Source organism: Cygnus atratus, chromosome 5 (genome assembly GCF_013377495.2).
Source record: "Cygnus atratus isolate AKBS03 ecotype Queensland, Australia chromosome 5, CAtr_DNAZoo_HiC_assembly, whole genome shotgun sequence".
NCBI lineage: Eukaryota > Metazoa > Chordata > Aves > Anseriformes > Anatidae > Cygnus > Cygnus atratus.
In genome coordinates, this window is record NC_066366.1 from 6,607,971 (window position 1) to 6,752,149 (window position 144,179).

Below are 144,179 nucleotides of genomic sequence, written 5' to 3' on the forward strand. Positions count from 1 at the left end.
TTTTATTCTATTTTTTTTTTTTTTTCTGGTCTGGAAACAGTCCGAGGATGTAGGCCAGACATCCAGTTCAATAATCATTTTATGATTTATTTTTTCCAAAAGAATGTTAGATAGCCAGTTCCCAAAAAGATCTGAAGGGCCAATGGTTGTCAAAAATATGAAGTCCTCTGGAACAACTGCAGCACCTCTTTACATCTTTATACTAAGTCTTTGGGACAAGAAGATGTTATTCTTGCAGATCAGAGAAAAACACAACAGTCCATAAGATCTGATAGACCTGAAGTGCAGGGAAGTGTTGCCCTCAAAACAGGATGGCTACTTTGAATCTACAATAACACCCTTTTGCAGCTGAAGTGCCACAAATGAAAAGCAACTCCTTTGAGCAGTCCACTATTAAGATCTTTGCAAGTTTTACAGCTGACTTCTCTGTGATCAGAATTTAATCCAAAGATAAGAACAAGCACAGTAGGTCTGGACTTATTCCTCCTTTATTAACGCCTATCCAAGCATGGCTACTTTTATAGTATTTTTCAAATTACACTCCAATTTTAAGAAGCATTCAGCACTCTTTAATTACAGATGGATTTGACTAAGTTTCAGGCATGGTCCAAAAGTATCTACATTTTGAAGGAGGAAGAACAAGCAGTTCCTTCCTTACAAGAAGACAGGTTTTGACATGCTGAAGATCACAGCTTTGTATCTTACAGTTTATTTACAAAATCGGCTAAAGAGAGAAAGTAAGGAAGAGCTACTGCTCTTTCCTACACTACTAACTGTGCAAACTGATGATCCTCCCTTGAGCACTTGCTACCTGCCCTAGCCTATGGCAGGTTTCATTCTTATGTGTTTTGACACTGCACTATAAATATTATTTCAGACGTTTTTTGTATGTTTGCACTGCCCCAGAGAACTACACGCACGGCCAACAAGTTAAAATTCCTCTTCACCCCCAGTAAGAAATCTGGGCACCTCCTACAAAGGCTATCCTACAGTTATTTACAGGTACTGACCACAGAAAAGTAACACAAACCTTTATCTGAATTTTATCATTCTACAAGTACGTGAAGTATTTCCTCATCTTTCTATTTTCATAACATAATTGGAAAATGTATTTACTCTCAATCTTTTAGAAACAAAATAATTGCTTTAATGGAGCCCTACATATCCAGATAATCATTTCTGAATTCAGAAAAAGTATTATTCCTAAAATAAAAAATGGTTTCTCTCAAATGTGTGTTTCATTCCTCATTCTGACATTATTGTAATTTCTTAGTCATTTGTTGTTCACTGTCACTCAGACGTTTTACTGAAATAGATGGCAATGCTACCAGAAAGCTTTATCAAATATCTCTGAGGAAACATGCTATCACCTTAGATGTAAGCAACTTATGTCTCACGTTTGGTAACAGTTCAGTTTATTTTCTAGAACCCTATGTCCAGCAACCAAGCTATGAGAAGAATGTATAAGCAAATGCTCTGAGCATACAGAAACAATAGCACCAGCCCAAATAGCTCCTAAGGCCTGTTTGAAATAATACTTTTAATATTACTAAATATTTTAAACAGGTCTTTTAACAAATAGATTTCCTAATCAAGGACTGAACTTGCCTTTTCACCCAACAACCTCATAACTGGGTTTTATAAATGCCTCTTTTTTTTTTAATGTTGTTACTGTGATGTGCTATATGGCCTCCTTTTTAATACAAGTTAGATTCAAAAAAACAGAATAAATGAAGTACATTCAACCAAGTTAATAGGAGAGGGATAAAACCAGCTCTAACAACTCTTAACCCACGGTTTTCTTCTGCGAACTTTGAAGAGATGAGTAAATATGTTTTCAAAATGTATCAGATTCTAAGGGTCATTTCTGACTATACCAACTATATTTAAAACAGTGACATTTTTCCTCGTTAACTCTTGGTATTAACTTACATTTCTCACTGAGTTCTCACTTTTCTGGTGCATGCAGCAGCATTTTCCCCTACAGGCTTGAATATGTTTGGAAAACAAAAGGTATGCAATGACTTGGTAAATAGCTTTGGCATAGTTCTTTAACACTGGTAACTAGTACGAAGAGCTAGCTTCTGCAAGAAAAACGTGGAAGAGATCAATAATTTATAAACCTACGAATTCACAAAGTAAACCTGAAAAGGAGGATAGCAAAAAGAAGGAAGAGGAGTCATTATGAAAAACAGCAAGTAATGTAATGAAAGGGTATTATAAGAATGAGTCATACAGGAAAGAAAGAAACAAAAAGTCAAGTCGAGGATAAAGATATAGCTGGGAAAAAAAACAGCAGACTGAGCTAGACAACATATGCAATGCACTAAACCTTTCAACTACTCTAACACAACCAGCCAAACCTGCTGTCTTTCAGCTTTTCTCAATATGATTACCTCCTTTGATGAGCAAATGACTTACTAGACACTATTAAGTGTGCCATCCTTCAGTCTATCACATGCGCACAGTCATCAGCATATCATACTCCCCAAACATTTGTCTTCATTATGTGAACCACAAAGCGAGCTATGCCGTGCTTTTCAGCAGGACTAATACATCCTTCCATTGCTGATAACTTCTACGCTGCTGCACCAGCATGGAAGTTATCACCAGCACGTGGACAAGCAGAGCTGCTTGCTTCTCTGTTCTGAGAAAGACAAGACCATAGCACGTGTGTTATTTCTAACTTGCACCTGAAAGGAGTTAAGCAATAACTTCTTTGTTAATGTGGGGGAACATGGGACAAAGGAGGGCCTTGAAATTAATTTCTCAGCAACAACGAAGTCAACGCAGGGAGAGGTCATTGTATGACATACAAATGGATTCTGCTCTCCCTAACTACTAGGATAGAGACCTGTTGCTCTTTAGGCATTCCACGCTTCTGCTAGGAGATAGCGATGGGAGCTTCAGAAGCTGTTTTAGAGCTGAAGTACACGAAGATTAGCAGCAACTTTGCGGGACTTTGTGATGCAGACCCATGGACCAAAACTTGTTCTGTTCTGCTAGACCAGTGACTCCTACACAGGCCACTTAACACTTAGCAACATGAGCACATATTGCAGAAAGTACATTTTGAGAAAATATGTTCAACCCACAGGCAGTTCAGAGCTTTCTATATGTATGTAGCTTTTTGAGAGGGTCCCCTGGTACTTTCAGCATCCCAACAATAGACCAGAGGCTGCTTTCTATCATCCTGTGACAACAATGATTCCTAAATGGCTGCAGATCTGCTGGCAGTGTTTGCAACTGGGAAAGCTACAGTTGTTGCAATGAGCACTTGGATTTTCAAGGTAATTAGCACTGACAATATTCCTGACACTATCATAGTCGTGTGGATTGCATTCCCAAACTGTGCTGGGATACATACATCCTTCCATGCTCTTAATTTCTAACAAAACACAGAAATGAAAAGGAAAGTCATGGTATTCATTCACTTCAGGTCTAGCTTGCACTGAGATTTCCTGCAGTGGAATGGATGTATGCTGCTGATACACAGCAGCTATTGTTCTGTTGCTTAAGGAACACAACCAGGACAAACGACTGCAAGAAGGGCAGCAACGGAAAGACTGAACAATGAGAAATAAAGGCAGATCACTCCCAGTTAGGGAGCAAACAAATAATAATCCATGACGCACTTGATGTTGTATTAAATCATTGCAGGATCATTACATTTGGGGTAACAGCACAGGATAAAAACTGCTTCCAGTAGTTCATCACCGAGGGTTGGAAGTGCCTCACCGTATTGCAATAGCAACTCTCCAGAAGTATTTGATAATATACACCTTAATCAGGGAGGAATTCCTCCCCCAGGAATTGTCCCCAGACAGTCTCTGGAAAATTACTGCTTGGAACAAGAGCTAATATGTAAATATGACTTCTGTAGGACATTCCCTTTTCCACCTCATTGTCCTCAGTATACTAATGAAATAAAATGACGTTTTCAGAGTACACACATATCTATTCATTATTTAAAAACTGTCAAAATAACACAAGGAAAAAAAATAAAAAATGCGTAAGCGTAACATGAATGAACTGTAATGTAAGATTCGTTCTAACAGAATCAATATGTAATTAGAGCCGCTTAGAAGAGGCAATGCTTCTCAGGTTGTTGACCATAAGGATATTTTTCCTATACTTATGTTGAGATATTTCCTTTAACTAAGATTCCAAAGTGCAGTGTTATGCTATTTTAGAAAGAAAAAAAGCAAATTCTACTTTAGCATGTGGTGGCTGAGCAGAAGTGTCATGACAGGTTCAAAAGCAGTAACTTCACTGCTAACTACAAGTCTAGCTACTTAAGAAAATTTAAAAGCACCTCCTTTCCTTTGTGTACCTTTTAATTCACTGAAAAATAGCGCACATCTAACACTTGAAATCACCTTATTTATTAGAGAACACAGCTTTGCTTTGCTAACACAAAGTCTGACTTCTTATGAAAGGGAAACCTGGCGCTGTCAGCTTACATGAAGTGCAGATTTAACTGTCTGCCTGTGTGATCTAATCACCATGGTACCCAAACGCTTTATAGCTAAATACAAAAACATAAACCGTAACTCAAAGGGCATGTGATCTGCCAAAGTAAATTTACACAGGGATGAACTCAAAGAGAGCTGTTATCCAAAGTGCAGCATGCAAGTCTAAATCTGGCCTAGGTAACATCACCAGTATGAGGCAGCTTGCACAGGAGTCAGAAACTGGTTATTTCTTCAAAATAACCTTTGATAGCTATGAACTTTGACAGTAGCCGCATTAGAGACAGAAGCGTAGCTTAAGCTAGGACACAGTACAGTCACAGTAGGCTTTGCAGGTGGACTGAAGCAGGGAATATTTTGTGGATCAAGTTGTCCAGCCCACACCACAAACGTGGAGAGGGGCTGACTGCTATTCTAGCACCAGGAAGGGACTGGTATTTAGGGTTCATGAACCAAGTCTGCCTAAAATAAAGAGATTGAAACAACCCAGAACTTTGGTTTCCTTTACATTGCGTCTACGTTTCTGAGAATTTGTGATATAGCTGGATCACAAAATCAAGTTTTGTTTCATAATACAAGGAAACAAACTTAGAAGAAAGATTGATTGAGTCTTATGTAAAGCCCTGTTTCCTGGAGCTGGGCTTTCAAGTAAAACACCAAATACTAGTCACATAGCAACCTCCCCACCCCCAGCACAGGTGGACCGCCTGCCCAGTTCCACCTTTCCTGTTTCTCTAGGCTGCACAAACATAGCACTTGAATAGGTAGGATTTATGTCAGCAGGGCGAGCTTCTGAGCTTGTGGACAGCTTATATTTAAGAAAACAAGAGTTCTACCCAAAACAGCCTGAGGTGGAAACCTGTGATGTTCTGTGTTTATGTATTCCAATGTATTATGAAAATGAATAGCATGTAATGTCTTATAAACTTACTTTTACACCCTCACCTTATGAAGAGGGGATTATTACGCTAAGTAGAAAGCATCTAAGTACAAGCAACACTATGCTTAAACTATCTTTGTGATTAATGACTAGCATTTTTGAAGCATTGCAGTATTATTTCTAATAATCACAATTAACACTAAATTTTGTATCACTGCTCATCAGTCAGAAATTACTGCAACCCACCCTATGCTTTTAAAAGGCTCTCGGTATGGTTTTACACCCAGAACAAAGATACACCAGAAAGCCAAGGCGGAAGGCTGGTCTGCAGAAGCGTGCAGTGCCAACCACAAACGAGCACGCTCTGCCCCACCTCGCTTTGTTCTCCTCCTCGCTTGCTGGATGACAACTGCTGTGCTGAACCCTGGGAAGTTCCCTCTCCTTTCCAATCATCCTTTGAAGCCTGGGTTTTCCTTCCATGTGCTTCTGCTTTCTACCTGATTATTGCTTGCCTACCCTTAAAAGCAGGACGCACATCACTTTCCAAACCGAGGCAGAGTTAAGCGCTTCCCAGTGACTCACTGCTGCGAGCTGTGACTCACGGGGCGATTCATAGAAAGCGGCTTCTGCTGTCAGACAGGACCAAGGCCCCGCAGCCCCGGCAGGAGAGGACCCGGAGGAGCCCCCGGGGCTGCCGAGCCCCCCGGCGCGGCTCTCGGCCGCCCCCTCCCGGGGCAGCCCCAGCTGCGGCCGGCCCGGAGCGCACCCCCAGCGCCAGCGGGACGCGGGGTGCCGAGGCCCCAGCTCCGGGAGGACGGCCGGCAGCTGCTGGCAGCACATCTCAGCTCCTGGCAGCACGCATCCCGACGGATCCACCAGGAGACGGGTGCCCGGTGCTGAGCGCCGACACTGCTCCAGCGAGCGGCGGCACAGGAACAGCCGCTTCCCCCGGGAGACCTCCCCAGATCCCGGAATAACAACAGGACGAGACCCGAGGAGTTGTTCAGCCTAAACGTGGGTTGGTTGTCCTTCGCTTGGAAAGCTGAAATGCTGCTTAGGAAAAAAACACACTAGGCGATGTTGTGCTACATAAATGACAGCCAGTTCAAGCAAGGGAACTGGTGGTGGGCAGACTGGGATTCAGTCCCCGACTTTAACATTTTACTACACTATAACATGAATTACTGCAACTATGTAGGCTGCTACAATTACTTTGTACTATTCACCCTAACCATTCACTTGTCTGTGTTTGTTTTCTGCTTATTTACTACATTTCTAAATTGGTTTCTCTCCCTTTAACTAATTTCAAAACCTGACAAATTTCTCTCCTCTCCCCGAAAGAAACTGATTACATTATACCCTCATCGTTTACTACTGCATGTCCTCGATGCCCTTCTTCTTAGCTTCCTGACGCTGTCATCGTGAAGCGCGATTTCCAGGGTAAGAGGAGACCTGTACCTTCACATGCTGGGACCGCTTGCATCTCCATACCCATAGCCTAGATGCTCTGCAGGACACACGACCGCCTCCGCACGCTCTCCTTATGGAAAGCCTCTACCCGTATGACAAGCACCGGCGCCTCAGTCACTGGTAGCTGGAACAAGGCACACGTACTGGGTCTCCTACCATGGCTTTCTTGCCGAGATGGCCTACAGTAATCAAACGGAGAAGATGACAATGGAAGGCATGAGTTGGAGAAAAGGCACAGCTGGAACAAAATAAGACATCTCCCCCAACTACTGACGGTAAAAGACCACTACCATCTCTGGCAACACAGAAGCCGCAACAGATCCCACACCTTTCCAGCATGGTAATGTTTTCCATATTCCAAACCCAACAGTGCCCGTATCAGAGTTTAACGTAATGAACGTGCAGCTCACTACTCCAGACTACTTCTGGATTTGTATCTCATGGATTTAGAGCAAAGGAAGCATCGTGGCTCTCTGTAGTGAGTGGCTGTGCCACACCTGACATGGGGATCAGGGAGAGAAAATAACCACAACATTTTATTTCAGAGAATACTACTCAAGCACCAGATCTGATGCCACTGCTCCCACCAGTCCCACACTGGTGAAAGTAATTTCATACACTGACATTCCTGTCAGCTGAAAGGTCCCTATAGGATACCATTTGCAGCTGAGCACTGTTGCGTTCTCCTCACTGCCCCATCCCCATTGCTGCTTCCTTCTCTCTTCACTACAAGCTCCAGCAGTACCAGTACAGACTGAAAAAAAAAAAAAAGATTAAAGTATATTAGCTTGGGTTCTGCTTCCTTCCTCATCTTTGTAGTTGATGTAGCCAATTAGTGGGACACACCTCACTCTAGAACAGTGGATGTCAAACAGGGAGCAAAACCAGTTTGGCAGAAACATGAATTTCATTCATAATTACGGCCTGTGGAAATATGTATTTAGACTACCTTCTTTAGTCCACAGAATCCCCATGGTGCTGTCAAACACAAAAGCTGAAGGACAGATTATGGGCTCTGCAAGGCACTCACCTCCTGCAGAACTCTCAGTTGATGCAACAGCAGGGCCCACCACCACCCCACAGCAAGACAGGGGCTCTCAGTTTTCAGCTCAACGTGCTCTCCCCTGTACCTATGCTGAAATCCATCCTAGAGGAGGAGGTGATAGAGCCCACAGCCTCCAATGATATAACGGAGAAGTGAGGACAATCCCCTCTGTGTTCAGGCAGCTTAAGATTGAGCATTAATACACAAAAATCAATGGGGCAGTTCAAATCTCAGAACTGCTAGCATTCTCTCTCTACATTTGAGTAATTATACCTCTGAGCAAATCCTATCGAAAAAAGTCTCTGAACAATGTTTTTGGTGGTTACAGAGTGATGCTAAAATGGTTGTACAAAACCTGGGATCTCATAACTAGTAATACACAATAATCTGCTGTGGCAGCTAGAATGACTTGGAAGACAGATATGGCAGCTAGTTGATATCCACTGACTGAATGCTGTGAAAGCAGCCTCCTCCTGAACAGGCTCCACTTAATGCCAAGGTCTTGGCCTACCACCCTGTAAAGATCAACATCCATTTGTTTTAAGATCTGATTTTCTTCTTCCTTTTTTCAAGTGGCACAATTTGTATCTACTTTTTTTCCTAGCAAAAACATTTAAGTACCACTGAACTGCTATATGTATTGCAGGCGTCTTCAATTCATGTTCAGTTTCTGATTGTTTTCAATTTGTGATACATAACTTCAGCAACAGCCACTTTCTGAGCAGTAAGATCCACAATAGCTCACTTGTTAACTCACAGCCTGCCATTCAGTTTCATGTCAGTGACTAACCCAAGCATGAATCACTACAGCATAATACATTAGCAACATCCTGTTACTTTCATATCACCAGCGATTTCAGAATTGAAGGGCAGCTTTTCCAAGTAGACAGGCCTGTAATCATGTCTTCACTACTCCAGTTACATTGAACCGGAAGCCTTGAGCTATTTTACTCGTGATTATGCAGCTTCAAAACAAATGTAAGGAACAGCCACTTTCTAAAACAACATTTGAGCTACACAGGAGTTAGCAACTAAGTATTCATTGTAAGCTTAGCCATAGCATCCCCATTATTTGCTCCAAGACCATCAGTAAGAAAACTCCAAATCAACCTATCAAACAGGTCAACTAACACAAAACACTATTGTACTCAAGCCAGAAGACTTATGCATGAGACCCAAATTGAAGTTACATTCAGAAAAAAACTAGAATTAAGTTAACAATGTTCTATGTAGACTCTAAATTTAAGACTAGGAAACATTTTTAAGTTACTTTGAAATATAACTTAAAATTTACACACAGTTTTTGTTTTTTTAAGTGATACTGCCTCTTGACTGAATCATACCAGAACACAAACATCTTCATTATTACATAAATGTGAAAAGTTTCACATGTAACTTCAAATCAAGGCAAGCTATCAGGGCTGAAGTGGTGAGGCATAACTTATCAAGAAGAATTTAAACAATTTTCTTTCTGTAAGCTATTGCTCCTCGTAATTTCCTCCAGCTAATACATTGTGGTGTTAAGAATGCGTATTACAGCTGCATTTCAGGCAAGCTATCACAGCAGCACTTGACAGAAAGGGGGCAGGCACTAGCTGTATTTACAGCAGCTGGGGTTTTGCCAAAGGCCTATTCGGTGTGTGGAATTACAAAAATAAAGAGCAACACCAGATTAAGAGATAAAATATTTATTTGGGGGTAGGAGGGAAACGCTGTAAGAGGTACAAAGAAAAAACCTAAGTAACATTAGGCATCATTCATTTCACTCTTTACTAACTTGCCCTACTGGATGAGCAAGATGTCACTGGTGATATCAACGTCCAAAGCCGCCTTCATCATTTTAAGAAACTGAACAAGGTAATAGAGAAGCACCTAAAATTACAGCAGAAAATCCATGCAGGTAAAACAAATGAGTACCAGAAATCCTAAAAATCTAGGCCAAAATTTCACCAAGGCCACTGAAACAGCTGACATCCTGTAGGCCTAGAATAGCACAGGTATTGAGTGGTAGCAGTTTCACCAGCATTGCTTTAAGTGATGCCTTATAAGGACAGGTTTCCTACATTGGAAATGGAAAAACACATTTTTTTAAATGAAATCACGATCGTATCTCAAATATTTTCAAAATAGAAGCTGTTGTGACGTGGAAAAGCCCATGAAAAACAAGGTAGGCTGCTACCACAAAATCATCATTCTTTAAGAAATCTGAGACCAACACGGCTTATTTATCAAGAGATTGATAGGCATACATGGATTTCTCCTATGAAGAACAAGATAAAAAACCTTCAGTACCGATAAAAAAAATCACTCCACAGCCTGGTCAAATAAATGCTAACTCTCTTTCCCCCACATGCCACCTTTTTTTCCTTTTGGTCAAGCTTAGGAAGTAAGCGTTGCTTTCCTTATGTCCTTTTTCCACACAACTGTAGCTTAAAAAGGTGACTTCTGGAAGACAAAGCTGAAAGGAACCCAAAGAGTATTAACATCAACTTATTTAAAGTATTTCTGCATAAATATGAGCATATTATACAAGTTTAAGAACACTTACACTGCTGTTTTGAAGGTAGCTAAGTCAGCTTTCACCCCAGCATCTGCCATGCCTGAGCTTGTTTCCTACATCTGCCCGTTTCTCTGCAGCGGCCGGCTCAAAGCCCCTCTCACGGACAGCGATTGCTTTGTACATAAAGTTTAGGAGCTTTAAGGGGAGCTGCCTCCTGCATCCTCGAGGTCTCTGGAGCTGCTGACCTCTCAGCCTGCCCTCTGCACTTGCCTCCTGCCTTAAGGAGAGCTCTGGTGAGGTGGAAGAGGTGGGCCTACTGCTAGCAGGCATCGTTCAAACGGCAGCGGTCCTGAACGAAAGGAGGACTGGGCTAGAGTCTACCGAGCCCTCCTGGTTACTGCTCAGCGTGCCCAGGACTCCAGCAACTGGGCTCCCTCCACAGCAGGGGACGCGGGACAGCACTACACTCCCGGGGCACAGCCCTCACGGGCATGGGACCTCCACAGCGGGCCCCGGCATTAGTGGGGTAAGGGGTAAAGGGAAGGGGCCGGGGCCGCTGGGCTCCCTCAGGACCCGAGGCTGCCGCCCGCTGCCGCCCGCCCCCTCACGCCTCGCTTCCCGCCCGCGCACCGCCAGGCAGCGCCCGCTGCCGTTGCCCCTTCCGGGCCGCTCCCAGCACGCCCCGCGCCGCGCCGCTCCGCCCCCCGCCCCCGCGCAGAACCGGCCCGCAGGCGCCGCGCCGCCATTTTGTGGGGAGCGCGGACGGGGCTGGGGCCGTTGGCGCGGCAGGGGGAGCTGCCCGCGGTGGCGGCGCGGGGCGCTTTTTAACGGGGTTTTTAAGCCGCCGAGGGGCTCCGCGCCGCGGCTCTCTTTTAACCCGCCATGTCCGGAGACGGAGGCGCCGGCGACCAGGTGAGCGGGAGGGGGGAGGCCGCGGGCCGCTCCCTGAGGAAGGCTGGGGGGGAGGCGGCGGGGCGCCCATGGGGCTCGGCGAGCGCTTGGGGTGCGGGAGTGCGACCCTGCCCTGCCCTTCCTTTCCCCCTGCTCGGTTTGGCCCTGCCCGGCCCTTCCTTCCCGCTGCCCGAGCCCCGGCACCGCGCCCGTCCCCTCAGCGGCTCCCCCATCTTGAGGAGCCGCCGCCGTGCCCTCAGCCGGGCCGCGCGGAGGGGAAGGGGAGCACGGGGGGGGTGCTCCCGGCGTGGCCCCTCGGTGCAGGGCGGCCCTCCCGGCCTCCTGGGGCTGCTGAGCCGGCCCTAACGCCTCCCCGGGGACAGCAGGCGCTCCGGGGAGCTGCGCTTTGCTTTGCACGCCTCATTCAGTCGTGGGTAGTGGTCGCGTACGCCAGGGCTTAAACCCCAGTAAACTGTCTGTGCCAACAGGTTTGCAGGGTTTTATAAAGCTAGTGTTTGCCCGACACCTGCGTTTAACGTAGAAGGTTGTGTGCTTCTTGAGAAATACAGCAGAAGTACACCACGTTTTTGGTCCGGAAGTATTAAAATGTTTTCAAATTAGAAACAAAATATAAAAAACATAATAACAAAATATATGCTTAATAAAAGAACTCTTTTTGTGGTACATCATTCTTGCTCTCGGAGAAATAACTGCTGCTTCAATTGGCTTTGGCTTCTTTTGTTGTTTGTTGTTTTTTTTTAATATGCTAAAACCACATATTTGTCATATTTTCTTATTTTCTGGGCAGATGCAGTCAGGATTTTATGCCAGATTTTTAAGTCTAGTGTTAATATGAAATATTTTCTACTTGGAGGCAGAATTTCTCTAAGTAGCTCTCCTTAAAAGTTAGGGCTGTGTTTAAAATCTGCGTTATGCGGGGCAGTGGGGTGGGGGGTGAAAGTTACTGGGTAGGGGAGAAGTGATTGATATCCCTACAGCTGCCTGCGGAGCCTACACAAATTCTTTAAATCAAGCCAATGACCTAGTACTTCCTTTTTCAGAAGCTTTTCTTTGTAGAATTAAGGCTTTTTCCAAAACAGGTTATGCTTCTGTCTATCTGGGCCTGTATCGTGAAAGGGTGACATATAAACTCTTTGTAAAGTCACTAGTTTCTGGGGTAGGGCAGGCAAGAATGTAAAATACCCAGTTTCTTTCTCGTTAGGGAAACATGCTGTGAATTACCAGCTTGTATGCTCAACACTAGTGAGGTTAGTAAATGTTTGTATGCTCAACACTAGTGAGGTTAGTAAATGTTTGTATGCTCAAGCGAGAGGTTCTTCAGAAAGGTTTACTTCATCACAAAAAGTAAGAACACATTACAGTAAAATGTTGACAGTCCCGATGTGTAATATGCTTCACATTCAAGCTACCCACCACAATATTTTTTTTGAAGTTGCAGTGACAGTTAATTGCATAATTAAACTCAATTAAAGTGGTGTCTTCGTTTCTGTAACTTATAATATATTACTGGGTAACTTACAGAGCAAATGATGTTGACTTAAGGCTCTATTTTCTTTCGCAAGGAAAGACTTAATATACAAAAGGTTGAACTACTGTCTATATACTTTCCAGAATAGCTTTTATTTTAGTATCATTAGTTTTAATGTTGTGGTGCCATATCACAGGGTTTTAACATTAAAAAAAATGCAAATTATTTGCAGCATATGTAAGTCATTTATTTTAATATATAGCTTGGATTTTTTTAAGTCCGTGTTAACTTTCAGCCTTTATCAGGTTTTGATTACTGTTTTCACATTGGGTACAATTCAAATATAAAAAACTTCTATAGGCTTCGTTAAATCTGTTCTTTACACCATGTTCTTTATGAAAGCAGTGTTCTGTTTTCCCAGACCTCCAATTTTGTTATGGTCAACTCCTTCCATCAATTTTCTTCAGTTTCTGTACATTGCCCTCTACAATATTATTTTTCAAACCCTGGCAGGCTTCTGTTTCTTGTTCCTAATATTAAAATAGGACATAATTTAATATTGGTGTCTTGAGCAATACCACCATGAAGGTTCCCCACCCTCGGTTAACACCAGTCCAGCTGCATTGTGCGGCAGGTGTGTTGGAAGCGTTGATGTGGCTCTAACAGTGGTCGTTACACAGTTACCTGGTCACGGTGTGTCTGTCCAAGAAGGAACAGCAGAGCATTGTGACTGGGGCAGTGGTCCCTTGCTCTTTTCTGCCACGCTGCTGCTGATATATAGCGTAGCCTAGTGCTGCTAGCCAAAGGTCTCTCTGACCTTACATGCACAATGACCTTACAGTTTTAATGGTTCCTTTCCGTGGGAAGCTGAAGCTAGACAAAGGTTGGATTGCATCTGGCTTTCTTCTTTCACGTTTCCTCTGCTGCTTGCGTGACCAGGTTCTGAGTCTTCGTGTGCCATTATTATTGACAGTCACATACTTCGGTTGGTAGAAGGGGTGACCACAGTTAGCTGTGCACAAGATGTGCACGTTAGAGTGTGTGATGCAGATGCTAAAGACCTTTCACAAACCAGAACTGTTAGCTCTGACTCATTAATGCTCAGGAGCATCTACATCTTGCTTCCTAGATCTTAGGACTTGGAGAGGACTTCCAAAAGCAGCCAGATGAAGAACAAATTGCCATGCTGTCTGCTGTGAGCACGAAGCTGTGGTAGTGCAGGAAAGAACGGAGAGCATGTTGAATGTAGCAAGAGTGGGAGAGTAAAGGCTTTGTAAGGTTAAAGTCTCAGATGGAGATTAGAAGGCTTTATTACACCATGTGCAGTACAGCTGGAACGTGCCTTCTCTGCCTTTAGGTTGAGCTTAGCTAAGCTGAGTTTAGCTTGAGCTTAGTTAGGCTGCATGGCTGTGTGGTAGAGGAGGAGCCTGAGCTACCAGGTGGAGGCTGTCTCCTCCCCGCACTGTTACTGTTGAACAGAGTGGGGTAAAGGAGAGGGGATAGGATGGGACGTGGGAACGTGATGCAGGCACCATTACTGCATGGACCCTTTTGGGAGTCAGAATAGTTTCAATTCTAGTACCGTTTGCTATGCTGGACCCAAACTAATTTCTGCAGAACCAGTTGAGTGATACCAGAACTTAAAATCTGTTAGGTCCCTCCTAAACTCGTGGCAAGGTCTACATGATATTTAACCAGCCATAATTTACAGGGTTGGTTTCTAGAATACCAAACACTTTTATCTGTCTATTTCGTAGACAGCATCTGTTGCTGTTTGCTAGAAGATTCCCTCATTTTCCCTGACAAGCTCTTCCCAATCTCTTGCATGTGTCAGGGTTAAAAAGAGTATGCGCTTGCAACTATAATTTTTTTTTACATTTTTTCCAGACCTTTATGTAATGTATCTGGTTTCATTTTGTGTGGTCATTGCTCCAGGTACTCTCAAAGAAGGCCTAAATGCATTGTGCTCTTTTTGCCTCTTTCTCCTATGACAGAGCAACTTCTCTTATTCATTTAATAAATACAAAGTTGCCAGACAATAATTTTATCTGAAGACTTGACGCGGTATTTATTTTACCCTTGCAATAGGTTACTTCTCATCTTTTTAAGTCTAGAAACATGCATTTTCCACTTCCTGTACTGGTTTCTGAGCTGTGTCTCAGCCTGCGATGCAGGTTACCTCTTATGAATATGAATCTGCTCCAAGACTGAGCTATGGAAAAAAAGTCTGTGTAGTTTCTGTGATTATAGAAAAGACCTTGAAAGAAGTATATTGTTGTGGGTTTTTTTTTGGGTAGTATTTCCTGTCCCTCTCTACTGCATTCATACCTTGTATCTGGTACAGTACAGTGTACAAGTCTCTGAATTCGAAGTGCGGTAGTAAATGCTAATGTAAGGAACTTAAGCTTAATATTTTAAAAACAGATGTTGGTGAGCACAGTGCTGAAAGCAAAGGCTTATTTTTGCAGGATTGTGGGAGTTGAGCTTCACAGGAGGAGTCATTTGAAACAACAAAAAAAACCTAGCATAGTAGCATATATAGTACATAACTGGCTTTACTATCACTGTTTACAGTTACTGTAGGAACTGGTAGTACATAGAATGAAAACAAGGTTTGATGGCGAAAGACTTTGGACTTGGTGTTGCGGATGTTTTTCCATTTTTTTGCACAATTGTAACCAAGCTCTATATTTAAGCTGCGTTTTCTGGGACAATAAGTTCCAGATACACCAAGAAGCTAAAGTGGAAAATGTCTAAATGCTAACATTTGGGAAATAGTCTCATGAGGAAAGAATGGTAATCCTTATTAATCTAAAGCTCTTGATTTGTACAGAGATATAAAACAGCCCAGATAATTGTTCATAGAAGTTTACCTGTAAAAGTATAATTTTAAAAATTATTAGATTAATATGCTGCGTTACGTCTGTTAATAGTGACCCAGTCTTAATGGGCAAAGATTCTTCCAAAATTGTGTTCACAGTTGAATTTACTTAGTGGCCAAATAGAAGGCAAGGTATTATAAATAGATTCAAGAGTTGCCTATGGGAAATACTTTCCATTTTGGTATCGTTGTTTGTTGAACTCAGGAAAGACGCCAGTTTCCATGGTTAAACAAGGCAATCTGGAATACGGTGTGGTCCTAGAATAACTGTGCAGCTGGGTGTTTGTTCTGGGTTAAGTAGCTTTTCCTGTCAACAGTGAGTTAAGTTAGTAGGGGAAGTATGGTTGCTGGACACTAAGTATCTTGCTTTGTTTCCCCCACAGAAACAATCATTAGTACACAGAGAAAGTGCAGGAGGTCCAGTGCTGTGGTGTTTACTAAAGTACCGGATGTGCAACATGCAAAGAGCAAGTTGCTAATTCTTATTGTGTATAGCCATAACTAAGCGTGAAGGAAAAGCTTAGGCTGGGCAAATGTGTAATTTAACCAAATTAACAACGTTTAAGGTGCGTGTTTTTTCACTGCAAAAGCTCCTTTTGTGGAAGCAGGATGCTTTAAGCAATGGGATGCATTATATGGTGTGAGCAGCTGAAAGGTGTTTGGCCAGGTATTTTCTGCTGGTTTGGAATCATGAAGGTTCACTGTCAGAGGCCTGGGGAAACTCTTAACTGATGCTTTTAGCAGTAAGGTATAAACCAAGAATTTTTCCTTGAAGGTGATTAAAAAGAACTTGCAGTAAAGACTAAAAGTCAATTCATGTGTTCTTGTTCCCTCTGACATATTTTATGAATTCAGATGTGGCTCTTGTACAATTGACTGATTTTGTTGGAAGAAACATTTTACGCTCTTAGTATCTGTGAAACTAAGAATCCATTGCCATTTATCTGTGTACAACTAATGAAAGCTGTGAATCAGGCTAGATGTTACAAATACAAGTACTGATAGAACTTTAAGTGCTAAAATGATTCAGTGACCTTGAGCAGGTTGTTTGTGGGATTGGAGCCCAATTACACGGGAGGTATACTGAACACAGTTATCAAAAGAAAAGGACAAAAAGTACTTTTCCAGTTTGAATGCAACAATTCTTTGCAGCATTTTTATCCAGCCATTAAAGAAAAGTTAAAAGTTAGTATCCAATTTGGTAGTTTTTATGGTAGCTTCTGCCGATCTAAGTTGGGACTGAAGTTCTATATTTTTTTGAATTCCGTATTCTTCATCACATCTGATCCTGGTAACAGGGAGCCGAGCCAATCAGAAAGTTGATTGCTTTTCCTAATAGGGTTTTTTTCCTGCTGATTTAACTCCCTGAACTGGCTTGGTACAGAATGAGGCAAGCTCAGGCATGTGCCTTAACCAGAGGAAGGAACTGAAAATGCTTATATAGGGGCAGGATCATGTCAGTGAACAGCACCCGGTGGGTGAAGTATTTACGGTGTTGGATACTGGCTGTTGTGCAGGTGATACAAATAAAAGTACATAATCAAAAGTCATGTGCTCCCAAGCTGTGATTAACAGCAGCTCTAAGCACAGGGTTAGTTAACATGCAGTTTTCAAGACTGTGATCTTTCTAGTTGTAGTTGAGCAAGGTTAAGTCACAGCTCCCTGCTCCCCTTCACTGCATGCTTACATTAGACGTTAGTCGTCAGAGATTTTGGCGTGTCACTGAATGCAGGCGTGTACTCACTCACCCAGCTCTGGCAAAGTGGTCCGCACTGGAAAGCCTGAGCGTTGATTTCTCCGGCATGTTGGGAATGATTAGGCATGAAGGTGAAAGGTAATGAGAACTTGTTTTAGTTGAGATATAAACTGAACGCTGGTTTGCCTGCAGTGTAATTTGCTCTACATGTGGATGGCTCTTATAAGATTTTATTTTTTTTAAGCCAGAGGAAGGGAGAGGGAATGCTCACTGGCCTGAAGAGTTTGGGCATTTTCTTACTGGTGACGTTAAATATAAGCAATACCAAACAGTCCATATTAAAACCCTGACCATATCTCATTTATCAGTTCTGCAGAGCTCCTGTGTTTTTCTTTTGTTTGCATGGATAACTTTTTCTGCTGATGCTAAATGAATACTTGCTAATGTAAGAAATTAGTCCTTCAACTTCTTTCAAATAAAAGAATCAAGATTTTCTTATGCTTCCTACATGGATTAGGAGTCCTATATCACACATACAACATTAATGTAGGATTACTGGGATTATGCAGTGTCAGCAGTTATTTTTGCAGTAGCTTAATTTATTGCAGCCATTCTGAGGTTATTGCCCTATATCTGCATGGGTGAAATTGACTTCCTGGAAGCCCTTAACTGTTTTACAGCAGCATCAGCTGAGTTAAGTCTGTCACATGGAAAGGTTTGAGGTAATACAGCTGAGCTACTGCTGAAAGAGTTGAGATGCACTACAATGCTCCATTCTACTTTTTCCCGTTTGGAAGTGACTAGTTGCAGTAGAGGACCGGGTGGTTGAAGAAATGTTTCAATTGTTGTGTAGCGTAGAGCAATAAATTGTAGCCAGTGTTAATAGTACTCCTACAAACTAGGCGTTTCTGTCTAATTGAATAATGAATAATCTATGCGTGCTTGAATATTTGAGAAAAATAGATTTCACTGAGCCAGAATACAATGAGAAGCAATGCTTACCACTGCTGTGGGGCAAATTTGAATTTAGTGCTTTACTGAATAAAAAAACCTGCAGTATTGGGTCATCTGTAGAGATAACTTACATAAATTGTCTTTTAAGTTTGGAAAATTCAGATTCAGTGCTGTCGTCCATAAGTTGAAATATGCTCATGCATGCATGTCATTTTGGAAAAAAATAATGTCACTAGTTCGTTTCATACTGTTTCACATCCTAGAGCTGTATTACTTCAACTACAGTCTGCAGTATTGCCCAGTCAGCATTTCAATGGACTTAGAAATGTAAAGATGTTCATATGGAGATTTATAAATATACTACTTTTGAACTGTCAAGTTTGAGCTAAATTTTTAAATGTAATCTGTTATGAAATTAATTTTACAAATTAATTTCCTGTGGGATGTGATACTTGCCTTCAAAGTTACACTGCTTTGCACCAAGCAATTACTGTTAAGAATGACTCAGAGCTGAATTAAAAAGAATAATGGTCTTCATACATAAACTCCTATAAAGCATGTTCTACGATTTTTTTCTTTCCCTTTCACACGACTGCTCAAACACATCAGTGTAACGCTTCAGCAACATTCTTGATCACTTGTCCATTTTACAAGTGAAAAAAAAAAAAAAACTAATTTGAAGTCTTAAGGCAAATAACTTGATTTATATTCTGCTAGTAGGACTGACAGGAAAATTAGTAGTGCTGAGAAATATTAAAAATACAGTAACCTTCTGAAATGATTCTATTTGAATTATCACATAGAACATAAGTAACTTCAGTATAGTAGTATATCTGCAAAGGTTAGTAAAACCGAATTGGGGTGGAGGGAGGAAGAGGACCTGCTGAAAATAAAGTTGATATTCCTAGGTAGGAATATCTTTCTTGCAGGCTTACTGTGTTTGCTATCTTCAGCTTTTTCTTGTTTTAAAAATCATTGTGTTGCACAATACTTTGCTGGCAGCTTACCTTCTTATAACACTACTGTAATGGTTCTGTTTATTATTGCACTGAGGAATAAATGATTTTCCAGTAAAATCCGTTAATAATACCTTGGGTTTTTACTCTTAGAATGTCTGGTCCTCAGAAGTGATGTGCAATAGCGATGCTTGTTAATTTCATGAGAAATCACAACTCTGTAGTGTTATACATGTCTAGTTGCCTTCTCTTTTTTTGTGTATGATGAAACCTTTGATAGAGGTGAGCATTAGTTCTCTCTGTCCTGCTTACTGTCTTTATAATCTTCAGAGCTATATATTGGCCTAGATCCAATATTAAGAAGTAAAATGACTTCCTTGAAATAATCTTATAGCAGCTGACAGGTTTTGTTTTTTAGTGTTCTGTACAGTAATAAGTCACCGTCCTCCTGTACAATACAGAATGGTGTATTGTAACAGTACATATGTAGATAAGTTGTAAAATTTCTCCATAAATATTTTATAGTAATAGTATAAATACATATTATTACTGCATGAGAGCAAAGCATACTTGATCATATGATTTGGAACTGCTAACAACTGCCTGAAAATGAGCCAAGTTCAGAACGTTCGTTTAAAAAAAAAAAAGTACACAGGTCAGAACAGTATTTCACAGTTAAAAAAGCTTCATAGCATTTGGGGTTGTAATAAGCATGCATTTAAAAGGCTTGAGTGGATGTGATCATTATAGATAGTAATTCTATTTTCATATACTTCATGCCAACAGCGTTAAATCTAGGGATTTTTTTTCTGGAGATCCTAAAGATATTTCCACGAAAACAACTTCAAAAGAAAATGTCAACCTATACTGCAAGAGTAGCTTTATTAACAAGTTAACATTCAATTTAGTATAGATTTTAGTATCAAAAAAAGGTTTTAAACTCAAATCTGAATGTCTCAGTGTAAAGAAAATGTTTTATGGTAGGTAGTGTCAAAGCTACGGGAGGGCAACTAAGAATTTGCTGATTGAAAGATCAGGAAATGAACCAGAAAGAAATCGTGCGTAGATAGCATGTAAGTGTTGCTGCTAGAACTGTCATCTCCTAGTTTTTTTGTTAAATCTGTAACTTGTGATATGAAATACTTACTGTCTTGCCTATGCAGAATGATTCAAGCAGTAAACTGGATTTGTTTGGCTGAGGGCTGTAATACAAAAATCAGTCTGAATTTACTTAAGCCGTCTTAAAAGTTTCAGGTCAGTACAACTGTTTGAAGTTCATAGTGCACTAAGTTTTCTGGCAAACTTGAGTTTGTTCTAGTGTTCTAAAATGACTTAGTTTAGTCTAGCTTTTTGCTGGCTTACCAGATGTGTAGAGCCTGTGGTAAGAATACATTATCTTACTGAAACAACTTGCTTTTACAGATAAAATTACAATTAGCTCCAGCATAAAAATCTGAAGTCTGGAATGTTACATTGTCAGTGTGTTGTCATTAGCTTGACCTTGTAGCTGGGATTGAATTTGTGAAACTCTACTTGTGATCTCTTATGTCTTCTCTCTAATTTTTCTAGGCTGCCGAATATGTCCCAGAAAAAGTGAAGAAAGCTGAAAAGAAATTAGAAGAGAATCCATATGACCTTGACGCTTGGAGCATTCTCATTCGAGAGGCACAGGTTTAGTGACATAGGATTACATTTCCTTATCTATGGTCCACTCACACTATTTGGTTCTGGAGTAAAATCAGCATATTCATTTACATAAATCATAATATTGTAAATGCTGTTTTGATTTTCAATTTTTAGAATCAACCTATAGACAAAGCACGGAAGACCTATGAACGCCTTGTTGCCCAGTTCCCCAGTTCTGGCAGATTCTGGAAACTGTACATTGAAGCAGAGGTTAATATTTTAACATTCTTTCTTATATAACATTTAATAGGAATTTAAGTTTACACTCTCATAAGCATAAATAAGATAGGCACATACAGTCTACAGACAGGGGGATTGAAAGTATACCTTGCGTTTATTTTGTAAAATAGGTACAAAGGAGTAATTAAAATGAATTCTAAAGTATTGGGTCTTTTATGAGATGATGATTGTTGCATTATGGAATTGCAACAACATTAAAACAGTTTCACTGGTATTGGAGTGCTTTAGCCTTTTCTTTACTTGTCGTGTCAATTTATTGCCTCCCGTGTCATTTATTTAGAGGACATTTTTTTTTATTCATACGTACAACTTTATCTGACTTTCTGTGGATGTTTGGATCTTTTAATATTTTTGCTTCCATAGGGAATTGAGTATTTCTGTGAGTAGTGTTTTCAGGGAGGGTGTGGGATGGGGATGGCAGCTGAGTTCTGGAACGACAATGCTGGGAAAATGTGTTAGCACTACTCATTAGCTGCTAGAAATCCGAACAAAATTGGGATTATTCACGTAACTATAAAACTACAGCATTTTTGTACCCACTAAGTGCATTGACCACTTAAACTTTAATGATGTGCTATGAAATATACTGTAGTGTGGGTATTTTTTTTAATTTTCTGTAACTACTTTATAACAATACACATACTTTTCATGGGCATCTTTTAGCTGCACATTTTTCTTGAGACAAGTCTTCTGAACGAGTGGTGGGGACCTGTGTTTCGTAGATAAGAAATGAGCTAGCTAAATTTTTTACTATTTTATGTGAAAATTGATAAGCAGCAATCTTGAGTGGCAAAACTTCATTGTATAGTTATATCATATTTTACATTAACTTAAGAATCCAAATGCATCCTGGCAGTAAATTTTTAAAGCTTATGAAATAAAACTGGGATCATGGGAACCTAACAGAAAATTTTATATTGCAGTTTGTAGGAAGATGTAATAGTATAACCTCAAATGAAAAATACTGAATGAAATATCCTTGAGTTTACACTATTTCGTTTCTAATAGCTTGTAGTGGTTACTGGAATGTTGGTGATTGGACATATTTGGGAGATTGTGAATGCACTAACACATACAGATGTGAATTTTTCCCTTTGGCACCCTACAGGCAAATTCATTAGCCTCTTGTACCCTTCAATGTTTGCTATAGAATCTAGTCTTTAGAATCTAACCTAATTAGAGGATTACCTGAAAGTTGCCTGAGTTCTGTGGGATTTGGTGGTTATTTAAAAGTTTTATCTTTCCCATGACTCAAATTTAAGAGGTGAATAAGACCACCTCAAAAAGTCTGTACTATGTACTACATCATAGATCATTCAGCAGAAAGTATTGTTATCAGTGTAAGGTTTCTTGTCTGTCTTGAACCACGATCAGAGATGAATAGACAGACATTACCTCCCTTAATCAATACCTTTTAACTAATTTCTAATCTAATAATATTTAGAACCACAAACAGTGGCAAAGCTTAAACAGTCTAGGATGTAATTCTTAGGTGCTTCTTCAAGGAGAGAAGATGAGCTTCTACACAGCTGGTATGGTAACCGAGTAACACAAGGTAAACTTGAGAAGGAGACAGTTGGCAGTAAGATCACTAGCTTGTGCGTGCACGCGTGCGTGTGGGTGTCTGTCTATAATTACATTCGAAATATAAGAGAAATGGAATATATGATTCTGTTACTCAAAAAATTGGAAAAACGTGAACTTTGGAGATCTGGTAGAGGTTACACTTGGAATGGGTTATGCTTAAAAGAAATGCAAGGGCTTATTTTTTGGGAACTTATCTGAGGAGGACATTTTTTAAACTCCAGTTATGACTTACATTTCCAACTTTTCTTTCCTGTTCCCAGTAATTCTTTCAAAGCTCACTTAGTTACTGATACAACTCCTAATCAACATGCTTATATCTGCCTGTTTCAGTATATGTAACCATTTATAGCTGCAAGCCGAAATAACTTCCCATTTCCAAATTCTTCACTAAAAAATATATTCACACAATTGTACACTGTCAGTGTTGTTTAAAGTTGTACATCATATGTGTAGTCCTGTCAGAGTAAATTCAAAGTGAAATATTTTCTCAAATGTTCCTTTAACAGTACGAGCATAAGTTAAATTATTTTTTTCTAAGTCTACCTGACATAGCTAGAGGAATTGTTTTGAGGCTTCTTTTCTCACAGCCTTAAGATGTACAAGGAATATATGGAAGGTACTTCCCGAAATCTTTTTTTCCATTGGAAATCCTAGCATTCTCCTGCTGCTATCAGGTTTTCCTTGGATACTTCAGAATTATAGATCTTTCCAGCCTTGAGTTGGGAAAGTAAACTTGTGGTTAATCTGAGTTTAGCATTGCTTTTGATTCACTTTCACTGTCTCCGTATTTAAATCTGGAAATTGCTACATCTTCAGTTATCTGTGAGGTATGTTTTTCCTGATGTCAAAACAAGCATATCACTTTCCTCTTTAACATGGTAACTTGTTTCCTCTTGGTGTCACAGAAAGAGAGGAAGGTGAGGGCTGTTTTCTGGCAGGTTGTCTTTCACTGGATAGTTCTGTCCAGTGAACTACACAAGTCTGAGATGAATATCGTTACATAGTGTTGTTCTATTATTGGAAGATGAGCTAGGGTAAAGGTTATGATTGTGGCCTCATGAAAAATGATTTAGCCCTGTAACAGATGTTCTTCATAAAAATATTAGAAATATTTAAATTTCCCTTTGTCTAACTTGAGGAATGTGTTCTTTTCAGTTACTTCCAGTCTTCAAGTAAAAATAATTGTTTATAAGCTATATGAACAAAAACTGTTGCCATGCATATGCTGGTTCATTTTGTAGTGTGAAACTTAACTGCAGACCTTACTGCTGTGATTACTTTTTTTTTATGACAGTGTTACTCACTGTCTCTGTTTTATTTTACTATGTTACTTGGTTCCCTAGTGGAATATAGTGTAAAGCAGTGCTCAGCACGTAGTATATCATCTAATGTATTGCCACTGATGTACAGACTTTGCTGAATTAGCTGAATACTCTGTGTTTCCATTTTGTATGCCAAGCACTGATTCTGGTCTCTGATCTTGGCTGATCACTGTCACTGATCTCTGGTTATGGCTGGTTTGGCAGTCATTTGAACAGGGAAATTAACTGGGAAGAGCACACTTTGACACTTTGCTGTGTGGAACTTTAATATTAAAGTTTGAATTTGTCAAAAAGAAATTTTGATTCTCACACTTTATTTCTTCTGACATTCAGAGAAGCAGTTGCAGGACGTGGAATTAGTAGAATTGGATAAAGTGTCTCCTGGCTCACAATATTTTGGGGTCATAGCATTTAAATGCTTAAGGCTTGTGAAAATAGAGTTTGGTTAGTGAATTAGACTAGTCTATTTTTATACATTTTAACAAGTAAAAGTAGTTAACAATATATTTGTCATCTCTCCAAACTTAGGAATTGGAGCAGTTATATTACTCTTGTTACTCAGACTGTTTTCTCTACTTGCTTGAAGCACATTTTTCTCTTGATACTTTTTCCATAAAAATCTACTTCCAGAAAACTTGAATCAATTCACATATCAGTGCCTCTTTGACAATTTTAAAAACGATCATGTAAATCTGTCCCATGTGTACCATGATGTTAAATTAATAGATCACATGATCTGGATTCTATCCTGCTCTGCTGATTTGCTGTGCCTTTTTGGGTAAGTTATTTAACCTGTTTTTACCATTATTAAAACACAGATACCTACCTACCTCACAGGGTTGTTGTGAGGCTCACTTAATGATTAAAGTGCTTTTGGCATCTGGCTAAAAGGTGCTGCAGAAATGTAAAAATAAATTCTGTTGTAATACACCCTGTGATGCTCTAGGCCGAGCTGTCTGTTACTGTTTCCTCTGTCTCTTTGATTGTTTGACCAATCTTTTAGATACTGAAAGACCTGTTAATTCCTTTCATACACTTGAAAGAACTTTCACTTTACTGGTGGTGTGGGTATTTCAGTAGTTCTGCAACAAACATTTGACATCATTGCCTTTTTTTCTTCTAGTTTCCCTTGAGAAATCACTAGGTTGACAATCCTTTTAAGCACGTTTATTAAACTATGTTCGTGTATTTGCAACACTTCATGAATTTTTAGTTGCTGACAGGTTAAATTGAAACTTTAATTGTCCTGAATGTTTCAGGCCAGTTCACACCACACCTTTTTACCTTTTCTGTTGGGCATATTTCATTATATCTTGGTCACTTTGAACTGTTGTTAGTAGGCACTGAAAATTTTCTATAATTAAAGATTTAAAAGCACAAGACAGTTGTGACAAATATCCCCACATCTAGAAACAATAAATACAAAACTAGTAAATTGCATGTAAAGTGTTTGGCTGCTAATATGTATTTTTCATCTTGCAATTTTTTTTCCAAGTAAGACCTCTGTGTTACTGCTTGTTCTAAACAAATGAAACTAGATACAATTGTTCAGATAATTTCTATTTGATATGAACATTTTGAATTTTAGATGTCTCAGTAACAAAACAGATGCTGTATGAGGGTTCAGATGGTGGGCCCAAGGCTTAGGGTTGATTGTTTTGCATTTCATCATATGCAATACATCAGTATCTTTAATTCGTGTAATTCACACTGGTGTGGATACTAGTCAGAATGTATCATTTAACATACTTGTATATGAAAAATGTAAATAAAACCATTTAGAAAAATTGTTTTTGTTTAAAATGTTTGTGTTTCTTCCAAGCATTTTCTTCCCCTTTTACTTTAATCTGTTTCTGAGTTCAGAAAAAAAATTATTACGCTTCCAGAATACTTCTGCTTGGGGAGAAATGGGAAATGACGTCTGTCAGGATCAAGTTGGAGTGATCAGAAGTTGTAGTAAAATAGGCTTCTTAGCTGAGATTCTGTTTAGTGGTTCTTTCAGTTGAAAATATTGTATATATTGCTAGCCAATTTGTGTAAATTTCTTATGGAAAACATATCCCATTATCGCTCCCCTCCTGCCCCTACTTCCCCTATTTTACCACATTTCTTATAGAAAACTTCTGCTTTTGAGAAACCGTTGTACAGGTGCTCTGTACAAACATCCATATTGCACATTCTTGACTACCTCAGTCTGAGACTTTTAATCTTTTTTTACAACTGTATTATTTATGATCTTTTCTATTCATGTGTGGACTTGTTCCATTCCTGTTAATAAATGTTGTTATGTCTGTGTGATTATTGTAGACTTGCACTAGAAATTAAATGCAACTTCTTTCCTGTCTTTTCTGCTTAATATGTAAATACAGGCATGTACACCTTGCATAGTTGCCATGGTCCTATAATATGTGTAATATCAGAAAGCTATCCACATAATTGACATTGTTAGTTTCAGTTGCTGTGGTACAATAGTAGTGGATTTCCAGATAATTTCTGTATTTGATCATAAAAATAACATCATGGGAAAGTATTAGGAGTTTTAATTTTGAAGTGGAAGTGATACTTAATGAAGAGATTACTATGAACCTTCTTCTATAGTGTGTTGCTGTTTTCACATGAATAAACATGGACTGCTTCTTGTTCTGTCGTATTCTTTCAATGTGGGGTGACAGAAACATATTGGAAATGTTAGTTATATAAAACACTTGTTCACAACACTTTTGAAGTCTCACTTCCAAGTGTAACGAAGACAGTGACAACTTTCCTCATTGTGTGCTTTCTTTTGTTGAGATCATGTGCTGATCCTTTTACTGATGTTCTGAAAGGGGGGGGGGGGGGGGGGGGAGAAGTGTGTGTGTCAGGTGAGACCCAAATGTCAGCTTCTTTCCAATGTCTGAACCTGAAAGATCCTATCGTAAATACAGAGCTTTCATATGAATCACGTATTAGCTACAGATTGGTTATCTTCATCTGGATCGATGAAGGAGCTGTAATTTGAAGTAGTGTATCATAATTTCTCATTCCTTTCTACATCTTTTCCAGCTTCCAGTTGTCAGCTGGTTGAGTTACTTGTTGATCTGTCTTCAGGTTTTGAGAAGCCCACTGGCTGTGAGGACACTTTCTGCTAAACTGTATCTGTTAGTGCTACTGCATAAAACAATTCATTATTTGCTCCAGAATCTCTTTGCAGATTATGAAAAGGCTTTTGAGTCACTGCTGCAATGAAACACAGTGGTTTCTCTTAACTAGCAACTTCTGTGAAGGCAATTCTTTCATTCTGTGTGCCATTCAATATGCATTCTGTAAGAGTATGCATTGTTTTTTTTCCCCTTATTAGGGTATGCTTTTTCTCGATGATGGTTCAATGTGACAAGTGTTCTACATCCAGTTTTGGAATTCTGCAATGAAGCGTTGTGTAGTTAACACAGCAAGCTTTGACATTTTTCCATTCTTACATAAAACAATTCAAAAGTGAGATGTACATAGAATCCATTGGTACACGACTGTACCATTGTACAGGAGGCATCCAGGTATTTTTTGTGGCATACCTTGTACATGCAGTTATCTTCACGTTAAAAGGTCTTATAATGATTGGAATCGGATTCATATTGGGGTTTAACCGGTTTGGTAATAATAAATGCTCATAACGGACGTATGAGAGCATTTGCAGAGTTCATTGGAACTATGCTGTCAGAAATGTTTCCATTTAAGGGCAGGCATTTTAAGTAGAAAGATGCTCTTCTCATTTAATTCATGGACAGTTTTCAGTAATAGTATTACAGAAGTCCTGTTGCCTCTAGATATAAGACTTTTAATAGAACTTGCTTCTAACCTGAAGTATGAACACTGGATCAGGCTTCAGGTGTATTCTCTTAGAAGCAGGTTGTTTGGAGCCAACCGACAGGGCCCGTGTGCTAATATTATTTTTCACAAGTTCCAGTGAACACGTTACTGATCACACATCAAAATATGTTTTTAGTAGATCTTTCAACCAAAGCTCTTGTAGATAGACTGCTAGGCTAAAGACTTTCACAGTTTAAACATGTTGAACTTTCTCCAAAGGGAGGAGAGCTAGATTTGTTGATGTGCTGAGGAACTGTAGTAATTTTATTCGTACCTTCAACCTTACCCTGTTTCAATAAGACAGTTACAGAGCTTCCAGATATAAAGCCTGTATAGGCTTTTATCATTATGAATTCAAGCTGTTCCTCTGAATCAACCCATTTGGAAAGTTCAGTAGTGTGGTGCCATTTTACCTTGTTTGACTCCTGTAATGTGACCACATAAAACTTTCTGAGCAGCTTAATCTCTTCAGATTCCCCATGGTTTGCATTACTTGAATGCATGAAGTAGGGAATATGAGGTAGAGAATAAGAAAGAAGCAGTGCGTGAATCAGGATAGAGCAGTGACTGCACACACTTTGAAGTGTTAAGCCATGAGTACAGCAGAACAAACTTACTGTAAACAGATATTTTTGTATTGGTTTATGCAAGAGTGGACATCAAATACATTCAAAAAATACTTCTGTAATCATGCATTTGGACTAGAAAGGCAACTTGCAAAATGGTGCCTAGTTAAGTGATTTATTTCTTTCTGAGTCAAGACTAACAAAAGCATCAAATTCAAATACCATGTCTTATAGAAGTAAAGGTTTTCAATCACTGTTCAAGTGTTTAAACAGTTTTTTTTTTTAAAAAAAAAAAGCTCTTCAGAGATTAAAATGGATTACATATGCAAAAGTGAGGCAGCAGGTTTTTAGTGTGCTGTCCTGCAGATACAACATGTATGGTCAAGTTAGCTGGTGGTGAAGTAACTTTGTTGTGCTCAGTGGAGCTACGTTTATACATAAAACTAAGTATATTTTAAATGTTTGTAGTGTGACCTGGTAGTAAAAAGGGCAACCTGGCTGCAGCTGAGTCTTAGTTCCCTTTTCCTTAAGAAAAGGGAAGATGCTATATCAAAGAACAAAAATTCCTAAAGCTTTTTTTTTATCACACTATATATTTTGTTTTTTTTTCTTCTTGGAGGAAATAAAGTGTGGTTACAGTTGGTGGCATTTTACAGTGCATATAAGGGTGCTGGTACAACTTCCTATTAAGTTCTCCCTTAATTTAGGAGTTCAGTTTAGCATATAAGAAAATATGTATTAGTGTACTGCTTTTCACCCCTTCTCCCCCCAGTTGGGGAGAGCGTGCATACTCGATTTTATTTTTCAAAATTATTTCAAATTGGCTTTGGAACTAGTAAGTGACTGGTCCTGGTTTAACACTGATGCAATTCATCTCAATTCTGCTTTCAGGATATCTGAAGGGCAGGCAACAAACGTATTTGGCTTCTCTCAAATTCTGCATCCCTAGAGCTTCTGTTAGAGGCTTGGTCCCCAGTATATACGTGCATTATATATGTTAATTAACTAAATGATGGGTAGGAAGAAATCAAAAAAGCATACTTAATATATAATGAGCTAAAGTAATAAAGTCACCATTTAAAATAAATTTTTAATATTTTGATTATTTTAGTGTGTATGGCTAAATTAAAACATGCTATAGGCTCCATTTATGTGGATTCCTCAGGAATCTCTCAAACTATGTAGGTATACATGCAAGGTTGTATGACCAGGTGACCTCCAGAGGTCCCTTGCAACCTAAGACGTTTCTGTGATTTTCTAATATATGGTTATGTAATGAAGTTGCACAGCGCAATAGAAATCTAATGCTAAATAGAAATCTGAGTATATCAGTACAAATTGCCAACAGTTAATATCCTTAGGTTATTTAAAAGGTTATAGCTACTTGTGTAACTTAGGAAAATAATTAGTGCATAATCTTAAAGTTGAATATATTTAGAATTACAAAAAATGACAATTTTTTGTTATATACAAATACTGAGTGAAACATGATGATACTGTGTGTAAATGAGTGGGGAAAAACTAAGCTAGATTCCCTGCTTTACTTTTTTTCTTAAACTCTGTAGCTGAGTATAGGTCTTCCTTTTCCCATTTTGTGTCCCTGTCTATCAAAAAACTATTTTTGTATGTTTTCATAGAGTAGAGTTAGAAGTGCATTTACTGTAAAAAAAAAAAAAAAAAAAAAAAAAAAAAAACTCTTGCAGCGTGCCCTTGCAATGCACCCATCAGATGACAAAGAAGTCCCAAGAATCCTTATGAAGAAAAGCTGTCTTTGGATAGTTGAGATGTTCTTTGTATTTAAGAAGTGTATTTAAGAAGCATGCTTCTAATTGCTGGGTTTGATGGGGAGGAAAGGGAGGAAGATTCCCTAAGAATGGAATCATATATTTGTATTTTTATCTACTTTTCTGAAATTTTCTTGACTTTATTTAAACGAAATATGCAGAAGTAATCTATGACAAACTTTTTTACATCCTAAATATTGCAGAAGTCTGGTGTTCTTAACATCACTTAATTACGCTTGTGCATCTTCATGGATGCTGATGTGTTTGTAATGTGTACCCCTTACAAATGCAATACCATGTAGCAGCCTGTACCATGCAGTGTGTTGCATGAACAGTTCTGGATTTGTTTTAAACTTTCCCTGAAATATTGCAATGAAATCCCTGAAGTTTAGTTACTCTCTGCGGCTTGTTATTTTGTACTGTATCAAGGATAATTAGAAGATAAAACTCAGTTTATTTGTACCATGCAGGAGCTTAAGGTATAAGAAGCCCTTTCACTGATGTTTCTATTCTGGAGAAAAGAATAATACTAACATGAGTAGGTTTTCATCTACTTAAAGGTGGAGTGCACTTTTTATAATATGAAAGTAATGTAAGTTGAAGATGAGCTACAGTGTTTGAGCAAAAGTTTACAGAAATTTGCTTTTGTAAAGCATCCTCCTCGAGGAATTTCAGCTTGCAATTTCCTTCTCTTGGCTATATTGATTGCCACCTCTCTACAGGTTTTCCATAGACAACACAGTAACAGTCGTAGTATAAGCATTATGCTTCAAAAGTCTGCCTGTATAACCCAATGGTGCTAACAAGTTCATACACAAAGAAACATTTCCTTCATACTAAATTAGCAAGCCTTGTACCTAGAGCCCTAGTCTGTTTTAATTTTGCTAGGGGAAATCCATAATTCTAGTACACTGGCTGTGGCTTTAGGAATTATAAATTCTGGCTACTTGTAAAATTGTGCTAGAAATGCTTACTTCATGGTGATGACGATATACCAAGTAACTGAAAGAAAGTACAATTCGCTCATGTTGAAGAAATTCATGTTTCAAATAGACAGGTCTTAAATAGGGATAAATCTTCAGAAGTGCAAGTAGGTACCCCTGACAACTCTAGTAGCCACTTAAACTTTTGTTATGTAAGCACACTCTAATATAGTTCCCAACAAATGACTTTTTGGTCCTGTTACACAAAAGCACGTAAAATCATTTTAAACAGAGCAGTGTCCCTCAACTCCTTCAAAAACAAACAAACAGACAAAAGGAATCGTTGCCCTGCTAAGTGCATGCTATTTGCCTGTTGTTGCCAACTAGCTATCATTATTCAGGGAAATATTATCAATGTTTGTCAATGGGAGTACAGCATAACAGTACATAAGTAGGATGGGCAGTATAAGTTTAAAACCTCAGAATATTCCATGGTATTTGCCCTTGATGAAATTTCAGCGATGGCAAGCCTGAGCAGGAAAGTGACTGCACTATTTGTTGTTAAAGGTTAGAACTTCATTTCTCCAATATAAGTTGTGACTAAACACTATTTAGGTTTTGCGTTTTTGTAAATTTGATTTAAGGTTAGTATTTTAAAATGATATCCCCCACACTTGTGTGTTAAAAATGGATTTTAAAATGGAAATAGCATGGAATATTTAAGTTAGGTGACAATTTAATTGAGCAGAAGTATTTTCCTTGCGCTAAGAGCAGATGGAGGTAAGTTTCTTCATAGTGCCACAGAGTTTCTGCTGTTCTTGCTGCTTGTCTTCGCTGTTAAAAAAATAAAATACTAGTGCATAAGAAACCTCACCTATTTACAAAAAAAAAAAGACATAATCTCAGATATTCATCAGTTTACTGATGTTTCCTAAATTCAGTTTTCTCACCAGAAAGGTTTTGTTATGTTCTTTCTCATATTTCAGAAATAATAGGAATAAGGTCAGTCTGTGATTTTTTTTCATTTATAAAAGAAAAAAATGTGTATTTTTAAATCTGGTTTTGTTATTTTTGTTGATCATTGGTCTGAATGCAATGAAGACCACACTGGTGAGTTGTTACCATTAACCTGCATGATGGACTTCTAGCAGTCTGTCATTTCTGCAAAAACTTCATAGTTGAAATATTTCATTGCTCTTGGAGTGTGCTTCTGTACCTCCAACATAAGAAATCTTGACTGAATGTTAGTATGCACCAACTATTTGAATTCAGCACTGAATCTGTATTTTGTTTTTCTCCCAGGCTGGCAGAGTTGCTAAAAACTCTGTAGATTATGGTTTTTCACCTGTTTGTAGAGAAAACTCTGCTTACACTATGTTCAAGGACAATTCTTTGCTCAAGTGCTGGCTGATTCAGTGTATCAGAGAGATTCCATAGTAATACTTCACCATGTGGCCAAATCTTCAGACTGGATTTTTAAGAATGCTGAATCGTCATGATGATGTACACCAAAATGAGTGCAAGCACCATCTTCCTCCAACACGAGGCTAAGGTTAGAGTGAGGGGAAATTCACGTCGTCTTTAGAACCTTGTCTGTCTTGCTGTGAGCTATATCTTCTCAATCTGGGTAGTTTACATAATGTTTTAGTAGCGGTGCCCTGTTTTTTACCAAACCAAATATTTTTTGCCAGTGATAAAATGATCGGTTAAGCTACTCTGTTAATTACATGTTATTTCTACAGATGATGGTGGTTTGGTGTTCTTGTGCGCTTGATGTGCTTAGATCAGATCAGATGCCACTCTTGGCATCCTGACTTAACTGGCCAAATAAAACAAAGAACAACTATAAAAATACCATAATTTTGTATAAGGTGCGCATCTGTGCAGCAAATTGGATGCAAGAGATCGTACATAATGGTTTTTAATTCAGTTTTTGAAACTGACAGATATTTTGCATTCTTTAATGCGCATCCTGTTCTGTACTCTGCTGCCCAGTCTTTGTCCAATACCAGTATGTTAGCAGTTAAAGCAGAGTCCTCAGGGACTGGATCATATTCACCAGGTGTCTGTCTACTGAAGAGGCTTTTTTTTTCCACAGGAGTTGAGAACTGCTTACTCTGGGTTTCTGAATTACCAATTATAGCAAAAAAAAAAAAATGTTTAAAATGCTCAATTTGAGGAATAGGAGAAGGAATAACAAACTGGCTGGGTCTCTGCTGTCTCTTACAGCAGCTTCCTAGGCTGTCTGATTCTACATGAACATCACTTCTTGGTTCCAGGGTGTAGAAGCAAACTAATTTTTAATGGTGACAAGCAATAGAAAAAATAAGTTGATTAATATCAAATAGTTTGTTCCTGAAAAAGAAACTTTAATTATTCAGAGTGCTCTCTGGCAAGAGGGACAGAACTACCAGCTGTATTTATTTGGTCTGTACAAGTGTATGAAAAACCACCTCCCTTCCTCGTCAGTAAGCAGGTGTTTCTTTCTAGGTTAGGGTCAAGACTAACCTTTCTTTGGCAAGTCTATGCATTTACCTGTGCAAGTACTCATTTCAGGTCCCTATTGGATCAAGACACTGAAGTATTCTTTTAGGTAAATAATGCAATATTTGTGTGTGTAAGGCCTTTGGTGTTAGGTAGCCCTACTTTCAAAAGGTGATAGTTGTCTTTTAAAAGTTGGCTTGCAGTCACATGCCTTCAAATAACTTCTAAGTCTTTCAGTTTCCATCAACAAAAATCTCATGTATCATCTCAACTGGTTATGTAAATGTTTTAAGTGGGTTCATAAAAATATGCATCAATACTTGTGCCTCTTTGTAAAATAGATTTAGGCAGTACTCGTTTACAGGCAAACTACAGATTACATCATTTTATCTTGTCATCAACTTTGAATTTGAAATACCTTCCAGTTCATTTTATTCGTTCTTGTGTAGGTAGCCTATTTAGCTTGAGCATATGACCCTACCTTCTGGTATTTGTTCTCTGAATTTGAGATGTGGAAAGATGGGAGGAGACTGGGACAGCAGTGGGAAGGCAGTTGTATTTCATCTGTCTGTTTTTGCTAGGCCACGTGGGCTATGTGTTTCTATAGGGCTTTTATAATGGGCTTTCATATTTCATCTTTTCATAAGACATGAAATAAACTAAATGCACCTACCTAGCTGTGGGTGAAATGAACATTAGAACATGACATTTTTATTTTATTGAAATTGGAAGTTAGAGCAGTGCTTCCCTCTGTTTATCTGATACTGATGAATTTCAAGTAGGAATAATGCAATGAATTTATAAAGACAGAAGAAAATGCCTCACATGAGGTGTAGGTTATTTTGAGTTTACCTGTAAAATTAAAGACTTCAGGGTAAAGATCTAAAAAAACAAGATAATCTTACAGTAGAAATGTCACCTTGAATTTCTAAAGACTGGGGGAACGTGTAATCTGTATTTTTATTTTTCTATTTGCGTTTTTCCTCTATGTATTCGACTACTCATGTAAGGTAGCTTAGTAAGTCAATGTAAGCATTAAGTTCAGCTCTCAGATATAAAGCAGATACACATACATTTTTCTCTTTATCCTGTTTCATGAATAGTGTGACTATTCCCACAGGCAGAAGCCTAGCAGGCTTAGCTTTAACCATTGAAGTCATCAAGTTGAAGTTTAAAAGAGGGAGAAGGGGAAGCCGCTTGAAAAACTTTAATCACACTGTGTTTAAGTGGAAAGAAGGTAGCATAGGATTTAAATATTCTAGGGAAGTGTTTTTTATGCACTAAGCAGTATGATAAGCTGTCATAGTAAATAATTACAATCAAAATCAAGTATTTTAGAAACAGAGGTTGCAGAATAGTTGTGCAAAGTCAGTCCACTTAAATATTATTGGTGGATCCACTCTTTACCAAAAAGATTCCCATTGTTCATGTGGTTTTGTATTAGGCAGTTTGTGATCGATCCAAGTAGATACTGAGAAGACACTGCAATAAAATTCATATGCTGAAAGAAACCATTAATTCTTAGCAGTGAATGCTACTCCTGTAGTGAATTTTGTCTCTTTTACCAAAAGACAAACATGTGGGCATTGACTTTTCAAATATGATCTTTCCTTTTTTAACATCGTAGATGAGACCTTCCAGTAACTATGACTGAGAATATGCAAACTCATAGGAAACAGTAGAGAAATTTCTTTTTTTCTAACAGACATACAAAGGGTTTTAATTGGGGCAGCTGCCTGTATTAGAAAAATGCAGTAATTCCCCGTGCTTTAATTTGAATATTATATTGCTGTAGAACAAAAATAGCTCAGTCATCAGGTTAATCTTACATTTCTGAGGCTAATTATTTCCTAGTTTACTAAATGACTGAAAAAAATGTTTCTGCATGATTTCTTAGGAAATCCATGGGAAAGCCAGGATTCAAACCCACATCCCTTCCTTATAACATTTTTGCAGTGTTGCAGCTCAAGTGTACTTGGTGTGGTTTTAATAAGGTTATAGTGTGACACGGTGCACGTCTTGTCAGCTGCAAATTCAGAAGATGAATGCAACAATGCAACCAAGATGCTGAGAAGTACTTGGACATGAGCATTGTTCTCCACTATTAACTTTATTGTTTCTGATTCTTATTTTCCTGTGATGAGACAGCTGTCTTCTGTGGTCAAGCAGAGCCCCTAGACGTCTGTGGAGGCTTGTGGGCCATCTACTGGTTTTAACATTTGTCTCTGGGCCATTTTTGCAACAAATAATTGGAAAATTGCTCTCTGTGTTCCAACTATGAAGACAAAACATTAAGAACAATTTGTCCTCTGCTGACAGGCCAAGTTAGGCCCGCGCTAGCATTGTGACTGTAAGAAGATTATGTTGTATTACGTTACAATTACATTTTCTAGTACCGCTCTCCTGTTTGAGAAACTTCTGTTCCTTTTCCTTAGGTTGTCTTTAATTTGAGGAAGGCCTTTTTTACACTGCTTTCATTGTAAAAATGAGAGGAATTAATGCATGGTCTCTGAATTTGGCCACTTCAATAGGGCAGTATTTCTTTTGGGTCCTAAAAATGTGATAATTTTGACTACTAACTCTTTTTTTGTTTTTTTTTTAGACACTCTATTTAAGGTAACTTTTTTCCACTTCTATATGTATTGCTTTTTTAAGTACATATTCCAAAATCTCTTTAAAAAGTAAGAAATTCTAGCTTTTTCAGTTGTATCATGAACATATCCTAGATGGAGGACTATTAAAACTTTCCATACAAAAATTCGGATTATCCGATAACTTCATTCTACAAAAAAAAAACAATTCACAGTATGAAGTGATTATAGTTGTCAAAACTGTAACTTTCTGTGTTTTTTTAATGCAAGTGTATTTGAAAATAATGCATTAGAACTGCTTGTAGGCACGTAGTGAGCATAGTAAGAAGTCATCAAAGTACAGTCCTACCGGGGATCTTACTGCCACCCAAAATGTCCTTTTTTTCCCCAATTATATCATCAAATTACATTTAAAAAATCACTTTCTTACTCACATATTTTGGGAATACCAAAATCAAATATGGAACAATTATTTTTTAATGAGGTGCATTATTGTTATGAACACTTATTTCCAATAGTAGTCAAAAGCAACTAGAAGATTTTAAATCAAGAGTCTAAAGGTAGATCTCAGAGCTTTAAAGAGTGAGGTCTGTGTGATGAAACAACTGGCTTTTAATTTTATTTCTACCAGGTAGTGATGTCTCATGTACCTCTTAAGATAAGTTTTCTGTTGCAGCAGTCTGATCCCTGTATTGTTTTTAAGGTCTTAGTATCACAGGGAATTTTGGGTTACTGGATTAGTGCATCGCTAATGATGGCAGACTGCAGTTTGGCAACCTTGAGTAAGATGCCTGTAATATTAATAAACTAACTGAAAAAAAAGTGTTAGAGGAATGTGTATGTCCAGTTCAATTGCCAGTGCTAAGAGACTGCTCATCGTATGTGGTTGAGGTTAGATGATGAGTGTAATTTATCCAAGCTTACAAATTGGGGATCTCTGGCTCATTGAGTTGGGCTGAGTATCTTGGTTTTTTGCTTATGTCTTAATTTAACTTTTTAACTTGAGTGATCTGCTCAAAAGCTAAGACATCAGGTCCTTATCTTGCAGCATTTTGTCATGTTAACAGGTTAGCCATGGCTGCTGTTTGCTTTTGAGTCCTATAAATTTGTTTCTCTGACAGTGAAATCAATGTAAAATTAATACTAGGTGAACAAAGACCCGTTGCTTTGTGAAATAGCATGTTTCATAATAACTGCAAAGGGTAGTTGTAGATCTGTTAGCCATCTGAAAACGCTTCCTATTGCTATTGTAAAATACAAAAGACATTGAGAAATAGAAATGAGATGCAGAAATGAATTAAAGTACATAGGAAGAGCCAAAGTGCATAAGTCAGGATGGAAGCAAGACAGCTTACAGGACTGTGAATGTGTGGTGACGTTCTCTACTGTGACTTAATGTGAGTATGAAATTAAAGAGGAAATTATAAGCCCCAGAGCGTGTTTAAAATTGACTTTTTATTAAAAGAAAGAAAAAAGAATTGCAGACAGTCTAGGTATGAAGATGAATATGGCTAGAAAGGAGTGGATAATGGAAAGGATGTTTAGCATTTGTAAACTACTTCATACAGATGATAATTTGATAGTTGGCAAATTTCCTAAATAAAAAAGTGTAGTGATTTTCCTGGTTTGGAGAAGATGTGAAAAAATGTCTATTGGTTGAAAATAAACATTTATAAAAACGTGTTGTACTATAAAGATGGAGACCATACTAGCAGAGAATACAGGATTGCCTCACATTGGTTGGAAAAATGCTTGGGAGTGGGTTGTTCACACTTTCTCTTACTCTTACATGAAGAAAGTGCCTTGCTGTGGGACCAAGATGCCAGTATGTTTTGTAAGGAATAGAGGCAGATACTGTTCCTAAAGATTTGTCTGTATGTGGAAATTCAAATTGCACTAAGGTGTGAACTAAAGCAGACTATCTGTTTAGAGATAGTCAAAAGCTGCCTGGGCATGGTCCTGGGCAGTCTGCTCCGGGTGGCCCTGCCTGAGCAAGGGGGGTTCGACCAAGTGACCTCCAGATGTTCATTTTGACATCAACCATTCTGCAGTTCCACAAGTTTTCCGCTCACAGATAGGGAATTAGGCTTTTCAAGTCTTTAGTCTTACATTTTTTATTACTATTTTACAGTTAGCTGGTAACACGGAGGTCTGTCTAGGTTGATGCCTTTGAGAGGAAAAAGGGTTTCCTCTGACAGGCTTGTGTGTACTTCGGCTAAATTGCTCCTGAAGGCTGTTAAAGCTTTTGGGATCATGAGGCTGTAATGTCAAATTTCTTGTAATTAGTGAGTGAAAAACAACCTTGCCTATTCCTAGCTATCCATCCACCTCTCTAGCTCTGCCACTGTCCTCTCCCAGTCTCCCATTGCAACTTAGCTCCCTGAGGAAAAATGGTGTCATTCATTTACTGATGGTCACTTCTCCGGTAGACAAGGCCTTCCTTTGCTGTTTTTCCTGTCTTTAACACAAAATGGTAACGTGGCCCAGAATTTTGCTATAGAAGGTCAACATCTTCACTAGCTGCCCACTGTCTGTTGTCTTACGTAAGATAGTAGCTGGTAATTGGACTTAAAGCATTACAGGCCTTGTTCATTGGCTTAAGCCACGTTCTTAATTATTGTAATGTTGATTTATTCTTAAATACTATGAGAAAATTCAAAGCATATCTAAATATAAAAACACATACGTGATAGCTTATGATAGTTCACTATTTTGGTAATCAAACACCTGCGATTCATAAAAGATGGTTGTGATCAGAAAACAGACTGCAAAATGGTGCTTTTTTGCTCTATATTGTAGCCATCTATATGGCAGCTGTGATGGTATCCTGTGAGGAGACAGGCTTTCAAAGGTTGATATATCTAGTAGAGACAACTTTTAAATTTTGATATGGTGCCATGGTTGTGGAAACTCTAGAAATAGTGTGTATAGTAGTAGATGAAGACACTTCAGGTAGAATAATTTTAAGGAGCTTTTAGAATTGCATTTTATGACAGACTTTCAAATTGAGGCACAACCATGTAAATGTGAGAAGTAACACCACTTTGGATGAAAATACTTTGCAAGTCATCCTATTACATTTTGAATAAATGAGTTTTTGCATACTCTGTGTACTATCTCTCTTCTTTGCAGTCTTTACTAACAACAAGAAAAAAGCTGTATTTTCATAAGGAATATTAACACTCCAGATGAAAGTGCAGAAATACTGATTTTTTCAGTGCGTATCTGATATAAATTGTAGCACAATTCTGCATTACAGAAATTACATCTGCAATTCTGTGCTGATGTTTTCTAATAAAGGAGGTTATTGGCTTAGCCTTGGAATACCTTGCAGAACTATGTGCTTTGTTCAGCTTACATAAAATAACTCTGATGTTATTATCTGGGAAGTTATAATCCAGCCTCCTTGGGTTAATGTCCCCATGTGAGTGTGGTGTTATCCCTGTGTGATTCTATATTTGTCCTGCTGACACGCTTACAGCATTTCACCTGCATTTCATGTACTTGGACAGAGCTGGGTTTGCCATTTGCAAGGGTAATTGCTGTTATTTGACATGAAATTGTTTGTTGTGTGAAGTGTTCTCGCAGTTAGCCAAGAGATTTGCTCTTCCGCTGACTGGAAGTCTCAGCAAACAACAAAAGACAATTTGCGGAAGATTGAAGCATGTTATGCTCTCTTCATCCTTTCAGAGATTACATTTCCTTGAGGCACTCTGAGAAGTGTGAACTGCGGGAGTCCCAGCAGTATTTACTCTGCAAATAAAGTGAGAACATCTCTCCAGCCAGCTCGAACCTGTATTTTGGAAACAGGTACAAAGGTACCTGATATAAAATACCTGAATGTATTTTTTTAATCCTACACTTTGATACTAGTAAAGACACTAATTGCATCCCACCAGGCTTGACAGTATGTAGAAGGTTAATTGAAAGAAAAAAATCCTGCCTTAATAATCAAGGTGCTTAAAAAAAAAGAAAAAAAAAGAAAAAAAAAAAAGAATGTGACAAACATGGATTTGGTTGTGTTAAATTTGGTGTAGTCTGATTTTCTCTCAAAATGGAACTTTTTAGTTATATAATAACCTGTCCTGTAACTGTGTGAATTAATATAGGTCTTTAACAGTGAAGTCCAGTTAATAAACAAAAGGAAGACTTCCAATATGTGCATGTATGCTCTGGTTGTAATTTTGTACACTGAAGCGTAGGGTGTGTATGTGTTCATAAAACAAACAGACGTTAAAGATGTTGCATACATGTTATTATTTATAATGAAACCAGATTTCAGGAAACAGTAGTTTTTAAAATAGCAGTCACTATGAAGGAAGTCCCCTGGAAGTTAATGCTGGTGCTGCTGTGGTGTTTTCTCCTCACCAGCTCATGCTCTCTGCCAGCTGCACCCGGACTTTCTCTTCAGGCCACTCTTCCAAAAAAGTTGCTAAAGCCACGGGAGAACAGTGCCTGGGAGGTGGGTAAGGCAGAGAGCAAGAGTGTTTTCCTCACAGAGGTGGAGCAGCATTGGGTTCAGCTGGAGACCACGAGTAAGGGACATAAGATTTTATTATCAATTTTTATCACCTACTTGGAGAGAGGGTTGGGCTTTAGAAATAGCTGAGGCCTCTAGAAAATGAGTCATGGCAGAAGAAGCCATGCTGATCCTTAAGGAAAGGATTTGAAACAAAGTGAAGTGCAATGTAATTTATGGATTAAATTTTGCCCTTGAATGTTTATGAAGTTCATTATTGGGAAGTATGTAGTGTATTCTGGGGAGAAATTTTACCCTATTATTAAGAATTTGTCTTGTACAAAGCTGATACAGTGGTGACTTAAACTTCCTATTGGATCATCAAATTTAAAAAGACTTTCTCAGCAAATAGTTGGAATTTCTTACTGTTATAGGCAGAGGAAGGCAAACTCAGATGTGTTTTACCACAGGAGCACCTGATTATAGCCAGACTAGGTGATCTTTTTGTAGTCTTCAAGGATGGAAGGGGGATATTTTTATGGATGATAATTTTACCCTAGAATGTTGATATTCATAGGCTTATTCTGTAGTTGACAGACTCGTGCTAGTGACACTTCTGTATGTTCACCTTTGTGAGGGTATCACCTACCTTTTGGATTAAAATAATAATAGAGAGGAACAGAACATGTACAGAGGCAGTGTTAGTAATCTGAGGACAATCTGTTGTAAAGATATATGGTTCCTTTTGTTCTGTTTTTACTAAAGAACAAAAATACAACATTCATGTCAATCCTTTAACGCTTGTCTGTATTTGAGCGCTGCCTGTTCCTGTGTCTGTAATAGAAAAAAACAAGAAAAGTCATAGAAAGATGTGGTAGTGGGTCCTGGAGGCAGCATGCCCTTTCTGGTGCTCCATTTGCCCCATCACTGAGGTGTTCCTGTGCCAGGGCAGCCAGGATGCTTGCTTGGGAGCCAAGAAGTGCAAACAAATTCCAGCAGGAGAAATAGCTCCTCTTCCCTCTGGCTCTGGGGCTTGGTAAAAACTCCAGTGAGGGATGCCTAGCAAGCACTGGCAAGTGCTGCTTTTTTCTTTTCTTTTTCTCTTCTTTTCCTTTTTTTTTTTTTTTTCAATCCGTCTTCAACCTCATAACTTCATTGGTACCAAGATTTCACTAACAATTAGATGTTGAAAATGGGTAACAAATACATAACACTGGCGTAAGTCCAAAAAGTCCAAGTGTGGACAGCAGCTTTTCATGTATTTAGTAATTCATGTAGAAAATACTTTGTTCTTTGAGTTACAACACACGCAAATAAAGAATATTAATTTTTCTTAGCAAAAATATCTTAAAGGTCTTGAGGTGCAAATCAGTTCATTGGAAGCACATGTAACCTAATTGGTCTTCCTCATGCTCTGTTTTTTGGTGGTGTTCGGTGACAGTGCTGCCACACACTAATAAAATTGCTTTGGTAAACAATTGAGTGGAATTGCTCCGCACTTACCTGATGTCATAAAATTACTGAGATCAGTCTGGGTCATGTATATGGGATAGTGGTGGTTGGTGGGCTATTGGCTGATAAAGGCAGGGAGATAAGCAGGCAGGCAGCATCCTCACCTTGCCAGCTGCAGCTGGGAGTTCTCCCTGGCGGAGTAACTCGCAGCAGGCATGCAAAACGTTTTTTGCAGGGCTAGACTGAAGGGTAGGCTGTTTTGTCCTGCATATCTACGGCTTTTTAATTTGAGCATATACAATTTCTTTTCACCTTCTGTGCCTTTGTCAGTGACAAAGCCACGGAGTAATTTTCATTAAAAAATCAATTTATTCCTTTTACTGGGGACTTGCTCCTTAAAAAAAAAAAAAAGTTTCTACTCTCCCTATTGAAGATTTTCATTGAGTAAAAGAAGGGGGAAAACGTGCAGGCAGCTTCGCACTGTACTAGGCATGCAAAACAAAAGTTGTTCTTTTCCATTAGGTGGCCAAGGACAAAAGGAGTATGCAGGGGGTAGGACACGCTGATGAGAGCTCTTGCTCCTTACTGAGAGCTGAATCCTTTTTGTCATATTCTAAGAGATGCTGAAGAACCTGAAATGCTACTGTAACTGTCAAAAATGGATGAAGGGAAAATGGGAGGTGTCTTTTTTTTTGACTTTGCAATGGAGGAGGAATTTAAAATATAAGCAGTTGTTTTCCTTCAACTGAAAATAGGGTGGGATCTGACTCCTTCACTTGTGTTCACAAAAGTCTTCTGCCTAAACAGCTATACTGTAACTGCTGTTTAGAGATTGAAATGCTGTGCTGCTCTCACTAGAAGCTGCGAGGAAGCAGAAATAAGATACGTGCCCGTCCGTTCACCTGACTCGTTTGAGCCGTGTTATTGCAGAGCACTGTCGTTTTCTGCAGTCGGTCATTCCTATGGGCAGCTATCTCCTAACCGAGTAGTTTGCAGAGAAAAAAAAAGTGTGAAAGCTCTGTGAAAGCTGTGTGTTCAGTATATGAGGTAACTAGGCCTAACTCCTGCGAAACAGGGTTTTGTCAGATCACTCAAACCTGGGCAGGGTGCTGCTCCAGTTTGGAAGAGCTGCTAGCACAAGGTTCTAGTTTGCAGTGCGTGCCTATAACATCTGCCTGCAAAATTCACTTGAATTCCTGCATTTTTAATTGCTCTGGTTGATGAGAGAGAGAAATTGGGATCCTGTTTTAGAGGGGCCTGGAGGCCGGGGTGTCGGCGAGAGCCGAGAAGCTGAGGAAAGGGAGCCAAGAAGGATCGTGGTACAGTGAAGGTTGACCGTAGGCCTCCTGCAGAGTAGTCATGTTTCCTAAGGCTCCCATTAAAAATTCTCTTAGGCTTTAAAAAGAGAACAATGTAAAATGATGTAATTACTAGGTTAATCCCCCTGTGCTGCCTGGGGAGAAGAAGAGGCTGTCCGAGCCTCACGCGGCCCTCTTGCTTCCCACTGAAGTAACAGCTGTGAATCCCCTCAACAAAGGGCAATGAGATTTAAATGGGGGTTTTGATACTTAAAAAAGTGCAGTGCAACATAGCAAATTTCATTAAAGGATGTTTATTTCTAAACAGATACGTGTTTCTAGAGGCTTTTCAGATTCTCCTTGTCTCTTCAGGGTGCCCAGTACATTAGCATAACTTGAGCTACTAAGCACGTGAAGAGCAGTGTCAGTCAGCTTCTACGTCTTGTGCTTTTCTGTGTCCTGTGTGAAAGGAAGCCTATTCTGTAGAGCCTGAGTTTTCACCCGTGACCCTGCAGTGCTGTCTGAATGACATGAGTGCTGCGGCACCAGCCAGTTTGGTGTCTTGTGGAGGGCAGCACCAGAGCTGGGGGGGCACGTGTTGAAAAAGAGGTTCTCCGGAGTGTGCGTTATTCTCTTATTCAGCATCAGCCTGTTAAGTCAAAGCTTACTTTGAGAAATAAATGTCAAAATATAAAGCATGATAAAAGAAACATGTTACATATTTGTAAATATGGTATTTTGGGTTTACTGAATCCTGATGTGGAGACTTTGGTACCTAAGTCAATAGATATGCACTTAAGACAACAAAGTTCCTCAGAATAAGAGGAAAGTGTGGGTATCCAAACCAGACTATAGGAAAGTAACTTTGTCTACTGAGACTGCATTTTTGGCCCTAATGGAAGTAAAAAAATAAAAATAAAAATATGAAAATTTTGAAAAAGCTAAGCTAGGTATAGTTTTTATATGTTTAATTGTATCTTTGCAGCATTATGTGAAGTTGGAATGTAGTTAGTTTAGGAAGCCAGACTGGAATGTTTAATACTGTATGCAAAATATATTCCTACTATTCTAAAATAGTTTAAGTGATTTGTTCTTTTCTGCTTCCCTGTAGATTAAAGCAAAAAATTATGACAAAGTGGAAAAGGTGAGTCCTATCAATATATGCGATATATATCTATAGCAAGAAAAAAATATCTTCTGATTCGACTAACTGAGATTGAAAATAACTGTGGCTGTCTTTGAATGAGCTATTCAAAAACACAGGAAATAACACTAAAGTAGATTTTGTTGTTGCTACCAAACTAATCAGTGAAGTGAGCAGAGGAATTTCTCTGTTTAATTCTTTCCAATTTCCTTGCATAGCATGAAGGTATTTTTGTAAAAAAAAATGAGTAATTTATTCTTTCTTATAAATTTTAGTCATAATTATCAAAATTATTTTATTTCATACTGTATAGCATTAAAAGTAGAAACTTAATTCTGTATTGGAATCCTGATCACATCTTCTTGATGTATTAAACAGTTATTTCAGCGATGCCTTATGAAGGTTTTACACATTGATTTATGGAAATGTTACCTTTCCTATGTACGAGAAACCAAGGGGAAGCTACCTAGCTACAAGTAAGTTAACAGAGTTACTCTGAATTATTCTAGTTTTATAATGACTCTCCTCTTGATTTTTGACTAAGGGATGGGGAAGAACATGAGTCTCACACCTGCTTGGGAACCTTGTAGCAGAGTGGTTTTGGGGTGGTGGTGGTAATAATATATAATTTGCATTTTGCAAGCATTTTCTTTAAAGTTTCTGTAATTAAGCTTGCTGGGTAAAATTTCTTCCTCCATCTGGGTCCATATGTAGAGGTGGGACAGCAGCGGGGGACCATCTGGAGCACCCATGCTGTTTCCCTGCAAATGAGATTGGTGTTTAAGCTAATCTGAAATATGCTTCCTTCTCAGACAGGTCTTTTGCTATTCTCCCCCTTAGTGCCCTGTTTAGTCTCCACAAAATTCAAAATCAATTCCAGTTGAGGTACTATTTTTGAGTAGTTAATAGTAAATCAGTAATTAGAATAAGTTTGGGAAGGCCTACTAAGCATAAAAAATCAGGGTGTCAACATCTTTGGGGCATGCTAGTTTTCATCTCTTTTCACTTACTAGATTTTGCTTGTGTATAGTCCTGTGGACTGAGTTCAGTCCTCCTTCTTCCTGCTTGAAATTTCAAAAATAGTCCTTCAGCATCTACAAACTGTTTCTTTCCCAGCCCATCATAATTTCTGTGTACTTCAACCATTAAGACAGTCACTGATGCATACATGAAAAAATGCAGATTTTTTATTTTTAAATACTGTTTTCAAAAAATTTCTAAAAGTATTTTCCTCCTCCCATCTGTTATCTTTCTGTCATTTAACTTTACTCTATTTTTTTCCCTTTAACGTGGACAAAAAAAGTAGTGAGGTAGTGAAAACCTTCTAAGGAAAGGAAACTGGGAGAAAAGTGGGACAGTGTAAAAGCTATTTTCATTGAAAATTGAGCAAGTAGAAAAAATCTGTGAACATTTTAAAAAATGTGAATCACTTTTTTTTTTTTTGGGGGGAGGGTAGATTATATGAAAGATTTTGGCCATTTTCCACACAGTGGAATTACTCCTAATTTTCCCATCCTTTCTATGTTCTTAGAGAGTTACAAGGTTCGAGAATTTCTGAGAGAAAAAGGAAACAACAGGTTGTCAGCAAGGAACATTTAGAGAGCATTTGGTTTCTATCTTTTCAACTTAGAGTGCACTTCATATGCATGGATTTCCACATACTTGAGGAAGGGGGTTCTTGGGAGCGATTAGTATACAATATTGCCACCAATAAATATAAACAATTTTCTCTTAAAAATAAACCTAAAATCAGAATTTAAAGATATCCAAATGCAAATTTTTTACTCTCAACTATTGGATGATACTTTTCATTCCTCAAGGTATATTGAATTTGCTGCACAAAAAAATGCTCTTAAATAAAGATTTTTCTAAAATACTAAAGAGTTGCTCTATGGTCTTTGTGGTTTGTTCTTTTCCTCAGAGAAAAAATGGCTCAGGCATATGATTTTGCTCTGGATAAGATTGGCATGGAAATCATGTCATACCAGGTATGTTTTTTCTATGAAAACACATTTAATTTCTAACTTTATATCAAGTACAATTAAACATTAATTTCATTATATTTAATATTTTTTTCTTGCATAGATCTGGGTGGATTACATCAATTTTTTGAAGGGCGTGTAAGTACCTTAAAAGAATTTATTTTAAGTTCAGTTAAAGTAATGTTGATATTCATACTGGTGATGGTCTGTAACAGCTGACATTGATCTCTCTCCCCACTATTTAGAGAAGCAGTAGGATCTTATGCTGAAAACCAGAGGATAACAGCTGTCCGTAGGGTTTACCAGCGTGGGTGTGTGAATCCAATGATTAACATAGAACAGCTCTGGAGAGATTATAACAAATACGAAGAGGTAATCAAAAACATTAAATCTGCTTGTGACATTAAAAAAAATAATCTTATAATCAAATATAGTGCCCAAATTGCATCCACTAAATAATTACATATAAGAGATGACTGGCAGTGTAAAAAACATTTTGCGTGTGCTACGTACCGAAACACCTGTAGCAAAACTGTACAGGTACCTGATTGATCTTTTTTTTTTTTTAATTATTTTAAAGATTTTGTAGCATGCATTTAACTGTCCTATTCCCCAGTTGGCCCATCTGATTTGCTAGTGAATTAGAAATCACTGTTACCAATGGCAGAGAATATATTCAATGAAAGCTGGGGCAGATCAGTTGGCAATGGGGGCTTGCTATCGCAAGGAGGCATTTCCCTCGTTCCAGTTGAACAGGGTAAAATGGCATTCAGCTGTGATGGTTTAGATTTCCTCCATAGTATTAAGTCACATGTTCTCAAGAACTTTTAAATGCTCCCCACCATCCTTCATCTGAAGCCATTACAGCATCAATTCAGGTGAGTCTGCTGCCACACTGTCTTCAGCAAGCACAACCTCAACTCATTGACCCTGCAAGCTGATCTGTAGCTGCACCTCTGTAGTGTACTTGTAAACACTTTTGGTAGCAGCCTGTTAACCTACCCCATTCACCACAGGTAAGAATGCAGAACCGAGAATAAATGCCTTAGTGCTCAGCACCCTCGAGCAGACACCTTGGTATGGCACGCTCCCTCATCCCGCATGTTGCACCAGCAGTGCCTGTGCTGGCACGCAATGGGTCAGCTGTGCATTGTGCAGGGAAGAAGGGACAGTTTCTCTTCCCTTGTTTCTGACCGTGCCAGTTGTAGGGTTGCTGACCTCAGACGTTAGACACCACTTAGCCAGCAGGAGCACTTCCTGGCACCCGCAGCCGGCAGTGTGTCCCGCCATAGCTCATCACCAGCTCGGTCCTCAGCGGTGTTGCAGCTGGCTCGCTTACCACCAGGGAGGGTACCAAATGACATGCCTTCTCCATAGGAAAATCCGGTGCTGCTGCCAGAAACTTCCCTGTAAACCTCTCCCACACAGTAAATGAAAGCTATCACTGCTTGTTTCTACTGGTTTCATCAATACATAGGGAGCCTGTCAAGATGATAGCTGAAACCTGGCCTACATTTGTTCTGTATCTTCTAGTTGAGGCTGCTTGGTTGGCATCTGTCATGCAAAACAACATCTCAGGCGAGGGCTGGTGGCTGCTGGGACATGGGTCTCTGCAGCTCGTGTTCAGCTTGCAGACCATCCTGGTGCGGAGTAAGACAGTGCTGGGCACCAGGGCTCTTAGGGGGAAACCTCATGTGTAGATCTTGGTACAAAAGGCCACTGGGTATTTGCTGCAAGTGAAATACTCGTGGGTAAAACGCTCTCCAGCTTCCCTTCAGCTCAGTCAGTAGTTACTGGGTAGCAGTATCTGCCTGTCAGCTGCCAGCACCATTAGTTAACTAAGGGGCTAAGTGGGGCATTGCTGGGTTTATATTCTAACTGGCCCATATAGCTCGGCGAGGGTCCACATGGGGCCTTTCTCTTGCTCCTGCCACAAGGGATCAGTCCCCAGCTCAGATGCCAGCTTGGAACAGGACTCAACACTGCTCACGTTGCTCAAAATCCTGGCAAGTCACTTCAGCAAAACCCACCCTGACTTTTGTGAGCACAAGAGTGGTTGCTTATCCTGCCATCAGAGCTGCTCCTTGAGGTTTGGTTAGTGCCTGGGAGCCCGCTGCCTGGCCTGCGTTCCTGGCATCGAGTTGTGAGCTCTGCCTTGGGCTGGATCCCTCCTGCTCTGGAGGGCTCTGAGCGCACACGGGTCCTGCCCCGTGTCCTTCTCTGGGGTGCTTGGAGCTGGCAAAGGTACGCATATGGCCATCCCTTGCTTCAGGAACAGAGAGGAAAAGGCAGAGCAGTGAGCTTTGACTTCAGTCTCTGTTATTGCTTGTCAATGAAAACTGAATTGCTCCTATGCTGTCCTTGTGTTCACCCAGTGAAGAGCAGGCAGCAGCAAGGCAGGGAACTGTGACTCTACCTGGGCATTGACCATGCTTTAAAAAAAAAAACTGATTTAAAGATCCATTCTTTCCTCTGCTTTCTCCCCCATCAGTTTTATGTAAAGCTCATTGCATCTTGAAAGCTGTAAGTGATAAGATTAAAGATATACTGAGATGTTTTAGGTCATCTGATTTTTTGTATTGAATGTGTTCCTTCGCAAATACGTTCTTGCCCCTTTGTGATATGTTTGTGAAGAAATATCCAGAACCTTTTGAGATCAGTATTTTAAAATAGCTTTGACCTTCATGCTCCCTTTTGCATCCTCTTTCAAGCTATTTTCTGAATAAATTGAGATTCAGGAATTCCACATTGAAATTGCATACTCCCAATTCCTTTTTTTCACCCTTTTCCAGGGAATCAATATTCACTTAGCTAAGAAGATGATTGAAGACAGGAGTAGAGATTATATGAACGCACGACGTGTAGCAAAGGTACAAACTTCTGTTTACTTTTCTTTGTTCTATTTAATTCTACAAACTAGCTCTAAATTTGGTTCTTATTTTAAAACAAAATGTGTGTTAGATTAATAAGGTAGGTACGCTGAAATATTTGTATCAGTTTCATAAAAAATAAACTAAGTTTTGTAGTTTTTTGTAGGTTTAAATCTGGCGTTCAAAACATTGTTTCTGTTTCAGGAATATGAGACAGTTATGAAAGGCCTGGACCGCAACGCTCCTTCTGTCCCCCCACAAAATACTCCACAAGAGGCTCAGCAGGTAGACATGTGGAAGAAATACATCCAGTGGGAAAAGAGCAACCCACTACGCACAGAAGATCAAACTCTCATAACAAAAAGAGGTAATTAGATACTGCTCTGGGCTGTGTAGAATTGTATTTCTTAGCTCAATGAATGGCCTCCAGTGTAGATAATAATGTGTTTTAATGTTCATGGATGGTGCTTTAGCAGAAATCAGTCAAGATTTTTTTCTTGCCTGTCTTGAACTGTGTGGGTGTGATTTTTAAACAATGTTTAGTTTTTACTCAAGTCAATCTGAAAGCAATACATGGATTTGGGGTACAGTGCTATAGTCGTATGCCACTGATCTCATTAGAGGTCACAAAATGGTGGATCACAGCCTAACATTATGGCTGATGTTCTTGGATGATTTCTGTTTCTTCCTCTGTGGATGAGGCAGGGTTTAGCTGCTGGTTAGGATTCATGAAGTTCCAGATGATATAAAAGAGCTGCAATTGTGATTGTTCTATTCAAAGCCCATTAGTGTTAATGGTGTTTTATTTATTCACTGTTTTCTGTATTTCATTGTGCAAGGTAGAACTATTTCTGCAGTAATATACAAGGAATATTTCTTACATTTTTTCCTCCTAGTTATGTTTGCCTATGAGCAATGCCTTTTGGTTCTGGGACATCACCCAGATATCTGGTATGAAGCTGCACAGTATCTTGAGCAATCTAGTAAGCTGCTAGCTGAAAAAGGGGTAAGGAGATTGCTGTTAGTTTTCTTTCTCATTTAATTGCTGTAATGCAGTCTACTGTTGTTAATTTTTCCTCAAATACTTAAGAACCAAGGGGGGAGCAAAAAGTCTCAAACATCTTTGTCTCAAACACTTGTGTCATGTTCAGAATTTTAAATTTGGGGCTCAATTACTAAATTTTATTTATTTATTTATTTATTTTGCATCTGGGATAATAACATTTATTAAAAAAACTATTTTCCTGTTGGCCAGATTTAGGTTTGGGTTTATTTTGTTGTGGTTTATTTTTTTTGGCTGTAGTGATTTCTCAAGTACTGGGGAGATGAGTATCTTTTTATTGGAGCATTGTATGGGCACTCAGTGGAATTTTTCATGCAGAGAAGATATTACATAGATGGGCCTTCACTGTCACAAGTGTTGAACAATTATCATATTTATTTTATAACAGGACATGAACAATGCCAAACTTTTCAGTGATGAGGCTGCTAATATTTATGAAAGAGCGATCAGCACTTTACTAAAGAAGAATATGCTTCTTTATTTTGCATACGCAGATTATGAAGAGGTGAGCCAAAACAGTGATGTACTGATATTAAAACACAAAGACATCTCTCTTCAATAATGTCATTTATTTGAAGCATACTGAATACACAGACTCTCTGTACAATTACTTTGCTGATTTTTTCTAGCCTTAACCTCATTCAGTATTTCTGAGACTGAGCTGACAAAAGGGGGAGAGACAGCCTGAAGTATTAGTTATAATTCTTTTGAAAATCTAAGGCCTTTCCACTTAAATATTAACTATTTTTCAAACTACTGTGAAGTTGAAAGACCGATCAATTTACATTTACTGGAACATCAGCTTCTTCATTTTTAAAATGGAGGAAAAGAACACCTTTCCTGCCCAATTTTGGGGGATTTTATGTTTGTGTTTCCATGGCTACCACTGTATCACACAGACTTGATGAGTAATGCCCCAGCAAGGGTTGTTTTTGCACATGAACCATCAGAAATGAGGACAATTTCCCACTGATCATATGAGGACTATAGAATCCTCTGTAGGATGTATTTTGCCCATTTACTGTAACATGAAAGTCTTTGCAGGAAGATCCTGAGGACAAAAGCCAACAAATCTTTGCACTTAAAAGAAAAATCCTTGGCTTTCAGTGCAGCCTCTTGTATCCTAAACATACTGGCTATTAAAGTTTTTAAAGGTTGCACCATGCAGCTTGGAGGGCTGCAGCTGGCAGTGAACAGAATGGATTACTTGAAATGTGTAGGTTTTAGAGTGAAGGTGGTCTTCCTAGCTGCTCTGCAAGTTACCTTTAGTTGAAGATGAAGGAAACAGTCTTCAAATCCCAAACACCTAAAATGTCAGTTCTGTTGCAGTACTACAAAATTAGAAAAAGACAGCAGAGACTCTAGGAAAGCATGTATGTAGTAAGCACTAGTAAAAACAGAATGTGGAAAGTAAAGAAATGACTGCACAAGACAAAAAAATGCATCAGTTTAAAATGATTGACATACGTAGTGTCCAACTGAGGAAAAAAAGAAACAAAAATTTTATTTTTTTTCTTCAGATTGATTTTTGCATTCTCACAGGTGGTTTTTAATGGTATTACCAAGCATTCTCTATTTCCTTTTTATTTACTTTAGAGTCGAATGAAGTATGAGAAAGTACACAGCATATATAATCGACTCTTGGCTATTGAAGATATTGATCCGACTCTGGTAAGATGATCTTTAGTATTGAGTTTTTCCACATTTGCATAGACAGTCACCTGAGTACACTCAGAGAATGGGGAAGTACTTATATGAGTTTATTGGGTCACAAGGATGATTGAGCAGGTGGAGTACTGAGATGACAGAATTAGATTAAAATTTCAGCAGGGTTGATAATTAGAGGCTTTAATCCATTCAGACACTAAGTCACGTGCATATTTCTCCTCTGTGTCTTTTGGAGAACCTCTTAAAACAAGTTATGAAGATGTCAGATGTTAAAGATTTTATGAAGCATCTCATAAGAATTGGTGTATGTGTTGTTGGCCCAACTAAAATTTCACTTTGCTTCTCCTTAACTGATTAAAAGCACATTGCTTTTGCCCATTGCCCTCCCTAAAGTAATAAATACCTTTCTGTGTATGTGTAGTTTGCAAATAAATTTGTAATGCACCATATAAGTATCAAAGTTTATTGCTGTACATCTACTTATGTAGTAAACAGCATGGTTCATAGTGCCAGCTGTGCTAGTACTGAACAAATGGTGTGAGAACGTAACCTGCCCTCAAAAAGTGACGTGGTTTATAGACATGACAAAGCATGAGAAGGAAGAAGAAGGTCTGAGGTCTAAAATTAAACAGGTCATTGTCAGAGGAAAGGTATCAATTTACTGACATGTTTATTCATTAAGCTCAGAATCACAATGCTTTCCTAACACACATTTTCTGAGAAAGCACATACCAGTTCCTCCCATTTGAGGAATGCTGTTATTTGTGATCTAATTCTGAGTGGAAGAATATTAAATTCCAAAGAAATGCAAATCACAAATTGGCCAATGAATTAAATAGCACATTCATTATTTTTTGAGTGGGTATAAATACTTGCAGATAAAATGATTTGTGGTTTGGATCCCATAATATACAGTAAAATACTTCAATGGTCTTTTTGCCTACTCTTTAACCTTATAATGTCTCAGCTTTATTGGAATATTGTCATTTTTGTAAGTCCTTAATTTTCTGAAGTTAGATTTATCCACTTACCCTACCTTGAAAAATATGTTTATTAACTATTGCTGTTTCAGGGGATTGATCTTAGGTATTTTCCATTTTTAAACCAAGTATATAAAAAGCTTTACCTCAGTATTTATAGCATTGTGACACAGAGGCATAACACAATCTTGTTTGTTTATATTGTGGCTTCTTAGCTGTATTTTGTGAGTACGGATTATTCCAGATAGAGCCAAAAAGTCATTATATCCTAGTGTTCTTTCTTTGTTAGCACTGATACTATATAATATTAACATGTATCTTAGGTTTATATCCAATATATGAAATTTGCAAGGCGAGCAGAAGGCATAAAATCTGGAAGAATGATATTTAAGAAAGCAAGAGAAGATGCCCGAACCCGCCACCATGTCTATGTTACAGCAGCTTTAATGGAGTATTATTGTAGTAAGGTAATTCTAGCTGCTCCGTTCGGTACTCAAAAATTGTGGGAGGGTGTGCATCTCACTGAAGCTAATACACTTTTTTTTTTTTTTTTTTAATGTTTGCAGGATAAGTCTGTGGCCTTTAAGATTTTTGAGCTGGGGCTGAAGAAATACGGGGACATTCCAGAATATGTACTGGCATATATTGACTACCTGTCTCACCTTAACGGTAAGCTTTAAATGTTGAGACAACTAATGAAGCATTAATCTGCCTTCAGTGAGTTTGGGTCCAGGCTGAGTTCTTTGTATTTTACTTTTAATTCTTCATGAAGAGCAATAAAACCTCTTCATAAAACTCAGCAGTTAATTTGAAAAAAACTGCTGTTCTGTCCGCATTGAAGTTCCAGAAGTGTATTGACATTAGATCTTGTTGCTACTTAATAGGAAAGTGAACTTTCCAAATTGGTAACTCATTTGCAGTGCAGCATTTCTAAAGCACCTGTTGTGAATAATGGGAAATATGCTGAGAAACTTTAATCCGGGCAAAAAGATCTGTGGGGGGTTGAAGTTGGCATGAGAGGAGTGGTGGATGAGTTGTTCCATGCTAGAATTAGTTGAAACTCGTTCTTCCCACATAGGTGAGAAGAGTAAGATAGAAAAGCAGCTTTGTGGACTAGCTCGAGACCATCCTGCAGGAGAGCTGAGGAAGCAGGACATGGGCAGGGGGCCCTGGGGCTGCGGAGCCCTGGGGAAGGCAGTGGGGGCAGGTGCCTGCCTGGGGCTTGCTGATGCAGGAGTTCATAGCGATGTTGGCAGAGACCCGGGCTGCTGTGGGGAGCAGGGGCTGACTGAGACCGTTGTGTGGAACTGTTGCAGTACATGTTTTGTGGGGAGCTCGGAAGGGAGAAATTAAAAGAGGCAAGAAGCATTTGTCCTTGGGCTCTTCCTCTGCTGACTCGTGTCTGCCAGATACCTCTGAGATATTCAGATTTCTTCTGGTGTTTCTTCAAGTATTCAGTACCTTACCTCAGTATTTGTGGTATAACAACGAATAGGGGTAACACAAGCCCTTTTGGTTTTTAGTATGAATTGCTAGCTGAATTTGTGAGAAAGCCTTCATGTGGCTGGGGTGAGTGGTGGCTGCAGGCAGCTCTCCTTCTGAACCTTTGAGGACATTTTGTAGGCATCAGGCACGTGAGTTTCTCCTGGCAGACTACAGTACTGTACCTTTTTTTGCAGGCCATGAAAGGTTGAATAGATGTAGAGCTTTGTTCTTCTGTCAGTTTTAAGCATAACATTTTTTTTCAAGTCAGGATATATTTAAAGTTGCAAGAAATTATTGTAGATCTACATGAACATATGAAATGCCTTTCCATAGATCACCGTCACAAAAATTTTCTCAAAACTCATGAGTGTATTGCTCTCTCTTAGCAACCTGGCAGGCTTTACTGAAGGGGAGAAAAAAAAAAAGGGATCATGGAAGTTCAGTAAATGTAAGATACGGTAAAATATTTAGTAAGTGAGGACAGAACCTAGCAGTTTTAAAAAACCAACCAACCAACCATTCCTTTCCTCCAGTTGGCAACATACAAAGGCTAACTGCTAACTGGGAACCAGGTCTAATAATTTTTGGAGGGCTTCTGAGGAACATACAACAGAGAATTACATTGACTGAAGAGCCCAATTAAAAAAATATTGAGATGTGCCATTGTGATAATTAAGAAAAACTGAAAATAAAACAGAGATCCTGAAGTTATGTCAAATAATAGCTGTGCCATTATAAAGAACCTGTATTAGGATTGGTTTGTTGCTACAATAAAATGAGATTTGCAGATAACAAATTCACAGTAGAATTTGACATTGTTAAAGTTTTATGTAGGTGTTCGGATTTTTTTCTCCTTTCTGAAAATCAGATCAAGGTATCAGAATGTCAGCCTTTTATTTAATTCAGTGTACGTGTTGAAATGATTTTAAATTGTCTCTAATATATTTTACTCAGTGTGACTTTTTTTTTTCTTTCTGTTTTTAAAGAGGACAATAATACAAGAGTTTTGTTTGAACGTGTTTTAACTTCAGGGAGCCTCCCACCTGAGAAATCTGGGTATGTCTGCAAAAGCAGTTTCACTACACTAAAAAAGATACATAACCCCTTTCAACTACAAAGATCATAAAGAAATAGAAAATATGAGCAGGACAAAGTTAGCTAAAGACGTTCCGTCCCCTGTCAATGTTGTCTAAAATAACAGCAACTGTGACAGATATGTGCAAGTTCCTATCCCACTTGCAGTGAAATTCATTCGTTGATTTTAAAATCTCATTGAGACAGGATTGTTGAGGACAGAGTGCAAAATCCTCCTGCTGGGTAAGGATTCAGTAGTTCTAGCAGGTGGCATGGCTAATGAGACATATCACTCGGTGCCTGCTTTAGATAAATGGGGAGAGGGAGCTGAGGACATCTTTCATTGACAGGGCATTACATTACAGAAAGTGAGTCAGGAATTTATTGAGGAAAATGCTGAATAGTGCCGAAAGAACCAAAAATAAACTAGTGTAAGAACCAGAAAAGTCTTGGATTTGCCACTCACTGGCACATTTTCATTACTACTATTTGAATTTATTTCTCTAAAAGATGGTTAACAACCCCTTTATATTCCAAGCATTTACCATTATTACTCCGGTAGATGCAAGCATCAAAACTAAGAAATGAAACACTGTACTGCTGTCCGTGGTCATTCTACCCTTTAATTCTCACCTTTTGTAAGAAATATTTTATGCCCATTTTTAAAGCAAGAAGAAAACAAAATAGATGATTTAAAAGCTGGATCTTCTTCAAAGATGAACTCCAAATGAAAGTTTAATCAAGTCCAGAAATATGGCCAGATATTATTCATGTTACGCATGAGATTTTGCACAAAGAAACAAGCAAGGACTACATAAATTTTGGGCTACATAAAACTCTGAAGTATTGCGTATTGTGTTTTAGGATATTGTTCTTGCCTGCTAGAATATGCTAGGCCACGAAGATGAATTAAATCATATTCTATAATGAAAAATCCCTCACATGCGGGATCAGAGTGAAGTTATGTGTAGCAGTCTGAGTAGTCTGTGCATCTTACGTTGATAAAAACCTCAAATGCTGGAATCATTTATCCCAGAAATCTTTTTCTTTTCATGACAAAGGTCTACTGCAGAGATAAGCTGAATGTGTAGTGTTTAAAGTCCTTTATGATCCACTAGATTGAAAGTTTTTACAAAAATATGTAAGGTACTGGGAAAGTAATGCATGCTACAGGTGCAATGAAAATAAATACTGGAAATGGTAATGTGTTCCCAGATTTACCTCATCTTGTTTTTATAATTGGGATTTTTTCAGACTTTCTCCTTCAGCAATTGTCTGTTTATTTTTTCTTTTACAGGGAAATCTGGGCTCGGTTTTTAGCTTTTGAAAGTAACATTGGTGATCTAGCTAGTATACTGAAAGTTGAAAAACGGAGGTTTACAGCATTCAAGGAAGAATATGAGGGTAAAGAAACAGCCCTGCTCGTAGACAGGTATAAGTTCATGGACTTGTACCCTTGCTCTGCAAGTGAACTTAAGGCTCTTGGTTATAAGGTAAGTGGACAACAACACTTATATTCATTTTTATTCTTTTCAGTCATAGCAAACTTATAGCAGTTCCTTGTTTAGCACTTCTCTTACTTTTTTTTTTTTTTTTTTTGCTTGACAGAAGAGTAGGTAAAACAGGCCTGGTGTGCTTCCCCCTTGTCTTCTTTGTGTCCTCTCTAGCAGGTTTGCTCTGACTACTTTTTGGCACTGTGCTTCAATGAAAGCAAAATTGGGCTTTTACTTTTTAACTTATTTTGATCTTGAGGCATGTTAACTGGAACCCTGCTGGGAAAAGACAGCAAATGAAAGCATAGGGCGAGAATGTCGTAACTCCACCCAGGTTATACCAGGGATGAATTTAACTTTCAGTCTAAGACTCAGACAGAAACTGAGCTAATTGGGTTCCCCTGGGACAGTATTGTTGGGCAGCAGTGCCAGACATTGTGGGCCAAGTGCAGGAAGGGGCAAGAAGTATGACAAACAGATGCAACCTCATGCATTTGTATTTACCTCTTGTTTTTCCATTGAAAAGTTGATGTGTTAATGACATCACCACTCAGCTACAGGCCTCTGCTTTGGACTTAAACATGAGCTCCTTCAAAAATCAAAATTATTTTTGAAGGTAGGAGAATCAGGATGAAAGAAATACTGCTGACTGCCCTTCCACTCCAATTGGCAGAACCCCTTTCCCTTTGTTGAGAGCTGTATCAAAAGGAAATAACGAACTGGAGTCCCAGTGATTCCTACAAATGACTGAGGAGACTTACCTGTAGAGATCAGTGGCTGCCTGTTTTTTTCAGTTGCTTATTATGGTCTAAGTGCTTCAATGCTGCTATTTGGAATTTAAATTCTAGGCCAGAAGCCTGTAGCTGGTGGTCTCCCATTTCAATTCTGACCACATGTATTTTAACTAGTATTTTAGTCCTATGCAAGTCCATAAAGCTTTGGTAAACAATTAGATGTGTTTCTTTGTACCACGATGTAAAATAGGCTGACAGAGCAGCAGAAAGCAGCTCTGTTGGAGGAACTGTTGTTGCCCACTTATGTGAATGGGAAGTGAACCTTCAATTCCTAACTCAAAAATAGTGCCTCGACTTCCATTTATTTCTTATACAAAAAAGTAGTTTCTGTAAAGAAAGAAAAAAGTCGTTGAAGTCAGCAAAACAGCTGAATTGTTGATCTTCACAGGTTTAAAATAATCTGACAGGTGGAAATGAGTCACATTGAGCCATTGAATATTTTTCTTTCAAAGTAATCATGACAAAGATAGTTTGAAGTTACAGGTATGCTTGCAAGAGCATATGTCTTGACAAATGCATGCTAGGTGGTATACTTAAGATTATTCAGCCCTTGGGCTGATTTCTGTTGCTTGTCATATGCCAAAATATAAGAATTTGAACTGATGCCTTGCATGCCTGCTAACTGCCATATGCTTGCTTTCTTTTCCAGCTAAAGCAGTCTAGGGAATGAAATGAGGGAGAAATGATAGTTGTGAAGCTTAGTGGTCTGCACCTGTTCACCTAAATCTTTTTAACCTAAAAAAAGGAGCCATTCAAAAATGATAAATACAGTCCCATTTTGTAACAAAATGAAGTGTTTCTATTCCCAGCTGAACAGCCCCATTGCAGGACTAAAATGTACGATGACAATATGCAAGTTTTGCCCAGATGGTCTTCTAAGAGGACATCTGTAATTATAATCATGACAAAGTGAGAATAAGTGACTTGTCTAGAGAGATGTTTTGTTTTGTAATTTAAACAAGTGATACTGCCAAGTTCAGTGCTGTCTAATTGGCTTTTGCAGGATGTCTCTCGTGCCAAGCTGGCAGCTATAATTCCAGACCCTGTGGTTGCACCGTCCATTGTGCCTGTTCTCAAAGATGAAGTAGACAGAAAGCCCGAATATCCAAAACCAGACACTCAACAAATGATTCCATTTCAGCCAAGACACTTAGCACGTAAGTCAAATGTTCAGTCCAAAGTGGTTATAAATCACCTAACAGCAAGATAGTAACTGGGATGTTTAGCAAACCTAATTGTAGAGACTTCCTATAGTCTTCGGTCACCTAAATTTGTACTTAAATTTTAGGCTGTTGTTTAATTGGATTGCTAAAGGCAATATGTACAAGTAGTTTGGGGTCTGGTAAATGGTAATAACCTGTTACACATGCTGCTTATAGTCTAGATCAGTGACTAAACAGTATGTAATTAGTAGAGGCAAAAGTGACAGGGTAATAATTATTTGCACCAAATAATAATGGTGTTAAAGCAATACAAGTATAGCTGTCTTGCACTGGACTCATACAGTTTTTCTTCCCACAGCTCCAGGTTTACATCCTGTACCAGGTGGTGTATTTCCTGTTCCACCAGCAGCTGTAGTTCTAATGAAGCTTCTGCCACCTCCCGTTTGTTTTCAGGTTTGTTTTAAAGAATTCTGAAAACTTTAAAAAATTATACAAGAGATTCTATTTTGACAGAACCATGGTATGTATGCACTCTATTCAAAATAATCTACAAAACTTTTTTTTTTTTAAACAAATCAGGGTCCCTTTGTTCAAGTGGATGAGCTCATGGAGATATTTAGAAGATGCAAACTGCCAGACAGTAAGTTGTTTGTTCGCTCTGGACTCTGTAGTAGTGCTGCATATGACTTTCTTTTACATATGGATATTACTGTCTAAAACCTAGACCTCATTTATAGATGCTGATGTATAATTATTATTTAAAAGTACCCTGTTGAATTGGCTGTTTGTATGTTGGAATCAACCTAGAAATGTTTGTACATTTAACTGTGAGGGGAGATCAGCAAAGAGTAAAAAAGCTGAAAATCACCACCTGCTGCTTCAGAAATAACGTTTTGGTGGTAAACATTAAAAGAAATGAAGATTTTTCAGAATATCCTTTAGAAGAAGCAGTGCATTATTTCTAGCAGCATAACAACTATAATTAAATTACAAATTTGCAGCATGGTTATATTTTACCTAGCAAGGTATTAAGCATTGTTTTTAGCAAACCTAATCATAGAGACTTCCTAGTCTTTGGCTATCTAAATTTGTTCGTTGGTAGGTCTAACTCTGACTGCACATTGTTGCAGTGATTGAGAACAAGTCAAGAACAATGTTTTCTTAGCTCCTACAACAGAAGTAGTGTTCTGAAATATGAAAAGAGGACAGATCCATACCCCAGGCTTCATGTAAACTATGGGAGATGATTAATATGCTACTTTTAGTTCTGATAGTTGAAGAAGCAGCTGATCTGACAGAAAGCTAGGATTTCCTTTAGAGGGAAAATAAAACACCTATTTAAATTATACATGTTATTTTTGAAGCCTTCTTTGTTTATAAGCAGAAACTGACTTGCTATGCATACTTACTGATGAATCACAAAGTAGGTATACAATTGCTCAAGTAGGCTTTCCTATTTTATTAAGCTTGCAGCTGACCTCAAAAACTTATGTAAAGGGAGGTCTCAAGCTGATGCAGCAGCATTTACTTTCTAATTAGTGTTTGCCATAGCTGAGAGTTTTAGACAGTTGGGATTCAATTCTTAGCAGCTGTAAGAGAACAGTGTAGACATGTCTCATGTCTGGAACATGTCTCATGTTCCGGAAATCTCCAAAACGCGTCTACCTTGGTGTCCCTGTTTGCATGCATATTAACGCTTACTCCTTTGTTTCTTTATTCCAAAAACATATCTGAAATTGTACTCAACTTTGCTGAAACAGCTTTCTGTATCAAGGCATTTATTTTCACAAATTAATCTTTTTCTCTTTTTAAAGCTGTTGATGAAGCTGTGCGAATAATTACTGGAGGCCTACCTGAAATAACTGTGGAAGGCAACGGACCTGTGGAAAATAATGCTATGCTCAACAAGGGTGTCAAGAGACCAAATGAAGATTCTGACGACGATGAGGAGAAAGGATCAGTAGTTCCCCCTGTACACGACATTTACAGAGCACGACAACAAAAGAGAATCCGGTGAAACAAGGTTGGAGTTCTACTGTGATAGACAAAGACTTGCATTGAGTTTTTCAGTCTCTTAAAAGTCAAGCATTTAAAAGGGACAGCTGCAAAGAAAAAAAATCTTGAAAATGGTTTTGTTACTGTGGTGCCTCTTCTCCTATTTGGCTCTTGATCTGAAAACAGACAGAACAATCTTAGAATGTGCTCTGAACAAAACTAGGTTTTCAAAACCAAAAGTGCAAAATGTCTAAAACTGCATTTTGTTCTTCAAGGGTGTTCACATCTACCACTTGAAATCTTGTGGGTTTTCAACAGTTTTATTTTAAAAACTGGATGGCTTATAATTGTGAAGCATTTTTAATTCACATTTTCTGGAAGACAGTTGTTCTCAGTTTGTTCATGTAGTGTCCTGCCTTATTGTTCGTTTTTATTTATGGCAGAATGTATGGAATCTGTTTTGTAGTTGAATATGGAAAAAACATTCCTTTAAAATAAAAGGATATCGATAACATCATGCCTCATTCTGGTTTTATTCAAACACAATAAATTACTTTTTAAATATTAGTCAGCCACTTCAAGAACAATGTTAATAAGAATTAAAACCATCACAGGAAATTGGTAAGAGCAATACATATTCGAATTAGCTTTTTTTTTTTTTTTCAATTCCTCTAGAGGATACAGTATATTTTTGCTTTTAATTCCATGACTGTTTAAAGATGACACCATCGTAAGACATACTTGGTACAAATCTAATGCTGATTGTCCAGGCGAACTAGCTAACACAATCTGGTCCTGGATATATCTGCATTGGTCTTCCACTTAATAATATACAAAGCTAAATGTTAATATATTAGCTACATAGTTTAACTTGTTATTATCAAACAAGCTAACAAAAAGGCTGTATGAACTTTTGAAGCAGGTTCTATGTATACTTTAGATTTTAACTTGTAACCGCCTATTCAGAACTGCATTCTTGTAAGACCACAAGAACCCCATGAACTACAGGAATTAAGATACTTGTCAGACAAGTTGGAAGACAATTCCACCACCAGCAGTAGAGATGACTGCAGGTCACTGCTGCTATCTACCAGACTGAAAGATGGACACAACATACGTATACCCACATAAATATTCACATGGAGGTAAGGTCTGGTCTTACCCATCCTAGTATTTCTTTTTTGCTTTGTCACTTAATGATATTTGCCTATTTCTTTTAAAGACAATGTGGAGAAACTACTTGTCAACCACTATCATTAAAAAAAAAAAAACAGGGAAAAATCACTAATGGAATTTATACTTGTGGGTATTTATTACAGCCTCTTTAGATCTTTTACTGCTGAAAGGCCTACAAAAGCTTACAAAAATTGAGGCACTCGTTCCCAGTGTGTAACCCCAAAGGTGAGAGAGGAGCCAGCTGTAAGTATTACACTTTTTTCTACATGAAGACTTTTTTCTACAGCAAACTCCTACTGAGAGGAAAGATGGGACTTAATGTATCGACCCAGCGAGCAATACACATGCATTAGCAGCAGCACAATCCATGCCTTGATGTCAGAGTAAGCAGGAGCTGGCAGTCATGGACCCTGAATTCCAGAACTGGGAGCAGCCATCGCCTAGATTAAGTAAGTACAATTTTATCTATTCATAATTTAGTCCCATTCATTTTGTCATCAGTCACATACTTTTCCAACTATGTTGTTTCACCATGATGTTGTTCCTTCCCACATCCTTCAGACCATCACCTACAGCATCTAACTTTTTGTAATATGCTTAGTTCACAGGGGCATTTAAAAGAAGCCTCTAGGCAGTGGTAAAGTGTAAAATAACAGCAGCAATTTCTAACTTCAGCAACACTCAATTATAAAAAGGAAAACAGTTTTTTCTGTTTTTCCTTTTCTTTTTTTCTTTTTCCAAACTCTAGAAATAATGTTTTGAGTAGCTTTTTTGTTACCCTGATCACTGAATTAATTTCTTCGAGCTGCAGAGATAGAGACTGTATTTCAAGGTGGAATCTGCACTAATAACAAAGTACATTAAGCAGATGCAGCAATCTTGAAGACCTCTGTAGTAACCTTATCTGATTCAAATAAATAAATAGACCACATCAAAAACCTACTCATTTTTGCAGATTTCTTTGGTAACTCAAAGACAGACATCCATTTTACTATTTGAGTAAACTTAGTCAAGGGAAAAAATCACTTGTCTGAGCTGGTGAGCTCTTGCTACAGAGATGTGTTCCTTTTTTTCCCTTTGGGGAAGGCAGATTTGTAATGAATGAGAAAAAAATGGTTTAATAGTTGCACAGGCTAATACAGAACAAAAGGTCTTCATCCGAACTCAAATTTAGTGCAGCTATATCCATGCTGACATCTAAAGCAAAGCTGGAAAGGAAAGCATCAACAATGATTTATAATTAAGTGCTTCCTTCTAGAAGGCCTATTATTTTGGTTGACTAGTTGATTAATAAAACAAACCTGGATGTTAGCAGTAGAAGGGCCATTTATTTATTTTACATATCTATATATGTATTTAAAGAAGAACACACATTCTATTTTGGATACAGTCTAGCATTTAGGACACTTGCTCTTATTAATTATGAACTTTGTTTTCATTAATTCATCAAATTTTGATTACTGTAATACAGTGTTATGCCCAATAACTAGAGGAAAACTTCAAAAGGTACTTACCTCCTAGCTGAGTTTGAAATTGCAATAAGGCTGTAAGATCACTGAGCTCTTCTGTGAACAATCATCTATACAACATGTAACTAATTAAATTCAATATCTAAAAATATTTCAAGTTTCAAGAACACCCCTATAAAGTGAAAAAAAAATATTGAAAATATTCCCTGTGTATTCAAACTAACACTAAATAATTCACTTCCCACTGTAAATTTAAATTCATGCACACATCTGAGAGTGCTCTGCACTTCCTGGATAGTTTCAAAAACATGATTGAATATGCAACCATCTCAAGTTGTAGTTTTATAAAACAAGTAAAATTTTCAGCCTAAAGTTTCACACACTTAAAATCCACCTTCTGAAAATGACAAAGATTTACTTTAAAAGTACTATTTCACATAAAAAGGAGTAAACTACTTGCAAAAAAAAGGTAAGAAATGCCACTTTTATCAAAACATTTTAGCTCTGCCTTTCTGAAGACTTTACAAGAGATAAATAACAGCTGCAATCTATAAGATTGCCACCTTTGTAAGTACTGTACAAAGCAGAGGACAGTTACCCAATAACCAGAAAATTTGCTACAAAAATATATCGTGTTTTGTAACATCTGAAGGTAAACAGCAAAAAAATGCTATCAAAAATGCAGAAAAAACTAGTAGTCTACCATACTAACCATAATGTTACAGTAAAGTGCTGTTTGGCTTTGTTTTCTGCCTGTTAAAGTTTCTCCTATCTACAATTTTAGCTTACTTCTTAAGTCTCTAAAGTAAGATCTTTTTAAAGCCAAATTACCTCTGGAGGGAAGGACCACTGTTAATCTCTGAATGAATTAAAAGAAATTCATGATAAATTAGAGTAAAAAGCCTTAAAATGATCCACTTAAAAACAAAGTTTGGTTCTTAAACTTACCCTACCTAGCACCCACTCAAAAATCTAAAAATTGCAGCCAGAAAACTACCAGGACATTCCCTCTCTCAACGTTGCAAACTTACATTAAAAATGCATCTCTCTTTCATCATTTCCTTCAGAACCCTTATCGCAATTCATTGATCTTCCTCATTAGTCATCACTAGTGAGTTAAAAGGAACTGGTGTCTACATGAAAAGCTGTTTTCCTAGACAAATATTGGTGCATTTTTTTAAATAGCTGACAAATTTAATACTGTATTCGTAGCACACAAACTGCGTTTATGATTCTTTTGACTTCCCTACAAGTTGGGATTCTTCCTTAGTCAGTATTTTGGCAAGAACAGCATCATAATAAGGGCTGAAGACCATTTTGTTGTAGTTGACCAGACGGACGTACTTGACAGCAATCTCTTCCAGCTCTCTTTGAATAGGACCTAATCCTCCAGGAATAGCGGGTAATGATTTCTGGTGACTAGATGCAAGATAATTCTCCAGAAACTTTTGAATTCGAGAATCTGGAAAAATTGGACCAAGGGTTTTGGTTTGTTTTTGAAAGAGACAGTCACTTAGAAAGATTGTCATCTCACGTTATACACTGAACACAGCAAACAACTCTTTGAAACAAACTAAATGAGAAAGCATGCATGACATGCCACCAACAGTTTTATAAGTAGAGACAATTTGTCACTGGAGAACAGACCGTTCTTGTCAAAACATACCTATTAGCTTACATATGGTGTTATCAGGATTGGCCACTGCTTGGATTTGTCCTTTAAGTACAGTCTCTCTCTCAGCTGTGAATGGTGTGAACCCATGCTGGGAAAGGCAGCTGTTGACTTCAGCGCACACCTTTTCACCAATGGTAGCCAAAGATTCCTTCAGGTTAAAGGAGCTAGAGAACATGGAGTAGAAAGCATTATTCAGCTACTTTAGTTATACGCTCTTTTCTCACCTTTTGAAAACAAATTATCCGATTATATTTGCCTTATTTATCAAACTTAATAGAAGAGTAATCCAGATAATGCAAGAACCATAAAGAATATATATAAAATGTATTAAAAAAAAAAAAGACAGAAAACAAGGAGATGGGACAGCATTAAAGATTTCCAGCCTGAACGATCTATACAAGAGTGGACTTTGTCTACACAGGCAGCTCAGACTAATGTGAAAAACAATCGTCAACCCACAATGCGTAGAGCAATCTAAACCTGCAAGCAGCTCACTATAGCACAGTCAAATTCTCAAGGGAGCCTGGCTGAAACCATGAGCACAGTCAGCTGCTTCCACTTACAGGGCTCTAACCAGGTATTGTAAGTAACACACTTTGAAAAAATGAGCATGTCCGTATCAGAAAAGAACAAATCAAGAAAAAAATGGCTCTCTGTCAGTAAGGTAAATAAAAATAGTCAGCCTGAGCTAATAAAAAGCCCTCATCACTTCTTCTACATATCCTGCTGTCCACAGCCAAAGACGATTGAACTGATTATTTACTGGGATCATAATGAAACTACACCTGCCTCTGTGCGAGCAGGATTGTTCAGTACTCACGGAAGATGCATTCCTGTCAGCAGCACCTTGACAATGGTTTTGATTTTCTCAGCAAATCCAGGAATATCAACAAGTGCTGAGCCTGCTGCACTGAACGTGACCAAAAGAACAGTCCCAGTCAAGAGGAGTTGTTCCAGTTCCAGCTGTATTTCCTGAAAGCGGCTCTGGTCCATTAGCACTGTCTGCAAAGAATGGGAAATCCAGCACAGAATAAAGTCTGTAAGCTAGCCCGTGAAGTGCCCCTGTGATGCCAGCTAGAGATAATTCAGGAAACTGTGAAACCTTAATTCTTTCACGATATTTACCAAAAACAAACAAACAAACAAGCCCCATTCTATTTACTAGATATTATATGAGACAGAAATATCAAAACCATGCTAAGAAACCAGAAACCATGCTAAACCAGGCTAAGAAAAACCCAGCACAGAAGTCTCTAAAGCAGTATGTCTAGAAGCCAGAATAAGAAATATATCTTCCCTGAGTTTCCTGCAGAAGGCTTGCCGAATCACTCTTAAACCTCAGATTCCAGAATGCTACACTAAGTTTGCATTAAGCACTGCCTATAAAGTAAACCACTGAAACTTACAGCTCCCTCCGCCAGCAACAGGTTTGCCCAGAGAGGCTGTAGAGTCTCCATCCCTGGGGATACTCAAACACAAATAAATACAGCCCTGAACAACCTGCTCTGTCTGTCCCTGCTTTGAGCAGGGCTACCTGATCTCCAGCTGTCCCTTCCACTCTAAATTATTCTATGACCTGATCCCTATGGATAAAATGGAGATTGTCTCTACCATTTCTTCTCTCCAAAATAGTTCAGGAGGTTGGAAATACAAATACACACATCTTTTGATACGTAAAATTGTATACTATATTAGAAATATATAATTATTCTATATTAATATATGTAATAATAATAAATGTAACATACAATACTACACGGTAGATACATTGCAATACTCTACGTTACGATATCAAACACACACAAGCCTATTTGATCAAATCCGTCTCATCTGACATGCTGACTTAGTGACCAGCCTCGAATGCTTCTGAGAAAGGCGCAAGAAATTCTCTAATGAATCATTACAGAATGACTTCCTGGGAAAAGGAAAAAAAAGACTTCTGGGCTAACCAGTTCGAAACAAAGGTAGCTTGACAGGACTACACTAATAACCTGCACTGTGTTGTTACCTTTAATGAATTGTTTTATTCTCTCACTTTCATGACTATTACATTAATTCACAAGAAAAATGAAAGTTTCAGTTTTTAACTGAAATCCTTCAGTTATTGAGTTCATAGTGCAAACAAGTTTTAATCCCGTCAAACCTGAAAGTGCATATATTTTGAGAAACACTACTAGTGTTAAGATATAGCACAAGCAAATAAAGATATACTCGGTATAATTCCTGTTGAACGATCTGAGCTTAAACTCAGAAAGTTTTTTCAGTGCATACAGAAAGCTCTCAAATACATTTGAAAGAACATAAAAGATAATAAACTTTTCTGCCTTGTGGTTTCTATAAACATGTTGCAAAAAAGCCCTCCAGATGGATGGACAAGAAGCTGTTTATTTTTTCCCACCATTACTTTTTTGTCCTTCTGCTCCAAAAAAAAAAGAACATCTAATCACAGGAAGGACCCCATTCTACTGACTAACATCCGTCTTTATTTTCTCTCTGACAATCTGAATTTATAAAGTAGCCCCAGTTCTACGGGCAGCTGGAAAGATTTTGAACCAAAGATTTAACCTCTCCAGAACAAAGAGAAACAGCTGAGTGATGATAAAGCTGCAAAGAACCACGTTTTATAGCAGTTTCCAAACTCTGATACATATGCTGGACCAGTCCTTTGAGAAGCAGCTACTAAAACCACAGTCTCCATACTCTGAGAATAACGGAAATAGCTGCTCATTTACCCAAAAACTCCCTGCAACGCTTTTTTTTTTTTTTTTTTTTTTACAGTTACTGTATCCCCCACAAGATGATGTTATTACAAACTTGATAAAAAGACCATTCATATTTAAAGGGGAGCTGGGGGGTGCAGGCCCAAAGGAAGTACAACCTCAATGCCAGACAATCCATGAACACTGAGTTCTGTCCTACCCCAGGCAACTTCCATGGATAGATAAGCTACCAGAGAGGAGACAACAAAGGCACAGAGAAGAGCAACACCTGCTCAGCAGGCAAGTATCAGGAACAGAATAGAAACAACTGGCTCCTCTTTTCGAACTAAGTTTCAATATTGAAAAAGAAGCATATATTAGAAGAGCCACAAGAATTCAATCAAGAGATAAATATTTTAGTGTTGTACTTGCAGAAAGGCTACAAATTAAAACAGTTTCTGTTATATCCCAGGAATGGAAAAGTAGTAGAACAAACACAGAAATCAATTTTCCTATTAAACACCTACTTCTGGGAAAGGCCTGTTTATGTGATCCCACTTTAGTAGCTTCAGATATGCTTGATTTTGTACAGCAGTGGAGCACAATGGAGAAGCTTCACCAGCAGCACCATCACCACTACCGTGGGGAGGTAACTTATTACTTCTCAGCTTCGCAAGATCATCTGCTGCTTCTTGCAACCAGTTCGTGACAAGGTCTAAAGAATCTGAGAGAGAGAGAAAAAAAAGTCTTGTTAAAAAATCATTTTCAGTTATTTTTTCCCACCTCTAATTTCCAAATAATCCCATTAATTACTATTCCTAATATCCATGATACCGTTTATTGACATGCATTTTATTTATTGTTTTTGATGTTTTGCTTAATGCAATATTAAAACCACACAGCTACAGAAATTAGAGGTGAGATGATGTTAGCTAATGGTTACCTACATCATATTGAAATGAAACTAAACTCCAGTGTACTGAGTGCAGAACTGTTGTTCCAGTAGATTTTTTTCAAACCACAGTTTTGGGGCACAAGCTGTCATTTTCTGTATGAATTATATATAACTTACAATAAAATCCAATTTATTTTCATTATCTACAAGCAAAGACACACAGTTTATCGAGGTCAGAGGGGAAGAAAGAAAGGAACAAAGTCATACTTGGCTGTTTCTCAAGAAACTCCTGAAACTTCTTTCTTTCATATTCAGCAGACTGCTGCATTAATTTTGGCCTAATACTACTGACAGCGAAGTTTGCCATATCCATTTTCATTAGGTCTAATACAGAGAAAATTGCTCTAAACAAACAAACAGAAAAAGTTATTCAAGGTTTCAGATGTTTAAGAAGTTATATTGACAAGATTTATTGCAGGTTGTCTAATGAAAGAGCAAAAACATGCATGGGAAACATTAACGGGGTGCTTACTTTAAGAGTGTTAGGCAGAGAGAAAGCTTGAGCAAGTATGCACATATATGCATGTCTATCTTCCAAGTATGAACTAAAACTTGCTCTCCTGTAAAAAAAGTCTCTGTAGAATTAAATTTACTAGCTCCAAAGGTTATACTCCCCATTTTGCAATATCGTATGTTAAAGACACAAAAAGACATCTGGGTTTCCAAGCTTGCATACCATCTGTTGGCAGCCTACACAGCCAACCTCAGTGGGAAGGAAATAATTAAAACCAAGATAAAAAACAAAACAAACAAAAAATACCTTAATTTCAAAGCAACCCAATGCCTGCTGGCAGTATTTCTGCCACATCAATCCTTCACTCTTGGAAGGTTATCAAATTAGAAAACAGCGTTAATAAAATTTCCTCTAACTGTTGAGACCTTGGGCTGATCAACTGAGAACACAGTGACAAAGCAGAAACTTCTCTGCTCCCAGATGTAGTACGTACACTCCTGTTAGAACTAACAGGATATTATATTGCAGGGAGAAGTGGCTCAAACAGGTGGTAAAGGAAGAACTAGCTGAAGAACAGTAACACATTTTTCTTATGACCCCAACTGCTTTTCACCCCTCCCTTCTGCTGTTGATATTAAATCCTCATATAAACTGATCATTCACCTGCTCTCTGAAAGTTTATACATATTTATTTGGCTTTTATGAAAATGTCCTTTGGTAATAAGCAGGAGCCAAATAGAATTCACCAGAAAATACAGGGTCCTTGTTAAAGACTTCTCGGCCATCTCTCCCCTTCACAACCCCTATAATTCCTTCCCTGTAACTCTTTCTTTTCTAGGAAGAATTGCAGGTTGTCCTGCTGGAATTCCACACACCAATCACACATCTCTAAAATTATTTAAACGGCTCTCAATATGACGAATAAATACCATTTTGGTACCTGAACAGAGGAACTATTTCATGAATATCTTTCAGTTTCTTTATTTCTTCATCTCGAGCTGGAGCACAGAGAGTCCCCATCATTCCAATAACAAATTCTACCAACTTAGAAATGTCCAGGGCCCCATTCTCTGCCTCCTGTTTTATCAAATCCAAATCAAGAACTTCTGTAATCTGATTTCTTAGTCTTGTATGGCCAGGCAACAAGAAAGACAGGAGATTCTGAAACAGAAAGTTTTAACTGTGCGTTAAGAGTTCTACCACATCAAACACTACAAGGATCATAGCAGTTATTGAACCACTTTTTATTTAAACTAATTGCCATTTGAAAGTGGAATCTCTTTTTTTTTTTTTTTAAACAAGACCACGGAGTCATTTGTCAACTCCACATTCAAATGTTTCACCTCATTCTTTATGATACTGAAGTTACAAAGTAGTAAACGCTTTGTAGTACAGATCATACTTTGCACTGTTGTGCTAGACTTCTGTCAACCCAATGCTGGGGCACCTCAGTGATTTCATAACTAATGCCACTGTCATAACATAGAGGAAGCTTGGAATTATGAAACTAGCATTATTACCTACCTCTTATTCATCTTACATTGTTTCGTATTTGTTTGTACATTCAAGTTGCTCCTCAGGTTGTACAACTCACTTGAGTCCATAGAAAATTATCCAGTAATGAAAAAGATCAAGAGCCTCCTTTACAAACAAACTTCAACCTCCTTTGCCCATTCATATCAACACAGCTACACAAATGCAATAATTTACTCTGGTAACGTATCATCTTACCTCTTTAATTTCTCCCAATAGTTTAATTGCATGGTCATATGTTGGTGGATCCTCCTTTAGCTGAGCTTCCAGACAATCCCAGAAAGCTTTATGCACAATATCTCTTACTTTTTTTTCCAAGCTGTAGATAAATATGACCAGTTAAAAAAAGACCAATACTTGTCTCTGCACCACCTTATGCAAATACTTGCAGCTCCTGAAGAAAAGCATACAATAATATGAACATAATGTAATAATGAGTATGGGAGAATTGACAGAAGAAATCTCTCATTTTAAGTTACTCAGGCAAGAAAAACTAAACACAGGATTTGGAATGGTTCATGCCCTAATACATGGTGACACACAAGCAAAGAAGGCTACCAATTACAATCCTTGAAAGTAGCTGTCCAATGCTACCTCTGAAACGTACCATTAGCATAAAAAAATGATAAAAATTGTACCTCATCTTCAAAAGAACGGTATTGACATTCCTCTGAAAAGCCTCACTAAGTAAATGCAATTCTAAGTCAAATTCATTAAGTAAACATTAACAGAAATGAAGCAACTTCCCTGACATGAAAGCTTCTGCATTTCAACACAAATACTGTGATTATGCTGAGCTAAAGTCCCGGTTCAGTTTGTATAAACAATAAATGAATTCCACTGCTTCAGAAGCAATGGATAATTCAAAATACTGAAAGCTACTCCTCCTCAGCAGGCAGCCTCCTGTTTACACCAGATTTAAATTCAGCACTGAAGTAAAATACTCACACATGCATGCACACAAACAATGCCCATACCAAACGCCACAGATTCACAGGCCAGTCACTCTGTGTGCAGCGGAGTTCAGGCAGTGCCCAGAGGTACTTATGCTCTGTGGTCCTCTGAGAGCAGCCAGTAACATGTTTTACTCTAAGTGCATGGAACTGCAACTACAATCCCAGCTGCTTTTTCCTCAAAGCACTTCTCTACAGGTACATTCAAGCTCTGGGAGCCTCCAAGCTATACACAAACATAAAAACGCATTTAATCCACGGAAGATTTCAGTGTCCCTCTTCAAACAAATCTGAAGGGCTGCTCTTTCTTTTCTAGGTGGTAAATAACTGGCACCAAAACCTTCACTAAAGCTGAATACAGGGATCTTGTACTAGGAGCAGGCCTGGTCTGTCACAAAGCCCAGGCACTCTGGGTAAGATGATCTCTGCAATACATCTGCTTCTGTGAGCAGGTGCAGAGGTGCAAATCAGCCACTCTGGTGAACAACTACAGCTGTTTAGAATCAGTGGGCAAAAGCATCCAAATTACCAAAGTACAGGATTGTTCCTTTTATTATTATTATTATTAAGGGGGTGAAGAGAAGAAGAAAGGGTGGAAACACTTGCTAAAATCCTTCTTCTCTGAAAAATGCTGAGATCAATTTCACGACACTAAGGCATACCAGAAAAGTTATCCACTATCAGAGCACATTTTCAAGTGAGCAATCCATAAGAACAAACAAGGAGCAAAAGCTGACACCTAATTGAAAAGCACTGTTTTAGTTGTGGGATTTTATATGAAGAATTTTTTGTCAGCCATCAACTGCAAGCAGGAAACACCTGATGGAAGTTCCCCCAGGATGGATCTTCTATGCTGGGACACAGAAGATAACACAGAATGGGGAGCTTTGCATGCCTTAGGCATACTTTCCCAACACTTGCTTCAGAGACAGAATTTGCAAGGATAGAGAGGTCCCAGGTTTTGGGACCACACATGAATTAATTGCACACAACCTGCAAGTAATGCGACAAATGAGATGAGGACTGGACAAAAGCGCCTGGGTTTGTCTAACAGACAGGCAGACACTGAGAGGCAGTGCTGGGAAGACAGATCAAATCACTGCTTGAGCTCTAAACTCTGAGGGTCTCTCAAAAGCAGAGTAGCTACGACACATACAGACAACGCTCTGGTTCCAGTGTGGACCAAGTCCCTTCCATGAAATACACACTCGCTTTCACAAATTAACCCAAGAAAAGCATTGTCTGTCACATCTCTCTGTATAAGAAAAAAAAAGGAACAGCAGATGAAGCATCTACCAAATCAGTAGGACTGTGTTAGCTACACTGGCCAGTACGTGACCAGACATGAAGGCCTTTTGTGTTTGCTCTCTCCCCTGTCTTAGCTGGGGAGCTCCTCCCCTCCCCCCAAAATGGAGAAACAGACATTAGATTCAAAAAAAAGCAAAAATGATCTGAGTTTTGTCTTATTCCCACAGGCAGTGAAAGCTTAAGAGTTGCTAAGAGCCCTACCTGCACCTGCAGCTAGACTTGGATATTCAAAAGATTGCAGTCTCAGGCTCCTGGGACAAGGGGACATAGGCAGAACCCATACCATAGTGGGATTCACACCACATACACCCAAACAATTACCCCAGAAGGTTCACCTTTCACATGTACACATTTCTGGGGAAACAGAACTGCATGCTCAACTTCCTAATGCTTTTTTTAGGCTTCTCCTACCAGGCACTGCCCAGCAAGACTAACTGGAGCCTCTACCTGCTCCACTAGAACTGTTCCGCAGTTCTACAAATGAAGATTCTGTTTGTGTGTCTGTTTGGTACCAATCTCACCTGTGTTCTGGTAATTCAGCTGGTTTGATCTGGAAGTCTCCATTAACAACAATTTCATGTGCTAGTGCCATGTTGGTTACTCCCTTGGCTGTTTCCATTAGCTCTTCCACCGACACAGGCCGAGGAGGGCTAGCTGCAACATAAATTAAACTGTTAGACAGTTATCTAGAAAAATCTGTGGAAAAGCATCTGCTAATACTTTTGGACCCTTTCCACCTTCTTGGCAGTACAGCAGGCCAAAAGACAGTATCACTGAAAGCTCTTCTCTTTTCCTTCCCCTCCTCTTCCCAGCTGGCAGATGACACAGGTTTGGAGCACTTCAGGAAACCAAGCGAACCCCAGTTGATATTCGGGGCTTGTTATGTCAATTGCTTCTAAGTTACATCAAGCTCTTTATTAAAAAAGAGGAAAAAAAAAAAAAAAAAAAAGGCCAACCTCAAAAAATTACTTCTTTAGAATTGCTTAACTGCATCTTTCTCCATACTACACAAAGAAATCATAAAAATACCAGCACCTTCACTGTAGCATTTCCCAGTTACTGCGCAGATATCGCCACCGCAATTTTTTATTTTTCAAGGAAGTGACTTTATCTCTAAAGCAGTCGGCAAACAGACCACCACTGACATTAAGCAATAACATACTGGTCAGCTAATTATACTCGCTGCTTTCAGTGCAACTGGCGCTTCTCCAAACTCTTCCCCCGCCCCTCACCCCCCCAGGTTATCATGCAAGTGACAAAGGATGTCAAGGCCTAGCCCTGGCACTGATGCCTAAGACTTCTTCCTTTGTCAGGCGTTTCGGACTGACAAGGATTGACAAGCAGCTTCAAGCTGGGCCTTGGAGCAGACAAGTGACTAGGGGAAAGCATAACACCTGAAAGAAAACAGGCCAGTTTTCATCAGGCAGGAGACAAAGGCAGTGACTGACTGACTCCAGACGTCTGTTAGGTAGAAGAGGGGCAGTGACAGTTTCAAGAAACTTCATTTGCTTCCTGCATGCACTGGGAATTACTGCTCCTAATTGTTCTGGACTACTTGACATCCTTCTCCTGGGATGCTGCTGCCACTGCTGTAGTGCAGGAAGTGTCTCAGCCCTAAGAACGCGACAACATAAAGGCAGAGAAGGTGCCGAGGGCGTAGGCCATGCTGGTTAGAGGAGCAACCCTGTCCCCACTGAAGCCAACTGAAACTTGTTGCCACTGATTCTTTGTGGTAAAGCTTCCTCCTAGCTGTGCTATCATCAGTGCATGCAAGTGCCCTGTAATGCCTTGCCCAAAGTTAGGAGGAGCTTTCCCCTGGGCCAGGTATGTGAGAAGGGGGAAAAAGGCTAAATCATGAGCGTCCTCAGGTGGAGCAGACAAAGAGGGCAACGTTCACCTCAGCTCCTCCAGATAACACGTAGCTGCACAGAAAGAGGGAAACAACACAACAGAATTGCCATACTGGATCGCGTCCTCTCTCTGTAGTTCATTCACTTCAACGATAGCCTGGGCATAGAAGCAATATGTTAATTTGCCAAATTTAAGAAACCAGACAGGGATCTTCATAGGCTGGGTTCACTGAGATGTTTTGGAAAAACTAGCATGACTACCTCATTTCATAATCCAGTTTGACTGGACTTAAATTAGCAACACAGAAAAGGCCCTTTAAAAGTAACTGTCTTTCACTTGTCTGCCTCTCAAAGCTGTTCCAAGTATATACAGTATAATTCCAAGAATATATGCAGTGTGCTAATTTTTCATTAACATCTCGCTCTTTTCATGCAGCACTCTTCAACCCTGACTTCCTTCTGCTTGGAGCTTAATCTTGCATAGCGACTCTGGGAACACAGCAAGAATTGATGTCCTGAGAAGCAGCAGCACAACGAGGTTCACAGCTGAATGAGAGTGCTCTTGTCCAACTGCCAAATGACTTCACCCTAGCAGGAGACGCACTAAAAGCTAAGAGACTCTTTCATTTACCAAAGAATGCTCTTAAATCATGTTACTTCATTCTCATATTATATCTGCCCCCTTCTGAGAGGGGAGGGCTTGAGACTGATGACTCGTTTGTGGTACAGTGCAGAGCAAGACTGTGCAATGAATTTTACTTTCATGTGTCCACAGCCTCTCTCCCTTATATACACTGAATTTCCTATCGGGCAACCAAGAAGATGTAAGAGTATGAATTCCATACAGTACATCTCCTCGTGTAACATGATGCTAAGAGAACATTAAACCTCGAGTAATAATGAACACTATTAAAAAATAAAAATATAATAATGCAACAAATAAAATGTTACATCCTGAGACTCTCCCTACAGAAATATGGCACTAGTTATCTGAGCAATTCTGTCCCTTTGATCTGAATCCCTGGGGTCAAAAGCCTTTCCCTTTGTTTTATCTACAGATTTGCCAGAAATAGAGATATTGCACCCAGATCCTGATGTTAAAATCAAAATGACAGAGCAAACATGACCTAGGAATAAACTTACAGTATGACAGTCCTATAAACTCCTTGACAGTAGAAGCGGTATTAGGGTTGAAAATATAAACTTTCCAGCTCTGTTTGCTTGGGGTGGAGGGGAAGAAAATGACAGGACATTATTTTGTTAATAACAGCCTTCCCTGCCCTGCAGCGAAAACAGAGGCTGCAACAATCCAGAAGGTTCGGCTGATAATGCGAACAGCAGCGTCAGTTTAGCTACAATGTACTGGAGTATCACAGAATCGTCTAGGTTGGAAGAGACCTCCAAGATCACCTAGTCCAGCCTCTGACCTAACACCAACAAGTCCTCCACTAAACCATATCACTAAGGGCTACATCTAAACGTCTTTTAAAGACCTCCAGGGATGGTGACTCAACCACTTCCCTGGGCAGCCCATTCCAATGCCTAACAACCCTTTCAGTAAAGAAGTTCTTCCTAATGAGTAGTGCTTATCCTTTCTGTGAACGCAGACACACAGAAGTATCTAAGACATATGTGGCTCTGAACAACGTGGTTATGGTGAACAATTAAATTGTAAAACAAAATGGGGAAAAAGGTGTAATGAATAGCGTCAAAGCAAGTGATCAGGAGTCGTACAATATTTAATAACTAAGCAGTCAAACTTACACAAAATACTATAAAAAATCATGATTGTTTCCGCTGGAAAATTATAGAATTGTATATTTTTTTAAGCAGTTTTGCTTACACTTTGGTGTATCATCTCTGTATGAACCTGGAGCACTCTGTCGTATTCTTTTTCTGATTGACTGATCCGGGTTGTCCAAGCTCTCCTGACCATCCTCCAAACCACTCAACTTTTCTTCGCTTGAATGCGGCTTGTCAGGATTCTGAGACATTTTCAGTTGTTTCCTTATAGAAAAAGAAAAAAAAGATGAAAAAGGGAATGCACAAGCGTTTTCTGACATGGCTGAGTGGGAAAACATCACCACGAGTTCTCTTGATTAAGAAAAAAATAAGAATAAAAGAAATCTTATGAGGAATTATATGATGTCATTCCCATAATGGCAGGGGACCTGGACTCAGTGACTCACTTCCCATCTTACACAAAAAGGGATGCTTTCAACACAGCTACCATTTACTTGATCTGTATTCCTGGTAAGTTCTCAAAAATCTGAAACTGTTCCCTTGCTTCACTGCATGCAGATGAGAAAGAAAAATATATTCACTTTGCTTTATTAGCACTGCTTATGAAAGAGCAGTGAAAAACACTTTCTGAACAGTATTACAGACATGTAGTACAAAAAGATGATGCCAAGTGAGGTATTTCTCCACTATATAGCCATAATAAAGCATTCTGAACACAACATACTCCTCAACTGGGATCTGTCTCAGCTTATCAGAACTTAAAAGTCTCCACTCCAAGACACCCTAATTAATTAAGAAGCAGGAAAGGGATTAGAGATAAATTAATATAACGTTCTTCTCCCCTAATTTCATTCCATGTAAGAGTCATGATTTATGCATGGTGATGATGTCAGGAAGATTTAAAAAAAAAAGAAAAAAAAAAGAAGACAGTAAATAACAGTAATAGTAATTAATATAAAGGTATATTGAATGTTAAATAATGTTTATATTACATCACAAATACTTCCAATATACCCAATGATACATAGAAAAAATGACCACTGGAAAAGCACATCTCACCATTCGCTACCTTCACTTATTTTATAATTCAGATTTCCCTCTGAAGAATGTAATTTTTATGTCTTACTATGGAAAACTCTGTATCATACAGGAAGCTACTGTTCAGACTTCAATTTTAGGAAAATCTGTTAGCACAATATCCCTCTCTAAATCAATCCTATAACCAGGATGTTCTCTGAAGCAGAAAATCAGGAAGAGTCTTCCAAAAAAAGGAAGCTCCTGGAAAAACACCAGCTTCCTTTTTCACCTACTTTCCCAGCAGCCACTGCTTTCCAAATTTGAAAGAAGCTCTCAGCAAGATACAGCCTCCAAAGGCACCTCGCAGCTATGAGAAAAAAATACTTACAGCATCAAGAACTACACGGAAGAGGATAAACAGCCTAAAGATAAGCAAGCAACAATGCAGAAATATGAAACGCACCACAGAGATTCTTTTCTCTGTACAACAGCTGTAATAACTAACCTTACTCCATCAGCGCTTAAATTGACTGCACCAACGTGATTCTACAAGACAGCCAGAAGACTCGGGGCATATAAGACATGTTTTTTTCTTCTACAGTAATGACTCAGGATCATCATCTTGTTGGACGCACAAGATACACAACAACACACAGCACTTGTCCATAGCACTGTATGATTTTAATTTTGGACAAGAAAACAGAGCACAGAAAGCATGGGATAAATCTACACAGGAAAACCAAGACATCAGCACAGGTCCTGTTGGACCCATATACACCCTCTAGGTTGAAGAGGTGGGGACCCCCCCACCTCCAGCTTGAAGAGAGTCACTGATGTCCCAGCTCGAAACTCTTGACCATCTCCGTACCCCCACACCCAGACAAGCCCAGCCAGCACCAGAAAGCAGCAGCCTGCACAGCGCTGCAGTGACACTGCCACCCGGTCAGCCAGCGCAGAGACAGCCTGCGGCCGGCTGTAACGCACAGCACCCAAACCAGCACGCAGGCACGGAGCCAGTGGGAAGCCACCGGTGGGCAAAAGGTCTGTTACTGCAAACACACCAGCAGCAAGAGGATGAGATCTGATAATAAAGAAGCAGTTAAAAGAGAAAAGGATAGCAACAGTTGAAATAGAAAAACGTGAAACAGGTCAGGTTACACAGAGGAGGGGAACACACTGTCTAATCCAGCTAGAACAAAAGCGTTTCCACATTCATTCAACCAGCCTAGATTGCTCTTCCTACCCATTCTCTGCCACAAAGCATCCTCCTGAAATGGCAACATGAAGCACGATGACTCAACTAAGACCTACTTAGCTCTTCAACGCACGTGACACTTCGCAGTGCCTTGCAATCTCTCACCGTGTTTTACCCTCGCCACCCTTCAAAAGTACAGAAACAGTGCAATACAGCTTGCCTACGGAGGGCAAACAGGTGGGAGTGATGCGAGCTGCTCAAGGACCACAGAAGATGAACGACAGGTCCAAGGCAACCATCAGCCTCACCATTCCCACCCCGCCAGGCCACCATTCCTACCACACAGACTACAGCCTAAGGCATCGCTTTCCAGTCCCACAAACACGTTTTATTTAAACACTGTTTGTTAAAAACAAACCTTATTTCAGATATGGAAAGTGGTTACAAGAACTCCCAGGCCATTTGGCCAAATGACAGCTCTGAAGATGAGGTAAATGGGCACACTTGTTGGCTTTGTTGTTTTGTTTGCACAGCCTATTCTTTTCTGCTGGATTACCACTATTGTTTCCAGAACGCATCTAGAACAAACCCTCTTGCCATTCGGTAAATAAGCTTGACAATACCTCTTCTAAAAGCATGACCATCAGCTTTCATTTCACAGAAGCAGTTCTCTGAACAGAATAGAGCCTACCCCTTACCAGTTTCCTCCAGTACAGTTTTAACAGGATCAGAAGCGCATTGAGAAAGCCCCCCAGCACAGCAGACCCTAACCAGGGCATTTCCCACCGGCTCATCTCACCCCAATCCCCCCCCACCCGACGCACAGCACCACAGCACCAACTCCGCGGGGCTCCCGGGGGCCGCAGCCCGGCTCCCCCGGCCCTCTCCCCTCCCGCCGCCGGCAGCTGGGCTCTGCCGCCCGCCCCTCGCCTCCCCGCGGTCAGGCGGCTCCGGCGGCTCCGTGGGAGGCCCCGGCGCTGCCAGCAGGCTGCCAGCAGGCCCAGGCGCGGCGCCGCCTCCCCCCCGCTGCCGGGCTCCCTTCCCCGCGGCCCCCGGCGCTTTCCCCGCGGGGCCCCGCCTTACCGCCGCCGCCCGGAGCAGGAGCGGGCCCGAGGCAGCGCCGCCCGCCGCGGCCTCCGCCACCGCCGCGCCGGCTGCAGCGGGGCGGGCGCCCAGAGCGGCCGCAGGGGCGGGCCGGGAGCCGCCGGGAGCCGCCGCGGCCCGCCCCGCGCCGGGCGCCGGGGCGGAGCCAGGCCGGGCCCGGCCCCGCCGCTGCAGGGCCTGGGGCCTCCGCGAACGGCCGCGCTCCGGCCCGGGGGCTCGCCGGGATCCCCCCGGCTCACGGCGCCGTGCGGGGCCCGCAGAGCCCCGGGAGGGAAAGCTCGGCCTCGCGGCGGCCAAGGCAACCCCGCCGGGCAGGGCCTGAGGTAGGAAGGGAAGGCGCTGCTGCCGAAGGGGCGGCTGGCAGCGCCGCACCGAACTGAAGAACGTCCTTGTTCTACAGACCAGAAACTGCCTTTTTTTTTCCCTCCCACATTTTAAACTGCCTTACTGCACATCAAGTCATCATTTCACTTTCAAGGACAGTGTGTTGGAGAAGCAATAGCCAGTGGCACCAGCCACCACACGACTGAAGAGTTGCTTAGCAATATGCTACAGAGTGTTACCTCACATAGAGTTTTGTTTTTAAAAGCAGTGTCTGTAACAAACTCTGTATTATACTACTGCTTCGTTTTCATGGTTATCTTCCATCCCCTATATACCTGGCCGCAAAGCAGAGCATCCCATTTAAACTAGCCTCATTTAAACTAGTCCTTTGTCCTAATGGGAGAGAAGGTAGCTCTAACCACACTGGATATGGAACAATTTGTGACTTCTTGCAACAGTAACTAATCTTTGTGATGATACCAGAAAACTGCCTAACTGCACAGGAGTTGAAATGAGATCTCTCTGATTAGGCTGGATGTTTTCCCCACTTGCAAATGTCTGTGTTACCTGGAGATTTCCACTGAGGAGTATGCATAGGTAAAATACACAGTCATAAGACCAACCTACAGCCTTTCATTTGTTCCAACCCTTTCTAGTTACAGCTGGTAACATCAAGAATAGCTACAAGACAGTAGAATAGTGCAAGGATAATGATTGCTACCCACAGAAAGTTTGTTCTATAGCAACTGAAGTGAGACTGTCTACAAATCCAGAATGTCTTTATACCTTTACATCCCAGGAGAGTCAATAGAAGCTTAGGGTACAGAGTAGGATCAAGCTGGGGAGAAGTCCTGGGTATTCCTCAATATAGTGTCATTTTGGCTTAAAACAACACAGTAATTTGTGATCTATATACACAGTGTAGGTGGCTGTCAAGCTTTAAGAAAAGCTGTGGAATATCAAGCAGAAGATGTTACTTCCACTCAGTCCATTGCACAACAAATCAAAAGATCAGTGCAACTTAATTGACTTACAAGTACAGGGCCAGTTAAGAACAGGTGTTCAGCTTAAAATTCACTTCAAAAAGAAGAGCACATAGAGAGGCGTCCCCTATCTCAGTAACTGTAATACTTGCACAGAAGCAGTGAATAGAAGTGGCTTTCACTAAGGAAAAAAGAAAAGGATATTTTTGCCCTACAGGCACATCCTGGGTACCATTACTCTTGGTAATAATTACACAAACTCCATCTATTTCCACAAAATAATTTTATTAGATACACGAATACAAAAGATTTACAAATATATCAGTGTTTACAATGATGCAGTATACATACTTAAAGTCACACACACAAATTATTAACTCTGTCTCCAAAATATTGCATAAAAATACTTGGATTAGTACTGTGAAACTGACCTAGCAGTCTCTTTTTCTCTTTGTCAGAGAGCTTTGAATCTTCATCAATAGCTTTCAGTAGAGATAATAGCTCAGCTTTTGTGGTCTTCTCTGTACTGGAGCGATACTCTCTTTCATCAAGCTTTTCGCAAAAGGTATAGCCTAGAAGGAAACATGAGACATTTAGATAGCTAACACCACAGATTCTACAGACCCATCTTCTTTAAGAGTCAAGTTAATCATTGTTTAAAGTACGTCTTTTTACATCATCTCATTCCCTTTTATTTTGCATCTGGGTGCATGACAAGAATAAGCAGCTTGGTTTAAGCTTACCCATTATCTTACTAGGGTCTTGGCCTTTCTGCAAAGCCAGTAGTTTATTGCTGACCATTTTATGCAGTGTCCCTGGGATCTTGAATAAAGAGAGAAGACAGTCAAACAACAGCTTAGAATAGGCAATTCCGCACAAACATACAAGATAACAAGTCTTGTCGTTGTCTAGCTTTTACCTTTAACACATCTTTTTGGTGATCCACCAGGAACAAGATCAGAAGATCAGTTTTCCCTCTGGATAAGGATTTATTGTTGATAATAGCTTTAGAGAATGTTCTTTTCACGACCATCCTGTTGTCACTCTGAAGAGTAATATGAAATAATAACCAGGAGAATTACTCTCCCCATTTAAAAAAGGGCAGGGCATCATCTTTTTTAGAATCATTTTTTTCTGTAGACACATTTAAGCCACAAGTGTTTTCTGACCTATAACTGGGATATCTAGATTTCAATAAACGTAAAGCAACATAACAGTTCAGTATGCACATTTACCTCCTCCTGTAGTTTGAGCTCAGAATTATGTGCTGCAACAGCCATGAAGTACAGCAACCTCCTGAATTCCTCCCTGATTTGGCTGTCCAGAAGTTTCAAATAGAGTTGAAGAGCTTCTAAGGATTGTTCCATCTTCCCATTCACTGGAGAAAAAAAGGTATCTATTGCCATAATTATTTAAATATTATAATAAAACACGTAAATTTAACACTGAAGACTTCACCCCTCTAAACAGAAACCCCAAACATTAATTCCCACCAAAAGTTCTCACAGGCTGATGATAGCTGTTTGCACACAATCTTGAGAACAGTCTGCACCCAGGCTTTTAGCCTGCTATTTAAGATAGTACATTTTCAATTAAGCTCAATTACAGTTCATAGTCCATTCAATACAGCCGAAATAATGAAAAAGGAAAATGGTTTTGTTAAGCAAGTGACTTCTCACTGTGGAAATAAAGATCTCCCAAGAAATAAGGAAAATACCCTAGATAAATGGGCTAGCTTGATGAATTAATTGCAAACCATTTCGTAGAGCCTTGCTAAGTTTTAATTTATTTGGCTTCACTATGCTGAATACAAGTTTTAAATGTCTATTTAAATAAAGTGGGTTGTGCTAGTCTTTTCCCTTTACCTTGTAGGCAGGAAGTATGGGGTATAAATGCAAAATATTCCCACCAATGTGCAAAAGAATAGTCAAGGAAGAGAAAAACCGAAAAAAAAAGGAGAGCAGGGATGAGATGTTAATTGAGAACTAAATCATAGAATCATTCAGGTTGGAAAAGACCTCTAAGATCATCTAGTCCAACCTATAACTTAGTACTGAAGTCCACCACTAAGCCATGCCACCGAGTTCCACATCTACATGTTTCTTGAAGACCTCCATGGATGGTGACTTAACCGCTTCCCTGCACAGCCTATTCCAATGCCACACAACTCTTCCAGTGAATGAAGTGTCCAACCTCCTCATATCCAACCTAAACCTCCTAAACCACCCCTGGCTCAACTTGAGGCCATTTCCGCTCATCTTATCATTTGGTGTTTGGGAGAAGATCCTGATTCCCACCTCATTACAGCTTCCTTTAAGGTAAACCATCAGAAGATGGCTAAAATACTGTTTCTCTAAAATACTGTTTAAACATAACATTTAAGAAATTGACAATCTCTATGGACATTAAGGCGGAGAGCTATGACCTGGGTATAAAGCATCCACTCAGCTCTGAGTTCATATCCTATGGTCTAAATATTGAGCTATAAATATGGCCTAATATTAATTTCCCATGGATATTTAGTTTCCATGGATACTACCAAGTTACAATGCTTCATTTTCACAGCCATTCTACACATAACTGAACACAAGCTATAAAGCTGCATATAGTCAGGACTAGAAATTCCTCATTATTTCAAGACAGTCTTTATGACCAGAGATTAAAAAACCCTGCAGAAGTCAAGCTTCAAGCTTAGCTGCTGTAGTAAATACTCAGTTTGTCAGTACCTATCTCACATAAGCTCAGGAACTCATTTTACTTACCTAATAGTTCTGCAATTCCTGGATGAATTTCAGGTGCATGGCTTAACAGTGGCTCCTTTTTCTGGCCATAATATCTACCAATGTTTTCAAACAACAGTAGTTTCCATGCATCTGCTTTGTCTGGTTGATCAGGCAAGTTTCTGCTAATATCTACCACCATATGATCTGGAAGATATTCCAGGCAATCTATCGCTGCTGAGAGCCATTCATCTGTTCTAGAAGACAAAGCAGTTTAATTTTGCAGTTTTACTTACTGGCACTTTTCAGAGTTGGTTGCACTCTACCACTGAAAGTGAGTAGACTGGTCAGTGGACACTGCATGTGTAGGTACTTCAATACCAAGTTGTAATGTATAACAAGGATGCTTTTCCCGACCCACTCAGATCATAGCCATATGCCTCTTTGCTTAGCTGGGTAGGTTACTAATTGTTCATCTTGAATAAATACGTAACAGTTCTAAGTAGTTAAACCTAAAGCTAGTGACATCCTGTACTGTTATAGACAAGAATAAAATTATTGCTAGATAAACAGAAACTTGAGCCTTGATCTGATTGGTAAGAGCTTTTTCAGCCCATACTTTCAACTGTATTTATACAGTTTCAGGCTCAGTTTTCTCTTAGTATTTTTAAAAGGTGAAGTAGTTAAACTATTCCCTCACAGATAATTTTTTTTAAAAAAGAAAGACTTCTACATGATAGCAAAAAAGATTACTTTTCACCCCATCAGTGCAGTAAACAATAGCCCTCCCCAAATATTATCAAATACCATCATTGCCTTCAAAAACCTCTTCTAGTGTTCCGCAGAAATCACCTCACCTACTTCCAATTCAGAGTTTAGCAACTGCTATTTACTACTGAATCTAGTCTAACAGGTAAGGAGAAATCCGCCTTTTCACATCCTTTTTACAGTACCACAGACTATTACATTTCTGCTTCAGATCAACTGTGCATAACACTTGCATGCAACTTTGAACAGCATTCTGCTCTCAGAGGCGAGTAACGAATACTTACTGTGAGTCACTGAAAGCCTTGAGAATTTCTCTGTCCAGGTAGTTACTTGTGATGATGTATCCGGTCGCTTTCCTTGGTTGTGGAAGCTGAGGTCTGACTGCTTGGTGCTCAAGTAAGGAGTCCAGGAGTGGAAGGTCTACAAGCTGCAGCAGACGAGCAATTGTTTGTTCTTGCCATACTTCATTAATAACTGGAAAGGGTAGAATACACAAATCACACAGATCAAGCAAGTGTGAAGATTAGGAAATTGCCAACTCCCCTTCCTCCTACCAACTGTAATCTAACAGATTAATTTTTCCAAAATAAAGATTTACAGTAGCAGAAAAAGTGCGTCCCTTATCACTTAAGTGCTTTTTATCACTGCTAAAGGAAAGACTTAGCCATTTGTTTAGTTAACTGCAAGTGTAGGAGAACTGCTCTTTGGATAAGTCCGAAGTGCCTTACATTCTTTGTGCCCTAACTTGCAAGCAGTCTTTGTTCTAGATAACAGAAGAACAGTGTAGCAGTGACACTCTATCCTTATCACAGCTTCCTCAGTTATGATTTGGCTCAAGTTTTGAGAGTTCTCAGACGCATTAACATTTAAAGCCAAATGGAAGAGAGCCACAGTAGGTAGTAGTTTAGCTGGAGAAGACATGAGTTGTCAGGAACAGTTTCACACAGTACAGAAGGTGAACTGGAGGTGCAGGTGCGTTGTTGAAAGGCTGGGGAAGAGTTTTAGCTAACAGCAGACAATTGGGTTTGATTGAGTTGGGCATGAATGTACTGCAGGTGGTTAAACATCATGTAGAATGTTCCTAACTCCAGTTAGGATCCATATAGTTGTGTATTCTTCCCCATGAAGTTCAACACTTATTTATTGCAACTGCAGATAAGTCCTGTCTGATAAAATAAAAAGGTTACATTTGTTGCAGGCTTGCTTTTAATGTGCCTTTGTTATGACATAGTGTTCAAAGCAAAATACTATGAGTCAGTTTGACTCCACCTTCACTCCAACAGCAGCCATAAGCTTTCTTAGTCCTACAGCTATCTTCCTTCTCCCACACAAATAACTGGGGGATTATTTGGCTTACCTTCACGGGACAAGCTTTCCGAGACATTTACGTGAGGGGTATTTGCAGGCTTTAAACTCAGGTTTTCCCAGAGATCCTCCAAGCTTTCCGCTTTGACAGGAGTAGGGTTAAACAACATGCTCTTCTGATGTCTGAGATAAAAAAAATGTTTTTTAATATATATATTCTCATCCATACATATGAGATAACAGAACAACACAGCACACCCAGATATGAATATCCATCTGAGATTAAATATAAGATCTCTCCCCCAGACACGTACTTTCTCTGTCCAAGCTGCACAAGAGGGTGTGCAGTATCTTAAAGAATGAGTTGTGTGCAGTAGTTGCATGCAAGTACATAGTTCCTCCCTTGGAGCTTGTCACATCTGGCATTAGCAAGCTACGTCAATTACCACAAAGCACATAAGAGAGGAAATAGTCATGGAGGGAAATTTATACACAAGTAACACATCCAAAGTTCCCCCCCGCCAGAGTCTAAGATTTTCGGACTCTATTCCTAATGGTGAAATGAGGCCAAAAATTAAGAGCTGTTCTTGAAAAAACTAGAAGGTGGTTGCCCCTTAGCAACACCACTCCTAAAGCTAGTAGGCTAGTTCCTGCCATCAACTAACAAAAGATTTCAGAAACCTGTTACCCATTTTTATGTGTTAGCTGGTTCTTCTCGTAACTGACTTCATATGCTACCAAGTAGGAAAACAACTCCAGCCATAAAATCACTATTCCTCTAAGCATACTTGTTTAATTTCAATTCCTACAGCTTTTTTTTTTGTTTAGGACACTGCAGAACCCTTTTTGATGTCAATTATTTTTGACATTTATGTGACAAGCCATATGTATCAATAGATTTGTTCCTTTCACTAAATGAAGAAAGGTAAACCAGTGGATCAGCACCCTTCCCAGAAGAAAGAACACCTAACACCTTCATTCTACACAAACAGGTGAATTACCTTCCTTCACAACTATTTGTCTGATATGTCTTGTATTGATCATGCGTCTTTAAGCGTTTTAAATATCATACTTTGTTAAAGTGGTTTTAATTCTTTAGAATTCTTGTGTTCTTCTCAAATAGAGACTTGGGACAGTTTGTATTAGCGGAGGAGGAGACCTAGTCCTAAAGAGGCAGGGGGTGGGAAGCATGACAGAGGGCCTAGCCATTCTTCATCTCCGCTTCTAGAATTTTCTGACCAGCTGGGTCAACGCACTTAAGTTTTTAATGTTTGCTACTCTCAAACACAACAATCATGTTTGTTCATGTAACGTTTGTTAACAATTATTTTCGGTCAAGTCAATATCATTTGTGATTTTTAGAAGTCTATGTTGCCAGAACTACTGAAATAACTACCTGAACATAAGTTCTTGCAACAGTGTCAGAATACATTCAGAGACAAACACTTAACACAAAAACTGCTAAAGGCAAGTGTTTTTTTTTTTAAGCAAATTGTTATCTACACTGCAATGTATGCTGTTTTGTGACAGTCTAGTTAGTGCTATGGTTTTCTTTGCCCACTTCTGAAGAAGCAGAAGAACAAGCCCTAGCAATCACACTTCTCTCTGGATCCATGTTGGCATGCAACAGCATAACAGCATTGTAGCCTGCTACCTAGCCTAGGAACAAGCCATGTGCACACAAAGGAACAGCTGAAAACTTTTCGTAAAGTTTAATCTGAAGTCTAGTCAAGCTAAGATGATGAAAGCAGCAAGCAATTTTACCTGTTTTTTCCCCTTAAAAGCTGGATGGATTACTAGCTTATGTCACAGCTAAGCGCACAGTGACCAAAGATTTGTTCATTTCTTTAGCAAGTTTGATGCATCTGAATGCCAGTTGGTTACACTGGTTTAGATCCTAATAGATAAGTATCTGCAGCACATTCATCTTCTACCTACTCCCCCTTCCATGAAGGCAATGTGATAACGGACAGAAAATGAGTAACTATGCAGGCGGAATTATTCACTCAAATTGCTGTTTTCTACGTATCTTCTACACATAAACATCCATAGGGTAGCTACTCCCCCACCCCCGGTCCTGTAACTACACTGTCCCTCTTGTCCTTCTCCTTCCCCCAAAAACATAGGAAATTTTACAGTAGAGAAGTGTTATCTCCATGCTGCGTTATGTACTAACCTTTGTGGTGTACACTGCTGGTAATCTTTATCAATATCTGTTTGGCTTGAGATGTTTGTGAATCTGTAGAGACTATTGCTACTGTCTTCAAATACAGACCTCTTGTCTTTTCCAAAGACTCTAGTTGAAACAGCCTCAAATACTTTGTAGTCCATTAGCGCTTGACACACTCGCACTATTTTAGCACGGGAAATATCAATATCCCCAAAATACTTGTTCTGTAGGAGATGGGCAAACACAACATCCACCGCATCGGAACCAATAAAACAGTCATGATAGCACTTCAGGTTCTGACGACGCTTTTTCACTTCCACTTGAGTTTGAAGTGCACTGATAATGCTGCTCCAGACATAAGTTGCTCCAAAGGGTTTCTGTGCCAAGCTAAAGCCTAACGATACAAGAACAGAAAGAGCATAATGATTGAACTCGTATTGCAATTACAGGAGAACCTTCCCCTCTCCGGCTACTGGCTTTCATGAAACATGGAAGGATTTAAGAAGTCTGAGGCTTCTAATTTGGCTTGTCCTGAACCAGCCTGCAACAAAATATTAGTTCTTGAGCCTTACTCTCCTGGCAAGTCTGTCTACACCATACCAATGTAACTCACCCTGGTGGTTGCTCTCATTACCATAGCCTGCAGCTTCAATAACAAGCAGCTTTTACTTCTCCAGCCTGACACACTGTGGCACTACCTTGCTGTGTACTCTTCCATCACCCAGCAGATGCACTTGCAGGACCTACTCCTAAGCACACTTGTTCCACAAGACTGAGAACTAACTGTACATACTTGCAGCTCCCCAGTTTCAGTAACTGAGACAAGAAGTATACAGCTGGGAAGGGAGAGAGGGAACCAGGGATGAGAGACATCTCTTGTGCCTTCAAGACTGTGTACACACTAGGCAGACAGTGACGTGCTAAACAGTAACAAGATCAAAAGTCCTTGAGACATGGTGCACTGGACATTTATCCCATGGAACAGCCCTCTGTCGCCCCAGCTCAAACCGGGATTCACACTCTGTGTACTCAGTGCCACTTCCTTGAGCCAGCCAGTCTTCCCTCCCTCAATAAAACCACTGAACTATTACTCATTTACCAATTTCAAGTTAAGAAAAATCATGCTAGTAACTGTGTGCCAAGGGGCTATAATCAGCCTCAGCAAGGACTTGAGACAGAACATGCTTATAAAATCTGCAGGTGGCACCTAGCTGAGGCTAGAATTAGAATATATGTTTGTCAGTAAATCAGATGAGTAATTTACGAAGAGATAAAGCAAAGCAAACGGAAGAAGAGACAAATCAAATGCTGGAGTACAAAATAAGGAATGAAGAGTTGGCAGCAATCCTACAGAAAGCCATCTGGGGCTATGACAGACCTCAAACCTAATGAATTAACAGTGTGATGCAGTGTTTAAGAAGAAAAAAACAACACGCAAGTTGTTCTGGAACATATTACCATGAACATTTTCCACAAAGATACAGGAGGTATTTTTTTCTGTTCAGTCTGAAGAGGCATTAGTTAGAGAATTGTATTCCATTTCGGGCACCAGAGTTTCCAGCTGGTCTCCATCTGCCTGGGAGCCCAAACACCAGCAAGTTGGAAGGGGAGAGTAAGAGAGCATTTGTGGGGAGATACAGATGATGGGGGGAACACTATATAATAGCATTCAGATACATCAGCAGTTATTCTCAAAGCAATTATCGGACACCTGCTTTCTGAAAACATTCACGTCAGAAAATAAAACTTTAATACAAAGCATTGACACAGTGTAAGCAGAAGCATGCTGGAATCTATTTGCCAAAGCTTTAAGAAGGCTTTAAGAAGGAGCGGGACGAAGCACGCGTTGATGACAACGCAGAGCAGACAGCACACACACGCACAGTCCCCTCCAGCCCTACACTGAGGTACCTGGGGAGTCAACAGAAGGACACAAGCACAGCTCAGAAAGCCCCACAGCGACACACCACCGGCCGCTCCCCAACCAACGGAACCCGGACGGAGCCTCCGCAGCGGCACTGGGCCGACCTCACCGCCGCCCCAACCCCCTCTCAGGTGCCCCGTACCCGTCGGCCTGGCAGCAGGGCTACAGGCGGCGCCGAGGCTCAGGGCCGCCGCCTTCTCCCGCACCGTAGCCATGCCCAGTTTCCCGGCTCAGTCCGGTCCCGCTCCGCTGAGCCCCGCTCGGCACGCCGCCCCGTCACGCACTGTCCCGCCGCCCGCCACCCGCCGGAGGTAGCCCGCCGGGGGGCGGGGCCAGCGCGCCCGCGCCCGCCTCATTGGCTGCGCCGGGGCATAAGGGGCGGGGCAAGGGCGGCGGTTGAATAGCTGCCCGCGTGCCGCCCGGCCCCGGCCCCTCAAACGGCCCTCGTAACGGTCACGGACCGCCTCAGGCGGCGCTCCCTCAGCGCTCACCGGCCGCAACGCCCCGAGGACGGGCGCCGGTCCCGAGCAGCCACGGCCGGGGGCGGTTTTTCTCTAGGGCTTCTGTCAGCTGCTCGTTAGAGCGCGAGGCTTGCCGCTTTAACTGGAAGGAAAGAATAAAGTCACTTCCAGGGTAATAACAGTGTTTTGTTTTCTTCTGTCTGCAGGAAATGACCGAGAGCCAACATCGCTCTCTGATAAGTCTGACGTATTTTGTCCTGTACTAAGACAAAATATATATATACATATTGCTGACACACCTAATCTATCTATCTATCTATCTATATATATATGCTGACTACCTATATACATATTACTCTTCTCAATAGAAGCAGACAAGAAGCCAAACTGAACTCCATGATATGCAAACTTGTAAGTGCGTAATGTTTCCACTTTATTATTTTTAATATTCAAGTAATGCCAAAAAATCATTTTGAAGTCTCTGCTTATTGAACTTTGGTTTTGCAGAATGAACTCTGTTGTGAAACCATAGCTCATTCTGCAAGGAGCAGGTCCTTGCTAGCTCTCCAGCACCGTTCAGGTTTGCCTTCTTTTATCCTTATGTGTCACACCACAAGTTTGCACAGTAAGGGCACTCTAAGTTTGTTCATCGTATCCGAGTGAATAAACAATAGATTTCATTTTAAGCTGGGAGAACTGGTCACAGGGAACTAGATACTACAAGCTCTTATGGCAAACATTTCTTCATGTTTCGTTGACAGAGTGGTAAAGTACTTAATGAGGCTGTTCTAAGAGTGGAAGTTCCTCCTGTTAAATTTTTTTCAGGTAAAGAAATCTTAAGCCCAGAGAAAAAGGAATCTATTCAAACTGTAGCCAACCACTGGCCTTTGAAAACGAAAGGTGACACCATCTTTCATCAACAGGAAGTGGGAAACACAGATTTCTTTTTTGGGGGACAATGGGAAGACATACAAAAATAGTTCTGACTCACAGGTGTCTGTTTCAAGGGTTGCTATTAAGAACCTAATAAAACCATGTAATGCATAGATCAATGTGGATTTCTATGATATATTATTTTATTATTCCCTATTTTGTAAAGGTTCAATGCTAGACCTAGCACTACCAAAATAGTGAGATAAATTTAACTGCATGTCAGTAAATGCCTAAGTACATTTTTGTTTTTTAAAAAAATGCTCTATTTCAACAACTACGTGAAAAATTAATGCTGTCAATCATGCTGCAATGGATTTGCTGTAATCTTGAGAAAGCTTAGACCTACAAACACCCGTTCAAATGGGAGGACACATACGAGAACACTACACCTTATGAGTGAACCAGGTTTAATGCACAGCGATCTGCTCATCTAGAATTTTACAAGCTTCCCCGCCCCTATATTTTCTTATTAAGTGATCAGCAGACAGATTTCTGTCTTTGCCTCCATGTTTTCCCCTGAGAGATCACTGCTATATCATGCCAGTTACTCCCCACCCTCTAATGCTATGAAGAAGTAAGAGACAGTGGTGGGCTGGTGACAGCTACTGACTGGTCAGCCAGCTGTTGTCAAACAGTATCTGGTATGACAAGGTATTAAAAAAAGCTATGCAAATTTTAGTATTACAATAACATTACCATAAAATGCTTTCCTAAAGCACAGATTTACATGGGTGGATAAATATATATTTATTATTTTAATTATTTAAAATTATGTGTATTTTCATATAGCCATTTTAAAGAATGACATCTTGTTCAGCCAGTACAGACATTTTAAGCCAGTGTGGTTCCTTAGACTGGTAGGGGAAAGATCTGAGGATGAAAGTGCAACATGCTGTATTCAGCTTCACCTTCCACTATGTTTTCCCCAAATGAACCTTTGTAAAGTTGAAGGCAGGACGCACAAAAGAATGCCAGTTATAAAGTCATAATTAACATCATTCATCCTCCAAATTATTTAGGGCCAATTTAGTGGCATTCCAATATACATGTGGAACAGTACTTTGTTCCAAAAGCAGTTCCCCTGAAAAATATAGAATAACAATACAGGACTACATACAGAGACATATGCTGCTGTAGGTAAATTTATTAAAGTGTGGTCTATAGGGTGTGGCAAAGGAGATTATAAACACTACCACTAAATGAAGTCTGATGATATGTACAGCTCTACTGTTGGCTTTCTATCTAAAAGCATTATGTGAAGTTGTTCAGGCAGAACAACAATTCTGTGATCTAGCTAGGGTGATTAAAATTGAATTTAACTAGTTGTGCAACTGAGTCCTAATTTGTACAGTTGTATTAAGCTCTTTAAAACTGTTCCATGGAATGTTTATAGTGAGAAACAGCAGAAGAAAATTCTATTTTAATCTGATTTCTGAAGTCGTCTAGAAATGCTCCATCTGACTACATCGCGAGTAAGAACACGACCTACGTTTTTAAGGATTTACAAACTTCAGACTCATAGAAACCTTTGAAAACTTATATAAGAACCTTGGGGTTTAATTAGAAGCATACAGCAGAAACACTATTTATATTCAACAGCCACAATTTCAGGCATGTCTGCTGCTCAGGATCTGATTCACTCACTCGTGTCAACTACAGGTTTGCTTGAGGATAAAGATGATATAGGATAATGTGGGCTCTCACCCCTATCTAGATCTTCTTTGATTATGGGGAGAGAGACAGCAAAATTAAAACTTGAATCACAAAGTGAGAAACTGTTGAATACCTTCAAGTATGTTAAGTGCTGTCTAGCTTTTTCCATAATGAACTTGGAAGTTGGACAGCCAGCCAGTGTATTTGGATGAGAGTGCACCTGTAATTTCCAGGCATTCTGGGCACAAATGAAGGAGATATAATTGAATACTAGACCTTATGGAGTACGGAATGACTGTATGACTGAGTCTTTCAATATCATTACTGAAAAGACAAAAGTTGGAGGACATGTTGCTTAAGAAGATGGAGGCATATTAAGAGAAAATACAGGGTGCAGTTGGATCTACGGCAGATCAATGCTTGGTTAAGGAATTTGGAAATGCTACGCATTCTTGAAAGAAATGAAGGAAAAAGTTTGTTTCAATTTCTTAAAACTTAAGACCCCAAATCTGGAAAATAAAAATGTTCTAAAACCAAAAAAATTCAATGTCCAAAATATTTTTTATATTTTAAGTGCCAAAAATTAGAAAAGATTGACTTGTTGCTGAAAACTGACAGACCAAGAAACTGGCATTCTTGCAGAAGAACACTATCATAGTGCTGATTTTCAAAAGAATTTAGATCCCACTTTTCTGAAGGATTAACATAGACTGTACATTTCACATGACAATCTGACATCTCATAAACAAATGTCAGACTATAGAAGACTCTCTTCTAATATCAGACATTTCTTCAGATTTCAAATGTCTTCCTATAACAATATAAACTTCTAAGCATATTTCAACACAGTTTAAATTTGCATATACATAAAATTTTATTGCCATGATTGCAAGGTTCTACTAGACTCAGTCTTCATGGCTTTGTTTCTGAAAAAGCATAGCAAATAACGCTTACCATAAAAATTCAGATAACTATTCCAGTTATTTAGAACAGTTATTCTTTTTTTTCCCCACTTAAATATCAACAATGCCTGTATTCATTGCAGTGTGCCGAAGCTGATGAAAAGAGAACATTTTAAACAGTAAGCCCCTAAAATGTTGCTCTATTCCATTCACAAATGATGAAAAATTTCAGCGTATGGTTCATGCTCTCACATAAATATGTAAGGAAAATCAACAGCTTCAGTTACAGAATTCTTTTTTTTTTAAAGTCACAATTGCCATAACATTATCAAATCCCCCTGATTTCTTTGCATGAAAATATACATCTGTTATATGTTTTGATACTGAAACTGTCCTACGAAAGTCAGCAAACTTTCTCTTCAACCTTTTTTAATCTCAAATTTAAATACATAAATAGCTATTCATACAACGTTGGATTGCAAAAGGCTGTATTTGATACAAGATTTGATGCAGCAAATCTGTCTTATTACTGAGTAACGTGTTCTGTTACTTATATTAAAGAGCAGGAGAGGTTTGCTTGGGGCTGAACTTCATGGGTTAGAGGAGACTGACCGCATCCCTTAGGATGCAGAGCAGGTTATTCACAAATTCACTCTGCTTACTCTCAATTTCCCGTTACATTTGCATTAAAAGAGATCATGTAGTAGTAGGCTCTGTGGGATATAGCGATGCCATCTTGCAACATTCAATCCGTGATGCCACATCTGCCCCACCATGGAGAAGCGAACTGCAGTTGCACAGCTTGGGCAAGAGTATGATTTACTCCTGAAGCACAGACTTCAGTTTGATATAGTGATGTGAAATCTGTAAGGATTCCACCCTTGCATTTTTGAAGAGACCAGAACAATAAACAAGTTCCCAAAACAGAAGCTTCTGGATGACTGAATATTTGAATTGACAAAGTGTGTATTGTTCATGAGTGCAATCCTTCCATTCCTGGGCTGGAATACCAATGTGGCTAGAGGACAAAGTCAAGCAGCTCAATGGCAAATGAAGGGCAGGGAGGCAAGAGGCCGAGCCTGCACTGGTGCACACTGACCTCCGGTGGAACACACTGCACTCTGAATAGCAATCCACGCACAGGGGCTGGAAAGGGAGCAAGTCAGAGCCAGAATTCCTTGAGACTGCTTACTTTAAGGAAGTGTATGGGAGCAAAGAATATCAGCAATGTGACCAAAAATGCAAGGACATGACTGCTTCTCAATTTTACTATTACTGTTTTTTGTCTTAAATAGATTTTTCCACTTTTCCTCCTGCAGAAGTCTTCCAAGACATTTCAGATGATTATACATTATAACCAGAGATTGATTACAGCATACCTAAATGTGCTTAGCATAGCATGGTCCTCGCAACACCATTTGGATAAGACTCCTCATAGAATGGTAAAGATTCACTGTCATCTGCACACTAGAAGCCTGTTTGAGAAGAATAAGCAGTCTCAAGCATCATCAGACACAAATAACTGAAACGCCAGAAGTTACCATCTGCCCAGCTGGGAGTTACCATTTCTCAGGTAAGCTAAAGTAACTAACAATGTGAACTTCTGTACATTGCAAAACAAAAGTGAATACATTTACTCATTTTACTACTGAAAGTGGCTTTAGGTAAATTCACAAAGGATTAGGGAGCTGGTCTCACCAGTTTATACAATTGTAGAGAACCTGAGGTCAAGCCAAGCAAGCAGTGATTTCCAGTTGAAGCATGGTGAGGTAGTAATTTACACTGATCTGGCAGGGACAAGTTTCACAACCTTACTCCCAAAGCAAGCAGCAACTAGTGGCACCAGCTTAATGGGACAGTAGGACCACACAGAATAAGGAGGGAGGGAGAACTCTAAATGGATTTGCCAATCGTAAGTGAGTTCATGATTTTGACCACTTGACTTTTTTATTAAATAGCTATGTACCAGTTATATCACTATTTACACCCAGTGTAAGGCTTGTGTTCAAGAGCAGAGGAGTGAGTTTATTGTTTGTACACGAGTCTATAATTCACCTTTTATATTAACGTACGATGTGCAGGGACCACCAAACCCTATCATGTCATGTTTTGCCAGGCCCCCAGTTTAGGATGGGAAAAGAGCCCTGGAAGCACCACCTCGTTACCCCCACTAGAAATAAACAGAACTTGCAGAGTTCAAATCAAAGAGAAAGTAACAGTGCTTGGCAAAGTACTTGTTCTTTTTTCAACCAGCTGATTCCAGAATTACAACACTTGGATCCTCAGGGGTAAATTTTCTCTTCAGTTTCTTTTGAGCAAAGTCCATTGACTGTGGTCAATGCACCTCTGCAGCCGGTAGAACAATCGCTGGACCTTGCACTGAAGCAAATAAAAAGCATTCTCTTACTCTCTCTTCTGTTACCAAAGTTTATGAATAGTAACTTCTATGTAGTGACCAACAAAGAAAAGCTGGGAGGTTTCAGAATCCACCAAAGGTGCTTTACTCAGTGAACACATCTCAATCCTTATTCTCCCAGAGCTTTGAACGAGTTACCAATTTGGACCTAACCACATGACAAAGCATTGATGCTTTAGTTTTTATTTGGTTATCACATCATTTACTTTGTTGCTGCAGCAAAAATGTGATACATGAATAATGCACAGAGAAAACACATTAGCAGGCACCGCAGTTGGAAAGGAGGAGGATGACAAGCAACATAATTTTACTTAAAAGGTCTTGCTGTCACAAGCCCTGGAAGTTTTAGAACACTATGGCATGTACTCCCAATTATATAGTTTAATATTTCAAGCGACACATGTAGAATAAAAAGAAGTCATCAGTGACGTAATCTGATAATAATTTGAACTAAAAACACCTAAAAAAAAACAGCAGCATTTTTAAGTTGAATTTTGCTTTGGGAAGCAGCTCTTACACATGGGACCATTATAAAAAACATTCCATCCCTTCAGATTCACTTTTTCCTACAAGCAAGTGGCTCAGAGACCACTTACCATATATCCACATCATATGGGATTTCAGCCCTCTGTGTGTCAGAAAAATATTCATAAGAAATGAAGTAGTTCATTGTAACTGGGAAAAAAAGGACGAAAACCTTCTAGCACCACTTTTTCCCTACAGGTACACAGAGGTAATGTTCTGGTTAAGCAAGAAGGAAACAAAAGAAAACAGTATAGCTGAAAGGCACATGAATCACAGAAGTCGTCTCTCTTTTAGCCCAATTTTCTGGCTCTTAATTTCTCACATCAGTTTAAGAACTGGCAGATACGCTGCGAAAATGAATGCAGAACATTTAGAACCAGTAAATGTAATAACAAAAAACGTTCCTTAATTCATGTGATATAATGAAAAAGAAATGTATTTCTTCATATTGAGATCAGAAAATGTCTAAATTGCCATTTCTTTCCCAACAAACTAGCTTTCCAAGACTTAGTATTTTAATAATAAATGACTGAGCATTATGAGTTTTTTGTTTAAAAGTGTTTTCACTTTAATGGGTTTAGTTAATAACATCATGAATGGTACAAAACTGTCCTTTTTCACATTTCCATACATTGTATTACGGACCACCTGAAAATCTGGACTAAGAACGCGTAAAGTGTCTCTTATTAGCCCTAGCTTCTTTTTTTGCCATATGTAGAGGAGATATGCAGAAAACATGCATTTGTTAACAATGACATGTTAATATTAGCTTAAACAGTAAGATATGGCAGAACGTGCACACTAATGCACAGGTGTGTAACAGAGTAAGAGACCAAATGTCAAGTGTTGGCAAAGAAAAAGAAATGACTGATGACACATTGACATTTTGTGACCATAGTTTTAGCTTTTCTGTTTTAAAATTGTTTTAAATAGTAGTAAATATTTAAATAATATTTAAAATATATTTCCCCTATGGAAATCATTTACTTGGAAGACAGCCTGTAAGATTTGCCTTTTTAAAAAGTAGTATTTCATTTAGACAATATATGAATACATTACATGTCATAGAAGACCCTAAAGTCCTTAGTCATTTTCAGAAACAGTTTTTCAATCCAATTTTGTCTCAGATGTTTTGCAAGCAAGACTTTGGAAGTAGCATCTCAAAGAAAATCTGCCTTTAAGAGAAATACTGTTATGTCAATAAAAACAAACCCAATGTAAACAGGGATGCCATACTAAAGGAAATGACAGTGGAATTAAAAAAAAAACATAGTTCATCACACGATTAGTTTAATAAATTTCTCTTCTGCTAATTCATAGTCTAAAGAGGATTTTATTCCTTCCTAGTGCATCTTCTCTTGCAGTCACGAGTGCTCAATTTCCACTGTCAGATGTCAAAGAATAAGGACCTCACTGTTGCTTCGAGAAAAAGACGGAAGATTGAGGTGTGGGTGCAGAATTATCTAAAATGCAACAAAACAAAGCATTTGTGCAAAAAAGTAACTTGTACATTGACTTTTTTTTTCTAAGTTTGCTTCAGTATAAAAAAACCTTTTCAATCCCACTAACAAAACTTTATTTTCATTTATGATCCTTCACACACTTGAAAGTTCCATGCTTTCACTCACTGCAATTGGTGAACTAATAATCCAGCCACCATTTTTGTAGCCCAAGACAAAGACGGAAGCTCTAACACATCTTTAGAAGTCTGGGGTAGTTACTTTTATTCAAGAAAAGTTTTTCCTATCTTCTACAGGCACAGTGCTTGCTTAACTGGCCCTGGGAATAAAACAGCCAAAAATAAACCAGGCCACCCTCTATGGCAGTGCAGAGCATCCTGGCCATTTTTATTTAGATACTTGTTGCTAAAATTTACCTTCTTTTTAAATATGGAGAAACTACTCCAAAAACCTCTTTTTTTTTTCTTTCAGTTTCTAAGGACTTGGATTAAAACAAGTAGCTTTCTAAAGCTACTTCTAGATTCAAAATTCTAAAGGATGTATAAAGTAGCAGTAGAGAAATCATTCAGAAAGCATAAAGACCTCTCTGTTAGTTGCTTTGCAGTCATATAAGGGAGGGATATGAGACACACAGTCTGATGGGTTCATTACTATACAATCAAGGAGCCAACTCTTGTTCCCTCAGTCTGCATCCTAACCATTTTTAAAGCTACAAGTTAGGAATTCCCAAACTGTGTTGTGTGTATCACTGAAAGGAAACAACAGAACCCCGCCTGGGTGAAGAATATGAATATATATATATATATATATATATATATATATATATATATATATTCCTCAAGAGAGGAAATACCTCTCATGAATCTACACAGCCAGGAACTACTGCTGCCAATCACCCTCGTCAATAAGGAAATACACTAAGTAAATTTGGGAACTCCTACTATAGGTTAAATAGTACACCAGGCACATTGCTACTATGTCTCCAGTGTGCATATTTACATTAAAATGATTTTAGCTGATCACTACCGGTGATAACTTTGCTTCATGTGCTAACCACACACTTTAGCTCCTGCGAGGTTCAACACAGTGACTGAAACAATGGCAACTCTTCAACCCAGTGTCTACTCTTCTTTACACTGTAAAAATGAATTAGCTTCATGATTGCTCTAACATTCTGCACATTCTTCCTAAGTAAAGCCCACATTGCTATCCTTGATTATAGTAGACACAACAGTAGCACAATGCATCTATTAACGTGATAGTGACCTCCCTTTTTAAAGCAAAAACACTATGAAGAGGCTTTAAAAAGGCAGGCTCACATATCCATTTCTGTTCACTGTAGTCTGCATATAAGTTGTAAAGGAGAATTATTGCTTTTAAAAGATGAAAGGCTTTGGAAATATGGTAAACATCCTCTAAGGTTCTAAAAACTAATCAGCTAAAATTCTGTACATGCTTCACTATTCAAACCTCTATTTGATTACTCAAGATCAAATCATTGCATTTTCACATCTATTCATTAAACTCTTTATAGTTCTAAGGTCTAATGAACATTTAACAACTAAACAGGATCAAAACAGATAACAGGAAAAAAAGTCACATGGCAATGAACATTATTTCATTTGGCCAATGAATAGTGAACCCTGCTTTCTTGGATGAAATTAAGGCACTAAGTGGCAGTGAACAGATAAAGGAATGATTTTTTTTCCTACATTTTCTGAAAAAGAACAACATGGTTTTTATTTTTTATTTTTATTTTTTAGGACCCCAGTAGAGTAAGTATCCATTCTGAATGACTCAGTAAGGCATTCTGTTGGCAAATTTAAAGAAAATGAGAAAATGTTCTCCTGGATTAGAGCCCATTACATTCATTGTCTGAGTGTGACTAGTGGCACTACTAACTGTTAACAAACTGGAGGGACAAAAAAGCTACAAGATGTCTGAAGACTTTAAAGGCACCAAAAAGAGAACAGCTCTGCAACTGCCAGTTCTACAAACAACTATGTAAGCTGTGTTTAACACTGCATATAGTCTATTCAGTCATCAATCTTTGTTGACAAAGTGTAATAGCTCCTCATTTAAACTCTCAGTTAATCAAGTGCTAGTTTAGTAAGAAATTTATTTTCACGTATCAGAAAATACTTGCAGTGTCTAACACAACTACACTTAAAGCAAAACTAGTCTAGTATGCATTATTCTGGTTAACACTGAAGCAAACCTGTATAAACAAAAGGGTTACCTCAAGATATATAGTTTACAATAAGAAATCAACATATAAATGAATAAGATTTACTGAAAACAATGGAAAGTGTATTACAAAGATACATGAAACAATTTTAACCACAATATTTTCTCTGTGAAAAATACAACTATTAGTGAGATAAAATGTACAATTGAATTTTTTTCCCCAAAACAACAAAAACAAAACAAAACCGCAGTATAAAGGAAAATATTTTTTTTCTTCAAAACAGGGAAAATAGTTAAGGTCATTGTCTTTCATTACAATATAATTTGACACAAAAAAAGCAGTCATAGGATTGCACCAACTCCACGTTCAGTCTCCTGAACATGACAATAGTAAAAGGAGTCCATAAAGCATATTGACATTTCTGGATTTTATGATGGCAATATATGTTCGCAGAAACTGATGTCACTCCGGCTCTGTTCACAAAATGTACAAAACTAAATTTGGTGGCCAGACAGGCGCATGTAAAAATTAGTTCACCCCAACACTGACTTTTCTGTTGCTTAGTCAGAGATGGAAAAACCTGTAGTATTTTAAGTGTTGTTATCTTTTTAGCAATAAAGAAAAAAGTATATGTAGTGCATGCTTTATCATTTGTCAAAAACATTTCTGAAAATAAAACTAAGTTATCCAATAGTTTACAAAATAGAAAATAATTCTTCAGGTTAAAAACTTGGTTAGGTTTATGTTTAGTTCCACCTCCAAAGGACCGATTTCATTGGCAGCATCGCTTTTCCTTAGCAAGAGCCAAGGCACAGTTCCATAAAGAGAAATAAAAATGCCTACGAAGAAGAACGCAGTCTGGCATTATAAAAGAAATCAGAGCCTCTCTCTGAGCTTTCTGTTCCATCAGATTAGTGCCGTAGAAAAATGTGAGATTTGGAATACATTTTTGTTATGAGCATTTCTGCTGGACACGATTCAAAAGTTCACCAAACTTTTCAAAAAGATCCTCCACCCATTTTATATTTTTCATGCACAGCTGCACAATCTCTTCTTGTCCTAGATCTGCACTCTTCTTCTGAACAGAAGAAATCTATTTAAAAAAAGAGAGACATGCACACACACATACATGTTAGGCTGCCAGCATTACAGATTTTTTGCTTTTACAATACTCCACAGTTAAATAGCATTCTACTTTTGAAGAAAACCCCTACCAAAACTGCTTTTCTTAACATCTGAGCCAGAGCTTAACCCTTGTGTTTCTGCTACCTGGAATATGTCAAGGAGAGATTTGCAGTAAAAAATAAATGAGTGGGCATTATAAGAAAAAAAGTAGCCCTTAGACCTGAGGGGTTACACAAGGTGATAGAATTTGTTTAATTTATTTGGAAAACAGTGAAGAATACTTACCCCCATGGGAATTGATTCCACACAAAACTTGTAAGCCTCATATCTGAATGTTCTAGGCAGAAGTGTCCATTAGGGGCAACATATATGCTCAGAATGTCTTTTTGTTTGTCATAAGGAATTAATTAAAATAAAAGGAAGCTACAATCCATACTCATTTACCAAAAATACAAGTCGCTCTATATTTAGACTCAACTCCCTCAATGAATTCCCACAATGAATGTAAACATACAGCGTAAGAAACCCAACACTTACCTCTTCTTTACACGTCAGATATATGTGATATTTGTAATGATGGAGTGAGTGATACAAAGAATACAACTGTATTTTTTCTGGATCTACTGTAAACTCCTGCAAGAAGAACAGTTATTTCAGGTAAATGCATGTTATGTTTCAAGACAGAGACGTGACAGATGTTTTGTTCTGTAAATATTCTTTTCTTTCCCTAACAGACCAGAAATTGAATACTTCATTCACATAATCGCTTTGATATATTTTGGTACACTGTAATTTATATTGCATCACAATTATTTCTTATCTCCATTTTCCCTACAAAATTATTTTGTTAAAACTAGTTTTGAGAATGCTTTCAATCCTTCTGAATGTACTGCAAGTGCAAGTCCAGTAAGATATTACTTCGCACGAAGTGCTGCAAGTATTACCAAAGGTTAACGCTTTTCTACCAGATTGACAGGTGCCATCGCAAAAAAGCACATAATCCGTGCCTTAGAAGAGCTGACCTACACTAATCTAATGTTTATGTTACTATGGCAAGAAATACAAATGCGGGCTGTATTTGCATGTCTTTTACCTAGCCACTTTTTGCTGCTGTGAGTTAAGACTGTGAGACAGTACCTAGTAAAACCTAATTATAGTTCTCAAGAATGCTATGGAAACAAATAACGTGTACATCTCAAGCTTTAGCACATTACTTTTTAATTTTTTTTTTTAAATAGTAATGATACACAGCTTCATTCTGTCACTGGAAACCAGGAAAGAAACTAAATTTTGAAGTGTTAATCATTTTTTACAGTATTAACATTTGTTTTTAATTTTTGATCTAGAAGCTATTATATCATTTACTTTAGTGATCTTGCAGCAAGTTTAAGAAGCTGTTATTATGAGCTACACACTAATTTTACCACAACTGCAATGTTGAAGGCAACATTGTTGCTTCAGCAACAGTCCAGGAGGCTGACTGTCATGCAGAAATGTGGCCTGAAGTTCACTTCTTGTTCTGGTGGTGACAGAAGCAGAATGGGCTCTAGCAGGGCACTGCTGTTTGGTGTGCTACAACAACAGGTATGAAGCACAGCAACAGCAGAGCTCACCTCTCCCTTCCCATCCAACTACAACATACCATCTGCTGCCTGCATGAGTGAAGTAGCATACTACCACTTCATCTTCCTGCAAACTCGAGTAGTTGCCACAGAAGACTTCCTGTATAAATATACTGGATAAGAGCATTTGGGTCTAAATATAGTAAATGTGTGTAAACAAGACATTGCGGTTCAAGAACTTAAATAGGGGAATCACTCTGAAATGTTTTATTATATTTTGTGGAATATAATAACTATTTCATAATTGAGCTAAACCAATGCTTTAATATATAGCTTTAAATGCTGTTTTAACTTTTTTTTTTATTACAGAAAACGCATTTCATTCAAAGATTTTTATATTTTGATGAATCTACAGAAGAAACTAATAAAGGAAACAGTCTTTTATACAAACATGGCTATCATATTACAAGTCAGATGGTGGCAGCAATAAACCTTCTGAACACCCACCTGTGCTAATTTAGTGGTTGATTTAGAAGCCCTCAATGTTTTCTTGTTATACGCTTTACCATTCATTTTGATCTTAGACACTGACGTCCCTCCACTTTTTGTCTTTGAATCCCGAGTGATGACTGTCAGTTCAGGAAAGTTTTCCAAAGCATTCTTTAAAGAGAGTATATAATGAAAGAGGATTATGAAAAATTCAAGAACAGTTGTTAAGACTGCTGATAACTTTTCAGAGAAAAATGGGTAATTTGAGTGCACTCTGTTATAAAGCAATTTATTCTTCACAAAGACACAATAAAAAACTCTATCAGATCAAGCAACCATACACGGTTTGAAAAACATGACCACCTCATTGTTTGCTACTATAATTTTTCAAGACAAGATGATCCTATTATTGTATCTCAGGTATTATGTGATTCTTTTATTAGAGTAAAAAATGGCTCAACTAGGCTATTTTTATCTTTTAAAATTGGTTTCCATTCCATTTCTACACAAGAATCTCTAAGGCCAAGTTACTCAGAGATGCCTAATAACTACACAAGGAGAGGAAGTCTTTCAGTTGTAGGAGGAATATGATGCCTAACCATCTTCATGGATTTTGTCCCAGCTTTTGTAAGACACAGATTAATTGCATCTCATCACATCTGTAAGGTTAGAAAAGCTTATGCACAGTGAATTAGATGACCAGTTCAAAAAAGCACAAGTTTCTAAGACATATTAACTCTTTGGTGAAGTACATTTCTACCAGCTTCAGTACCGCATTACTCGCATGAACAAATTTGAGTACAACTTTGTTGTACTGTGTTAGCACTGTGTTAGCAGCTACTTTGAAATAGTCCTGTTACGCTGTATAATCTGGTCATTGAGAAAACGTATCTAGTTAAATTAATGTATATATCCTTGTATTATATACAAAGAAATATTTTTACAGGACATACTAGTCCAGTATATATATATCACAGAATAATTCAGGTTGGAGAAGACCTCTAAGATTATCTGGTCCAACCTTTAACCTAATACTGACAAGTCCACTACTAAACCATGCCACTGAGTTCCACACCTACACATTTCTTCAAGACCTTCAGGGATGGTGACTCAACCACACCCCTGGGCAGCCTGTTCCAATGCCACACAACCCCTTCAGTAAAGAAATTTCTCCTAATATCCAAGCTAAACCTCCCCTGGTGCAACTTGAGGCCATCTCCCCTTGTCTTCACACTTGGTGCTTGAGGGAAGAGCCCGATCCCCACCTCGCTACAGCCACCTTTAAAACAATTGTAAAGTACAATAATATAGATGGACATGTATGTCCAATATGAGGAAAAACATGCATATAAAAATATATTAATAATACAGCCTAAGGTGCTAAATTTAAACTACTGAGAAAATATAAAGTTGACTATTGTATTTTTTTTAAAAAACAGTACTAATATTCAGTAACTTCCCCTATCTATAATCTCTTAGCACTGTATATACATCAGCCATTTTTCACTTCACTAAAAAAGCTCTCAACAGAAAGCTATAAAATTTATTGCACAAAACGCAGTTGCATACTAGTAGCAGTAATCTCGACTAGCTAACCTGTCCATGTACAATATTCATAGCAAATAACTTTAAACTGGAACCACTTCTATAGGTTTAAATTACTTTTTCTATCCACTGTAATAGCCTTCCTGAAGGCTGACTCCGAGTATCAAGGAGCTTTGGCCATTTCTTTTCTGCCTTCCTCTGGAGAATTCCTATTAACCAGAAGAGTCTACATGGCTAAAGCACTGACCTGAAACAGACAAATTTGTATTGGAATGAAGAATCAAATACTAGTGATTTCTGCATCTCTGAAAGCAGAAGACAGAAAATGGTAACAATTATTTCCAAATAAATTTACACAGTTCAGCTAAGATGCTTAATTTACTGAGCTTCCAATAAAGCAAAAATATTATTTTCTCATTATGTTTACAATGAACACACCCAAAGGATGTGACAAACTGTTAGAACTACAAAGAATGTTACAGGCAAAACTACCAAACACTAACTGCTAACTTCAGTGTCCAATTTTATTAGTAATACAGTGCTAAAATATCCCGTATTAACTCTATCTGGTGGGAAAAAAAACATTTCATCCATGCTTATTAATGCAGAATATTAAGAATATTCAAACTGGATGATACTCATGCTAATGATTATTTTACTTATTATTGCAATGCCTCATTCAGCTGGAACAGCAGCAAGCTTTAAGATTCAAGTTAATGTAATGATTAATAAAGAGTATCAAATATTTTCTCACCAACACAAACACATGGGGTGACAAATAAGTGTTTCATTTTTATCTATAACATTAATCTAAGTACAAGCTGGTACCCTCATACCAGAAAACAAAAATACAAGGCTTTTTATCTTGCAGTTTACATCATAAGCAGACCCCTTCCTTACACCCAGAATTCCAATAACTTTCCTGCAGCTTATACCGTGGAAATACAGGCTAAAGCTAGCTTTAGAAATATGATTCATAATCTGCCCCTAAGCAAACACACAGCAAAGCTATTTTATTCATTATGAACACCAACTGAATAAGAAGCTGTAATTACATGCTAATGTTATAGAAGATACTAGTATTTTTCCCTTAAACTGAGGAAAACCAAGTAAACTACTTCTCATTTTGTGTACTGTGAATGTAACTAGAATTCCAAAATTCATATCCTACCTTATCTTAGCCTATCTTCTCTGCATAGGCAAGTCTAAAAACATCAGCTACAGAAATATCTTACCAACACAAAACTCTTAGCACAAAAGAAAAGCAAAAACGAACGGCTACTACATCCTGCCTCTCTGAGACTGTTATATTTTAAAAAAAACATATGCAGCCCTCCCTGTGCCTTCCTACTACAAGGAGGGAGCCACATGAAATTCTGTTCAAGCAGGTACAAACTGTACAGCTGTTGGGAAAACAACATAACTAATGATAAAAGAGGTGAAGAATTAACATGAATTTAAATTGTTTCACTGGTCGAAACAAAGTCACTTACTGTCCCACAAGACTTATCAGGAACGGTTTGCAGAAAAAAAGATCTTTCAGAGATTTCATGATGAAAATGCAGAACTGACTTATGTGCTGTTATCTTTTTTCTCACCTAGCTCTCTGCACACAGCAGTAGAGAGAGAATTAATTCTCCAAGAAATGTTTCTGTACTGTAGAAATAAAAGGAAATGAGAAGGACAGGCAAAAGAATAAGCTTAGTCTGGTGGTGGTCTGCTCTAGTGCTGTTGGTCTCAAAACCACTGCAGGAAGAAATAATCAGTCCAACTATAGACATTGACAACTGTGTCTCAGACACGAGTGGAAAAAGAAGTCTTAATTCACTTGACTGCACTTTCAAAGTCTGAATTCTTGCCTTTGTGTGTGGGAACCACAGGAATCACAATGACTGTCCTCCCCTTTACTTTCTCTCTGCTGAGATTGTACAGTTACTCTCTTCCCTGTCTCCAGATCTGTTTTTTATTTATTACCGTGTCTAAGCTACTGTAATACAGGCTTGTTATTCAAACTTCTAAACCTCCATGCTGAATGTACATGAAACAGCGCACAAATAAGTTGCTCTCTACTCTTTATGTCTTGGTTTTAAGCTACTCTGATCAGGCTACCTCCTTCAAAGAGGTCCAGATATTTGCTCGACAGCACAGCTAATTAATGTAAAAGCTTAAGATTTTTAGGCAATACAATCACTTAATCAAGAGCTCTAGAAGGACAACAAACATTTTCTTTTAACAAACTTGAGAAATTTAAAAGGGGAAGTGTTTGAAAATGAACCAGGAAGCATGGTGAGTAAAACTAGAACTTCACCTTTGCAGTATAAACTTCTTGATCACAAATGCTCTCCAAATGCCACAGACAAGCACTGAACTTAGAGCACCTCTCTTTCAAATTCATATTCACTGCTGTTACATATTTGCCTTGGGTTTTTAGTTACACCTGCATGGTATGTATTCAGTGACTGGCTTATAACATTACTTTAAAAACCCTAGAATTTAAAAGAGAATACCTTGAAAGTATGATCCAAGCGTAGTTTGGAAAGCAGCCTTTTCCTATTGTCATTCAGCATGCCATCAATTTTTCTCATATGAGGCAAAAGTAGCTCATCTAAAAGATAATTGAAAAAAGTAACAGTTGATTATTAAGAGAAACATGGTAATATGAGACTCCAATCTATTCTTCTACCTATTAACATAAAATGTGTAAGTAAAAATTAATGCAATTTGCTCATAAACTCATTTTAAAAGTTAGAAAAAACAGTTTTTTGTTTTTTTTTTTTTGATCAGCCCAATAAACTGGTCTAGATATTACGCAGCTTAATTGCTGACTGCAGTCCAGCTCCTTCTCTGACTTTTCTTTATTGAAAGTGAAAAAATAAGACAGAACAATAAAAAGAATAAATCTCAAAGACAATTTAAAACCTTTTCCAAAATAATCTACTGTGCAATACAACTGGCAGTTTTAGGAAGACGAAATATACATATATTTGACATTCACTATTCCCTCTTAAAAAAAATGACCCTGCTGGCGTTTATAACAGAAGTATTTGAGGAAAGTGCTTGCTGATAGAAGTTACCTCATAAACCACTTTAAGATGAAAAACATACACCTGAACATAGGTACATGGCCATGGATGAAAATTTACAGCTCAGTGTGGAGTCTTATTTATAGTCAATTTCTTTGCTTTTAGTGGGACTACCGACAAAAATCACAGGGTATAAATCCTTGAGGTAAGTGTACATTGATGCACAACCTTGAGGTAAGTGTACATTGATGCACAACCTTGAGGTAAGTGTACATTGATGCACAACCCGAGCAAACCAGGAAAGAGGAATCTATATAATTTTTTTTTCCTTTTTGTTTTTGTTCAGGTAAACTGAATATAATGCAAACAAAAACAACAGCTTCCAACTTAATAGGTGAAATGATCGGTCTTACAAGGACATTTAACTTCATACATAAGTATTTTGTTAAATTTTGAGAAATGTATTTTTTCTATTTTGTCTTCTGGAGTCCACTATGGTAGATAAATCCATCAGACATTTTTGCCTTAAAGGAAAAATGGAATAAATACATCTGTGATCAGAATTTCAAAGTTTCAGAGTTTGAAAATGAGACTTTTTTATGGTATTAAGAATCATAACTACTTAGTTAGGAGGGTATTTCTTTATAAGAACGCAAGCACATACCTGAAACATCGTAGATTCAAATAAATGTTTTGTAAGATTTTAAGACAGTAACAAAGAGCTCAGCTCTGACAAGTCTAATGCAGCAAAGCAGACAAAAGAGTATTTCTAAATTACTTTGCTTCCTCACAGAGGCAGCACAGATAGATACATTTGTATATGCATGCATATCTAACCTAATCTGAATTGAAACTGTATTACATTAAGCAGGAAATACAGAACATAAATATGGCATTCAACCAAAATTGAAATAAAAAAAACACTGCGGTACCAAAGCCACCCTGAATCTCAGAAAAAGGAAGTGTCAGAAAATCCAAACTGCAAACAAATTACACAGTCATTTACATGAAGTTATCTTCAGATTTTTTTTTAACCTCATTTTTTTTCGCTTGTTTTGCTTTCTAAATACATTTGCCTTACTGATTAATAACCTTTAAATTTAATAAAAACATACAAATTTTAAACATACTGTACCATTGCTTTTTTCCAAGGCTTGCATTGTGTCTGGATCCAAAGCAATGCTAACAAGCAACTCCATATAGCTCTTAAAGGTCTCTTTCATAGCCCTTGTGTTCAAAAAGCGAGTAACAAAGGGAGCTGGAGGTACAAGCTCTGAAAAATTAATTGGAATATGGTGATTTTTTTTTTCTTAAGGATTCGGCAAATATTTGTGTTTTACAAAACTGAAGGCTTTCTCTCTTAAAACATAAGTGACCCCTACTGGCATCCCAAGAGATTAAAACCCAATGCAGTCAGAAATAACAGCCAAACTATGCACACGCTAAAACAGTTATGAACAAGGTACAAATGGTACAATTTTTTGCTGAAATACGTATAACTACTTGCAACTAGCAGCATGCAGATGATCATATCTTAGGTTATTTAGACATTTATTTTTATATTATTGCAGATGAAAGCCTAAAGAAAAGGGATAATGAATAACTTCAATCAAGCAAAGTGCGCTAAGCATAGGTTTCATGTGAATGCAAGTGTACCCTAAAGCTGCAAAACTAAGTCACCCAACAACAACAACAAAATTAAAGAGCACTAATGTCATTTAGAAGCCTGTGTACTATCGAAGTCCATAGCACCTAACTGTCCAACTTGCAAAAAAAAACCAAACCACCAAACCAAAAAACCATGCAAGCCACATATTACCAGCAAGGCAATGTAGGCATATTTGTGCTTATTCTGAGGAATCATGCACACAGAGTAGTCATCAGCACCAGTAAAGCCTGAGTCCTATGGAGCTTTCTGTAGGCACCATGCGTGATAACAGTACTTTGCAGTAATTCCACTAGCAAGGCTCCGCCCCCCACACCCCCCCAAGATTTCCACATTTCTACAGGTAGACTTCAGCTTTTAAATATGGATAAGTCTGCCTGAAACATGTTATTTTAAGCATGCAGCCTTCAGCAGAGGCACTGTTCCAGTGCATTGGCCATAACTCATCAATATTTAAAAGTCACAGAGCATGCTTTAGAAATAAGAGTAATACAGTGCATGGTTACTACACAGTGCAGCTTCAAATGCACAGTAAATAAACAAAACAAAAATGCAAAAAGTACTGTACGTCTGCGACCACAGGTAACCTCTATAAACAGAGTACGCTTTAAAAATACCTTTCTGTTCTAGAGCATTACTGCAAGCTTCATATCTCAAAGTTCTAAGACACTGTGAACGTCTTAAGAGCAAGTGTGTTCAGCTGGCTACATTTGAACAGCTGGCATTTAGAAAAGCAAGCAATGAAGCAGCCAGAAGTCAACTCCTTTTTCTCCAGGGGTTTTGAAAAAACAACAGTAACATCTGAATTCTGTCTACATGTGCATCCAGACAGGCATCGCAGGAATGTTATTTTAGACATAACATGAAGTTGCAATGGAAAATTAATGAAGAATATGATTGAGATGTAATCTGAAGTCAAATCAGCTTCTTCTGAAATTGAACCAGTCTTAGAAAGCAAGCAGTAAGAATATCACTCTCTACCGGTACCTTAAAGGAGGCTGTAGAGAGGTGGGGGTTGGTCTGTTCTCCCACGTGCCTGGTGACAGGACGAGGGGGAATGGGCTAAAGTTGTGCCAGGGGAGGTTTAGGTTGGATATTAGGAAGAACTTCTTTACTGAAAGGGTTGTTAGGCATTGGAATGGGCTGCCCAGGGAAGTGGTTGAGTCACCATCCCTGGAGGTCTTTAAAAGACATTTGATGTAGAGCTTAGTGATATGGTTTAGTGGAGGACTTGTTGGTGTTAGGTCAGAGGTTGGACTCGGTGATCTTGGAGATCTCTTCCAACCTAGACGATTCTGTGATTCTGTAATATATTTAATTGAGAAACTACAGTTGAGGTAACTTCTGTTGCACACATTAGTTCATAGAAAAAAAGAAGTATCCTCACTCACCATCCTCATCACTCTGTGCTTCTGGTGAAGAATCAGACTGAGAAGATGAAAACTCCTCTTTCCACTTTTTCCTTTTCTTTGGTGGTGGTTCAGCCTTTACCTTTGGCTGTTTAGCTTTGGGTTTCACAGAAGAGACTTTTGTTGCTGTTGGTTTTGGTGTTGGTGGATCAGGCGTTTTGTTGTTGCTACTACCAGGTTTGCAATGAATAGTCCTGCAATATTATGAACAAGATCTTTATCAAAATAATTACCATACAAATTCTGGCTTTAATAGAAGAGTGGTAGGCTTATTTAACCAGAAGATATTCCCCGTGGATTACATATACTTATTTCAATGTCACAGGAATGGACAGGCATAGGGAGTACAGATTGCCCAATGTTAGTAGAATCTATGAGCTACAGAAGACTGGAGCTAATATTAAAACTGACCATTTAATGAAAAAAATCAGACTTCACAGACTTGAATAAATAATAGTACTTAATTAGCTTTGCTGACGAACTGAATTTGGGATGCTGTATCAACAGAAAGACAAGCAAGAACATCATCCAGGTCAGAAACACAGGATCTTGAAGACTGCAGCAAGAAAACAGACAACTCTTCTCCTTTCTCTACCCAGCACTCAAACCACGAAAACAAATGGGAAATTTAATATCATAAATACAAAGTAATATATATTTTAGAACCAACATGAATTTCTCACAACCTGAGAGCTCATCTCCTGGAAACAACAGAAGGAAACTGTGATGTAGCCAGGTGCCAGGGAAGTATCAATGCAATACAGTTTTGAGAACATGGGAGGAATACATTTCTGGGAAGTGTTAAGCAAAATTCTTCATTCAAATGGGAAAGCAGTGAAGTGAATTACAGAAATATTGTTAGTATCTTCTGGACTATTTGTGAATAATTCTAGTCAAATCTCAGAAATGCAGATTCCAAACCAAAATGGGTGGAGACAGTAGATACTAGAATGATTAGAGGAATGGAAAGCCTGCCTTAGAAGAAAAAATTTGAAGAGTTTGATTAATCCAGCTTAGTGAAACAAGAACGAAGATGGAATGTGACTGCTCTCCAGAAATATCATGCAGTAAGAACACCCGGGAAAGACAGAAATAAAAGCCAAAAAAACAGTATTGAAAAGAGAACGTATGGATAGCTAATCCTGATCATGTTTTGGCTAAAAGACAGGATTGTTTCAGAGCACTAGAGGAACAGGTCCTGGAACAGACTTCTGTAGCCCAAGAGGGGAAGAAAAAAAAAAAGATTGTCAAGGCCCCAGGTAGTTTTAAGTAGATCATGATCATTTTATAAAATTGGTTATCTGATAAAAGTGCCTTCTCTAAGAGTACAGAACTGCAGAACTGGAGCTCAAGACCCAGTCATTTCCTGAATGAAGAGAACTGTATTTTTTTTCCTGTATTGTTCACTAACATCTGACAAAACAAAAATACCTGCATTACACTAATTATTGAAAAACCATATAGAGAGAAAAGCTTCAGATAGCATCTGAAGATGTGGAAAGATAAAATGAGCTCAGCATTAAAGCATGAAAAGGTTTGTATAATACAGATTCTGTAATCCTTTGCAAATGCACAGTCAAATGCCAACCCAAAATGCAATAACAAAGTCTTTAGCAAGTGAGTGACAGTGAAAACACTATCAGAAGGAAGGTGGCAGAGGAAATCACAGAGATAGTCAAAGGACTCTGAGGGAGACGTGGTCATTCCATTTTGCAGGACCAGCACTGTTTTTACTAGAATCAAAACCATACTGTTTGCTCCATGTTCTTTACCTGCCTCTCCAAAAAGGCATTTTTGTTTGGTGGTTTAAAAGCAATACTACCAGAATATTGATTTTAGGGCATGGATATGGAATTATAAGGGATGATTTACTGAGATAAGGCTTTTCGAGTGGGCTGACGGGTAGGGAAGGTACAATAAGAAAAGAAAATGTACCCTCACTGTGCAAGAACATAAATGACAAGGGAAAGAATCATTGTAATAACCAATTTCAACAATGAACTTCTGTTTTTGAATTAAGTTTCCAGGGTTGAGAACAAGCCATGGTATTTCTAGTACACTGGGTCAAGACAGTCATTAAAGCAATCCAGAAAAACATACCTAACTTGCAAAGACCACAAGATAGGAGAAAACAACACACACACACACAAAAAAAATATCTTTATGCCTGTAGGCTTCTATCCACATACTGGATAACAGGGCAAAAGAACACAAAAAGACATAGCACGTGGAGACCTAGAACCTCTGAAATGAATGATTATTGCAGTCCACTGATTCTAGTTAAAGAATTGTCTTGATCTGACAATAATTTATCTCATTTCTTATAACAAAACACAGTTTTCCATTTCCAACTGAAAGAGGAACATAGCTCTGAGTTATAAGTCTTGTTTATTAAAATACGTATGTTCTTAATACAAAAACAAATATGACAAAATGAAAAACAAACTGAAATAAAATACCTTGCTGACTGTACAGGCTTGCTTCGTGGTTTTTTTGAACATACTCTGACATATTCCTTCTTGTTTGCATTTTCAATGAACTTCACATAGACTCGTTTGTATTTTGTTTTTGCATCCCCGAAATACCCAAGATACTAGAAAAAAATATGATTTAATATACAAGGTGCTTCTGTTAAGTAGAATTATTCAGTTTAACAATTTAAATTTAAATAGTAAATAAAAATGTTTAAAAATCTGTTAATATACAAAGATGACCTATTCTATAGCAGCTATAATTTAAGACTGATTCTCCAACAGATTTCCAAATAATGCTTAAAACAAGAAAACAAGGCAAGAAGTACTTTGGGCATTATTTTCTCCCTTTATTTAATATACCACACCTCCATGTGTTATTGCAAAAGATTACCTCTGGCAAATGGCTGCCTCTTGAAATGCTATCCTATAGTATCCTTCCCACAGTGGAAAGCAGTTGATTCGCAAGCCTGCTTCCACTTACTTTATTCCAGTTGAAAAAACTTGTTCCTTTACCCAGACTGAATGATACCAAAGAACCCATGCTGGAAAGCCAAGAATCTACCCCTTAATATATTTAGAAATAATTTTAGAGTAGGAGGAAATAAAACTTTTTTTTTATTGCAAGAATGTTATGTCAGAATCACATTTTCACAGAATTGTAGGGAGTTGGAGAGGGACCCAAGAGATCATTGGGTCCAACACCCCCAAGAAGATGGCCTAGAGACTAGAATGGTCCATGTAAACATCCTGAAGTAAAAACTCCCCCAAAGACCTAAAAAGACCAAACAAAACCTCATTACAGATCCATGTTCTACAACTGGACTTGGATTTGTATGTTCAGAAAAATTACATATTGATTCTGAATTTTCATTTTTACCTCCAAGAAGAAGCATTGCTACCATGGGTGCTGAAGATATTATCTGACATGCACTTGTTAGAAAATTTTAAAAAGCAATGGTGGAAGATATGGTGCTCATTTCTTCCAATGCTGATAGGGTTGGAAGTTCAGACTGCACCATGCACAGATAGTCTTGTGGTTGCAGAGGCTTTAATTGTGTGAGTCTTTATTAACCTGAATTTCCACTTTCATTTTTATCACAATATTTATGAAAGTACAGATACTTATTTGCTTTTTTTTTTTTTTTAAACTTTGCAGAGTACTTGGTCAGATAAGCTGGTCCTAAGCTTTTCATTAAACACACTTCAGCAGACAAGATTCTGAGATCCATAGAATCATAGAATATCCCGAGTTGGAAGGGACCCATAAGGATCATCTAGTCCAACTCTTGGCACTGCACAGGTCTGCCCAAAGTTTAGACCATGTGACTAAGTCACAGAATGCTACCTGGGAATTAAATAACGCCAGATCCTAAATTTAGAAATACCAAATATCTGAATTGGACTGGCCTAACTTTTGCCATAAAATGACGGAGCTGATGACAATCCTGCCTTGAGATACTGTGTTTAAATGCACATTCTTTCATGAGCAACTGAGCTCACAAAGTTACGTTTTTTGGTGATTATCTTCCATCATTGCTTTTTAAAATTTTAATTTCTTTCCCAGCCTTCCATTAAGTAAATTAGTTGCCATGAAGCTTCATGAGGAATTTTTTGACTCACACTGTTAGTAGCAGCAAACTCCCTCTGTCCATCTCGCACTTCAGGAACAAACTTTTGCAATAAGGCCTTCTGTACTTTCCAAATAGCTGGAGGCTCTTTTCCGGTTTGCAAAGCAACCTGTAAGAACAGAAGATTATTTGCCAATAACGGTGCTTGTTTTTCTCCCAGATGTGTGTTTGTGCATTCTATTTTTTGAACAAGTTACCCAGGAATAAAATAGAAACAGGTCATTCAAATTCCAACTCCTTAGTTAATGCATGTAATTTATATTAAGATAGCACGACATGAACTACAGTAAGTGTTAAGAGCCACAAATATTACCTTCAGAGGAATGAAGCTGTGCCAACAAGCTTCGCCTATGCTGCAATGTCAGAACTAAGGCACCACGCAACCAAGCCACAAAACGGTATTTTTCAAAATGATACTTTCCCTATAAATATATATATATATATATATATAGATAGATAGATAGATTTTTTTTTAATCTTTTTGCTTAATATAATTTTTTTGGTAACAAATGTAAGAATCACAACAAGCAGCAAAAAAAGCTTGTAGGTTCCTTGAGATTCTGTGGCAGAAGTCCACAGTACCTGTGAAATAACAGCATGATGCTTACAGTAAGGTGAAAAAGGAAAGTTCAGTTCAAATTAGTGTACCAGAGTTTATACTTTTAGTTCAACTTTAACTGTAAAAAAAGTTTGGATTTTTTTTTTTATTCTAATAGTTTAAGAAATAAATTATGTCAAAAACAGATTTGTAATTACCACCTCGAATAAGAATTCTCTATAAATCCTATGTGCAAACTACTAACTTAAAAACTCTCTTTTTGTAAAACATAATCGAATATAGATGCTTTCTCCAAGGAGTGTTTAAATAACTGAAGAAATATATACTACAAAGATTAAAATTCAAAATACCTCATAACAATATTTGCATAGTTCTATAAGTGACAAGGGAATGTTTTATTTTAGAGCTGGTAACACTCGTGATAAAGCTACACGAATTAATTTAAAGCTTAAGCTCAAGAGGATGAACACAGACAAATAATGAAAAGCATCAGAAACTGAAAATAAGAGTATTGCTAGCTATGATAGGAGCAAAAGAATAGGTACACATGCACTACAATTTGAGATAGATAGACCACAAGAAATAAAAGTCAAGAACAACACAGAACCTTTCCATAAACTCGAGTGAAGAGCTGTACTGGTTCCATATGGAAGCCGTTTCTGATTAGAATAGCAAACAACCTTCTCCAAAAAAGAAAAAAGACAATTCCAAGACCTTCTGCAAAAATCCAAGAGCCATTTCTTCAATACCATACTCCTGAGAATCTACTACTATCTTCAAAAAAAAAAAAAAAAAAAAAAAAAAAGTAATTCCAAGTTCTAACAGAAGTTACCAGGACAGAGATTTACATTATTACATATACCTTATAAAATGGATCAAGTACATTCAAAGCATATTCATAATCCACATCAGAAAGACACCTTTGAAGTAGCTTGGCAGCAAATAGAGCAGAAAACAAATCCGTAGCCTTTCCACCTTTAGCAGTTTTTTGAGGATAAGTCACGGAGCTCTTTCAGTGTGTTTGTTTTTGTTTGATTTTTGTTTCACACTCATAGTAAGCATTTAGATTACCTTTAGTGTCTCTATATCTTCAATCTTCACTACAAATTCATCACGTTCTCTGTACATGCCCTCTCCTCCACTGTCCATATTCTCCTCATCGGTACCTCCTTCTATTGCAACAGTTGACTGTACTTTTGCTAATTGATCTGAAGTCCCAGCATCCTGTTGAGCTACTTTTAAGGGGTCAGCTGAACTCATTTTGTCCTGCATACTGACTACAGGAGCTGTTGTCTGTGGTGATTCCTGCTTTATAACAGCAGTAGTGGCAGCAGCAGTAACGACCGCCACTTTTTCAGCTTCTGAAGCAAAAAAAAAAAAAAATTAGTTAAATTTAGTTATCAAGGATTAGCAACATAAGATGAGAACTTCTTTTTCTTTCACAATCCCTATAAAAAGCAAATATTCTAACATCACTTGTTTTAAGAGTTAGATGGGAGCTTTACCTTAGTCACAACGTTAACAAAATCAAAATATTGTAGCTAGTACACCTATGTTTGCATTTAACTTGAGCCTGTTACCATCTAGAAATAACAACAATGAATGCCTCACAAAACAACTTTATAGTTAACAGACGTTCAACAGGAACGCTGCTGTGCATTGTGAGACCACGCAAATACGATAGTAAAAACTGATAACACTGAATCTTGTTTCCAGTCTGCTGACAGGTAATGACTTCATAAATTGAATTAAGGAAAGAGAAAGATGCATGAAACATGAGAACATTTGCTCTATTACTTTTGGACATTTATCATTTATATCTTGTAGTAAAGTAACCGGAAGTTTCAGATTGGGATTAAAATATCCTAATAATTTTTAGAATTAACAGTGGTGAGCAATGAGAACTGAGAAAAAACAAAGAAGGGAATTCTTCTCTATATACCAGAGCCAAAGTAAACTCCAAGCTTTCAAAATAATTATTCTTTCCCCCTGAAAAAAAATAGAATCCTTTTAGGTATTACTTTATACTCTTTCATACAGTTTATATACATTTATTTTTATACATTTTAACATTGTTTTTACATTGACTTGCTAATCTAAAAATCAAATTAAATAAACTATAGGGTAATTATTAATATTGCTTAGAAAATTGGCTTCGAATTTAAGATAGCCATTTTGAAGTGTAACAACCATTGTTAGTTGATGACTTAATTGTTGAAAAATAGAAAAAAGATGCGACCTTTTGATAAAAATAATCAAAAAATTAAATATCAAATTAATGTGTCAATACAAAAGTTACGTACCACATGTGAAGATTCATTAAAGCAATTCAAGCAAAATTGTTAAGCAATTAAAGACTTTTTTCTGGATATATAACATCACATTATTATAAATATGCTATTTTTATTTGTTCACCAAAGACTATGAAAGCCTTAATTAGATATAGTACTATTAGTTCCCCAAGTAATATTTACATATTCTTCAGAACAGTAGATAAAGGTACATACGCTACTTAATACTAACCACAAGTAATTGTTTTAGTATTTGTCTTTCCATACTTATGTGCAAAAACAGACAGGAGAGGGAATTAGCAGAAAATCTGCAAAAACACCAGCACGTAGGAAAGAAGCCATTATTAAGCATGTTGTATTTTGTACAGTCTCATATATAACAAAACAGGAAGGCGAGTTAATGAAACTGCTGGTATAAATATTACATCCTTACGAACAATAAAGAAGACACAACAACATTGTAAAAGAAATCATTACAAATGCTAATGTCCATGCAACAACAACAAAAAAAACTTTGAAATATTTCCTTAGGAAGCTGTACACAGAACATGGCTTATTAAAGTTAACATATTCACAAAGAGAGGCTCAAACCATAGCACTGTCCACATTCTGGCTTTCTAGGGGGGAAAAAATGTTGCTTTCTTGTTTAAAACTCATTAAACTGAAAGGCTCTCTCTTGGATGTATTAGTACATCCATATGATCAACTAGGTAGTTTTTTATTGCCCACCAAAGAAAATTGATGTCACTGAACAGATCTATCTAGGCAAAAATATGCTGCATGCCAAATACTTCAAAAAAAAAAAAAACAAAGCAACATCAGTTAAAAGCTATAAACACAGAACGTGTCATACAGCACAGATGTAATACAAGTGAAACTGAAAAGCCAGATACACAGAAAACTAGCTAGCACTGTCATCAGTGGTTGCTGCCCGTCCTCCTGCCCTGAACAACCCCTCCCAGCTTTTGTTCTTTCGTTAGCAATATCTCAACATGAGGGCACAATGCTCCTCACAAATATCGCTGAAATCAAAGTCAAGTGGTTCCCATCTTGGACACGGCTAGCTAAACTAGCGCTTAGTTTACAAGCATAACAATTGCTTTCACAATTGCTTTCATAAACATTCTGTGCAGCTCTAGCATCACAGAAAGCACACACACAACTCAACCCAGGAGGAATTTAGCATTTGCTGATGGCAATTATTAACATGTTCTCTTGCTACAATTCTTTGAAAATTGATTTAAAACCACTGGACATGGTGGTTTGTTGAGGTTTAGGGATGACAATAATACTTAGCATTCTAAGCCAGAGAAGAGAACAGACACATCATTCCAAGCCTGGGCTAAAGTCATTTTTCAGCATTAGAAGAGTCCTGCCCAAGCAGCATGGATAAGTTTATGTACGCATTTTCCAATTGTAGACAACACTAGTTTAGCTCATACTCAGCACAACTTTTGAACAGAACTCTTAATTATGACTGGATTAAAAACAAAGCAAATTAAGACTTTTACCTGAATTAACGAAAGCTAAAATATTTCCGTTTTGCCCCATCAGCTACAGAACTCTCCAGCGTATGCACTCACACTAACTGTTTTACCTGATTTGTTCTTTCTGTCGGAAGTATCATCGAGGGCTGACAATGCAGTAGAGATGCTCTTCTGAAGATCGTGGTTCCCCCCCACAGAATCATCTTCATCAGAAGAAAATGAAGGCAATGTTTCTAAATTTTTCTTAAGTTCTTCATCAGCTTTTTTGGTTGGACTTTCTGCACTGACCTCAGCAGCTACAGGTGCTGCTGCTGGCTGAGGCTTTGTGGAGGACTGTAGGCAAGGGCCGCGAACTATTTGGGTAACTGGTCGCCTAGTCCTGTTTGGCATTCGTACAGCTGGAGCTGAAAACTGTTGCCTAGGCCCAGACTTTAGAAAGTCTAAAAAAGATGCAATAAATCCTGTTTTGACTTCAGGCTGCTTTTCTTCAACTTCTTTAATTTTTTGCCTCATTCTTTCCTGATGTTGATAAGTATCGTAACAACTTTCAGAAACAGGAGAAGAGTACATCAAACATGAGTCACTTCCTCTCGAATTTTGACGTTTACAGTGTCCACTTCTTTTGATCTGTTTCTGAATTGCACTGTCATCTTCTGCACCATTTTTGTTTTGGCTTTTTCCTTTGCTTTTCTTCTTCTGAAGGTTCCCGAGAGTTAAATCTTGGCATTCTTCTTCAGTTCTACTAATAGCTCCATCTCCACTTGGGGGCACAGGCAGTGGCTGCAATGAATTAACCTTTGACTGGTTACCTGCTACTGTACCATCATCACCACCACCTATATTAAAATCATTCTCTGAAGCAGCACTTTCTTCACTTAGACTCTTACCACTAGAAACAAAGTCTGCCTCTCTTACATTTACATTTAGTGTACCATCAGCAGAAACATCATTATCTTCTTCAGATTCGTGGCTAATGCTAGACTGTTTCTTAACTGGAATAGCACCTTGTTCTTGATCCTCTTGACCAGGACCAAGAGCAGGAGAGGTCATTCTTGTTGGTACATTTTGATCAGAAGTTTCAATATGTTGTTGATCAAGGTTCACAGGTTTTGTCTGTATTGCTGACACCGGTGTAAGATTTATAGTGATTTGGCCTCCATTCAGAGAAATATTATTTATGCTTGCTGGCTTTCCAACTGGAGAGGCACTGAAAGCAGAAGACATGTGTCTTACATCCATTGATCGGAACTGTGTTTTAGACTCCTCACTATTTTCAACAGACTGGATTTCTTCTTCATTAGATGCTGATTTGGCAAAGTCAGATGGTGTCACTCCACAGGCTGCTGCGGTTGCTGCTAAGATATCATCTACATTGGATAATATATTCCTCTCATCACTGAGAAGCATAGATTCTGGGAAACATATTGAACTAAGAGAAACAAACTGATTTTTTGAATCATGTTGATTTGTCTGAGTAAAATGATCTTTTGTTGTCAAATGTTGCTGTAGTGGTTTTGAGGGCTCGGAAATGTCCATTTTCATTACTTCTGAGTTCTGAGTATGAAGCTGCTGCTGAGAATGACCTCCATTACTTTGGATAATATGGCCATCCATCTGAAGGAATGGATGTGTCACCTGTTGAGGACTCTGTATTCTTTGCACTTGTGGTGATGCCTTTGCTTGTCCTAAACCTGACTGCAGTATTGACTGATGAAGAATCTGTAAGTCACAGGTCGACTCCAGAAGTACCTGTGCACTGGGCAAACACAGCTGATGACCATGCCTTAAAGCATGAGGTTGAACCTGCGGTGGTGTGCTAATGACTTGGCCTTGCTGTTCTTGACCTTTATTTTCGTGTACCTTATGCATAAGAGAATGTTGCTGGTTTAGTTCTTTAGGACTCACATTTACTTGCGTCGTTTGCATTAAATTCGCTGTTTTTTTAATGTCATGGCTTAGGCTTGTGATATGGCCAATATGCTGGGAAAGCTGTTCCACAGTATTAACCATTCTTTCATCTTTTTTTGCTCCTTGAAGAGTAAGTCCAACAACTTGATCTTCAAGACGAGAGTTACTTCTGATTACACTTTGAGAGTATCTGTCATCTGCTTTTGAGACCCTATAGGATCCGTCCTGAGCATTGATTTCATCATCAGTTAGCCTTTGGGTGGAAGATTCAAGAGAAGCCTGCTGTTGCAATGCCTGCATATCCTGCATTGACAACTCTTCCTCTTGTTTTGATGAAGCATACAAGTTAGAGTCAGATTTCCTTTTTACGTACGATTTTGTTTCTGAGGAAGGCCTGTTGTTCTGCAGCGTCTGTGAATGAGCTGGGGATGCAAAAGGAGGAGACTGCACAGATGGCAAAAACTTCTGAGACTGTGGCGGGGAGGATTCTTGTGACTGAGAGTTCTGAGAAGAATGTAAAGAAATATAACTCTGATTAGGACTTGAGCCTGGAAGAGTCTGTATCCGAGGAGACGCAGAAAAAGGAAGAGAAGGCGATGTTAACGTTAAAGACTGCCCTGAAGAATAGCTTTCTGAAGGACTAACAGCTGATAAAACTTGTGATTGAGATGAAAAGCTAACTTGGGATTGGCTAACTGGAGATAAACCCTGAGAGTGACTGGAAGAGTAGCTCTGAGATTGGCTGACTGAAGAAAGTTCCCTTGTTTGCCCAGAGTAGTTCTCATTTGGAACTGAAGTCAGTACTTGTTCGTCTGAGGAGTAACTTAGAGTTTGACTATCAGAAGTAATAGTTTGCGATTGCCCAGAAAAAGTCAACGTTTTGTACAAGGAGGGCAGCTTCTCGATCTTGCTAGATGAGAAATCCTGTGAGTGACTGACGGGTGACACATTCTGAGACTGGGAAGAAACATAATTTTGGGACTGGCTGACTGACAAGAGACTTGGGAGCTGTGCTGTAGAATAGATCTGTGCTTGGCCTGTAATGACAGAACTCTGGTTTTGTGCAGTTTTGGCATAGCTTTGTGTCTGCACAGTGGGAGCTACACTTTGAGGTTTGGGGGTCTTCGTTGACCTTGGAGGCTGCTTCGTGGAACAGTTTTTCACTTTTGCTGTGGAAGCAGGTGGAAAACCAAGTGATGGAATTGCAGATGTGTAAGACTGAGCAAGTTCCACTGTGACTTGAGAAGTCTTCTGCTGTGGTCCTCCATTGCTCACCTGAGTAACATCTCCAACTGGACTGCAGGATAATGCTGAGTGCCTGGATGTATCCTGAAAATTAACTCCACTTGTACTCGTTAAATAGCTGTGTAAGGAATGCTGTGAAACAGTCAGTTGAGCCTGAACAGACTGAGTACTTGAAGGCCGCTGATGGTGTTTAATAACACTACATTCTCGCTGAAGTGCTCTATCAATAGAAGCAGTGGAACCAGTAAAGACAGATGTGCTATACGCCTGAGAAACCTGCTGAGTTCCTCCAATGGTTGAAGGCAACAAACTAAACTGAGGTTGCAAAAGATGGGGTGCAGATTCTTGAGCAGAACGATATGTTGACGACTGAGGTGGTATACTGGTACTCAAAACAGAACTGCCGAGGCGCTCAAATGTCAAAGCAGTTGGAACAGTGCCTTGTGACGTTTTAATCTGTAATAAAGGATCATGAGTAGTTAAGAGGCCATTTGATGTAGCACTGAAAGTAGTATCTTGAAGAGTAAGAGAAGGGGTAGTAGCAAAGTTTCTACTGCTGAAAGTGTTGGGATGCTGATATGCTGATAAAGCAGATGTTGGTGGAAACGTTCCAGAGGTTGGCAATGCTCCAGTAACGAATAGTTCTGTGGCTGTTGAGGAATGCATACCTGGAAAAAAAAAAAAAAAAACAAAGGGAAAAAGAACATACGGGAGCTTTACAAGTTGCAACACTGCATTTCTGTAACTTATTTCGTATTAAGCTCTTCCACCATCTATCAGTATAACCTTCTTTAGAATCAACACACTCGTCAGCAAAGGGAGGCACTCATTGCAGATAATTTTCAAGCTGGAAGTGCAGTTCTGCAAGAATGCCAAGTTCTACACCTACAGCAAGTTGCTGAGGGAAAATAACTCACACCCTTATGATGCAAATTTTGGATTAAAAAGTCATACAAGACTAATTCTACTTCGAAACCAAAGGCTCTGTATTAGTTTTTATTTGAATTTAAAAAGAATTCCTAGTAGAGGACAACTGATCAAAAGCTTTGGACTCTTTAAGTATACTGTAAAAAGGCAAAATTACGAAATAAAAATTGTAATAATTAAAAGAGCAATTTCATCTCCTGCATTTACCCTCACCAATACTTCTATAACTCACTTTTTATGAAACAGCATTTCAGAGCACACAATGAAATAGCTGAATTTAATTCTCAAAGGAAGGCTTTAACTTTCAATACAAAAAAAATACAGAATCACAGAATCATCTAGGTTGGAAGAGACCTCCAAGATCATCTAGTCCAACCTCTGACCTAACACTAACAAGTCCTTCACTAAACCATATCACTAAGCTCTACATCTAAACATCTTTTAAAGACCTCCAGGGATGGTGACTCAACCACTTTCCTGGGCAGCCCATTCCAATGCCTAACAACCCCTTCAGTAAAGAAGTTCTTCCTAATATCCAACCTAAACCTCCCCTGGCACAACTTTAGCCCGTTCCCCCTCGTCCTGTCACCAGACACGTGGAAGAATAGACCAACCCCCACCTCTCTACAGCCTCCTTTAAGGTATCTGTAGAGAGCGATAAGGTCGCCCCTGAACCTCCTCTTCTTCAGACTGAGCAACCCCAGCTCCCTCAGCCGCTCCTCGTAAGACTTGTTCTCCAGACCCCTCACCAGCTTCATAGCCCTTCTCTGGACTCTCTCAAGCACCTCCATGTCCTTCTTGTAGCAAGGGGCCCAAAACTGAACACCGCACTCGAGGTGCGGCCTCACCAGAGCCGAGTACAGGGGAACAATCACCTCCCTAGCCCTGCTGGCCACACTGTTTCTTATGCAAGCCAGGATGCTGTTGGCCTTCTTGGCCACCTAGGCACACTGCTGGCTCATATTCAGCTGCCTATCAACCAATACTCCCAGGTCCTTCTCGGCCAGGCAGCTTTCTAACCACTCATCTCCTGGCCTGTAGTGTTGCTTGGGGTTGTTGTGCCCCAGGTGGTGCAGGACCCGGCACTTGGCCTTGTTGAACTTCATACAGTTGACCTCAGCCCATCGGTCCAGCCTATCCAGATCCTCCTGCAGAGCCTTCCTGCCCTCGAGCAGATCGACACACGCACCTAACTTGGTGTCATCTGCAAACTTACTGAGGGTGCGCTCGATCCCCTCATCCAGATCATCGATAAAGATATTGAAGAGGACTGGCCCCAGTACTGAGCCCTGGGGGACTCCACTAGTGACAGGCCTCCAACTGGATTTGACTCCATTCACCATGACTCTCTGGGCCCGGCTATCCAGCCAGTTTCTAACCCAATGAAGCGTACGCCAGTCCAAGCCAAGAGCAGTCAGTTTCTTGAGGAGAATGCTATGGGAAACGGTGTCAAAAGCCTTACTGAGGTCAAGGTAGACCACATCCACAGCCTTCCCCTCATCCACCAGGCACGTCACTTTGTCATAGAAGGAGATCAGGTTCGTCAAGCAGGACCTGCCTTTCATAAACCCATGCTGACTGGGCCTGATCGCCTGGTTGCCCTTCAAGTGCCGCATGATGACACTCAAGATAGTATGCTCCATGAGCTTCCCTGGCACTGAGGTCAAACTAACAGGCCTATAGTTTCCCGTGTCTACCTTCTGGCCCTTCTTGTAGATGGGTGTCACATTTGCTAGCCACCAGTCGACTGGGACCTCCCCTGATGGGCAGGACTACTGATAAATGATGGAAAGCAGGTTGGCCAGTTCTTCCGCCAGTTCTCTCAGCACCCTCGGGTGCTGAGAAAAGATACAATTTGCATGTTTTCTTAAGTGAAATACCATAGTTGAAAATACCCTCAGACAGCAACTATCTACACAATACAACAACTATCCAACTCAAACATATAATCTTATTTGCACCCAGACATTGCTATCACATCCTTGCTTAAACAGCATTTATTAATAGAATATACTACTGCAACTGAAATAAGTTTGTGAAACTCCTTTGCAAGCTTTGGGGCTCACAGCAGCGATCCATATTTTTCAGTGGTTTTCACCCTGCGGCTTTCAGGAACTGGTAAAGTTTATGTACTGTTTCTAAAGTCTATGAAAGTAAATGAAGACAAATTTATTCTCAGAGAGGCTTGAATTTCTTGTAAAGGAAAATGAAAAGGAATCAGTTTCCACTTAAAAAAATTACAAGGATATGCAAAGCAGAAAAAAAATAAAATCACTGGTATAAACTGTCAGTAAATAAAGCTTGTTTTGAGACATATCTCAGTAATATGTTTAATTTTCACTTTAAAATACATAAAGTCCTTCTGCAAGTTAATCACAAAATGACTTTGGAAGCGTCAGATGAAACTGCGAAAGGAAGTCTTTGTTTCTCCCTTTCAGTTCAAGACATATACTGATACAAAGAGATATGACACTGAAGGAATGCCACGGTATTTTTCACAAGTCAACAATAAGGCCTTTCTGAGTAAGAAAGCATACGCAGTGTTTTAATTCCTCTTTTCCTATTCTAAAAAACCGCAACATCACATACAATCGGGTTCTTTTTTTACTGATAGCTAACACTAACACAAAGGTAGGGGCATTCAGAGGGAAAAGAAGGGGAACAATTTATTCCTATTTTAGCTGTGGATGTTCAGTTCTCATCTAAGCCCTTCCTACTACGCAGTTCATTTCTCAATACCAGACAAGTCACACTATTATGGTAGAACTGCTGGGTTTTACATTTGAGTTTTGTAGAGCAACAGACAAAAGAACAGGGAAGGTGTATGTGCAACAGCCTCCCCTGCTTCCCTGTGAAAACAGAACACAGATAACACATCGCATATATCCAAGGAAGACTTGGTAGGACAACACAATAAACGTGCTGTTCCTCCCCCCAACCCCCCCCCAAAAAAAATAAAAAAAATAAACAGCCATTGCAGGGTTTGGAGAAAAACCCGAAGTCTACAATCCGTCTCAAGAATGACACCTTGAAGACCAAAGAGTACTTGTTTTCCCTCATCAAAAAAATCTGTAGAAGTTTTCAAAAGATACTTGAGAGGACTATAGAATACAAAACCAAACAATAAACAAAAAAACAACAAAAACCAGTAAAAGCATGAGAGGACAATAGAAAGCCAAGAGAACTGATAATATTGAAAATGGGCTTACTGATGAGTTCTTAGTAATGAGTACTGAGAAGTCTCAATCACTGGTATCAACATCAAACCCGACCCACAGCATGTCTCCCCATTCGTCACAATTCACTGCGATAGGCAGGCTGCAATGGAGAAAATGCTAGGACGAAGAGAAAAAAAGGTTTCTTCCCAGCTGACAATCTGATGTGAGGATGGCTCATCACAACTCTTAAACACCACTGATATTAAGATTTTTGACAGACTAGTAACGTCTTCACCTATTCTCCAACATATCTGCTCTTATCCATGGTGAACAAAAAGCCACATGCTGTCTTCTCAACTTTTTGTGTAGTTCTTCAAGGAACACAGCTGCACACTGCACTTAACACACCAAGAGCAAGTCATCAATAAAAGGACTGTCCAATACTTCCCTCTTCCTGCTGTACACCTCCTCCCCTAAATCAGAACTAGCCCTCATACAGCTGCACAGAGAGAGAAATCAGCTTGCTGATACAGTGGAAAAATAACCCACTACAAGAAAAAAGAAGAGCGCTTTCTGTCAGATCAGTGAATAGATCTGATTCACTGCACAGCCGCACAATCACTGCATAAGATTAAGCACAACTTGAAGCTACCACAGATGCAGTAGCAACACTTATCTTGGTGTGGCTGTCTACAGAAAGCTCAAAATATGCAAAATTTCCTGCTCTGCACAGAAGGCTTAACAGATGGGGGAAGTTTACAGAAGGCAGTCAGTCTGCCATAGAAGATGGCATGTTTGTTTATTTGTGAATTAAACCACTGATTTCAATGCACTACGCACCTCAGACCCTCTTTTTGAGAACACCTTGCTTTGTGTACAAAGGGACTAAAGATATCCACAGACTTTTAGTAGTACTATCACAGAAGAACTATGACAGGGAACAGAGTTTGAGAATGAAGCATCTGCTGGGGTGTACAGGTACTCTACATGACTATACTTATGGTGTCACTGAGACTAATTCAAAACAGAAGGATGGAGAATAAATTTGACTAGTTAGATAAAATTATATCCTGTACACCTAAACCCTTTTTAGACAATTAGAACTTCTGCTTAGAGATTAATATAATTTCATTGATTTTGAGATTTTTAAATAACAAGATGGGAAAGAAGCAAAGACACAGCCTTTTCTGGTAGGATATTTTTGTTTCAAATACTCCCAAACATTCAATTACAGTCATCAGAGAATTTTATTGCATGAGAAACTTTTCACCTGTCTGCCAGGAAGGAGCCCTGAATTGTGGCAAAAGGGTAGATCCTGAAGAGACTGCCTGAGCGGTACGAGACTCGATCGCAGAGAGAAAATTCATAACTGAAGTTTCCTTAGTGTTACTTCCAGAGGTGTGCATACTGGTATCAAATATTCCTGACAGACCTAGATGGGGGTGAAGGGAATTAAACAAAACAATTAGACAATTCAGATAAACTTCTCACAAAAAGCTCAAATAACAAGGATGTACATTCATAATCCACTAAAAACAACCTCTGAAACATCAGTAACATTATTAAAGTACATTAATTCTTTACCATTTTAACTGTTTCACAGAGTTGCATCTTTAAAATGGAACTCGAAGATACATTTCAAAATGTATTTTTAAAAGTCTGTCAAGTGTGATGCTCTGAAACAATGTTCAGGTCAATTAATACTAATTCTCCCTTCATCTGAAGATTCACCATTCCACATGAACTACTTAAACATTCAGAATTCTCTCTGAAAACGGTTCGACTTCCTTGCATCAATCTTTTTCTCCTTTGAACAGTTGTAGCAGTTTGGACTTCTCTGTGGGACTGGCACAAGAAACAGGGTTTGGGTTGCATTCCTTGTTTCAACAACTGTTGTCCGTACCCTTCCTTCAGTGGCTGGATGGGAAGCACTGCACAGGTTGCAGGGCTCTGAGTCGCTAAAATTACATCAACGCTGCAGGGTCTGCACCTTGAAATGTTCCCCGCAATTCCAACCCTCTGTCATGCTGATCAAGGACTTGGCCAAGAGAGGCAAATACCTCACAGCTTATGACTCCAAATATCTTTCCCTTGGAAACTGGGTTTCAAAGTGAGGAGGAAGAGGTCATTCTCTGTCTTCTGCTTACATGGAGACAGGCTGTCACGAGGATCACAGACTGATACAGATCTAAGATAGCCTACAGGACCTGCTACTATATTTAGAGTAAATTTTAGCTCTTCCCCCCAGCACTCAACCTTAATTTGCACACAAGTACTAGCAACACTATGTTCCAACTTGCATTATTTTTTTCTATTTGCTTTAGTCTGAAAGAGTTGGCATGATTTCTGTAGCTGGCTTTGAGGCATACTTCAACATTTTGCCCTTGTGCATAAGCCATAATCCAAAAAGCTGTATTTTAAAGAACAAAAATGCAAGAGTTGAAGAAGAAACAGGAAGTTATAGAACATAACTGCCTCTTATATTTTCCTTTCCACTTATGACTTTTTTTTTAAACTAGCAACTGATTGTTAGCTTTCTACTAAACGTCAGCTTTCCTCATACCACTTTCCACCATCTGCACAACAAACACCCTCTGATTAGAAAATTCATCATCTTGAAACTAAGTTATGTAACAGCTTTTTTTTTTTTTAAGCTATTCAAGCTGAAATCTCATAATATAGACAGTTACCAGTAGGATGGTGTGTAGTAGAGTATCCAGGAAGCTGATGAGAAGCTGTGTATGTCTGTCTGTGAAGAAGATCTGTTTCTGAATGTGATGGATGTCCTCCTCCATAGCTTAAGCTAAGGAAGAAATTAAACATTATGATCAAAAACTTGCAGCTGTAGAGACAACTATGAAATCCCAACAACTAGCCAGAAAGTTGCAGAAATAAAATGCAAGCCCAAAATCTGACATATGTGGTTGTGCTAGAACACTACTATGAATGTTAAGCAGTTAAAAAAAGCACCACAGAACCTGATAAGCCAAAGCGTGTGTGTTGGGGGGGGGGGGGGCGCAGGTTGTCAATCATGGAAAAGCCTACAAAGGACTAGTTCAGACAAAGTGAGGTTTTCCTGGTTCAGCTCTCAACCACTGGATGGACACTTCCTGTGATGATTTACCAATGTAAAAATACACAAGGCTGATGACTACAAATACATGCCCATTTTAACATTTCAATTTTTGATTTCATTTAATCTTACAGGATCACATTTAATACAAAGGCTGAAATGACTGAAGTTGCAGGAGCAATTTTTTTGTTTGTTTTTTTTTGAGATTTTGTTAATTTCAGTATGATTCTACCAAAACTGACAAGAGCACAAGCAAGTGACAAATCTCAGTCTTGAGACCTCCTAGCATTAAAAATAAGTTAATGATCTACTGTTTTTATTTAAAGTTTTGAGATGAGTCATCTAAATTAACATGATGTTTTGATCAGGCTTATCTGGGAGCAAACTGAAGATGCAGTGTCTGAGCCCATGCAAAAGCAATAACACAGAAAATAAAGAAATGCAGTCTAAACATCAAGCAACAACATTAGGAAATGGCCAAAAGTGCTAATTTTCAACTTAAAAGGCAGAAAAAGGAGCGGAAAGCAAACCAAAACCCTAAAGTTTCCAAGCTTCCACAGACTCAGCTTTGTACATCACCTACCAAAAGAAGAAAACATAAACCAGCACAACTGAGTCACTATTCTGTTGGCTTCTCTTCTAGTCTTTCGGACATTAAATTTACAGGTAGCTGACACTAACTCCAGTGCACGCATGAGACTGCTTTAAATTCAAAATTCAATTGTAAACAGACGTCAAAAAACCCAAACAACTGAACCCACAACTCTCCCTGCTGACTGCTGTGAGCAACTCTGCTTACCCTTTACATCCCCTGGGATGAGGGGGCAGTCACTGCATAAGGGAAAACTGGAACATTCGATGCCAGGAACCATGACATCATGGGAAACTTTCATGGAAGTCACCACATAAAATAAAAGTTGGCACCACCACCGGATTCACTTCATTCTCATTAGGATGACAAGAGTACGCATAGGAGATCTGGTAAGCCTGTCAGGGTGCCATGACCGCCAGACACTGTACCAGCAGATGCGTGTCTATAAGGGACATTACATTTCAGACTTCCAGATTAACCCCATGCCGGAGATGCACTAACAGCAGACATATTTCCCATTTCATCAGCTTATAGGATAGAAGCGCTCCTACACTCAGTACGCCAGGCTAAGGCACAAACCTGAAGAATTAAAAATTCCTTAAAAGCAAACAAAAGCCTCATACCTGTTGCACGCACTGCCTTTCACAGTCACAAATACATTTGAGAGCATTGCCAAGCCTCAACTCAGGGTGAGCGCACTCATGCTCTTACCTTGTTGAGGATAAGCCTTGTGCAGTTCAACACAATAAATCAGCAACTGATTTCTGTTAAATACTGACTGAAATCTGTAGTGATTGAATTGTTATTAAGAACAACTGGTAGGCATAACTGGGTGATATTATGGGTCACTTTTTGGTCTACAGGCTTAAAACTTCTTAACATTTCCAGACAAAACCAAAACAATAGTGTTCTACACAACACAGGCTGCATTTATACAGGCTTTATTCTATGCAAATATGTTTATGCATGACAAGTTTTTAAGTTAAAAAAAAAAAAAGACAGGCATAGCTAGAAAAAAACATAAAACTTAGGACATATGATGCTTTCTGCAGATTTTTAATAAAAATGTGCTACACAAGAAAATACATTTCTAAACTGAATCATGGTAATGCATGCACTGTTAGCAAGAATTATCTCCACTGACACAAATTCTGATCTTGTGAAGTCTTTCCATCTGTAAGTGGTTTTCCTTCATTTATTTTCACGTTTTCTCAAAGCACCTACACACATAAAAGTATGTGGTGCTGTTTTTGCCCTTGTACGTGTTTACAAGGCAAATTATACTATGTATATCACTTATATAGCAGCACATCTTCCTTCTCCCATTTCAGGCATTTTCAGGAGGAGAGAGGAAGGCTTCCATTGCAGTGGTGTTCTGGGCTGGTGGGTCTACACTTTGCACCAAACATCCTTCTAAAGGGGGTGAGATCCACAAAAGACTATATCGAGAAATATTGCAGCATTTCTCCTCTTACATTGTAAGAGAAGTTGTTCACAGGCAAAAAACAGATTAATCTTCCCTCACATTAACCAGCTGAAAAATTGTGAATTTTAAAAATGAATATTTTCTTTAATCTAAAATTGGCACTTATTCTGGTTGTTTGGTGAAGACTGATTCATATATCCACCCCTGCTCCCTTGCGAGAAACTCCTTTTTTGTAAAGGAGACATACAGTACACTCAAAGATTACAAGAGAGCTTAACACACAAGCTTGTAGATATGAGCCAGAACACTCTAAACGATAAAAGCAACTTCTGAAAAAGGTAGACAAAGATTTAGCAGCAAAGAGAACAATGGAAGACAAAATAACCGGGAGACCAGTATCCCAAAAACCTTGTTAATTACTAGAATCTCAAAATTCTAAAAAAGCTTTTTGAATAAACTTTATTTTTATCATGAGACTAATCTAAGCATATGGTTTACTTTTTTTTTTTTTTTTAAAAACAAACTCCCAGGTCACAGTTAATGCAACCACAACCTCAAAAATGAATCTGCCTTTCAATAAAAACATTGTATTTTATTAGAATGGTTAATTGTTTATTGTATAATTACTTGTTGCTGGAATGTAGATTCTTATCTCAAAAAACCGGCATATATGCTTTTGGTTTACATAAGCTTATCCTAAACATAGGCAGAACAATCTGAAAGATTACAGCCTCAGGGTTTCTTTTTATAAAATTAAACTGTTTAAACAGATGAACTTATCTGACTCATTATTTGCGTATCAGAAGTACATTAAGCATGGCAAATACCATGATGGCCATCAAGTCTTTCACACCCTGGTTTCAAAGCTTGTTAGAATACCACGGGAGTCCCTCCTTGCCAGGTTACTTAGTGAAGAAACCACGTTCACACTGGTTAGTACTGGTTGGAAGGTTATCATCAGCTGCTATTTAGTGGCCCCAAAACATTTCCTCCTTTATCACTGATCTATCAAAGTGATTTCGCACTTAGAGTGGCACAGTTAACAGTGCAACAGGGTGATTACTGCTTGAAAGTAATGCAAATTTGGGAAATGGTTCCCTCTGAAGGTCTTTTTCATTTAAGAGGTCCATTCAATTTTAACATAATACCTAACTGCCCTGTCAGAGATGTCCTACAAAGAGCCATCATTACTCGTCATTACTGTAATGACGCAATCAAAACATTCTTGTCAATGGGAACAAAACTGACCCAAATACTACTGGTTTTTTTCAGCTACATCAATTAGTTTAATAGAAGATATTAGCTCTCCAGTAAAATTCCCCAAAGAAAATGTTTACCTTTTGCACTTGTTACTAGAACACCTCAACCTCGACTTACAGCTCCTTATAATTGCCCAGTATTAAGTCTTTCCTGAACCAGCTGGTCACGTATCACTTCATATTGCTGTTAAGATAATTTATTACCACAGCACTCTTCAACTTAATAGCTTCATACAAATTTAGGTCACCAACTGCAAAAGGTAATGGAGTTACATTGCACGAGCCACCCTCCTCACCTGCCAACACAATTCTTTGCTTTATGCTACTGCCAGATGCATTTCCTAATTTCAAACTCCAACGAAAGCACCACTTTTACAAGGAAACAGAATTTAGTTGCAATAAGCACTGGAGATATAGAGTAGCCTTTTTTATTTCTCTTGTTTTATTCAAATAGCCTTGCTCTACCCTAAGCACTCATACAGAATAAAATGTAGAAATAAAAACACTGGAAACTAGTATCTTAATTTACTCAATATTTGATAGAAAAAGCATCATTATATAGAAGAAGGTTATTTCATCTACCTACTTTATTTTCCAGATCAACGTTCATTAGAGGTTGGCATTGTTTATTTATTTAAGGTTAGTGACTGCGCAATTATTTCAGGTCTAGGGAAACAAATGATGCTTATATGACAAACAGACCGGGACCTTTTAGAAGCAAAATATATTTCTGCGTGCAATACTTTGTTCTTAAGCAGTTGTAACTTCTGCCTGGTATAAAGGAAAATTGCTCCTCAAATCCAAACCTTTAAATCGCAGGGCATTTTCAAAGTACTCCAGCTGCGAATGCTGCACTGAAAGTGAAACCGGTCACCCAGAAGACAAGCGGTTTCCAAAACGCAGCACAACTCTCTGGCTTGCAGGGCTGAAACCCAAACCAATCCAACTGACCAAGACAAAAAGCAACAACCCCGCACGCACCACGCAAGCGGCCAGACCTGAGGTGAGGGAGGGAAACGATCTGATTTCATTTTGGGGCAGCTTACTACCTGGGAACAAGAGAAGCATCTTAACTCTTGTGGGAAGATGAGTAGGCATACAATCCGCTTGAAATTAAATCACCAAAGCAGAGAGAAAAAATGCACTGATATCTTCACATTGACAAGGAAACACGTTAAAACTCATACTTTACATTTTATCTGACTTGAGATGTATGTGAAATAGGGGAAATAGTACTCCAATTATTTGGAATAAATTTCAACTATATTAAAACAAACAAAAACAAAAACCATGTGAATTTAGCCATCTATCCAAAGGCCTCTCCCTTCAGGTGGCTCTCTAGCTACCCAACAGCAAGCTCCAGTTCAGAGCAAAGCTGTTAAGAAGTTCCCAATACCACAAAACTGAACAACTCATTTCTAAATATTAAAAATATTAGAAGCATGAGATATATAATTGATAGGCAGCTTACAATTTACATCTCTTTTTGTCCAGTATCTGTATTTTACATGTTTAAAATCAAAATTTCAGCTTGCATTATCAGCTGGCAGGCTCATGTTTAGAACTGTTTATATAAATATTAGACTTGTTTTGTATTGTTGTATACAATGTTTAATACTACGTTTAAATATTTATCTTTGTTAATTTGCCTTTATTCACAGCATCCCATGGAGGCAGAAAGAAGCAGTATCACTTGGGAACGTTACTTGAATTTATTACAGATAAAATGGAGGGTCAGTGAAAGAAGGCACGGCCTCCAGCTGCCCTGCACTTCAGCTGTCTGCTCCAACAGCAGCCGAGGTCACAGGCGTTTGCTACCGTCTGTAAGGCAATGCTATCTACTTCTAGGTAAATACACCTAATCGAAAAATGGGGTTGAGCTTTTATTAGAAAGCAATGACTCCAAGAAAGCAAAACCATAAAGAACTGGGATTCGCCTAGAAAGACAGCAGTTAAGAGTTTAATACTCTTCAGAACATTTCATCAGTCCTGTCCAGCTGATAGGCCAACACGCTTCTGAAACTTTTAAAGCAAGTCTGTATAGAGAACAGAAAGCGTTTCAGGAATTAATTCCAATGTAAGGAAAACCAACTCCTGTTTGGCCCAGATACTTTTTCCTACTCATTTTAGTGCAAAATTATTTAGACGAGTATACAATATGCAATTTTTCACGTCTATTTCCCAACCTCAGACATACTATGAAGAAAAAAACTCAACAACAGAAGACACACCAATACTGCAAGAACAAAGTTGATTCAAAGCTTCCAAATGTTGGCAGTTTCAAGAAAAAAATGGAGAGCAACCTACTCCCTTGACCCTCTCATTAGATGATACAAGAAGTGATGATCCTTAATATTTGGAGGTTCAACCAATATCTGCACGAAGAGAAAGAATACTATGCAGTCTAGAACAGTTACGGTATCCACGAGGCAAAAGAAAAAAAATATTTGATACTTGAAAAATTAAGTCCACCATTGAGAAATCAGAAAAAAAGTACCCCTAAAGTTAATACATCTTAAAAGGTACGTAGGACGTTCCTTTGGGATGTTACTGCATGTAAGAGCATAGATCTTCAGCATTTGCCTGGTTTGTTTTTGAACTATCAGAAAAAAAAAAAAAGAATAGTTGTCAACATTTAAAGGTATTATTAATGCTCTACATTATCCTTCAAGACAGAAGACTTTCAGAATGATAGAAAAAACAGATTTAGACTCCAATAGTATGGTATTTCAGTAAAATAGAGAGTAGTAGTATTTTATCCACCACCTCAACTGCATATTATGTTACATTCACAACCTTTAACATCATTCCAGACTATGCAGGCAACAAAGAATATCTAAAGCCTTAACATATCGAAGGCAATCCCCCTTCAGTCTTTCACTAAAGACGAGCTCCCAATGCAGTATTCCCCTCCCAAGTTGCGTGCAGAGCCCCCATGCGCAATGCTGAGACCGCCTGGACTCGGAATGAAGACTGCCTTGAGGAACGAAACACTCCTTACTTCCTCTCTTCCCAGGGGTCGAGATACAGGCTTCCAAGAATTACATTTTGAGGCAGAAAATTACATGCCTGAATGAGCAGAAGTTCGTGCTGTTCATGTGATCCTTCACCTGAATACATGTCGTATGCTACGAGAGGAAAAAGATTTCATGGCAAAACAGACCTGGCTCCATTTTATTCCCATGTGCCTGAACTCCTTATGCTTGAGCCTTTTAAATAGAAAAAAACCAAAAGTGCTTCAGGAAAGCCAAAATATTCTTACTGGTACTTCAATACTTGAGTGCAAGTGCTGGCTTGCCTGATTAAGTAACCCACGGAGCTCTTAATAACAAAGACAATTATAATACCGTTTTCATAAAATCAGTTAAACTATGTCTTTAAACTACGAATGTGAAAATTAATATTCTTATTCCTATAGAAACAAGGTATTTCTAAACTTTAACTTTAGGTATATGAAAGGATTTGACACACTGCCGTATGTTCTTTTTTAAGGTATACAATCTAAACTGTGTTTCTGTTGACACGATCTACATCTGAAATGTGGTACATTTAGTAAGTCACCTTTTTTCTCCGCTCTTCCTCCCCTCCCTTTTTTTTTTTTTTTTTAATTAAATCAGTATTGGCAAATATCACCACCACTTCTCTTGGCTCTGTAAACTAACCAAAGCAACTTTCCAAAAGAAATGCCAGGGTTTACAAAAAACAGACGTCCTACGAAAGGCAAAAATAATCTGAGGGGTGAAGATATTTCAAGTTCAGAATTAAAATTCTAGATACGAATGCTACTTCCAATTCATGAGGCTCTTCACTGCTCCAAAGCTAGCAGCAGGCCATTAGGGAGCCAGGAGCTGAGACAGCACCCGGGGCTTTCAGGCGCTCCCCTGCGTGCCCCACTCCACAGCACCCCGAGGCTGCTGCCACCAAGGGGAGTGGGAATGCTCTGAGGGTCACATATCTCCCCAATGCCTTCTAGTTCACTGATGCCTGCAGAAACAGGAGTACCAACCCTGGTCTATGCAGCTTATAGCATGTAAAAAACCATCTTTCCTCACCTTTTAATTATTTTGGCACTACATTTGTTTAGCCTTTTCTCTTACGTTTTCCCTATGAATACTTTCTCTTTACCCAGTGTGGAGGTAATAGCTGTGATTTTGTTAATTAGTGCTACTTCTCCCCCACAGAGCTTTACTCACAGTTTTGAAGACTTTTGCAACAGACAGTCACGGAGATCTTAGCACTTCCTCCAACACGCGATACTATTCTGCTGTCAGCAGCTCACTTTGGGATACTTGAAACTATTCTCAAGATCACCACAGCATTAACACAGTTGGCTGAGATACACACAAAAATATTTCATTAATTTTAATAATGAAATTATATTTCAGAATAAAAAAATCAGTATAGCTTTATCTGAAGATGTGGCTTTAGCCGCACCAGTGCCTTATTCAGCATTCAGTTCATTTCAGCTACTGAGAAGCTTCACAACCCTTCTCCTCCCACCACTATTACAGCGCCGTAATTTGCGGTGTACTTGAGTATTACCTTTGAGGTACTATAAGAATGTCTGATATCCATTTCCAAATAAACCTTTAATTTTCCAATTATATGGAAAAGATAAAGCTGAAGTTGAGATGTTAATCACAGAAGAGATGCAAATACATATGTCCCTTCAACCGACAGAGCCACCTTAGGCAACATATCATCACCACACCTCCAAACACCTGACAGTCACGTAAACCATGAAATATCTTCTACTTTAGATTAACAAAACTAACGCACAAGCACTAACCCACTCAGATTTACAAAAGAGGCCAACCCTCACAACCAGAAATAGAGTTTCAAACAGCTAGTACTGAAATAAGAGTAAATTTCTCAAGGTTTCACTAAGCAAGAATTTCCAAGAGTTCTAAACCTTCGAGAAGATCAGGCTTGGCAGATCAGAGCCACGGAAGAACTTGCACAGAATCAAGGCATCGACTCACCGCCTACATCTAGGAACGGAAGCCATAATATCCTTGTTCGTCTGTACAGCCCGCGATTCAAGGCAACTAGATAGTCTCCAAGTCTTCCAGCAGGCCTAGATGTTTGCTATATTGGTTCCCCCTTCCCACAACACACTACAAGGGTTAAGCAGCTCGTATGACCTCCTTTAGATTCAATAAAGAGGCATCTCTATGACTAACACCCTTTCTATCCCAATTTAGGAGGCGTACTCAGAGAAGATTAACATCATAAAACACAGCTGCAAGAGTCCTTTACATTAAAGGAAGGATCAGAGGGTGCTGCTTCCTACTTTTACAAGAATGGTTAGCATGGTCCTTGAACTTAGCTCTTACACCTCTCCATGAGTGGTCTCTTCATCCTAAAACAGATTGAAATTTACATTTTTAACCTTCTGAAGAGGACTATGGCTAACACATTGTCAGCAGAGTTTCAGTTCAGCTGAAAATACCATACAAACCCAGTTGCATGTGAATGCTTCAACTAGAAAGACCCACCCGGTTCCAAATTGTAGAAAAATAGTACGAGCTGCACAGTATTTACTTTGAGAAGGGAAAAACATAACTGTATAAAATAAATTCCCAAAACATGCCCCAAGTATTCATTTTATTTTTGACTTGCTAACTCTCAGGCAGATGTCTAAACAAAACAACTATTAATAAAGATCAAGATGGTACACACACATACAAGTTAGAAAAATCCTTTAATTGGTGGAAAAAACTCTATTCTCTTTAAAAGAGAATAACAAAAGGGAGTTTTCTGGAGGGGAAAAGATCAGAAGGAAATCCCAACAGCTCTGAGGATCGGTAACCCCCAGGTCACCAGTTCCAGCAACAACTGAAAATATTTAACAAGTGCTTGCTGCTCAGCTGCTTAGCACATTAGTTCTCTGGGATCACCCTTTGTATAGCAAACGTTCACAATCAAGAAAAACCTAGCAGAAACGCTATCCTTGGCAGACTCTGTAGAGAATAATGAAATGGGAGGAACATAGGAATTGGAGGATTATTCACTGCCTAGCACTGGAATTTTTGACACGAAGAAGAGAGAAAGTAAACAGGATGTGGTGTGAAACACTAAGTTGCCATATTTCTGAAAGGGATTTCCTGGTCAGAAAGAAGTGCAACATGCAACGTGCAGCACACGCTGGTACATTCAGTATCTCCACGAAACATCAGCCCGATTGCATGCACACTGCACATGCGCAGTGGTCATTTGTCTGGCAGGGTCTGAATGCTGAAAAGCTTTCAAACAAATTGCCAGACATCTGGAAACGCTAGACGAAGGGCCAAAGCCCTCAAACCCTTCTCACACAACACTGCTAGGTGAAAGAAGGCTATCTCCAGTGAAATCTAGACATACGACAGTCCTGTGTAATTCATACAGAGTTATTACAGAATAAATATTCCTTAGCATCCTCCTATGTAAATACTCTTACTCTCAGATAAGGGTGCCTAAGGGTGCCTTCTCCCTGCTCAGTGTAATTGGTTACCCTATACAAGTCCTAAGCAAGCATCAGAGGTAGGCATGTATACGGAAGATGAAAAACAAGAAAAGCAATGTGGGCAAATAAAAGCTTGTCTAAACATATAGAGGTTCTTGCTGAACTGTTTTGGAATAAGAAAATACAAGCATGCATGTGTTCATGAATAAAAGCTCCTTGCCCCTGTTCACTTTAACCCATGGCCAGAGAGGTTTTGGGGACGCTAACTGTGAGAGCATCCACTCACCCGTAATAGCCCATTCAGAGGAAGAAAAAGAGAAAGTAATGAAAGAAGAGGTGGCAGAAAGACTAGCAGAAGTAAAACGAAAACCTGCAACATATGTCTGGTAGGATACGTAAATCTAGTACTTACTAGCTTAGAGCTGAGCCTTCTCTGAGCACGTTATTTCTTTTTTGCTTAAGCAGGCTACGAATTCTCCGTCCTCTGTCACTTGAACAGCACAGCAAGACCTGCCTTGCTGGAAAGGCCAAACGCTGTACGCTGCTCAAAGTTATTTTTGTCACACTTAAGACTACTCGGGAAGGTTTGTTTGAAGTGAGAGTGTTGATGCGCTGCCTTGTAATTGTATTTATTTTATTTTTAAGCATATGGAATAGGTAATCCAAAATGACTTTGTGATATGCAAAATTGTGAACGCTTTGACAAAATACAGCAAATCAAAAAATCCAAGGAAAATACACCCAATCCGTAAGAGCTCCAGTATTGTTTATAATGAATATAACCTAGTCATAGGTGATTTTTTCCTAACAGGAACAAAGGTTTTTCTAAAAACAACCTCCCTCCTATGGCACCATCATGCCAGAATCAACAGCATCTCCAAAAAAAAAAAAAAGGTGGGCAGAAGTACAGAAGCAACAATGGGAAAAAGTGGTTCTCTGGTGATATAAAGTAAACTCTTATACTTAAAGTAACAGGATGAAAGATAAGATACACATATGGGACCGAAAGACTTTTTGCAAAGGTGAAAGAATACAAAACCTCTTTCTTTCAGAACAACAACGTATTGAGTAACCAGCGGCGAAGCTCTCAGCTGCATGGGAAAGGGCTCACATCCGAAATATCGCTGCTGGTGATCTCGAGACAGGCCAAGTGTTCAACAACATGGTTACTTACTAAGCACTCCTCCTGGGGACCCTGGCAGCGGGGTCCAGGCGGGAGGCACACCGCAGACGGCGAGATGCAGAGACTGAGACCAGCACCTCAGCGGGGCAGAGGCCTAGGAGGCCGTGCTGCTCATGGCTCAGCTCCCCATTCCTCTGCCAGCACAGCCGCTGGATGCCCGTCTGTCTGTCGGCACAGGTAGGCCACCACAGCTCTCCAGCACAACAGGAAGCCACGTACCCTCTCGCTCGGGGTGGTCGTCTCACGGACGGACGGACCAGACCTGCTCCCCGCGTAGCTGCCCAAGCATCAGCGCAAGGGAGGAGGAGGAAGAGGACAGGCGCCCCGCCAGCAGCAGGGAGCTCACCCACCTCACGCACCCGTGCCCTTCACACGAGGCATTAACTCGCTCCTTCCACGCACTGCCCTGTCACCATTTCTCGCCACACAAATACTTAAAATGCTTTCCATGAAGTTGTTGTTACAGTCTTTGGCACATAATTTCAGACATGCCTATTTGGTTCGTTCTGAAACTTCAGCAAAGATTTTAAGAGGTGACCGTACTTCTGCGCCTGTGGGAAGCTGAGGGGCGTACAGCAAGGACATATTCGGCCTCCCTGTTCATTGTCTTCAACCCCATCCCAGCTGTCATTTCAGGGTGTACTGGGTACAAGTTAAAACAAGAAAAGGAAGAGAAAAAAAAAAAAGACAGACAAAGGTTAGCGAGTCCCTGTAAAATACCTGTGCCACACCATGGACTGCTTGTGTTTTATTTTACACTTGTGTTTTAAACATTGAACCATGACAGAAAGCTTGGTAGTATTTAAAAGTGACGTAGCCTTTTATGTTTAGAAAGTTTATTTAATCCTTCTGTGCCTTTTTCTTTTAATAGCAAATGTTTTAAATGTATTGTTTATGAGCTTTAGCGTTCAACATCTGAAACACTACGCCATAGGGAACTTTCTGTAGGAAATGTGTTGAACAACAAACATTGTTTTTACCTCTCAGAAAATTTCATTTGATTAAAGTTCTATACTCTTCTATATTACCTGCGTTTTTTACCGTTTCTATAGCTATGCAGAAATCTATTGTAATTTAAAATTGAGCCCTACCTAAATCGCAATTACCATACCGCTGTTACAACTAGCGTTAGCTGGACAGCCATGCAAAAATGTAAGTTAAAAATCGTAATAACTAAGTATTATAAAAGATTAAGTCTCGCAGTTACATAACTTTCCCTATGAACTACCACTGTAACTTACTTGTTGTATTAGATTAGCTGCTATAAATATAGGCCACATTTACTGACATTTGGTTAAGAACCATCTCAAATTAGATGCTATAAAAAACATATGTTTGGGTAGGACAGAGATAGAGAAAGACTGCCAGGCTACAAGAAACATCAGAAACCACAGCAGTTGCCATACAGTTCAAAGTAACTGTGACTGTCATTCCGTCACACACAACACGAGACTTAGGCCCCAGAGCTGAGGTAACAACCAAACAAGACAAGCTCCCTCCACTAGCAAAAATCCTTCACTGTATGAAAACCAAGGAGCCTCGCCAAGTCGAACGTGTACTCAACCAGAAATCTCATCATCGTTATTGCCTTTCTGATTTCTCTTTCCAAGTAATTACGACGCTCTCTCCAACTATTACACGCTCGCTACGTTTTCCGAACACCACGTCGTTCTCAAGCAAGTAACAAATAAGCGTGACAAGTATTCGCTACTCGATACAGGACTTTATGCTGTGCCACAGAAGAGGTGGTGTCAGCACCCAAGTCAGGTTTTCTAAAAGCCAGAGAGAGTTCAAACACGGTAGTCTGTCCACGCGTTCGGCGAGAATTCTGCTGAGATGCTGACAGCCTCCCAAGAGGAGGGAGCACGGAGGACAGAAGCACCCCGTTCAGCCCCCCTGCTGCAGGGCTGCCGTGGCTGCGCTGCCCGAGCATGCTTTTGAGAGGGTGCGATCCCTCTGCAGTTACTGCAACGGTTCCACTGATTTCCATCATCGCTCGTCCCCGTTTCATTAACTTCTCCTATCTACTACGGGAAAAGTTATGTCACAGCAGGCCTGGTTACAGTGTCCTTACAATACTCCACCACACGTTTCCTTTCAGTTGATAGGAACAGTGCCATTGCACAGACAAAACAGTGCCTGCAAGAAATAAGGAGCAGCATAAAAACCAGATGGCTGAAGTTAAGTGCAGGACAACAGGAGCAACGCTTGCAGGGAGGAGAAATCATTTTGATGAGCTAAGACTCTGAACATGGCTCCACACACAAAGGGAGCATAGCCTGCCACAACATCGCCCACACCAGCATAAATATCAGAAGAGAAGTGAAATGCTGTTATCTGCATCACCTGAAGGCTGACTTCTTTGCAGGCAAGCACCAGATGAACATGACACATGTTTTTTTAATTTAACATCAGGTTAATGCAGCTTCAGCTGTTGAGATGACTACCTGTCAGCCACAATCAAGAATACCATTTTTAAAATTGGGAAGCGATCTACAACATGAGCTGAAAGCGCTATCAGGGCACTCAGCCACAGCACATCTGCACCCTCACAACTTGCTGCCAGGCTGGTACAAGCCTTGGCAGTGACAGGCACAACTCCTGCATCCCAATCCCCCAGCAACTGCCTCCATCCACACTGAGACAAACATAATCAGCAGCA

At 38.9% G+C, this 144,179-nt stretch overlaps 4 protein-coding genes across 8 annotated transcripts in view; 1 reads left to right on the top strand and 3 right to left on the bottom strand.

The window, feature by feature from the left end:
- The first annotated feature begins 11,054 nt into the window (after window positions 1-11,054).
- On the top strand, window positions 11,055-61,694 carry CSTF3 (cleavage stimulation factor subunit 3). Its single transcript, XM_035549986.1, has 21 exons — window positions 11,055-11,279; window positions 20,804-20,905; window positions 21,035-21,130; window positions 44,581-44,613; window positions 44,992-45,089; window positions 46,535-46,601; window positions 46,699-46,733; window positions 46,841-46,967; window positions 49,388-49,465; window positions 49,670-49,832; window positions 50,362-50,471; window positions 50,917-51,033; window positions 52,125-52,199; window positions 53,500-53,643; window positions 53,743-53,845; window positions 55,648-55,717; window positions 57,033-57,228; window positions 59,026-59,179; window positions 59,544-59,638; window positions 59,765-59,825; window positions 61,000-61,694. Exons 1-21 carry the CDS (start codon window positions 11,250-11,252, stop codon window positions 61,200-61,202), a joined length of 2,157 nt encoding a protein of 718 aa, XP_035405879.1. The 5' UTR covers window positions 11,055-11,249; the 3' UTR covers window positions 61,203-61,694.
- Window positions 61,695-63,664: 1,970 nt separating this feature from the next.
- Window positions 63,665-80,404, bottom strand: TCP11L1 (t-complex 11 like 1). Of its 4 annotated transcripts, none has more exons than XM_035549988.2 (10): window positions 80,291-80,404; window positions 77,096-77,259; window positions 73,924-74,056; window positions 71,340-71,460; window positions 70,549-70,769; window positions 69,362-69,498; window positions 68,727-68,923; window positions 66,321-66,502; window positions 65,492-65,664; window positions 63,665-65,287 (listed from the first exon to the last, which is right to left on the bottom strand). In XM_035549988.2, the coding sequence occupies exons 2-10, from the start codon at window positions 77,244-77,246 to the stop codon at window positions 65,052-65,054; spliced, it is 1,551 nt and encodes a 516-aa protein (XP_035405881.1). In that variant the 5' UTR covers window positions 77,247-77,259; window positions 80,291-80,404; the 3' UTR covers window positions 63,665-65,051. The 4 variants fall into 4 exon arrangements, with proteins under 4 accessions (XP_035405881.1, XP_050566702.1, XP_035405882.1 ...); XM_050710745.1 differs by lacking the exon at window positions 80,291-80,404 and adding an exon at window positions 79,256-79,282; XM_035549989.2 differs by lacking the exon at window positions 80,291-80,404 and adding an exon at window positions 78,518-78,533.
- Window positions 80,405-81,889: 1,485 nt separating this feature from the next.
- On the bottom strand, window positions 81,890-90,812 carry DEPDC7 (DEP domain containing 7). The gene is made up of 9 exons (XM_035550151.2): window positions 90,648-90,812; window positions 88,588-88,975; window positions 86,464-86,594; window positions 85,391-85,580; window positions 84,381-84,595; window positions 82,854-82,996; window positions 82,538-82,663; window positions 82,362-82,440; window positions 81,890-82,190 (listed from the first exon to the last, which is right to left on the bottom strand). Exons 1-9 carry the CDS (start codon window positions 90,718-90,720, stop codon window positions 81,976-81,978), a joined length of 1,560 nt encoding a protein of 519 aa, XP_035406044.1. The 5' UTR covers window positions 90,721-90,812; the 3' UTR covers window positions 81,890-81,975.
- A 10,142-nt stretch (window positions 90,813-100,954) lies between these two features.
- QSER1 (glutamine and serine rich 1) overlaps window positions 100,955-144,179 on the bottom strand; it is a 45,860-nt gene continuing 2,635 nt past the window's right edge. The window contains exons 2-13 of one of the 2 annotated variants that reach the window (XM_035550163.2): window positions 130,230-130,342; window positions 128,810-128,971; window positions 120,412-124,122; window positions 117,595-117,884; window positions 115,957-116,073; window positions 114,322-114,455; window positions 111,845-112,056; window positions 109,923-110,060; window positions 108,272-108,369; window positions 104,238-104,390; window positions 102,706-102,801; window positions 100,955-102,136 (exon numbers count right to left, since the gene is read on the bottom strand). In XM_035550163.2, coding sequence (XP_035406056.1) covers window positions 101,996-102,136; window positions 102,706-102,801; window positions 104,238-104,390; window positions 108,272-108,369; window positions 109,923-110,060; window positions 111,845-112,056; window positions 114,322-114,455; window positions 115,957-116,073; window positions 117,595-117,884; window positions 120,412-124,122; window positions 128,810-128,971; window positions 130,230-130,342 — 5,365 coding nt within the window. In that variant the 3' untranslated portion in view covers window positions 100,955-101,995. Of the gene's footprint in view, window positions 102,137-102,705; window positions 102,802-104,237; window positions 104,391-108,271; window positions 108,370-109,922; window positions 110,061-111,844; window positions 112,057-114,321; window positions 114,456-115,956; window positions 116,074-117,594; window positions 117,885-120,411; window positions 124,123-127,590; window positions 127,617-128,809; window positions 128,972-130,229; window positions 130,343-144,179 lie in introns of those variants that run through there. The other variant, XM_035550165.2, reaches the window with a different exon arrangement.

What these genes read in the sequence shown, in the direction of transcription:
- CSTF3 (XM_035549986.1), top strand. Translation starts at nt 11,250, where the DNA reads ATGTCCGGAGACGGAGGCGCCGGCGACCAG. An exon ending in ATCAATTTTTTGAAGGGCGT is followed by an intron (nt 46,734 to 46,840) that starts GTAAGTACCTTA and finishes CCCACTATTTAG; the next exon opens with AGAAGCAGTAGGATCTTATG. An exon ending in AAGATGCAAACTGCCAGACA is followed by an intron (nt 59,826 to 60,999) that starts GTAAGTTGTTTG and finishes CTCTTTTTAAAG; the next exon opens with CTGTTGATGAAGCTGTGCGA.
- TCP11L1 (XM_035549988.2), bottom strand. Translation starts at nt 77,246, where the DNA reads ATGTCTCAGAATCCTGACAAGCCGCATTCAAGCGAAGAAAAGTTGAGT. An exon ending in CAGAGATGATACACCAAAGT is followed by an intron (nt 74,057 to 77,095) that starts GTAAGCAAAACT and finishes TTTATGTTGCAG; the next exon opens with CTAGCCCTCCTCGGCCTGTG. An exon ending in CACCATATGTAAGCTAATAG is followed by an intron (nt 65,288 to 65,491) that starts GTATGTTTTGAC and finishes CAATTTTTCCAG; the next exon opens with ATTCTCGAATTCAAAAGTTT.
- DEPDC7 (XM_035550151.2), bottom strand. Translation starts at nt 90,720, where the DNA reads ATGGCTACGGTGCGGGAGAAGGCGGCGGCCCTGAGCCTCGGCGCCGCC. An exon ending in GGAAAGCTTGTCCCGTGAAG is followed by an intron (nt 85,581 to 86,463) that starts GTAAGCCAAATA and finishes TACCCTTTCCAG; the next exon opens with TTATTAATGAAGTATGGCAA. An exon ending in AAGGCTTTCAGTGACTCACA is followed by an intron (nt 84,596 to 85,390) that starts GTAAGTATTCGT and finishes TTTGTCTTCTAG; the next exon opens with AACAGATGAATGGCTCTCAG.